The sequence below is a fragment of the Lutjanus erythropterus genome, chromosome 11 (genome assembly GCF_056507025.1).
Source record: "Lutjanus erythropterus isolate fLutEry1 chromosome 11, fLutEry1.hap2, whole genome shotgun sequence".
NCBI classification, from domain to species: domain Eukaryota; kingdom Metazoa; phylum Chordata; class Actinopteri; order Lutjaniformes; family Lutjanidae; genus Lutjanus; species Lutjanus erythropterus.
The window spans coordinates 18,662,433-18,806,611 of NC_139327.1; the positions used below are offsets into that span (position 1 = coordinate 18,662,433).

The 144,179-nt window shown below is 37.8% G+C and overlaps 7 protein-coding genes and 1 long non-coding RNA gene across 10 annotated transcripts; 5 read left to right on the forward strand and 3 right to left on the reverse strand.

Annotated features, from left to right (window-relative positions):
- Window positions 1–28,543: 28,543 nt before the first annotated feature.
- Window positions 28,544–37,803, forward strand: LOC146318908 (uncharacterized). The gene is made up of 4 exons (XR_014771582.1): window positions 28,544–28,885; window positions 29,758–29,908; window positions 31,328–31,406; window positions 37,372–37,803. It is a non-coding gene; the product is annotated as an uncharacterized LOC146318908 (long non-coding RNA).
- Window positions 37,804–41,038: 3,235 nt separating this feature from the next.
- cdc23 (CDC23 (cell division cycle 23, yeast, homolog)) lies at window positions 41,039–47,868 on the forward strand. Its single transcript, XM_084730281.1, has 16 exons — window positions 41,039–41,201; window positions 41,819–41,891; window positions 43,298–43,435; window positions 43,538–43,580; window positions 43,679–43,784; window positions 43,886–44,018; window positions 44,383–44,560; window positions 44,659–44,756; window positions 44,898–44,979; window positions 45,338–45,491; window positions 45,591–45,710; window positions 45,847–45,922; window positions 46,022–46,083; window positions 47,068–47,146; window positions 47,313–47,432; window positions 47,540–47,868. The coding sequence occupies exons 1-16, from the start codon at window positions 41,089–41,091 to the stop codon at window positions 47,690–47,692; spliced, it is 1,728 nt and encodes a 575-aa protein (XP_084586407.1). The 5' UTR covers window positions 41,039–41,088; the 3' UTR covers window positions 47,693–47,868.
- Window positions 47,869–49,036: 1,168 nt separating this feature from the next.
- Window positions 49,037–59,137, reverse strand: kif20a (kinesin family member 20A). Its single transcript, XM_084731121.1, has 18 exons — window positions 58,970–59,137; window positions 58,603–58,728; window positions 58,379–58,498; window positions 57,687–57,825; window positions 57,378–57,553; window positions 56,294–56,387; window positions 55,780–55,992; window positions 54,867–54,978; window positions 54,680–54,754; window positions 54,422–54,565; window positions 53,152–53,320; window positions 52,874–53,026; window positions 52,549–52,688; window positions 52,139–52,241; window positions 51,844–52,039; window positions 51,665–51,756; window positions 51,429–51,566; window positions 49,037–49,773 (listed from the first exon to the last, which is right to left on the reverse strand). Exons 1-18 carry the CDS (start codon window positions 59,129–59,131, stop codon window positions 49,396–49,398), a joined length of 2,730 nt encoding a protein of 909 aa, XP_084587247.1. The 5' UTR covers window positions 59,132–59,137; the 3' UTR covers window positions 49,037–49,395.
- Window positions 59,138–62,479: 3,342 nt separating this feature from the next.
- Window positions 62,480–68,811, reverse strand: LOC146318911 (cationic amino acid transporter 2). Its single transcript, XM_084730282.1, has 12 exons — window positions 68,753–68,811; window positions 67,083–67,453; window positions 66,279–66,434; window positions 65,937–66,087; window positions 65,317–65,450; window positions 64,824–65,046; window positions 64,484–64,620; window positions 63,673–63,775; window positions 63,280–63,413; window positions 63,020–63,186; window positions 62,806–62,914; window positions 62,480–62,697 (listed from the first exon to the last, which is right to left on the reverse strand). The coding sequence occupies exons 2-12, from the start codon at window positions 67,450–67,452 to the stop codon at window positions 62,555–62,557; spliced, it is 1,827 nt and encodes a 608-aa protein (XP_084586408.1). The 5' UTR covers window position 67,453; window positions 68,753–68,811; the 3' UTR covers window positions 62,480–62,554.
- A 1,958-nt stretch (window positions 68,812–70,769) lies between these two features.
- On the forward strand, window positions 70,770–80,628 carry casr (calcium-sensing receptor). The gene is made up of 7 exons (XM_084730283.1): window positions 70,770–70,903; window positions 74,266–74,579; window positions 74,662–74,968; window positions 75,849–76,688; window positions 77,302–77,532; window positions 78,502–78,625; window positions 78,731–80,628. The coding sequence occupies exons 2-7, from the start codon at window positions 74,395–74,397 to the stop codon at window positions 79,864–79,866; spliced, it is 2,823 nt and encodes a 940-aa protein (XP_084586409.1). The 5' UTR covers window positions 70,770–70,903; window positions 74,266–74,394; the 3' UTR covers window positions 79,867–80,628.
- Window positions 80,629–83,523: 2,895 nt separating this feature from the next.
- b4galt4 (UDP-Gal:betaGlcNAc beta 1,4- galactosyltransferase, polypeptide 4) lies at window positions 83,524–89,008 on the forward strand. Of its 3 annotated transcripts, none has more exons than XM_084731123.1 (7): window positions 83,524–83,868; window positions 85,006–85,527; window positions 85,952–86,184; window positions 87,685–87,872; window positions 88,049–88,171; window positions 88,309–88,413; window positions 88,523–89,008. In XM_084731123.1, exons 2-7 carry the CDS (start codon window positions 85,266–85,268, stop codon window positions 88,656–88,658), a joined length of 1,047 nt encoding a protein of 348 aa, XP_084587249.1. In that variant the 5' UTR covers window positions 83,524–83,868; window positions 85,006–85,265; the 3' UTR covers window positions 88,659–89,008. The 3 variants fall into 3 exon arrangements, with proteins under 3 accessions (XP_084587249.1, XP_084587250.1, XP_084587248.1); XM_084731124.1 differs by lacking the exon at window positions 83,524–83,868 and adding an exon at window positions 84,578–84,805; XM_084731122.1 differs by lacking the exon at window positions 83,524–83,868 and having other exon boundaries at window positions 84,578–85,527.
- Window positions 89,009–96,190: 7,182 nt separating this feature from the next.
- arhgap31 (Rho GTPase activating protein 31) lies at window positions 96,191–111,367 on the forward strand. The gene is made up of 12 exons (XM_084731125.1): window positions 96,191–96,874; window positions 101,167–101,269; window positions 101,980–102,124; window positions 104,662–104,744; window positions 104,846–104,953; window positions 105,042–105,184; window positions 105,290–105,497; window positions 105,641–105,762; window positions 106,637–106,693; window positions 106,819–107,454; window positions 108,274–108,422; window positions 108,716–111,367. Exons 1-12 carry the CDS (start codon window positions 96,775–96,777, stop codon window positions 110,720–110,722), a joined length of 3,861 nt encoding a protein of 1,286 aa, XP_084587251.1. The 5' UTR covers window positions 96,191–96,774; the 3' UTR covers window positions 110,723–111,367.
- Window positions 111,368–120,936: 9,569 nt separating this feature from the next.
- gsx1 (GS homeobox 1) lies at window positions 120,937–122,436 on the reverse strand. The gene is made up of 2 exons (XM_084730293.1): window positions 121,898–122,436; window positions 120,937–121,790 (listed from the first exon to the last, which is right to left on the reverse strand). The coding sequence occupies exons 1-2, from the start codon at window positions 122,274–122,276 to the stop codon at window positions 121,438–121,440; spliced, it is 732 nt and encodes a 243-aa protein (XP_084586419.1). The 5' UTR covers window positions 122,277–122,436; the 3' UTR covers window positions 120,937–121,437.
- Between the last annotated feature and the right edge of the window lie 21,743 nt (window positions 122,437–144,179).

The following is a 144,179-nucleotide window of genomic DNA, read 5'->3' on the forward strand; positions in this document are numbered from 1 at the left end:
GATGTCAGCTGATTCCTGACTGGCTTTTTAGCCCTTTGGGTACATCAGGGCCAGTAGTCAGACCTTAAAAGCCTACAGTCTGGTAGGATGAGGTTTACACAAAAGCACTTCCTCTCTATTGAAACACTCACAATGGCCGAGGCCCTTTTTTTTTTTAAAGACTTTTGCTTTGCGGGTAAATTATGCAACTTAATGGATTCATCTCTGGTCCTCTCTGCTCAGATAGATAGGTTGGGGAGAACACAGTGAAATGTCTGGGAATGTGCAGAATTACAGGCAGAGGAAGGGGTATGAGAATGGGAGCGAAAGAGTGGAAGGAGAGGAGGAGATGGGATATCTCAGAGGTAAAGATACCGCCAAGGGCTTTAAAGCTGTAAATCCTCCTTTCTTGAAGAGATGTGGGTTTTTCTCCCTCTTACTCTCCTCCATTATCACCTCCTCCCCCTCTCCTCTTGATCATAAACACATAACTGACACTAACATTAATGCACAAATGCACTCCAACAGACGTTCTGCTGCACTACCTATAAAATCCAGCCATTTATATGGAATAGCCTGAAGTATAAGAAGAGAGGTAAATATGCTCTCATGTTGATGAGCTGTGAGCTGCTGTCTTTCAGCTTCTTTATCTTTCACTTTTCACTTTATTGAACTCCTACAGTAACAATGTGCTCCAAACCAAACTCACAGAAAGACATTCACATTACATTCATCCCCTCCAACTCACATAGAAGTGTTTACACTCAGATGACCCTTCCTAACCTCGTCCCTTTTGGAGCCTCTGTCAACTCTCTCATTTCCTGTTTCCTGTACTTATGGAGTGTTCAAATGGGTAGTGTTTACCATGTTTTTGAGATGAGCTCACTTGAATGCCCTCCTCATGTTGTGTTTGTGATGTCATTGATGACATCATGAACTGGAAGTTTTTGTTCCGTGTCATAATTAAGAGTTTACAAGTTCCACTTGAACGTGCCATAAGATAAATATGTGCTTGGCTTGTGTTGAAAAGAAATCAAATGCCACTGAAGATAAAGATGATTAAAAGATGTTGCTAGATAGAAAAAATATAGCTAACTAGCTAGCTAATCTGCATGATTTGCTAACTAGCTAACTAGCTAGTGTATTGCAAAACTCTAACTAACTAGCTAGCCAATCTACGTCAATCATTAGTTAGCGTTTTTCTGCTGTAGCAAAACTCTAGCTAACAAGCTAGCTAATCTACATCAATCGCTACTAATCCAGTTACATCTGACAGCTAATGTAAGCAAAACACTAGGTAATTAATTAGCTAGTCTACGTCAATTGCCAAACATTAGCTAACTTAAGGTATGACTGTATGTTGCTTTTGCAGGTCTCCCAGCAATCATCTTCGAAATTTGGTTTTCAATACAGGAGGCAGGAAAGGATTCAAGATGGAAAGGAAAGGACAAAAGGTCATTTGTATAATACTCTTAATTTGTCTTCTTATATTGTACACATATAACCTGAAATCTTCTATGAAATCTCACTTAATATGTTCATCCACTTCTGAAACAACCTCTGGCAGTGTCAGGATAACAGTGTTTGACATTTGTATTGTCTGATATTGATAAAATTTGCACCCAGTTTTAATATTGTAATTTGCGAATATTTAGATGGTTTCATGGTTTTTACACTTTTCAGCTGCACGTATCAGTTTTGCGCTAGACACAAAAAAGTTGAGTTGACTTTTGAGTTATTTTTTGTGTTTTTTTTTCATTGGGGTTTTACCTACACAACATGAAAAGGCAGTTCAGTTGTAATGCTTTTTTTCTTTTGTGTTTTGTAAAAACTTGGCCCCATATTTGTCACACTGGCATAAATCTTCTTGATTTTCCTTTTCTTTGTATGTTTGCAATGATATCATTCACGTAAATTAGAGCATGATGCCTGTTGGCATCTGGCAGCAAATAGCTTATTTCCTTGGATGGCAGCTGACATCACTGTGACCAACAGTCGTCTCGACAGTTGAGATGACCAAACAAGAACTGATGTCTTCAAACAGTTCCAAAATACACAAAACAAGACAAGTAATCAATCTAATGGTGGGAGTAACACTGATGTTAGAATATTAAACTAACCAGTGTGCAATTAAGTCAAGTGACTGTGTAGTTTGGTTTGTTTATGTGGGCTATAAAGTCTAGACTTAAAGTGTGTTAATATGTGTGTGGGGTTACTGATATAGTAATTGCATATTGCACCGTATGCATTACACTGTATTTGTGAACATTACCATACCATTACTTTTGTGCTTCCTTTAATTCTCACTACAATCTAAAGACTTTTGCACTGCATATATTTTCCTCATAAAAACTAATTTTTGTTTTTTATTTCTTCCTATAGTGCTACTCTTATATACTTATTTCTATTTGATTTCTATTTTATTCATTTTAATCAAAAATATTTGAATATTTGTTTATACATAATCTGTATGTAGCGTGGTGGAGGTTACAACTACATTTCATTGCAGTCCTGTTTTAAATAATGACAATATTGAACCTAACAATATTTTAGTTGTAGCACAGAAAAAAAACAATCCCATCCTTTTGAGGATAGAAATAGCAAGCAGGCAAGGTTGGAAGTAATGAAGTACTACTCTTCAGTGTTTACTGGCAGTTGACAAACAAAGTTAGAGGTGCATTATCAATTACAACGTAAATTATATTATAACTTAAATTTCTGCAGTTAAGTCATTTAAGCCATTTGGGGTACTTGTACTCTTACAGTCTGAGTATCCTCACCTCAGTAGAGTAATATTTCAGTAATGTAACACATTTCTACTTGAGTGCAGGTTTTCAGTACTTTTCCCACAACTGCAAGCAAAAGTGTGATTTTGATTAACTTTTTCAAGAAGCACACAAGCCAAAAGTTAAAAACTAAAAATTCTTACAGGATAATGATTTTTTACATGTGGACAGAATGTAAAACTCCGACAATAATGTCTGCAAACAGAGTTTGAGAGACTGAAGGACATACTTTGTATATTGAAACCTTTGTGGGACGTGTTTAAAAAAAAAAAAAAACACTGAGAATGTGTCAGCCAAACTTGGATGATGTGTTGTGAAAATAAAAAGCATACAGAGCAGAGGTGGGCAGAAGACATTGGATGGCTGTGCACGTGTGATAGAAAGAGAGAGAAGAAGCTTCAGAGAGGAAGAGAAATGATGGAAGAGTTAGTGGTCAACCTATCATCTGTTTATTAAATGAAACTGGCATTGAATCAAGACACTGAAGACGGTGGGTGAGAGCAGATAGAGGGAGTTGGAGAGGAGTGTGTACAGATTAAGAGTGGTATTAATTCTGACCCATAATCTCTCTGCCTCTGTAATTGAGGTCGCACACCAGGGGAGACGAAGTTTGGAAGGAGACTGCCTTTCTGCTTTACTAAGCTCTAAGGAGTGAGCAAACAGACACAGAAATGAACTGAGGGGATGCAATCCTCCACAGACCTTCTGACGGTAGAGTTTGTGTTTAGAGACAAAGTGAAGGGAGACAGCCAGGGACACACTGAGGACGACCTCAGTAAAGTCTTGTAGACGTAAAGTCTAGTTAAATTAAACACAAGACTGAAGTGAGGCTTGGTCAGAGTGAAGTCTTCGTTTTTTAAAATGTGATGTGTAGAAACCTAACAGTGTTTACTGTTGTAATATACAGAAAGGTACCATTGGCAAAGTTCGTCCAGGATTTCAATTATTGTTATATGATCAAAATCGTAATTACAAAAAGAGGTTATGTATTATGTCTTGGATGAAATTTTTTTCTTATCACATCAATGGATTTGATAACTCCCTGTTACTTAGCTAGTGAGTCATTATTTTGAGAAAGTTTCTCATTATATACATGGCCAGCAGGCAGCACAATGAAAATACAGACTATTCAAAGAGGAAATAAGTTTATAGAACACAGAATTAGCTGTTTGTCACTGTGAAAGAGACTCCAGTCTGCAGCGTAAACCACAGAACTGTAAAGTAACATCAGGCTTCATGATCAAAGAAAGTTTATACCACGTCGACACCTCTGTCCATATTTGTATGGTCCCTTTCTCATGCTCATCCTGAGTGCTCTGTCTCTGCCACAGCTCTGCTGCATCACACAGCCCGATGGTTTCCAGCAGTTCATACCGGGCTCCTCATCTAATCCACCACTGCTTATGTGTACAGTGTTTCACTTGATCTTTTCCAATCAGAATCACAACAAATGAAAAACAAAACAATGTATTGACAGAAAGAGGCAGAGGAGAACACGGCTACATCAGTTGTAGCAGTTCAGCCAGGGCATGAAGGCCACTGTGGTTGCAGGGCAGATAATTTTTCGAGGGGCGTGAGGCCAAACTGAGGGGGCATGGCTGTGGTGGCTGCTGTGAAATTCCTAACATGGTCAGCAGCATCATTCAGATGATTATCACACTTATTCATTTATCCTGTGATAATGTGGTGGGACATGGGGTGAGCAATCAGATTTCAGGGGTGTCCTGTGTCTTTGACGTGATGTTGGTCTGATGTAGCAGCTACATCATTATAGATGATGTGACCTGAAAAAGTGTGCTACCTACAAAAGTGTGCAGGATTTAAATTTGCATTGCACTCTAAGGTATACCACCACTCCTAATAAAATAAAATTGAAACAAAAAAAAAAAATCTGGGGAACAAAAATGTCCTTCAATGGCAGAAGCTGGTCTTCTTAAAAAAGTCTGAGATCAAGAGTCTGCAAAAAAAAAAAAAAAAAAACACATTCCCCTTCCCATAATATAGACCTCAAAACCAGAGAAAACATCTCAACATGGTACTTAAACTGTCTACCCCTCTTAGAGCAATACCCAACTTAGCTCAGTGTGCTCGTATGTGGTCCCAACCCGTCGATTCTACTCGCTGCCTCTGCTCTCAGCTTCTCAGCATCCAAAACTTCACTCCTCCATTTGCTCTGCTCTTCTGCATCTGTCTGAGATCAATATTGTAATAACTGGAGAGGAGAAAGCCTCATCATAATCAATAAGAGCAACGTATAGCAAGGCAGAGGTAGACAGAGAGAAATCATTCTGCCCAACAGCAGAGCTGAATGTTTCTGACACCTCATTCATTACACTATTGAATAATCCATCGGCTCTGTCACAGCCACAGAAGAGCAGAATAAGCTCCAGCGTGAGCACATCTGTAAGAGTTCACAGCGGGGAGGAAGACCTACCAAGAGCTTCATATTTCCTTTGACTACACAGAAGATTCAGATGACTTTAAGAACATATTAATGTATCCACAGGAGTCTGGTGAAAGTTTGAGTCAAAACTCCGGACTGTCGGAGCAATGTTTCAAGTCAAGGCCCCAAGGTGAAGTCGAAACTGGAAGTCTCTCAGGTTTCTGAAAGCTGCATGTCAACGTTGACCTTTCAAAGTAGTTAAAAGTCTTATATACATTGCTGAGACACATTACATTACAGTGCTGTCTTATTTTTTTGCGTGTTACCAGGACCACACTTTTCCTTCAACTCTCGAGTCAAGAAATAAGTCCAGTCTCAGTGCTGTCAGGTCCGAGTCAAGTCTCACTTTTGTGATCCAAATCACAGGTTTATAGCTCTGCATATGAATATAAAATAACTGACAGCCTAGAATATGGAGAACATCTAGAATTTAATGTAATGTAATGTCACACTAATGACCTGCTCAAGGTACATCATCCCATTTATTACACGGTTATTTACTTTAAAAATTGAATAACTTGGCACAAAATATGAATTTAAAAATGATATTAATGTTCTTTCATTGTCTATGATCAGAGCAACAGTCGGCCATTCAGAAAGAAGAGACCTCAGTCAGACTCAAGTATTAACAAAGCCATGTAATACATATTATTAATATTTATTTGGTGTGGTGAAATATTGCAAAACATAAAAAAGCAGCACATTTTCTTTGCTTTTGAGACAGCCTGTATACTGACATTTGACTCACTATTGATTGGCTTCTTGGGTCCAAACAGTGAAGAGTGACAGTAACAGTAAGTTCAAAACAGAGAGAAGGCACTGATGTCAACACTATTCCTAAATCCAAATGTCAGACTTACAGACCATTCTTGCAGTCTTGTGGATTTTCTGGACATCTTCCCAGGAAGTCTGTTAAGGCTGGGGGCTGTCCAAACCCACAATTCATTCAGTCCACGCAGGGCCTCAAGTGGACTTTCTGCAGACTTACAGAGTCTGCCTGTCCATTTTCATTCCCAACTCATCAAAAACTGAAATTTTGTCAGTGACTCAAACAGATGAGCATGGTACCTATTAGCAGCTCAGAGAGACACACTTAACTTTCAATGCAGTATAACAAACCCAGGAACTTCATCCAGGAGACTAGAATTGGTGTCCCATGTGAAAACCTGCACATTAATAAAAGTTGTGAGGTACTACAGGTATTACATGTATGAGACAACAACAGGTAGAGACAAGATGCAACATGTTGGTATGTGACAAGTTGGGATGAGAACGAATTATGGGTACAAACTTCACCAGATTTCACTGATTTAAGTGCCCACAATTATTCTAAATACAGATTTGACATCGTAGTTTTTTCAGTTGCTGAATTAAAAAATAGGAGTCCTTGAGGGCTCAGTCCACAAGTCCAGAAAATGGACATTTGGATTCAGCCTGTACGTCCATTATAGATATTAATATCTTATCTATTCCTTCAGCACCACTACTCCAGCTGTTTCGTCTTTCAGGTATCTTTCTAGCTGATTCTAATGAAGACCAACTACATGGTGCATGTCAAGGTTCTTCTCAAATTTAAAATTTTGAAAAAAAGCAAGAAAGTAGCAAGCTTCAGCAAAATCTTCTCATAACAACTCTGTAGATTTTCACTGTAGTTCTTCGGCTCATTCAGTCACCTGCCTTAGCTTGAAACGGCGACAACATGCAGGAGTTCCAAAGTTTGAGGTTTCATCTTAAAAGAGAGCTTTTTTATTCTTTACCAGTTTATCCATTGACAGCAACATCTGTTCACTAAACCCTGAGGTATGAGAAAAAACATGCACCTTAGTGGCTTAGCACTTGCCACCAAAACATTAGTATCTGCTTCTAGTTTCTGGTGACAAGTGGGACACTTACAGATGATGTGATGTTATCAAAGTGGCTTCTTGGAACATTTTTTCCCTTGATCTTCAGATCAAATCTGGATTTGCATGGGTCAAAATGATTGCAGCTACCGCAACATGCAGCTGACACTCACCTCTACTGAAATCATTGCACCCTGAACACAGCCGGTGAAGTGGGAGGAGAAACTCTCAGACATAAGATGCAAAGTCATCAGCTCAGATCCACATGTGTCTGACAGGGAGAATGAAACACTTCTTAAGAATTGCTTTTGCCGAGCCTGGAGGGCCTGTCAGTTGACTTCGGTGCGCTTTAGACTCAGGGCTAATAAGGATGTGCTGTTGGGAATTTGTGTACATGACAGCTAAGCAGAAAGAGAGGCTTTGATTAGCTACGGGGCCCGTGCAAAGGGAATCACAGCACGGAGAACGGTCGTAAACCTGAACTGAAAGGGGAAAAAAGGTTAAAAAACCGCAGGGATTCAAAATGGTTTAAGGAAAGCAGACAAGCACCATCTTCTCTGGCTAGACACGGTGCATTTTAAGGTCAAGGTCAAAGACTTCTAAAGAAGAAAAGTGTTTTGGATGACCATAAATCATTCTGAGTTATTACAGACATTATGCATACATTGTTAACATGTCTGTGACATCTGTAACAAACACATCAGCACAATCATGTCAGACAACACACTACAATACAATCACAATATGTGAAACTGAGGATGTCAAAAGGGAACAGTACAGAACAAAGAGCCAGTGATTGTCAGGGTCATATAAGTCTATTGCTTTCTCCAAACCAACCGATCTTCAAAGGCATAATCAGTCATTTTACCTTGCAGAACACAGGAATTAATGGTCTACTGCCACTTCAGTCTGTTAGTTTGTTTGTGTTGTTTTGCATTTTGTGACATCAGTGAATCTGAACTATCCTTGTGAACCACCAAGGTCACAGAATAACAAAAACAAACTAGTGGAGCAAGGCAGTGATAGACCAACAAGTCCAGTGTTCAGCAAATTAAAATTACTGATTTCAGCTATGGAGTCTGGTTGGTTTAGAGAGACTGATAATTGGCTTATATAATGGCAAGTTCCTGTTATGAAAGGCTGTCTGATTACAACGTATATACAGAGACAATACAGACACCTTTGTGACATTTCAGCCCATCACAACATGTAAAATTAAGGATGTCAAACTGGAACGAGGAGCAGAACAATGAACAAGTCATTAATGTCAGGATAACATAAGTGTAATGTCACTTTCTCCAACTAACCAAACTCCATAGACAAAATCAGTACTTGGCAGCACTGGGGGAGTTAGAGGTCTACTGCTGCCTCAGTCTCAGTTTTCAGTTTGTTGTTCATATCATTGGTGAATCCAAACTGTCATTTTAAACCACTGAAGTCAATAACACAAACAAACAAACAGATCAAGGCAGTGTTGGACCAATAACTCCCATGTAAAATTGCTGATTTTGCCTTTGGAGTCTGGTTGGTTTGGAGAGAGCGATATTTGGCTTATGTAATGATTGTGACATTTCAGCCAATCGCAATATGTGAAATAGAGGATGTCAAACTAGAACATGGCACAGAACAAAATGGGTAACATAGGATCAGTGTTCTTCTACCAGTAAACAAGTTTTGACAGTACAGAGAATGTCTCCGCTTATAAAACGACCTTAACACATGAAATGTGACAGAGAATGATTAGAAAACATCAGGGAGTCTCCATGGGAGCCCCGCTCTAGTCTGCTGGGTGTTGTTGTCAGTCTATTTCACACTAAGAGGAACTCATTAAGATGTTGTGATTCACTTTGATTGAGGCTTGCAAAAATTATACTGTGACCACATATAAAAAAAAATCGATGTCAAAGCAGCCGCAATAACAGCAATTCAGAGCTGAAATCATTCCATCAGTCAGAAATCCATTAAGACCTGAATGCTATCATTTTTAGACATTGACAAATACACAATTCGTTTCATGAAAGTTACCTGTATCTTTGTACTCTGCCACAACTGATTATTAGTGATCAAATTATGTTATCATTGACTTATGTACATATAATCTTTTATCTGTTTGGTGCTATGAGCACAGGGGTTGTAACTGCTGGAAAAACTCATATTTCAGAGTGCTATGAACAAACATTAAACATACTGAAGAAGCCAATGAAAAGAAATGAAAACATGTAAACAACAGAAACTAACACCCCTGCAATTATCCCGCCAGTAGTTTTGGTGGAAGAAATTTCAGTTCTCGCTTTGTGTCTCTTTGAGCATGAAAATATATTTTTTCATTTTGCTCAGTCTTGCTCAGTTGAGCTGTTGTATTATTGTCATATTTTTCTCGATTTCTTTTTGCATTGCAATTTTTAACTTCTGCTATATGACATTATGGATGAATTACAGCAGTAATAAATGCCAATTTAGCATCATCCATTCAGTCAGTATTTTTTTTTATTGCAAAAGCTGTTGAATTGTTAAGTAAAGATGTTCCCTTTTAACTCACTGACATTAACAGTGATTCACTCTGATTCTTAAAGCTATAGTTCGAAATTTTTTTAGAGCGGGGTTGTATGTGGTAAGCTAAGCAGCGTACTACTGTAGACAGAGTCAGCAACACAAGATATTTCACCCACCTAGAAAAATAAATATCACTTTAAGTGTACACTATTTAGAAAGTTTTCAACACTTTACTTTGCCATCAGATAGCCTTTCTGATGGGAAACCTCTGTTATATCTGTCATATATTGTTCTATTCAAACCAATGAAACTCCATAGGCAAAATCAGTCATGTTGCCTTGTAGGACCTTGTAGATTAGCAGCTTCTGCAAGGTTTCACCGATGGTGTTTGGTTGGTTTAGACAGAGCCACATTTAAGTACTTCATACAACCCCACTCCAAATAATTCAAACTATTCCTTGAGTATGGGTCCAAGTCTGAGGTTTAGTGTAGACACCTGTTGTTGACATGAGTCGAACAAAATGAGATTATTATATTAACAGTGCTTGCATTGTGACTTTGTTGTATAAAATGCATCTATAACCTAACAGAAACATGGTAATACCTCAGACAGAGGTAATTTGATCTCCTAGCTGAGCCTCTTCTTCAGCAGGTTTAACATGATTGACCCCAAGGGAGGCTGGATTGTGGCCTCATCCAATCACAGCAGAGAACAGGAGGATGGTCTTCATCGTATCACACTCACTGGCTGGGAGCTCGGGTGGGCGGGATGTGTTGACACAGAAACTCCAGCTGTTTTTAGACCCCAGATTCCTACTTAAGGGCAGCTGGTGACTGCAAACCACAGCCATGGGCGCCCTGAAAATACAAAACTGAACTTTTTACTGTGAGTGATGATGTCCTATTGAACACAACATTTTCTGCCAAGTAAAGTTAGAACTGTTATAGGTGACTCACAGGAATTTCTTTTCTTTATTTTTGAACTTAGCAACATTTGAATCAAAATGTGTTGGGAGTTGGTTTGCTGAGGCTGCCAGACCATTGTTAATCACGACTGATCAATCTACACCCACACAGTCCTGCTGAAGCAGATTGGCTGAGTTTTCGAGAGTTAAACTCTATAAATAATTTCTTAAGGGCTTTTTTTAAACTTGGATTGTTGCTCACTTAGTAATGAATATTTAAAGTCCTCCTCCACTCAGAAATATGTTTTCTTTCTTGTTCCTACAGCTGAATGTTTAAGCTTCGCTATTGAGAATATGTGCAGAGTTTGACACTAGAAGGATGTTTTCACATTTGCTTAAAGTGGACAGTTTCTATTTGCTCATTGAAAATCTGATTTTCAGGTGTGGGCCTACAAACATGATTTGTGATATCACAAATTATTTGGAAGCACATCCTGGTTCAGTATTCAACTTGCAAATGTGTGATGAATGTTAAAGCCTCCAGTGCACGTACACTGAGAATTGACTTTACAGTGAGGTAGGAAACATGTCCTGTCCAGCAGTTCAACTTATATTGATAGATTCTGTCTTATTAATAAAGGAGAAGGAGTAGATGTTATTTCAAAGATTTTAACATCACTAAACCTTTTTTTTGTGAAAAGAAAACATCAGATATAAGTTATTATTCAAAGTAGAGCAATTTATATACATATTAAAACATGTCTGAAGGGGATCTTTATGGGGTTGGGATCGTTGGGGTTGTGTGAGGTACTTATCAATAGTCAGTGTATTACCTACAGTAAATGTTAATCGGCACACTCGCAGTCTGGAGAAACAGAGAGGGAAAAATGTCTACAGCAGAACATTGCTTTCACATAGTTTTCTTCACAAACACACCTGCTGCTTCTCCAAACTGGGAGTACTGCATCTACTGTAATACACTGACTATTGATAAGTAACTCATACAACCCCACTTCAAATAATCCACACAATCCATGTAACACGATAGAGAAATAGCCTACTATACATTTGAAACCAAGGATTCGGGTTCTTTAAATGTGTAAACCTCAGCAAAACAACAGAGAATGGTGTTTGGTATGACCAGAGCCCATCTAGTTTGCCTCTATTTTTCACTAACAAGCACTCTGTAATGCAGGGACCAGCAACACTGCCAAATCCTCTACAGAGACAACATGTCTTGTTTTATGGATCTGGAACTGCCAGACCCCAAAAACATATATTAATGAATAACTATAAATCATGTAATGCCAGCGCTTTCCCCCATCCAACCCTCTCCCCCATTTTTTTCTATTTACATTGAGAGAGACACGGATGCAGACCGCAGCAAAAACATATGCAAGACGCACCTCCACAGTTGACAGGAAATCTGGTGCCTAGCGCCATTAAACAAGAGATGATTCTTTGATAAAACTCAACAGAAGAATAACATTGATTCCACTGGGTATGGCACGTCCACGCCACAGTTTTGCATGCATCAAAAATAGACTTGTATTTGAAATGGAACAGAGTGGGGAGCTTCTTCTGGGACTCGCTGTGGCGATGCTGGAGGAATCACAAAAATGATGTAGAATGGCCATGGAATCAAGCCATAAAAATGAGATATATGTGTCCTTGTCTTATCTCTGGTGTCCTCTGGTTGCTCTGCCTCAACTCATGGTGATTTACAGGGTTTCCTGATGGAAAGATAGCTTTACTTGATAGTAAAATAGCTAACTATATGAAGCCAACATCAGCTAACTCTTCCCGGACCATAGATATAATACACAAACCTAGACTGGGCATTGTAGCTCGGCCTTGCCTCCATACGTGACCATCGCGGCATTCACCCCAAAAAGCATTTTCCCCTCAAAGGCCACTATTATAAAAGATACTGTTGACAAGACACCTCAAACTGCAAACAAGGTCATTTTGATCACCAAATTCAGTGAGTAAAGTTATAAAGTTGTGATGTGTTATGACTCCAAAAACATCTCTGGAGGTGCCTCGCTCTCGCAGAGGTACCCCTTGTAAACGTCTGCCATTATGTCTGCAGGTACTCTTGTTTGCATCATATAATGTTCAGTTCAAAGAGAAAACATTTCTTAAACCTATCTGATGTACTTACATAGCTCTGAAAGTCTACATTTCTAACACAAGCAAATTTTATGCGTGCATTTCATTTACATTGACTTACATTGAACCCAACAGCAAAATAAGTTGAAGTTCAAGGTCAGGATGTAGCATTCATGCCATACTGGACAGACAGTTTAGGAGGGAGAGATGAAATTTGGGAGAGACTTTGGGAGGATTACAAAGGTCACATTTTGAATTTAAATTCTGCACCTGGTTGATTTTTACTTTTTTCTCTTTTCTTCTTCCTCCTCACATCTGTGCCAATTAATCTTACCAAGGGAAAGGTAATTTGTTTTTGTTTTTTTCATGCATCCATGCCAGCGTGACTTAAGAGCTCCTGACAGAGCAAGTGACAAGATGACAGTCTGGGGAAGGAGTGGAAAAGGCAGAGAGAGATTCTTCTGGACAGCTTCATATTACTTGTTATTCCTCTGCTGCATAATGATTCTGAAGCTGTTTACTCCCTGAACTTTAATTGGCATGGCTCATGCAGATGTGCAATGATTTACAATAAGGATCAAAAATGCAAATAGAGTCAAATGGGGACATGTTTCAAAAGCCACTGTGTTCCCCCGACTCCTCGTCACAGCCACCAATGCTGAAATTTCATTACTGCTAAAAGCAAAGCATGCGATTTTTTAGTTTCCTAACAATAGTATTTTCTCACATAGCAGCAATTCACAACTGTCTATACTGACATGGAAAATACAATATTTTCAAACAGCAGTCAATCAAAAATTCTTTCAGGTACCAAGAGACGCCCTGCTGGCCTGGCTCTGTTACCTCAAAAACAACTGAAAAACTCAATATGCTGCAGAGGCGAAATAAGTCTGAGGAAAGAGAAAATTACAGAGAGCAGCTGTGATTTGGCCCAAGAAAATTGTGAAGAAGATGTACAAATAATACAAGGGCAGCCAGGCTAGCAAGCACAGACAGATGGCAACATCTCAAGGCAAAGCAAAATGAGAGGAAGGAATATGAGAGCAAGTACACCAAAGAAAGATGATGCAATATAAAGCTCTGACACTACACAGAAAGATGGAAGTAGAAGAAGATGGATGGACGGAGGGTGAAATAAACGAGAAATCAGTGGAAAAGATGTTTAAAAGAAAAAAACTCTGGATGGCAAGCAGCCCTTGGTAACCACGCATTTACAGGATAGAGACACGGAGCAATAGAAGAAGAGAAGAGGTTGGGGCAGAGAAGTGGGTGGCCATCAGTGCACAAGCCTGAAGCGATGAAACATTATGCCGGGATAATGAAGATGGTTCTGCTCGGTCACACTCCACATTAGCCCAGAGTCAGGCCGACCCCAAAGTGTCAACAAGTTAATAGACTGGGTATCAGTGACTCTTTCACACTGCTGCTCTCCACCACCAACACCAATTATTTACAGGAATCTCATGGATAAATAAACATAGATACCTCTACATGGGAATTAATAACACGGCCACAGCCTGAGGAAAAGCTTGTGAGTATAACTGAGTGTGTAGAATTGTTGATTGCCATTTGAAGTGTGTGTGGCTACTGGTATGACAATGCTGTTAGTATTGATTGGTATTTCTGTGTAGGTGAAAGACAAAGGTAGACAAGTTGAGCATTGGACAATAATTATTTGTCTGAGGGGAAAAAGTGATGGCATAACATATATATATATATAAATATAATATAAAAAACTATAATGTTGTTATCTTTATCCCTAATTTTATGCCATTTTCTGTTGATAGAGTATGTTGGAGTAGGACATAATGTAGGCAGTGTTTAGTCAAAAATGTCACGTAGTGAGAAGCCAGTGACCATTTTAATTGATGAGGGTGTGAAGTATTTGAACTGTCAGAAATCTGTCTAGTTGGTGTTTTTGTCTGCCTACTAAAGCAGGAGAGCTAATCTGAAACACGCTTTTTGCACTATATAAACAGTTTTAAAATAAATATAATAATAATAATAAATGACATATAGAAACAAAACAGGTAATTTGATGAAGAAGTCATAAGAATCATTGAGGCACTGCTCTGCCTTAGTGTTTTAGTGTTTTAGCTTTTATGTACCAGCATTTTAAACAGTCAGGGTACTGTGCAATAAATTGTAAGGCAGTGACAAACAATCCAACACATGAAAAAAACCCTTACACTACACAGGAGCTCTAGCTAATTTGTTTTGCTTGGCAATAAAAAATTGCCATGTACTGTACAGTATTTATTGAGTATCCTTTCAAAATCTAGGTGGTATCTCTTCATTCATTTAGTCAGTAGCATAAGGTAGTTATGATTGGCCCCAGTGCAAGCTATTTCAGTGGGCCCTAGTGTACAATAGTTACTAGTTATGAAGCAGACATACACACATTACTACCCTACCTTTACCTATTGCATTGAATAGCTGTTGTAGTTTATACTTTTTAAAGAAAAAAGGGGTTTGCTTTTTCAGTTACAGCAAATTAGCAACATCTTTAATTTAATGTGGGTTCTTAGTTGAACACTGGTGCATTTCTGTGATGGCAAGCTCAATCACTTGCAAGGGACTGTTCTGTCCAGCACATTGTTGGAGGGCCTGCTCTCTCTATGGGCCCCCCACCCCCATGGCCCCACTGCAACCACCCTGCCTGCACTGTCTGTATTTACACCCCTACATTATCTACTCACCCTTGTGCCAACTGAAGGTGGGGTTAAGCTTTTTAGTCCACAAAACACTGCTGGGGTTTCACAGGAAAACATCGTCGGGTGTGATCCAAGACTTCAGGAGACTTGTATTTCACCAGTCAAGCAGTATGAAGGTGTTTTGTACTTTTTTTTAAGTTTCAGTAGTAGTTTCAGTAGTTTTTTGTTTTATGTTTGTCACCAACTGGTCACCATTCACTTCAGCTGACTGGAAGATTTTGCAACACTGTTTTCTTGTGAAACCCCAGCAGACATTCAGTCGGTATGAGGGTGATGACTCAATTGAAATATTTGGGTGAGCTATCTCTTTAAGTTTCTTTCTTTCTCTTTTGCAAAAATACCATCTACGGCGCAAAATTAAAACTGACAGTGCACAGCCATGCTAGTTGCACCTTATAGGCTAAATATCTTGAAATATAGCCTGTGGATTGTGCTGAGGCACTGCAGTGTGCTGAATCTAATGCTAACATCAGTATGCTAACAATGTACCAATGTTATTTTAGCATGTAAGCATGCTTTTACTAATATGCACAGATGAGGCCAGTGAGAATGCAGTATTGGACAGAAAGTCAGGTGACGACCAGATTTATTCAAATTGATCCTGAGGGGAACATGAATATCAATGGTAATTTTAATGACAATTCATCCAGTAATTGTCAAGACATTTCATTCCAGACCACAAATATCAGTCTCGTGGGAATGTGCTGGGATCACCAAAGTCAGGAGAATTCATCCTCTGGGAACTGTGAAGGTTTGTCCAGACTTTCATGGCAATCTATTTAAAAGCTGCCAAGATATTTCATTCTGGACCAAAATGGTGGCCCAACTGACCAAAAGACTGAGAATGACATCCCAGGAGCTACACAGCTAGCATGGCAAAAAATATCCAGTGTTCATTCTGAATCCCAGTATTTATGGTGCTGGTAGCCTCACTCGAGAAGCGCTCAACTAGAAGTCATTAAGTTTTTTTTTGAGTCATTTCCAAGCTGGAAAACACCCCAAAAATCTCCCAAGATTCATTGCTTGACTCTGTACACAATGAAAGCGATTTAGCGTGATGCATTCCAGTGACATGCATCACGCAAGACCAGCTGTTTGCAGCTCCATCCTGTAAGGCACTTTTAATCCAAAGCCTTAAAGCCATGAATTTTAATTCACTGATGAAATAAACCATTCTTTGGTTTGAATACTTCAAACACCGTGCAACAAACACGTGAACAATGTGTGATTTTATGTAGAACTATGTAACAGCCACATGAAACATCTGTGAACCTTAAATTGATCCCTATGTTCAGGAACTGTGTAATATTCAATTAACCCATGCCAGTAGTGAAATATTGTCTGTCATGTCATGATATCAAGATAAAATCATCCTAAAACTTTAACTGCAGGTGTATCTTGGGTGTAGCAATTGAAGAGGCTCCAAATCGCTCAGTTTATTTTGATTCCACTGCAGTAAACAGGCAGCCGTAAGCAAATCAAGCATCTCCAAGTTTTTATTTGAGCAAAATTAAATGGCGGGGGAACTCTTTAAAACAATTTGCAACCCTCTATCTCAAGCAATTAGGTGAAGATGGGATTGACAGCAGCAGAGAACAGATGCAGAGATGTGACAGGCAGCCAGACGCTCTCCACTGTGCTACACCCAGTGCTCCTAATGCTTTGGCTTGTAGATAACTTTACAGATCAGCTATGATTATGTTGCTTATTAATTCAATCAGTCAGCTCCGGCTGGCTGCTCTTTTATTAGTGCAGTCTTTTACTAATTCACTCTACAAAGGCAGATGTGAGTGATGCAAGCAAAGGGAAAGCAAAAAGAGGGGAGAGACATACAGAGAGAGCAAGAGAGGGAAGACAGAGAGGAGACCTTTGGCAAACTCTGCAGTAATTGCCTCAAGTCATTTAAAAAAGGGTTTTGAGGATGAAAAATTGATCCATAGATCTATTTAATCAAGAGCTGACTCAAGAGCTGTCCTTTAGAGTACCTTTGACTGCAGACAAGACTGAAATAAAAAATGGGACACCACGTTTTAGATTTTACATTTTTGACATTCAGAGCCGTGCCATATTAATTGATATCAGAGGCCTCTGCATCTCTCAGCAGGTTTCTAAAGGATTCACCATCATTGTGTCATGATCAGACCAAACCAGTGGCAGACGCACGGTCTGTTGGACAGGGTCAAAAAAACTGAATGGTGGCAGAGCACCGGAGTGATGAAAGTTATGATGTATTTTGGTGAAATCAAGTCCAATTTGTGCTTTGGATTAAATTTTTTTTTATTACGTTACTTAAAGTACAACAACCTATGTAATAAAACACACAGAGAACTATTAGCTATTTAACCATTTTGAGGCACAGAGAGGCCAACTAATTTTGGAGCGAGAAAGTCTGGCTCCACCCATGCACAAACACCCTGGCTTGTTTGCATTTCTTTAAACCAATCACAATCATTTCGCACAGCACTAAGCACAAGATGCAGCGATGGTGCTGCTACAAAATAATGTTGAGGGGGAACTTGTTGTGGTTTGCCCTTTTCAGCATGTACGTTGCAACTAGGAGGTTGCGCTTGTTTCTCGAAGACTTTCATTCATTCATTCATTCGTTCATTCAACCTTTATTTTAACTCTGAAATACATTGAGGTAGAGACCTCATTTACACTTTAAAAATGTAGATAGTAGATGCCGCAATGATGCTTGCAGCAAGCAACCAATGACAGGATTTATACCAGCAGTATGCATCCAGTGAGTCACACTATTCTCCATCAGAGGGGCACCTTGAGGACACTTAATCATGTTTTTTCCACTAGAAGGGCAACCTTGAGAGCACTTTTATCATGTTTTCTCAACTACAGAGGTACCCTAGAGGGCACTTGATCAGATTTTCTCCATTACAAGGGCATCTGAAAGGGCACTTATTTTTTCCCATGAGAAGGGCACCCTGTAGGGCAATTTATCAGGTTTTATCCTCAGTGGACAAATCACGTCCTCTAAAAGCCATCACAGGCCTGTCATAGTAGTCTTTTTCCCCCTTCTTTTGCCTCATTTTTAAGACATAAGTGATTATATTAAGAATCTGCTTGCATCATTTGAAATATTACCCGTCCTAAATCTTCAAAACATAATTAAATCATAATTACATCACATGATAAAAGTTTTATGAGGCTGTTACAGTGAGTATGGTTGAAGGCTTTTAAGAAGATTAATGTATTTATCGCTGGAGGTTATATATTTCTTTTGCTTCTAACACATCAGAGAGTCACTGTAATCACATCACAGTTGAATCAGAAAATGACATAAACAATATTATGAAGCTGTGTGTTGATTTATTCAAGTGTGTTTTCTTTTTGCTCGACTGTAAAACTAAAACATGAATTTGTCAGAACATTATAAAATGTGCACTCGCTTCGCAGTGTTGACACATGAAAAATTAATTTCTTGTCCTTCTCCTCTTCCTCGCTGCCTCTCTCTTTGTGAGCATGTCTGTGTGTGTGAGAGAGAGTGTGTAGGTTCAAAATGTAGGGACAATAAAGTTGTTCAAGAGTACATCTTATTAACTAAAGCATAACGGCACGTGCAATCTTAAATAATAAATGGGTCTGAATGACTCATGTATGGATTTGACTATTTTGTCACACACATGGAAATTTTATATCATTTAAATATATGACGTCCATCAAATGTTGGGAAAAAAATGGGAAGAATCTCTGGATTTTCCACTACAGAGTCTATATTTAATCAGTTCTAGACATTATGTATAACAAATTCAGACATGTTGCTCCATCCTCATGGAATAAATCACAACAGACACTGAAGCTCAAATTTCTGAGACTGTTTTTTTACTCTCAAAAGGTAACTAAAGTACTTTAGAACCTGGACCCTAGTTTCCCATGTTCTTGTGTAATAATGACAACAAAATTTTTTTAAACTCGTCCAGTATTAGACAAGATTGGTGCAGCAGTCAACTGTGAAAAGGGCTGCATTGGTAGAAAGAGTACTGAAAATCTACACTCAAGTAAAAGTACTGTTGCTAAAATATTACTCAATTACAAGTGAAAGTACTGGTCTTAGAAATGCTCTTCAGTTAAAGTACAAAGAATTTGTCTCAAAAACTACTCAGAGTATTAGTTACTTTTAACCATTGATGTCACAGTCACCTCTCCAAACTAGGGTCGCAAATTTTGTGCGTCTTCCTGAACCATTTTCTTTTTTTCTGTTTTTTTTTTTCTTTTGTTTCTCATCTTAAATCAAAGTTTAATTTTCTTTAATCAACAAATGTCTGCTGGACAAAACAATGTCAAATGAGGTGCAGTTACTGCCGTGACTACTGAATAGATTTCTAATTGGTTACATTCTTAATGCAATTAATGGATTAATGCTTAATTATCCTTCTCCAAATGTGTGCTGCTGCACCATTTTGTTTTGTTTTTCATTTGTATGTCTTTGTTTTCATTGTCTCATTAGTGACTCCAACAAAAGGTTTGGATATTAATTCAAAATGTACTCAGTACTCAACTATGATTTTAAAAAAGTTTACATGGTGAAATGAATACTTAAGTACAGGTAAAAGTACAGACTTGAAAATCTACTCATAAAAGTACAAGTACCCCAAACAGATACTTCCACCCCTGATGGGAAATTGCTATCTGTCAAAGCTTGTCCATTAAAACTGCTTGCTTTTCCCCTGACAGTGTCACTGTCACATGCTTCATGTTTGACTGGAAACAGCCTATTTATTGCTTTCACCAAAGCCACCAGAGCCCATTAACAGAAACAGTAATTTTATTTTTTAAAACACACTTTATTCAAATGTAACAGAAACAAAATAAGACTCACCAAAACATCTTTATTCATCTTTCCACTACTCCAGCAATCACCAGCCTCTAGCTGTTTGGTCGAAATAAACCCTTAATTTACAGAATTAGATATGAAAACATCCTGGTTGTACATGCTGTTTCTCTCCGATGCTTCTCTAAAGTCTGACCTCCCTCTCGCCCTTCTCCTCATGTTTTCACATCTAATGTGGCCAATTAAGGGTTTCTTTTGACCAAACCAGATTGGGTGAAATTTTGAGCAGTGGAAAGATGACTAAAGACATTTTTGGTGAGTTTTATGTTGTTTCTGTTGAGTTTGAAGGAAGAGTGTTTTACAATAATGAAAATTATAATAATGAAATAACTATTTCTGTAAATTGAGTCTGGTGGCTTTGGCAACAATGCTAGTGGCTGTTTCTGTTTAAACAAAAAGGTCTGTCTCCTTTCAATAATGTTACCAGACACTTATAATAACACGCTGAGTGTGTCGCTGGCAAAACAAGCACTTTTAGTGGATGCACTTTCACGTTCGCAATTGCTCATAAAGATTACATTGAAACCTGTTTTGTGGCTAATGGCTGCAGCTCAATACTGGACCAATTAAAAAAATTGTCCCCATTAGTCACTCAAAAACATGGAAAAATAGGGTCCAAATACTGAAGTTACCCTTTAATACTTTCTTTTTTACCAGTTGGCTGCTTTTTACCTATTATTGTAATGTTTAATATTTGTTTTTATGATGTAAACTTTTATATTATACATGAGTTCATATTTTCATTTTATACACTGTATAATTTACATACAGTATATGACTTAAATAGTATGAGTGGTGTGATGTACCACTGTACAAGACAATCATTAGCAAATAATTCTGTTGCTTTTCTTGTTTCTTTTGTCGTGACATCTTTTTTGTTATTTGAATGACAGCAGCTATATAAATAATGTTACTAATACATTTGTCACTTGTCTCACTGCACATCGCCAGAGCCTGTAAGTCATTAATGTAAAATAATTAAATCAGAGTTTAAGACAAAAGCTCAGTCCCATGCTGCCAATTGAGCTTGATTAATAAAAACACATCACAACTGCAGAAAATAGAAACAGGAAAGAGATATTTTCCCTCTCTGAAGGTAAAGTATCTTGTAAAGCAAAATATGCCTCATGTAGAACCACATAATTATGAGGAAATTAGTTGGTGTTAGATCCACCTTGTATATATAAAAAGTGTCACTCAAAATTAAATTTTTACTTGATATGCAGGAGATCAAACTCTTTGAAAATCAAAAAGCACAAATTAGCAAGTCTTTTTGAAATCAGCTGTCCAGTCATCTGAATGTTTCTTTTGTCCTCATTCACATCAGTTTTTAATTATTCTGCTTAGTTTTTAATTAATTTTGTTTTAAGGCCACTGTGTGTATTTAAGAGTATGAAACAAAGACTGAGACAGAGAGACAGAGAGACAGAGGAAGGGATGTTTTTTTGGTTTCCAATTTGATATAGCTTCCTCAGCTTTTAAAAGCTCAAAGTGTTTCACCATGTACGAGCATGAATAACGCAAAAACCAGTCTGAATTGGAGGGATAAAATGGAGGCATAATGGGGACTCAGTGATGTTTCGTCTCTCTTCATGCCTTGATGAGGTCTCAAACATGCTGCTTCTTCAGAGCCTTGATCTCAAAAAAGAGCAGTTCACTGTCAGCAGTTGCGATGGTGCACATATCTTCACATACAGCGCTGTACTTTGTGATGTCTCCGTGTCAGCAAGTTCATCAAAAGTGTCCCGAGCAAGCTGCAGCGAACATAACCTAGTTTGCACACTTGAAAACACTCCCCGAGAGGAGCAGCATGACATGGTCAGACAGTCCCAGCAGAGTCTGGAGGAGCAGGCGGTAGGCTTCAGTGTTTGACATGAAACTGCTCGGGTGTTTTGTGGTGTCCACAGGGGCATGTCATCTGTTGCTTGTCTTTTAGGGAGCTCAGGAAGCAGATTGGTGCGGTTAATGTTTCCAAACGTGATAACAGCACTTAGCGTGGGAACCTTCTGTGCAGGACGAGAAGTGAGCCAGCTCACAAAAGAAGGCAGTGGCCTCCAGCAGGATGTAAACATTGGTTACAACAATTGAAATGAGCTCTCCACAGAGTGAGAGTGGACTCTATGTGAGTTTCCAGTCAGGTGAACAAAACTGTTGAATGCTACGTGGAGATGTGGCACCAGCAGTGCATAGCCACAAAGCAAATAACCTCACCTTTAAAGGTATCTCAGTTCACTTGTCATCATGAAAAATAGTGTGGTCTAGAGAAGTCATTTCAAGCTCTGGTACAGATGAATGTTTTTGGTTCTAAATAGTTTGCAGGAGTTCATTTCAAACCCGAATAGTTGAGAATTTAAACCCATTTAACACACAGCCAGGCACCACTTTATGCTCCTCAGCTTTAAAGTGGCAATAATCAATACTTTTATTACAATGGAATATATAAAATGTTAAAAGGATCACTAATAGTGATGAACCTAAAGAGAACTGACCCTTAGCTAAGCCTCACCCTCCTTTGTTACTACTGTTATGCCAGTCAAGCTTTCCATTTTTGCATGGCACATGCAGTTTACAGTGACAACAGTGTGTATTTAACATGAAAATTAACACAAAAAAACAAACACAGAGAAGTAAACAAAAGAACCGTATCATTTCTAGCTGACAACTGTGGATTTTGTCTGCTATACTGATGATTCTCACTGGCAGATTTAATAAGTGTAGCTAATGTAAGCTATTGCTAACATTCAAACTCCTACAGTTAGCTAAGAAGTCGATCCTTAACTAACTTTTTAATGTTTAAAGAGTTTAGCTATCCCAACTTAGCCCTAAGAGAGTGACACAGAGAGAAATGTGTTGTTGTTGGCCCACTTTGATTGTGCACCAGAAAACATCCTCCTCCTCAAACCCCAACATAACAAATCCCAGATTAATACTTGGGACTGAGCCACAGGTTTGGCAAATGCAGTGGTATCTAATACAAAGTTTGGCTGGAAGTGATGTTACTGCAGGTAGTAAACTAGTTAACCTGAGACGCTAACATTTGCAGCTTATATTAAAGCAGATAACGACAAAGTTTAGTGTACAGACCCCTTTACAGTTTGTAAATGATGAGCAAGCTGCACACACAGTTTGGCAACAGAAGTATGGCAGACCACAACAGTTTGTCAATGGGCTCCTGCAAACAAGCAGTTTTGATCGCATCCCCAGTCCAGTCAACACGTTTAATAACTTGCAGCCATAGATGTCACCGATTGCTCTGATCTCTGATCCTCTCAGAATTCTTAACAACTTAAACTGACCAGTCTCGAATTGATCAGAATCGATTCGGATGTATGATATGCACAACAACCATACATTTTGGTGATTTTGGTGCTGGTAAAATGATTGAAACAGCTTTTTGATTATGTCGGCTGTTAGGGTCTGTTACATCCCCTTTGCTGCTCAGCCTGATCCTGTCTCACTCTGTCTGCCTCCTTCCCAACAGGTGTGGCTGCTCAGTAATTGAAGCACTTATAAAGAGGGGGAGGGGAGTGCAGTTTACTGTCTTTCGTCTCCTGGCCTGGCAGCAGCAGCAGGAGCTGTGACAGCAGTGGATTTGGTAGTGGTTGACCCCATGTAGTTACTTTTGGTTTTCTTTCTCCTTTGTTTTTCCTGGTGGGTCCAGTAGTTCAGTTTTCGTGGCTTCATTTCTATTGTTTAGGTTGTAGTTTGGTTATGTTAGGTAGAGGGGAGAACCCTGTTCTGCTGGTCCCATGTTCTTTTGTTCTTTTTGGCTGGCCCACCAATATTTAGTTTGTTTGGGAGGGGATTTAATTTAGTTAGGTTTTCTTAGGCTTTTGGTCTTTGTGTTAGGCAAATTGCTTGTCTACCTTTTTTAATAAAAACAAACAAACAAACAAAAAAAACGTGGTTTCTTGCAACTCTTGGCTTGTTTGATTGTGTTCGGTCTCTTTGGTAGGAGCTAATTTAGGGGACTGGGTGTGTACCCCACATGTTTTCTCATGTTTTACTTTTACATGAAATACTGCAAAAAGACACCACCCTTTTCACTGCACACTGCTTCAACATAAGCTTGACAGGGCTGTACTGTCTTGTTTTTGTTGCCATATGATTGGACAGTTGCTGTTTGTAGGAGGGGCTATGAAAAGCATCAGTTATCACCTGAATTTGTAGCTTCTGTCAGCTTTACTGAGCTTTATCATTTCAGCTAATTGTTTGCTGGTCCAGCTGTAACTTTACTGTTTATGGTTTTGGTTCACTGCTCTAATTGCAGCCTTTTCAGTTTCAGCAGGCAGTTATCAGTAAAAAAAAAAAAAAGAAAAAGCTCTAAAAACCCACTGTGCACTCTCTACTCAGCATCTAACAGCAGACAGACGGTTAGTGGCTAGTTGGTGAACATAGTGTTGGATATAGCAACTGAAGAACCAGATATTTCCCTCAGGAGTATATGGAGACCAAAAAACAGAGCTAGAAAAGAGTGAATATTTTACTTGCATTCATCTCTCTACCAAATACATATGTGTTATATTTCACCAACCAATGTTAGCTGGGGTGAAGCTTCAGCCTCAGTCTGTTAGCACTGACGTTATGTCATGTATGCAGCCATTAAGTAACTTTACATATTTAAAATCCTTTTACAGTTCTAATTTTAAAATGTGTCAGATGGAAACATTAAAAGTGCGTACTGAGACCAACTTTTCAACTGACTCAAGGAGTTTAAACATTAGCATTAGCTCACACTAACTAACTGCTAGTGAGAATGATCATTTAACACTTTTGTTTACTTTTCTGTGGAAACAAAGAACTGGTATTTCAAACATTTTTGCCAATTTCAATATCAAATCTGTCACTGTTATCACTGTAAACTGTATAAGTGCATAAGGGGTGCACTGCATGTAACTTGTGATAAAACCTGCCCAATTGCAGATAAAAAACATCCCAATGACCAATAAAACCGGAGCCAGCAGGCAGAGCGCATAGTCACATTGTATTTGTATTTAATGTGCTTGTCTGTAGTCAGTTCTGTAAGATTTAAATATAAAATATGGATGTGTGTTTATACATATTAATGTAATTGGTATGCAAAATAGGTTCACATAACCAGTGGACTAAAAAAAAATCATCCCACAGCAACACTTTAAAAGTAGCCCAATTCCACAGGAAAAATACAGACCTGCCAACTGTGGTGGCAACAAGTATAGTAAGGAGGGCAATGCTCAGCAGAGGGTCAATTGCAAGATGTGTAAATGAGTGTTTGCTAACGAGTTTAAAGGTGATATGTCAATATTGTTTCACTACTTGGTTTCACTGCCCACAAGTGCCCCAAAAATTAAGTTCTTGCCGGCTTAAGGAGGGGAAATCTTTGCTTATTCTCTGCTGGCTGACATATATATTTTGTATCAGCTTGTTCCAACTTTTCACTGAAGCTTTACTGTATAATGTTTACACTGAATCCAAAAATTCAAATCCAAGGCTGCATGTTTGTATGGCTGCATTTCTCCTTCAAATGGAAACATTCTACATGTCGTGTGCATCATCTAATAAACAATTCATCAGTAATCAGTCTGTCATGGTTGGTATTTTCAGAAACTTTATGATCATCACCAGAATTTAAAATACAGTTTCGTTAGTTTGAGCAAAATTTGTCTCCACAGTGTGAATTTGTAATGACTGGCCGTCAGTGAGGTTTAAGAGGTCAAAGCAGCGGAGCCAGTTGGTGAGGCTAGAAAGGTCAAACTCAGTGTTGATTTGCTGAGTTCTGGGCCTCTAGGAGGAGCACAGTTGTAAAACTGTGTATACACTTTGTCACAGATGTTTAAGACTTCCGAAAAACCTGTTATGACAAGTTAGTTGGTACATTACGTTTACATTGATCTTGGATGCCATCATCATCATCAGTCTCTGTTCCGGCAGTGGCCAAGAAACACTTTGTTTTCTGCTATTGATCAAACATTTTTTTGTCAATTAATTTTTAGACTGTCCCATGAAAAATGAGTTAATATACAACAACAGACGAACCGGAAAAGGTGTAATAGCAAAGATTTTTTTCTCCCCACTTTTATTAATTACCTGAGAGTGTTGTACCATTTGGTGGAGAGAACTGAGAACATGCAGGCCTGCTATAAATTTGTAATATCTCTCCTGGGTTTCATGGAGGAAAGAGAACTGATATCAGAATTCATGTATAAAGGCATGAATCATAAAATATTAAATAATGTATTTACATAGCCTTGGGTGCGGCAACCCATCATCTCCATCCTCGTTCAGTGCTGCCATTTCTGACCTGAATTATATCTCTTGATAATTATGTTTGACTGGCTTATTACAAGTCTAAATTCATCCGTGCACCATAACTCGTGCGGTTGACCAGGGACCCTCTGACATGAAATTATTGAACCTGGAGGATGTTTTTTTCCCCCTGTTTCAGTTAAAATATAATATAATGTCTGGTTGAACTCGAGGGTAACTCAGACAGATTCGGTATAATTTGTTGTCACCAGCTGTGGCTGCACGAGTGCTACCAGCCAAAGTCCATATCACTCAAAGGGGAGTCAGAAGAGAATCACATTACAGGAAATAGTCACACTGGTGTAAAAAACATATTGCTGACGGAGATTTTCCATATGAATCAGTCGGTTACATGTTCCCAGTGTCCTGTGAAGTTGGACGGGGGGAGGTTACATGTAACATTAGATTTATTGTGTCTGCTCCCGCTCCTCTCAGCACCTGTCCCAAAAGGCAAATTAATCCCATACCCAAAACATATCCCTCTCTGCCGCTCTGTGCACAGACATGACACATCTGTCTCAGGCATTATCCACGGCCTGACATGTTTCTGGGACACATCACATGCCACCTGGACATTAAGTGTGGGGTTACTGCGCTGCAGCGCTCAGATTGACTGACTGACTGACTGACTGACAGAAGGACTTATATGTGAAGTGTTTTGTTTTTTTGTTTTTTTGTTTTTCTGGTTTTGCAGAGTCCTCGTCCTTCTCTTCCACCTCGCTCTCCTCAAACAACCTCAATCAAAGCTCTTTTTTCATGGTAAAGAGGAGACAAAAGAAAAATGTCAGAGCAGCCTGCTGGAAACAACCTATCTGTGCATGAGGTGGAGAAAAAAAGAGACTTAAGATCTTGAGATTGCTTCAATATCATGTTCTGAATTGCTTGTTTTCTTACCTCAGAGGATTTATGTATTTTCAGTGGTGGAAAGTAAATTCACCCCAGTGCTTTACTTAACTACAATATTAAGGTATGCTGTACTCAAACAATTCCCTTTTCTGCAATTTTATACTGTATTCCACTACATTCAGAGGGAAATATTGCATATTTTACTGCACTACATTTAAATGACAGCTGGAGTTGTTGTTTTACTATGCTTACTATGCTTACAAAATATTACATTAAAATGTTTAAAATAATTTTGTCTCCAACTGCAGCAGCATCATATACTTAGATTCTTTAAGATGCTGAACATGTCTAATTATTATGCATGCCTGCTGTTCTACATAATGCTAATTCCTCTTATAGAACTGGACCAATTAGAAAATGGATCATTTTGTCTTTATTTTTTTCTATGTTATGTTATTTCTGTCTTCATTTGTCCATCTGTATGTCGGTGTTTCTGCTTCTCTTTTTGTTTGTTTTGATAAATTTGTACTTTCAGATGCTGTGTAAACATGATATGATGTCCCAGTAAAACAAACCTTGGAGGGCCTGACCCCTAGTTTGAGACCAAACTTCCTGTATGTAAAATACTAACCAGCAATAACAGGGAAATGCTGCTTACATATTGACACATTTATATTAAGTGTCTAATAATGTCATATTTAATAATATATCAACCAGTCACGTAAAAGTAAATAAATATCCTTGTATCCTTGTATTTACTGCAGAATGAGTGGTTTTATTTTTGATGCTTTACATAACGGAGTATTTTTACATTGTTGAATAGGCAGTGGCAACACAATCTGCATTCTTTTCCAGATTTTTCAAATGAAGATTCCCTCTCAACTGTTTGCAAAAAGTTGTGACGTCACTTACAGAACTGATGCCCTCCCCTCTTCTAGCTATGTCATCTTGCAGAGACCCACACCAGGTCACATGTGCACTTTTGTTTGGATTTGAATATATGCAACATGATATTAAAAAAGAAACCCAGAGATAAATTTGAAAAATGATGAGCCTTCCCTTTAAGTTAAGAATCTAAATAATTCTTTAGCCACTGGATTTTTTTTTTTACTATTTCATGAGAATACAACAGACCCCGGCCAAAATAAAATCCAGTGCAGACCAGTACATAACTGTGAAAGCAGTGCGGTGTATTCAGTGTGTGTGTCAGTGTGCTCAGGTGGTGGCTGCCCTGATGAGAGATGCTGTTTGCTGCCCTCAGTCCAACTAAACAACAACATCAGCAGCCAATCACAGGGTCCTGTGTCGGCCGGGCCCTGAAGATCAACACCACAGGGACTGCAAAGCCGCTTTTTCATGCTTACTTACACAAATGTAACAGATGCACACAAATGTTTTACTTTAACAGGAAAATATTGCTGTTGTTTTTGCTGGGAAATATGTTTACTGCTGCCTCAAACATTTTGGCTGATATTATTAGCAAGTTTTTGGTCACTATCTCCCCAAACCATGTGGAGTAAAATCTACCACCATCTCCACCATCTAATGCTGCTTTGATATCGACCTACAGTTGCACAGAAAAATAAGAGAAGAAAAAGAGCAGCAAGTAACAGCATCCAGGCTTCTATTCTGAAGGTAAGTATATATTTTCTGCTTTGGAACAGATAAAACCTCATTCACATGAAATTTCTGCCTTTGAGAGATAAATTGAGCTTTTATCATTTACACATTAAGAATCTCAACTCAGTGCCAGCTTCACATACGCATCATTGGAGTATTTTGGTCAAATAAGAGACTGTAGTTGTAACACTGTCAGTTAACCGATCAGAAAAGAGCTGCAGTGATGTCATCAATATCTTACACCCCTGTTTCTTTTTTGAGCTCACAGGGAAAGTGTCATGTCTCTGAGCAACATTATGGATTTTACAACCAAAAAACAAACTTTTTGCAGTCAGGATAGGCATAGTTGGCTGTGCCCCACCAAAGAAAAAATGTTGGAATTACATAATAGTTATAGGTTATCTATTGATCATTTTGTCATGATTTTATGCATTTTGTTTTGGCTTTATTCATAACTGATACACACACTCATACATGATGCACATGATTAAACATACTCGTAAAACTAGTCAGAATGCTTTTTAAAATATAGTGTGCTTCTTTTGCCACAGCTTGTTCCAAAAACTAGTTATGTTTTCTTATTACCGAGGTAGAGTCTGTCTGGGCTTATGAGATGCATAACTGATTATCTTGGTTAACTCCAAAACAGATATTCCTTGCGGTTTTCGAACCTTTGGTTAATTTTATTCATTTTTTGGGCGCAGTCTGGTTGTGACAATTTTGTTTTTTGTTTCCATTATGGGAAACTGTCATTCGTTACTTCGTGTGAGTCATTTCACTTATTTTCTGATCTTAATTTTGGGGCATATATAGCATTTTACTATCTTTTTGATATGGTGTGATTTTAAATTGATGCCTTTTTATTGTTGTTTTTGTGTAGACCCCAGGAAGACCTGCAACCACTCTGTGGAAGCCAATGGGGATTCAAATACAGAATAAAGAATGGTGGCTGTTCCATGTTACATAATGTAACATCCACTCCTTCTCCCTCTGGATTGCATCCATCCCCATCCAGCTAGCAGTGTGCCTGTTACAGACGTGAGTATGTATGACTGTCTGCTGCGTGTTGAGTTAGCCTGTTACATGACATGTAGCAATGGCTACAGATTTTAAAGACCAGTAGTGTCTATCAAAAGGACATATTGACACCATGTGGATATGATCTACAGTACTAAAGAGTTTTGTTTGACAGTGACTGTGCTTGTGATTGCACATAGCTCTGGATGTGGACCACATCCTTTACCGGCTAGTTGTTGGCTATTTTTAGCATGGAAAGCTTAGTGGCCCAAGCCAGCATGTGGGTATTTCTCTCTTTAAAAAAATCAACGTTGTTTTATTAAAAAAAGAGCCAATACCTGAGGTGGCCATATTGTGTATCTATATTTTCTTTATCTAAATAAATATGAACTGGGGCTGCTGTGTTAGTTCAGTGTGGACATTGATGGGTCACTGCTGACACAGGCAAACATTTCATTGCACATTACTATTGGGTTGCAGCAACAGAACTCTTTGTATTTGTCACAAACTCACATAACCTGTGTAGACATACAATCAAGTTTTATTTATAGTAGACAAGCATGTATACTGTGTATCGAAGACATCTAGCACGAACAACCACTGAGTTACTGATGCCCAAATAAAAAGTGTTACTTCCATGCCCGGTCTCCCCTACTATAGAGGCAAGGAGAAAAAATCAGAAGTGTGTGTGTGTGTGTGTGTGTGTGTGTGCACGTGTGAGTGACTGTGCGTGTAAGAGAATGAGAAAGACAGAGAGAGAGACAGAAATTTGATGAATACAAGGAAACGCGGAGGGGCTGAGTGAAAGGGATGGACTATATGGCCCGTCTCTGCACCTCTTTCAACCTGCTCAGTGAGCCATGTGCTTGGCCTTGTATACTGCAGTGCTACTTGATTACTTTGTCAGTCTTCTTAACTGGCTTTTGCTCTGCGGGGGAAAGTAGGGAGACATGTCCGACAGAGGATGTCCAACTGAGAGTGCAGGGAGGTGAGAGGAGACGCTGCATCCAAATGAAGGGAAATTATATTCTGCTGTCTTGTGAGTGAATAATGGAGTATCACGAGTCATGTCAAGTCGTCTGACAAGCCGGATTTTATGTATCAAGCCAAACAACTAGAAGCTAATGCAGTATTTCTGTGGAGGAGCTGCTCTCTCTCTGCTGTGCACAGAGTTAAAAACTGTTCTGTGTCATCCTCACAGCTCCTTAAGGAGAGCCGAGGGACCACAGTCAATTAATTTCTCATACCAAATTCCCAGTTCAGTTCTTTGGATAAAATTCAAGTAATTATGAAAGACACTTCAAACACACTTCTCCTAAGGTACCTTTCAAGGAGATGGAAAGAAGCCCAGCACATTCAAGGAAAACAGATTATCAAAATGAAATTTATTTTTGCTCTGATGATTTGATATACAGAAGTTTAAAAGTTTTTTTTTTACAGTTACACACTTCGTTGGGTATTTTCTGTCTCCTACCCAAACTGAATCCAGTGAGACAGTGCCACCCCTTGGCAACATCAGGTACTCAGTTCTCCATCCAATCCACCCCCATCTGTCAATCGTCTGTTCCCTGCATAATGCTTTCTGCTCACCAAAATGTTCAAATGAATGCCTATTGGCAAGACAAAGTTGTGAAGAAAGTTCCAGATAAATAACTTGTGTGATACCTGCTGTGGAAAAATGACAAGCAATCAAAAAGACAGAATGAAAGCAAACAAAAACCAAAAACAGCAACATCAGCAACAAAAAATAACAGAGATGGGAAGTATTTCAATTAAATGAATTTCATTTAAAAGTATTTAATATATGCATTTAATTATGATGAAAATCATACCACATCACAACGTGGTTCATTCATTGGTTCATTCCACCAGTGTCACTCCATCATTTTTGATAGCAATCTAAATTTCAATCAGCTTGTTAAAACAGTTATCCAGTGTTGCTTCATACAGCTACACAGAATCTCCTAGATCCGATCCTTTCTGCCCCTCCAAACCCAAAACCTGGAAACCTTGTCATTTATTCTTTCATTACATCTTGCATAGATTACCGCAACTCACTTATTTCCTGCTTAAGTAAACACAACCTTTCCAGACTTCTGTTAATTCAAAATTCTGCTGCCAAACTCCTCATAAATTATCATAAAGGAGGACACATAACCCTGATTGTAGCTTCATTACACTGGCTGCCTGTGTATTTTAGAAATGATTTTAAAATGTTAATATTCAGCTTTAGAGCACGGATGGGACTGGCCTCTGAGTACATCAGCAATTTCTTAATTCCTTATGAGCACAAGTGTCGCCTGAGATCCTCTGGAGAGTCAATTGTAGAGATTCTAAGACCCAGATTGAAAACTGAGGGCGACCAGGCCTTTGCCCGTCGCTCTGGAACAACTTGCCACAGAAGATCAGGCAAGCCACATCTTTGTCCACTTTTAAATCTCTTTTAAAAACTACACTAATCCAATTAAATGCCTAAAATATGATAATTTCAGTTTGTATAGAATGTTTTCAAATTTCTATTTATTTATCATAATTTAATACATTTTCTTATATGAGCATTTTGAGCAAGCATTTGTATTTTCCAACAAGATAGTTTCTGATGTATTTGTGCCCATCTCAGGATATAAAATAGTAAACACAGGTGTGACCAATGATACTAATTAAGGTAGCAGAGCCTTTCAAGAAAGCCACCATGCACAATAGCAGCACCCTGACTCTGTTTGACCTGAATGGAACTTTAATTAGTATCACTGGTAACACCTGTGTTTACTATTTAATATGCGCACCGCTTTCCTATCATCAAAACTGATTTCAATTTAAATGGACTGGACAATAACACGATAAAAGATGATTCCTTGGAGTATCCATCAATGTATATCACACACGACATGATGACATGAAAACAATGTAACAACATGAAACAAAAGACAAAACAAGACGAAAACGATATAAAAAAGATGTAACAAGACAAAAATTATGTATGTAACAGACCCAGCTGTGAAAAACAGTGAGGTTCAGTAAACTTTACACCGAAACAAATAGTAAAAATGTCATTCAGAGGGCGGCTTTTATAGTTTGAGTGCTTTTCAGAGCCTGTACCTTTTCCCTTTTACTTGAGTAAAGAAGTTGAAGCAGCACTTATACTTCTACTAAGTCTTTTTTAGGAAATATCTGTACTTCAGCATTGACGTCACGGTACTTTGTTGCTTTCAGTTGTGCAATCCAAAAGATTTCACATTGTCCTCTGATGTCCTTCTCAACAACTTCCAGCACCACGACCTTCAGTGTATTTGTGTCCCGCTTGCACATAATGTAATGCCATAGCATAATTAATGTTCCATTTGTGAATAGCATTTTTATGTTCTGTATCTCAGCCTTTTAGTCACAGGGGCTCTCCAGTATAAATTACATGTGTGGTGTTGCAGTTTGCAAAGTGTCTTATTTAATATGTGCAAGATGTATTCCCATCTCAAATGACTGATTTTCATGATATAATCGCAATGATTGGAGCTGTTCATTTGAAAGTTCCACAAGGCTTTTGTTTCCAGGTTGTTTGTGTGGTTTGTGGGGAAAGACTGTACCAGTCTTTTTGGGTCAGTGTGCATTGAAATGAAAACACGGGTGGTTCTGTGAACAGTGGTTGAAAAGATGCATTTTCTCTTGTCTCATCCATCAGTGCAAGCTTTTATCTGTAGCCTTCCATTCTTCTTCTGCGTCACATAGAGAGTTAGGAGGGTTACTTTAAAAATGTGTTCTGGTATAGTTACTAATTACCTGTTAAAAATGCGGTCAGTAACCTAATCCAAGTATCACAATATTAAAGTTTTGTAACCGATTACTTTCCGTTATTTCTGGATTACCTCAATATCAAATATGGTGAAATTATTTAGCCTAACATAATGTTTTATAGTCATTGTATATTTATTAATTTTGTCCAGGTAATCCTTCCTTTGCTATGTGGAAATGCATGTTTACATTAGTATTGCTATTATCACTTCAAATTCAAGTACACTGACTTATCCATACAAACAACTTCCCAGTAACCAGCAACACCACGTGCAATCCCCAAATATTTTTCAGTAGTAATACGAATATCTGAGTAGCTAACATTTATCATTTATTCCGTGCATGCAACATTACCCGTTGGTCAATATAGCTAAAGTTAGCATTTAGTCTGTGTTGCTAACATTAGCAGTTCGCCTGTGTAGCTAAAGTTAGTGTTTGGCATGTGCTGTTAAAGTAAACAGTTGGTCTCACCTGTAAATGTTTCATTATATTAGATCTTGAGACAGCATAATTGCAAAATTTCCACCCAGAGGAAGCTTTTTTCCAGAGATAATGAATTGGCAACTGTCAGATTATTTGGGTTCACTGAGTGGTATTCAGACTTGTGAAGAGTTGTAATGCATGCACACTGCACATGGTAGTATATTGTAAGCTAACATAGTATATGTAATATATGTAATCCTGATACATACCCCCTATTTTTTACTAAATGTAACTGTATTCTGATATTTTTTTGTAACTATAATGGAATACAGTTATTTTTTTGTCTGCTAACTGGTCACATATACGTCTTAGTTGTTGGAACAGGCATTAAACTGTGTTTGAGGGTCTTGTCAGCCCATATTGTATTTCAAAAAGGTGATTTCTCTGTGAACAGTAGTGTGTAAATTCCCATCAACTGTTTTTTGTGATTATCAAGTTTCTGTTCAAGGTTTGAGATTACTTGAATTCATTAATAAATAGAAACCCAACTCATCTGCCCATTCATGCATAATAGACAATGTTGAAGAGGAGAACACAAAAGTTTATTGATCCTGCATTGCCCACCTGCGTTCCTGTTGCTCTTTTCTATTGATGGATAAGACAACAGTAGACATTAGCCTGCATGGTGTCTGTGATCACAAGATGATTTGTGACACATTTCAATCCAAATATCTTGGCCAAACAATACTTGAAGAATGAGTCTCCCCCATGATGAAAGTTACATTTGGCAGTTGTCATGTGGGTTTTAGTGGCAGCACAGTGTGTGAACACCTGTTGGTCTACAGTTTCAAGGGTGCATGCTGGTCATGGACTTCTTGATTGGGCTTGACACATTGTCTTTACATACGTTTAACCGCTTTGAAGGGCTGGATTTATGCACAGCTGCTGAACTTTTGCACCAGCCAAATATGTAAGTTTTCTCTCCATTGTTGGTGTGATCTGTCTTACTGTCACTGAACGTAACACCCCAAACCGGACCTCACTCCATTTTCATTTAATGACCGTCATTATCATTATATAATATAATGTGAAAGAAGTGAGAATTCAAATATTGCACATGAAGAAGCTGAGCTTGTACTTCAGTGCAGTGTGGTGGAAATCCCAAAACCAGTGATGCTGCTGATTTTGATGGACAAGAACATGATGAACCATGTCAGCTCTGCACCAGTGAAGCAGGGCCGAGCACAGAACTGGACAGGCAATAAAATAAGACACACTGGCACAAGGCAGAATCAGAAAGTTGGTGCTTTTTCAAAACTGTCCACTGAGTTAGATATTGATTTAATAGACGACTGTAGTGTCTGTGAAAACAAATGCAGGTAATGACAGCATAGACAAACCATCTTGACAGCGCTGAATGTATAATGCATTTAATGCTCACATTGTTGCAAAGCTTTAGTCATTAATAGATTGAACAGTTATGGAATACTTAAACCAACATGTGTTCTGTTAAATCTCCTATGAAATGTATTAGTCTTACAACAACTGATATGAATGTTTAAGACTCATAAATCAATTTGAAATCCAGTTTTACTCATTGTTCACCTGCAACCTGGAATAACATACAGAACTATCTAAAGCTTGCCTCATTTTATCCTTAGGGTGATTTAAATTTTAAACACATTTTACTTCTTGATATTCTTGTTTCAATTGATTCATTTGCTTTGATTGTTTTCTATTTATTATTAAGGTTTTCATTTATTCTTAAGGGGTTTTTTGTGTTTTTTATTATCCCCACCAGGCCTAAGCCAAGGGGGGATCATATAAGCACATCTGTGTGTGCATGTGTGTCTCTGTGAGCGTGAGTGAGTGTGTGCGTGTGTGTATACACGCAATGAAAGTCATGTCATTGCAATAAGAAACTGAACTGAAAAAGAGTGATTTTGGCCATATTTATGACTTATCTTATGTTAGATTCTACAGTTTTCACCAATGTGTTGACCCTGACATCATTTCTAAGTGATTATTGATACCCTTAAGATGCATACATTTATACTGCAGTCTTCCACATTTTCTTAGGGGGAGAGTTCCCCCTGGCCCACATCCAAGTAATGACCCCAGTATTTCTAAAATCCTGGCTAGGGACCCGAGGGGTATTCCATCAGTGTGGATAAAGGAAAAGCCTGTCTTATTTTGATAAGTCTGGCTAATTTAAGTGAGAGATTTGTTCCATGACTGTGGCTTAAAGGAATCCCTGCTCGGTAACCGTGGTAACTTACAAATAGCCTTCTCCGTGGCATGCGAACTGTCAAGCTCAGTTTAGCTATGTGTTAAAGACAGTTCGCTCAAGTGTCTTATTGTGCTCACATCACTTCTGTCTGTGCAGAAACACAAGTTTAGACCTTTTTGTGACCAAACATGAATTTGTGTTTACTTTAGTGTCAAAGAACAAGAGTTAAGAAAAGCATGTCTCACAAATTTTACTGTCTTCAAAAGCCAGCAACACCCTATTATTTAAAAGCTAACATTTATCATTTAAGAAAAACGTGTGCCAAGGTTGTTTTGAAGTGATTTATTCATTCACTCGTTTTGTTCAAGCTATGAAGACAAACAAACACTAAGTGAGCTTGTATATCTTCCCTAAAAATGATTTTAATGGCTTTTTGCCTTTTTGCTGGCGATAGACAAGAAAAGAAGGAATTAGAGGAGGACAACATGCAGGTTGGCCTCGGGTTGGAATCAAACCGTGTTGCTGCTGAAGCCTCAGTACATGAAACAGACGCTCTACCAAGTGAGCTGTTAGGACAGGGCAATGTGAGATCACATTATCTTGGCTTTTTGGCTAGTTGTCTCCTTAGTTTTGTTAATTGTGACAGTACTGACTTTTTTTCATGATTACCCCTTGAGATTCCTCATCTAGTTCAATCTGAAGGGTTTGTTTCACTGCTGAGAAGAAAATCACTCTCATTTTCCCCTCTTTTTGTTATATCTTACATCTTTTCAACAATCAGCTGTTCTGAGCTGCTTCTGTTCTCTGTTCACACTCACAGTACAAGGTTGTTTTAGCCTGGTTTGAGTTAGCGTTGACTACACCAGGCTAAATTAGAGGAACATCTTAGAGGAACATCTAAGCTTTTTCCCTTAAGCACAGACTTATTTATCAGCCTTGATGGAATACCTCCATCTTCATATCATCTTAACACACGACCACAACAAGCTTCTGGCTGATCTCATTGGCTGACTGTTTTTCTCTGTCTTTCTGTCCCATCCTGCAGCCTGTCACCTCCCTCCTCTCACAGCTTCACTGAGAAAAGCAGGAATTACTGGATCTTTGCTTTGATACTAGCTGTGTTTAGTACAGTACTGCTGGAATTAGCGTGGACTGACTCAACTTTCCACTGACCTCACAGTCTTCAGTCTGCTGTTTGGACTCTCCAGAAAATCACAGAGAAGCTTCACTCCTGAATCCTGCAGGTTGTTTTCACTCAGCTGCAGGTGTCTCAGATGGGAGAGGCTGGACTTCAGAGCTGAGGCCAGAAAAGCAGCTGAATAAAGAATAAATGAAAGTACAGAAAATAATGTTTCTACTTGAAGTCATTCAATGTTTATTGATCTGTTCAGTGATGAAGAAGGTTTAGAATGTAGAAGTTTAGAAACTCCAAACTACGGCTGTGATGATATCTGATTTTCACTGCACATTTATTGTGGCCAAAAGAAGTCATGATTTTATTGCAATATCTATAGAAAATCTGAAAATAAATAAATGAATAAAACTAACTGCTAGTGTGTAACTGTAACTGTAACTGTAACTATTTTAAGCCCATTTCAGTCAATAAAAGAAAGAAAAAAAACAATGCTCATTGTAAGTCAGAATTATGGGATGAAATGTCAGTTATTATCTTATATTTTTGAGTTTTATAAAAAAAAAAAAAATCTGAATTTTTACTTACTTACTTACGTTTTTACTTACTATATCATAATAATGACCTTCTATCTCATAATTATTTTTTTGAATCTTACAATTATGACTCATTTATTATTTAGAAAAAAATCATACTTGCTATTTTATCTCATAATAAGGATTTTTTTAACCATATAATTGATTTTTTTTAAATCTCATAATATTTACTTAATATCTCATAATTATGACCTTTTATTCCAGAATAGAGACTTTTTATCTTATAATTTATGATTCTTTTGTCTTTATTTCTTAATCTTGTAATTGATTTTCTGCATCTTATAATAATGTTTTTTTTTTTTTTTTAAATCTCATAACTGTTTTTTTATATGTAATAATTGAGGGAGAGCTTTTATTTACTTTTTTTTTTTTTTAACTTGGCTTCTTTGTAAATGAAAGCTCTACTTTAATGCATTTACCAGTTAAAATAAAGGTTCAATGAATGAATGAATGAATGAATGAATGACAGTGGGTGTGTAAATGACAAGCACACTGCAGAAAGATTGTCTTTTAAACTTCTTCTTTCATACTTTAAATATAAAGATCTGAAAGGCTGTCGAAAGTCTTACCATCTATACAGTACATCCACCACACCCTGACCTTTAAAGATCCATACATTAATGTTCGTGGCCTAACTATTCAACAGCACAAGCTCCACAAAGACAGGTGTAAAAATAGACCCCAGGTTAGGACTTCTGCTCCTGTAAATAGTAACAGGGTCATTATGAGGGTCACCCACAAGCATTTGAAGACTGGAAGCCATACAAATGCTCTATGTGCATATGATGACATGAATATAAAGGACTATAAGGAGGAAAGGAAGTTGGTGTAATATTGGTTTCAAAAATATAACCTTTTTATACCAACCTGGAGCCTATAGTGCACAGAAAGCCTAGAGCTCCAGTTTATGTATTCACAGGGTCCAGAGCTGAAGCCTTTAGAAAGCTGAAATCACTGGGTTTGGTTTCACTGTAGCTACATCACAATGATTTGATTGGACAATGAACACATCATTGCTTTGCTGTAACTTCAGTTCACATCCTGAAACCCTGATCTTTTGGGTATGACTTCTAAAATACAGAGCTTAACCCTGCTGTGCAGCAGGTTAAGCTGCAAGCTAATGGTGGGGATATCACACATTTGAAGTTTTGAGTGGGAATGGACTGTAAGCTCATAGCTAACAGAGCTGTAAGCCCTGGGCTAATGTAGGTCTCAGACAAAGGCTATATATAGATTGAAAAGTCCTTGTGATGTTGTGATGTCTTTATCCATATGATTGCAGGGGAAAAACAAAGCAGTGCTGTTGTTATTATCTCTTAACTTCAATAAACACACATTCCAATTGTTACAACATTTCCCTTTTACCAAAGAGATATCCAAAATCTATAATCTGTATAGACTCCCTTTAGTTTCCTGTCCCTCGCCTCCAAGTTTGCATGCCACCTTCACCTCTACTTTCATCCACACACCTCCTCAAGCTCACACTCCTACACATGTACATCTTCATTTCTACACTGCCCCCCACCTCCTCATCAATACATCACTTCTGTCTATGGGACAGTACCATCCAAAAACAGTGTGTTCATAAAAACCTTGATTACCAAACTGAAATAAGAAAAAAATAACAAAATGGACGATATAAATTCAAAGGCCATTGTGCAGAAATTACTGTATGTAAGAGGATTTGCTACAAAACAAATTTACTCATGACATTTCAACATGCATTTGTTCCAATTATACAAAACTGCCAAAGAGAGAAATTACTGAGGAGACATGAAGACTAAAGAACCACAGTTTAGATCATTAAAATCACATTAATATGTATTCAATAGAGCTGAAAAGTATTATTATAAGAGAGGCTGGATGTTACTGAAAGTTATACTGAAGTTTGTACTCCCAAAAATAAACAACTGCGTTGACTGATGTCCATTTGTCAGCTTGAATTTTAAGGTCCTGTTCACCTCGTGTGTGAAACCTGTTAAGTTGTGTGGTGAAAAACATGATTCTAATGCACATTTTAGCAAGATAACATTTAAGATATTTGACATTCATTTTATCACTGAAGCAGTGGAAGAGATGTAAACTGGTGCATGCCTTACAAACTTAAACCTAATTTGCACAGCATGATACATATTGATTATTTTACTTTAAACAACCTGTATTTAACCAGTAAGCTCCTTGAGGTTAATGGAGACTTGTTTTGGTGGAGACCTGCCCAAGACAGCACATCGAGTTTAAATAAACAACAGACGGGAAACACAAACATCAAACACAAAGAAAAGACTAAATCCAGGTAAAATAAAACAGTTACATTTCTCAGTTTCCGATAGCAAAATAGGAGAAGGCGTTTTTCACAGCTCATTGCAAACCCTTTGAGCATGGTAAGAAAGCCACCTTGTGGAATGAAGACTGATTTTTTTTTTAAGCTATTTTTATCGTTGTTTTTGTTATGGTGTGTGTGTTATGGTTCACTGAAAAATCTATATAATTATGCTGTTGTGATCTTGCTTGATAATGCTGTTCAATCGCTTATGAAATATAACAATTAATTCACAACTTGCATTGAGTGTTATTTGATTAACATGTCGTGGTGACAGAATGCAGTGTACATTAAAGAGATAAATAACCAGGATTTAAAAAAACAAAATATTGATTCATTTATTGGCGGACAAGGTGGAAGAGGAAGTGATGTTTAACAGCTCAGTGACAGAAACAGTGGGAGAATGGGGAAAAAAGGGCGTGAGGGAATGGAATCAATCACAATGAAGTGTCTCCTTAATCCCAGAGAGAACCAGGCAAGGACGCTGAAAGCAGTCCTTGACTTCGTGACCTCCACAGGATTACGATTTTGGAAGTAGGAATGGCCTAAAACTGCAATCTCACCCCGACCTGCGAGAGGCAGCAACGTGCCGCAAGGCATCCAGCCTGCCGGAAACTCAAAAGAAGAAGAAGAAGAAGAGGAAGTGATGTCACTCGTGATGGGCGGGACTACCTCTTTGTAACTTCTACCAATAGCATACTCGCTCGGTAAAATATGAAAATGGCGGCTCTCTGTAGTGAGTTTGGGGACCTGGTACAAATCAAGAAACAACTAATATCGGTGATATCGCTTTGTAAAGAAAGAGGACTTCTACACAGCGCGAAGTGGTGAGACTGACTGTGACTGATGTGTCGTGAACTGCCTGTCTTTGTGCTCTGTTACCACGGAGACTGCGTTCAGCGTTAACGGCAGTTACCAGTGTGTCAGCTATGTTAGCAGTGCTGTTGACAAGTCTCATGATAACAAACTAGCTAAATCTGTTTACTGAGTACATGAAGTATACAACACTGTTAATGTCATATTCCAGCTAAGAGAGCCGTTAGATTATTACCGAAAAATCCATAATGATGATGCATTTTATTGTTAAAGAGATTCCAACGCATTCTGGGATCAAAGCACTTTGCTGCCACTTAACCTGTGTAATTATAATATATCGTTAGCCAGCTATATAGTACTGGTGTTACCAAGGTATATGCTAGCTATATAACGTCAAACCTAATCACTTTAACTGACTTTACATAACCGTTACAAGACTCATTTTGTAGTTATCATCAATTGCTATGATTACTTGATAACGTTGTATTAAAATGAAAGCAACTTTGTTGTGTTGTTGCTTCCTGCAATAAGAAATCCGATATGATCGCAAGGAACCTAACCCATAAAATTATCCTGACTGTTGTCAATGGCTCATTTATGTGACATGATTCTCGTGTTTACATTTTAGGGCCTCTGAATTGGCATTTGCTTTGGAGCCTCTTCCTAAGGATGAATTACCTCCGTCACCTCCGTTTACTGAGGTTTGTGTAGTTAATTTTCATTACATTTTCTTTAACTACTCACCATTCAGTTGATATAGAAGCCCATTTCTACTAATGTGATGGAAAAAAATATGGATCATTAATTATAATGAGAAACATCCTGGAAATGAGTTAGTATATAAAAATAATGGGATAGTATCTCAAAATAAGGAGTTACTTATCTCATAATAATGAGTATCTCAAAATAATGGGATAGTACTCAGGACTACTAAAAAATAATCACGTTTTTATCTAAAAAAACTGAGTTAGTATCTCAGATCAATAACTTAGTATCAAAATTATTATTTTGAGAAAGTTTCTCATTATAATGACTTACCAGATCTTTCTTTTCATCACATTGTTAGTGGCTTCTATAAGTTTTCCTCAGTTTCTCCTTGAAATATTTTTGTGGTACAGACTAATTTTATTTCATACTGTTTATTAGTGTCACATACACTGTACATTATATTACTTATCAGCCTCTTCCAGCTTTTCACTGAAGCTGTAAGATGTTTATACCAAGTGAAACATGCAAACCTAAGAATCCATGTTTTTAAGGCTGCATTATCACTCCATCAACTGGGAATATTCTAGATATTGTCTGTCATTGTACACACATTTCCCTGAAATTCAGCCTAATGCCCAGTCCCATTCCCATCCCAACTAATTTCCTATAACAGCTGGTAGCTGTAGTTTTTAGCAAACGTTAATCAAACAGGAATAAACAGTGAATTTGTTGGGGACTGTTTTCAACTACAGTGATGACTATACTGGCACACTAGTGAGTATTAAAAAAGCAGGATGGCATTAGTGCAATCTCCTCAAAATAATCTACTGCACAGTACCTATGTGCATTGTAATAAATGAGCATGTAACCCAGTCAAACACTGTGATCTGTTTTTTTTAGTAGTTTTTGGACAACAGTGGTGGCCTGTAGCACAGAGGAATAAACAAGATCAGAATTTAGCTACATAAGCAATACTTGTTAGTAGGATCAACTTCATTTTCAGTTTTGGTGTCTGTGGGATTTGTTGACAATAAGAAAATTAAGGAATATCATTAGACACATTAAAAAGAAGCAAAGGTCAACTGTCCTACATAAGGAAGAAATAAATAATATGAGGTGTAAAAATGCAGCATGTTATTCTTAAATCTGACCTGATTTTTACTTTTAAAGTTAATCAATTCTGTCCTCTTCAGGAAGGGCAATGTTATACTGACCCCTGGTGGCGACATTGGCTGTTAATAATGAGTTCAGATGCGGCACATACAATAATGTTATGAGAGTCTTATTATGTTTTTCCGTGAGATTAATCTTCTTTTTTCAGTTGGTAAATTGTCTAGATAAAGATGATTAGGAAGACTTTATCAGGTTATGTCTGTCCATCTATCTGTCCCAAACACAGGAAGATGCACAAGACCTGGATGCTCTTACACTGGCCAAATCGTACTTTGACTTGAAAGAGTATGACCGTGCTGCTTACTTTCTAAAAGGCTGCTGCAGTCAGAAGGCTTATTTCCTCTATATGTATTCTCGCTATCTGGTAAGATTCTGTAAATACCTGCTGTGCCCAAATCCTGTGATCCAAAACTGCTTTAACTTTGCTTGTGAACCATTTTGAAAATTTCTTTTTTTTTGTCTTCAGTCAGGCGAGAAGAAGAAGGACGATGAAACTGTGGACAGCCTGGGTGAGGACTTATCAGTTTGAACCATTTGAAAAAAGAACTGAAAGTTCCTTTGTTGCCCTTTAACAATGAACTTTTTGTGTTTTCCTGTGTGGTTCCAGGTCCTCTTGAGAAGGGTCAGGTGCGCAATGAGGCCCTGCGAGAACTGAGGGTGGAGCTCAGTAAGAAGCATATTGCAGGAGAGTTGGACGGGTTCACCCTGTACCTGTAAGAACCTTTCCTCCAAAGTGTGCACACTTTCTGCGGATTATGCAAAAGAATACAGTGGAATGATCATAAACCATATGTGTGTGTGTGTGGCAACACAGGTATGGGGTGGTGCTACGAAAGTTGGATCTGCTGAAGGAGGCGGTGGAAGTGTTTGTTGAGGCAATTCATGCGCTTCCTCTTCACTGGGGAGCTTGGCTGGAACTCAGTAACCTTGTCACCAACATTGAAATGGTAACTACCTTAGTGTTTACACATTATAAAATAGAATGTATTACACTGTGAGGCACTTATTGATTGATTGTCAATTGAACACCATTTACTGTAGGAAATACACTGTCTATGGATAACAACCTCTGCAACCCTATTTCAGATTATCCAGACTGTCCTTTTGAGGTCCACTGTACCCATTTACACATTAACCATTTACACCCAAAGGACTTTTAAACTTTTTTCATCTCAGGACAAACAGAAAACAAAATAAAAACTGTCTTATATTCAATCAGTCCAAAGCAAGTGTAAAAAAAAGCTCCATCTCAGGTAATTGTAGATGCTGGAATGATTCCACCTACCATGGTCTCTTGGTCTTTCTTTCCAGCTGAAGTCACTGTCTCTGCCAGACTGCTGGATTAAAGACTTCTTCATGGCCCACATGTACACGGAGCTGCAGATGATCAAAGAAGCATTGCAGAAATACCAGAACCTCATTGAGGCTGGCTTTTCTAAGAGCACCTACATCATCTCACAGATTGCCGTCGCCTACCACAACATCAGGGGTTTGTTTTTTACCTTTTTTCAATAATAATTTTGCTTGTCAGAAGAATGTTACAGGTATAGATTTAATCTCATTGCAATCTGTCATGTTTCATTTCAGATATTGACCAGGCATTGGCCCTGTTCAACGAGTTGAGGGATCAGGATCCGTATCGCATTGACAACATGGACACGTTCTCTAACCTGCTCTATGTCAAAGTGAGTTAACCATTTGTAGTGTCATACCTTAGAGATTACTATGAGAGAAGTGTGTCTTAAATGATCTTAAACCCACTGACAAATCTGAAATACTGAAAACATGTTAAGTTTTGTAGCTGATGGTGATGAATGATTCCACAGAGCATGAAGCCAGAGTTGAGCTACTTGGCCCACAACCTGGTGGAGATCGACAAGTACAGAGTGGAGACATGCTGCGTTATTGGTAAGTGTTGAGCCAGTCTGATCAACACTAATGCCGTACAAAAATACAGAAACTAAATTCTCCAGCACAATTTTACAGTTATGGAACAATTTGTTGATGAATGCTTAAAATTCATCATAACTTGTCTTGAAGCCCTTGAGAATTTGACTTAAATAGTAAGAATGCATATGTGATGTCAAAGTTGAGTGTCTCATTAAGCATCCACAAAATTCTGAGTGAAATTAAACGTGTATGTGTATATATATGTATATATATATATATATATATATGTATATGTATGTATAATTTAATTAATAATTTAATTATTTAATTATTTGTCTGCTGGTATTTAAAGAGCAGTTCTGTGTCTCATCCACAGGTAACTATTATAGTTTACGCTCTCAGCATGAGAAGGCAGCTCTGTACTTCCAGCGCGCCCTCAAACTGAATCCACGCTGCCTCGGCGCCTGGACCCTCATGGGCCATGAATACATGGAAATGAAGAACACTTCAGCTGCTATCCAGGCGTACAGGTCAGAATGGTTTCTTCTTCTTTGTTATGGTGGATGTTTAAATGTAGCTGTATTGTTGATGTGAGTGTTGTTTCCTTGTTGCTCTTTTTTTTCTATCAGGCATGCCATTGAAGTGAATAAGCGGGACTACCGGGCCTGGTATGGTCTGGGTCAGACATATGAGATCCTAAAGATGCCCTTTTACTGTTTGTACTATTATCGAAAGGCTCACCAGCTCAGGTATGGAGAAGAACAAGGTGTTACTGGTGTTACTAAGAATGGAAATTATTGGAAACAAAATGTGTCAAAACATACAAGGCTTGTAAACTGACTGGTCATTATTGGTTTTGACATACTATGATGTACTTCTTTTTAGGCCCAATGACTCACGCATGCTGGTCGCACTAGGTGAAAGTTACGAAAAACTATCACAGCAAGTGGAAGCCAAGAAGGTACGTATCTTCCAACTGTCTGTGGTTCCTGATTTGTGTAATAGATTCACAAAGGTTTCTGGCTTGTTTCTGATTTGATATTCTTGTTTTGTTTCTTAGTGTTACTGGAGGGCATACTCGGTTGGAGATGTAGAGAAAATGGCTCTACTCAAACTGGCAAAGTAAGCGTCTATCACTGTAGAATTAGGAAATACAACTCAAACTGAAAGGGCGCAGACCTCTGCCAAGGCCGATAGTCTACTCTTCTGTGATATCCAAACCTGCAAGCTCAATATTATTGCTTGTTTTTGTGAAATGTTAAGTTTGAGCATTGGCCTTAATATCTCTGGTGCTGTTTATTTATTTATCAAGTTTCTATAACCACCCCTAGTATTAAAAAAAGGTTGCTCCAACTGTGGTGATGTTACAATTGTACCTGTTCTCCCATGAAACAACTGTCTCCCAAGCGCTCCATAATGACTGCTTTCTGTATGATGTTAGAGCTGCTACATGTAGGCTCTGTCAAACTTTACTACCATCTACTGGACTTTAAGATGTATAGCACTTATTCTGCCAAGGGCAAATGTCCTATCTTGCCATTTTAACAAAAGTGAAAAATGATTTGTAGATCTACCCCGTGATTCGAATCTGCTCCAATATTTAATGGGTTGTTCCTTGGCCCATTCTACACCCGTCCAATTTTCATGAAAGTCGAGCCAGAAGTTATTCCCTAATCCTATTGGCAAACAGCACAGAAGGCTGAACCTCCTTGGCAGAGATAAAAATCAAATAAAACAGACCTTGTGGTATAAAAGCAAAGTAGTTTATATTGCAATTTCTTTTTTTCTTACAGAATTATTTTTTGCCTTTTAGCCGTTACTTGATAGGGCCACTTTAGATAAACAGGGAATGGGGGAGAGACTGGGTCGAAGACAAGCAGCAAATTTATTGAAACCATGACAACTACTGAGGACTCAGCCTCTGTGCCTGGGACACTAGCTCTATCAAATGAGCTACCAGGGCGTGCCATTTTTATGACATTTTCTTTCAAGTGTAAGCACAAAATGAGGAAAGGATCTGCAGTTTTTTTCTGTTCTGTGTCAACATGTTATTTGTATCACCAAGAAATAGGGGCTGGCTCTGACTTCTGCTTATTCCTTCACCAGGCTCCATGAACAGCTGAATGAGTCTGATGATGCAGCCCAGTGTTACATGCTTTACATTCAAGACATTTTCTCTTGTGGGGTAAGCATTTTTTAAAGTATTCAAATATGCACATTTTTGACACCTTTTTCTACGGTTTTGTAGTTTTGAGCTAGGGTCCTGAGACAAACATCACAACAGCATACAATTTTAACCATGCGTTGTATTTGTTCAGAAGACATCTGTTTCTAATATCTCATCCTCACAGGAACAACTGGAGCACGCTGAGGTGAGCACAGCCCTGCGGTACCTGGGTCAGTACTATTTCAAGAACAAGCTCTACGACGAGGCGTCCCTCTGCGCTCAGCGCTGCTGCGACTACAATGATGTAAGTATACCTACATAACCTGAGCAGAGTGTTCTAGTTGCTGTAGCAGATCGTCAGTACAGCAGTAGTCACACACTAACTGGTGTTGGTTGTCACTCTGCTTGCAGGCTCGTGAAGAGGGAAAGGCTCTGTTGAGGCAGATCTCACAGGTCAGAGATCAGATCGAGACGCCATCAGCAGATCTATTTGCTCCGCTCTCAAACAACAACACTCCGGTGAGGAGGGTGTCTCCACTCAACCTAATCTCCTTCACACCCTGACACCCACCCTCCTGTTCACTGCCTTTAAAATGGACAGACCCTATTGTGGCTGTAATGGCATGACATTTCATAGGGGTTGTCTTCTTTTTCCAAAAGGGGATGCCTCTGCTCAATTGTTTGTTATATGTTGGAAAGCCAATATAGAAAAAAAAGAGAGTAATAAAAAAAAAAAAGACCATGTGGATCCTGTGACATGATGCTGTTTGGGGGCTTGACTTTGCCAAGAGGTGGTGTTTTTAGGACCTGTTACTGCATAGAATTTAATGACATTAAAACTACTACAAGGAGTATTTAACTGGTTATAAAACCGTATCAATTTAATACTGCAAACTAGACCATTCATGAGTAATTGTGTGTTTCTGTATAGTTTTCCTTAAATCCTGTCACCAGCTCAGCTTCTCTTTGAGAGCAGATAAAATGAAATGACTGTTTATATTTTCCGAGGCAAAGTTACAGTAAGTAGTACTTAAGCCAGTCAAAGGGAAGATTTTTCTATTGGCAATTTTATTTTTATGTTGAAATATTGCCTCCAAAATCAACACAATTTGAAAGGTCCTTGTAGTAGTGTTAAGACTGCATATGTTTGTAATGTGCAATCACACAACTTCTATGTTGCGAAACCTCGAAAGCTCTTGCAGTAAGTGATGGGGACAGTTAAGTTGATTTACATATTGCAGTGAACCTATGTTTTCTGGATAGATTATTAAATACATGTGCAGCATTTGTATATATCAGCACTTGTTCAAGAGTGTAAAAAAGATCCAGAGCAGACTCTGCAAAGGGACACCTTGAACTATTTACATACATAACATACACACAACACGTAGAACAGAGACAGCACAAACACATGATATTTTGATTTTCAGTCATGCCTCATCAGTGTTGTATATATGTAAATAGTTTAAATAAAGCATACCTGCTTTGCTAGGACTGTTTCTTTGTATTTTTCATTTTATGATGTACATGAAAACAGTGCAGTGCATTAACTGCACAATATGCTGTATAAGCTCTGCTGCTTTTGAGCCTCACATTAAAACAAGACATTTGTTCTGTTAAGTCATGTCCATTGGCTTTCACCCTCACTTTCACCCTGTATGCTGGTTTTTAGTTATAGCAAGCAGTAGCTAGCAGGAAATGCACCATTACCTTGAATGAATTACAGATTTCTTTCAGTTTGACCATTGTTAGAAACAACTGAGATAATCTTAGTACACCACCCAACAAAATATAACCTGTCTAGAGATTTTTTTGACATTTTAATGCGGAAATTTTATATGATTACAGTGATTTTTTTTTTTTTTCCAAAAATGTAAAGAAATGCTATAGGAATTAAACTACCAAAAACAGTTTTCATAGATTTTATTGTGGAAAACCAAAGAGTACTTACAGCAAGGGCATGTGGAGGAGTTGCACAGGTAGGGAGGTTAATCACACACACATGCACTACTCTGACAATACAGTCCACAACTACAGCCATGCAGAAGCTTTACAAGAGCCCTTAGTGATATATTGCAACTCCATTTAAAGCACAACTGTTTTACTGGCATGAACATCGTACATGTTTTTGGCATAACAGTGAGTTAACTGCACTGCAAAAAGAAAATATATACAAAACAATATAAAAATACTATAAAGTTACTAGCAGATATAACTTTTTTGCATAATATCAAAAAGAACACACTCCCACTGAGGCTCTGAAGAGCTCAATACTTTCCCCTGAGAGTGCGAGGGGTGGGGATGGGACTGGGAGGTGGAGACTGCTGGCGAGACCGCAAAATCCGTGAGTAGGGGGTAGTGTTTGCTTCTTCAGCAGCACGAGCGTTGTATTTACGTGTTGGGGTACGTGTCGGGAACAAAGACTGGAAAAACTGACGTTTCTGTGGAGGCCGGTTCTCAGTGTCACTTGGCGCAGCGGCCGCGCAGCCCCTCTTCTTACAGGAGCCTGGCGCAGTGGAGGTATCAAAACCTGAGGGGGGCAGATGGGGCCGGACGGCCTGTGTCTGAGCCAAGGTCGCTGCTTTCCGCCTTAAGTCAGCTTTTACAAGCATCAGGCCGTTCTGGAGCTCCACCAGGATCTGGTCCTGAGAAGAAGTCAGTGAACAGGGTTAGACGGAGCCACAGAAAGGGACGTGAAGGTGAACGTGGGGGTTTAAAGGAGAAAAGTGTGGCACAATGAACTACTGAACATGCTTTAGCACAGTAATCACCTGGTGCAGATGTTAGAAACCTAGATTTAGTTTAAAAGCTGGCTGTGCATCCAGATAGTTAGTGAAGAGAGAAGAAGGAGAGAAAAAGAAAGTAATTTAAACTGAGAGTTGCACTTTTAGAAGATGCTGCTATTAAAATAATAAATACTGCTTCTCTAAAATTAAGGATCATCAAATTGAAAAGAGATATAATTACTGTCAAAACTCTGCCCTAACTGAACTTTTTGCAGAAATATTTCCAAACATAACAGCATGTCTGGGTCTTGATTTGGTTCAGTACTTTTTCGGCTGAGCTTCATCTACAGTGACTTAATGTCTGCAGCTGAGAGCACAACTTTTTTTTTTTTTATTACCAATTACAAAGTGGCCTTGTCCAAAGAAAAAGTATAAACGAAGTATACACTTAAAGTGGAAACAGGCAACTTTTCAGCTCTCCCCCTTGCATTTCCAAGCAGTACTGTAGACCGAATGAATGTGTGCTAAACAACAGTGGTCACTTGTGTACACAACTGACAGCTGATTTGAATTGCAGATATATGTAAAATCACCAAACTTATTTCTGTGGTTATTTTCAGCTGCAACTCTACTGTTTTAAGATGTATAGTTAAACATGATGGTCTGAGCCATCTGATGTTTCTGCTGTGCTTATTTTATGTTTGATATATCTTTGATAAACTTCTCAACCAGCAACATCTCACCACTGGTCAGACTAACAGCTTGTTTGGGTGAAACTCGAGATCTTATTTTTTTCAGTCTGTGGCCCAACAGGTAAAGTAGGTCTCCAACTTAACAGTAGTGAAAGCATAAAACATGCATTTTAGCTGAATGAGATGTAAATATGTTGCTGCCATTAAATTATCTGCACGTGACGCAGGGATTTTGTAAACAAACATTGTAATTGGTTCTATTGTTTGTGCCACTATCGCAAAGACAACACTTGATCCCCCTCTGTTTCTGGAGAGCCTAGCTCTGTGAAGAAATGATTCACACCACTTTGGAAATAAGAGAGGCAGTTCACTGAGGAGGTAAGTGAAAAGCTATTATGATGTGCATTGTGTAGCAATAACATTGCTTGAGTAACATTATCCTATAGCTTCAAACTAGCAAATAACTACAGGAGAGGCTGGCCTTGGGAGGGAGTAAAATTAGAAGATAGCATTAGGAGAAAAGGTGTGAATTGGTTCATTAATTTTATCTCCATCTTAATTTTATAATGGGGACATCACTTTCCCAGGAAAAATTGTACCCGGTGGCAAGACTTATAGGAAAGCAATGTAAAATACAGATGATGTCATTATTTCATGGCCATTAAACTGTCCAGACAACATTTATTTCATATGACAAGTTGAAGCAAAAAAGTTGCTTATTCCACTTCAACTTAAAAAAGTTGGATTATTTATAAATAATTTCCCATATCATGACTTTTATTACTTGTTTTATACCAATTGTCTTAGTTGAATGTTTTTAGGCACGCTTTTAATGATAAAGTAAATGATGTGACATTATACTGTACGTATATGTAGTTGTACCTGTTTGGCGAGTGTCTCGTCTGCTGCTGTTAACGCCTGGCGCAGCCTCTCTCCTCCTGTGTTGCGACAACAGGCTCGTTCACCCGACTGCAGGTCTGCTCCGAGCCTCTGCAGGTCCACGCGCAGCTGACGCAGGTTCTGTTAGAAAAAAGTCAGAATTTTAGTCTCTGAGAGTGAAAAGACTCACTTGTAAAGGGAAAAAAAGGTGGATTTCATAAGGTACAGCAGTAACTGACCCGTTGACCCTCCTCCAGCTTGCGGTCAGCAGCACCAGTAAGGGTGCCAGTTGAACCGGGGACTTCCAGCTGCATCTTCAGCTTCGTCAGCTCTGCACAGGCAAGCACAAGACATTCTTTAACAATATACTAACATTAACACATAATCAGAGCAATGTTTACGTTACATTGTGACTTACCTTGTGTCTTGGCAACCAGCTCGGCGCGACACTGATTGAGCTCAGTGTGTAGTTTGCCAACTTCTGTGTGACTCAATAGGCGCAGAGAGCGGCGAGGCCCCTCACAGTCTTCCTGTAGCACCGACACGGGGACCGTTTCAGCTTCCTTCCTTTTTTCAAGGGCAGCAGACAAAGCTTCGATCTCCTGATCTCTCTCCTAAACGAAATAATAAGAAAACAAAAAAAAAAAACTTTAATTAAAGTTCATAACACCTAGAAAGTCGTGCAAATCTAAGACTGAAGATAACGCTCTCACCTTCAGCTCCTGGCTGTAGAACTTCTTCAGATGTTTCTGCAGGTTGCTTATCTTGTCCTCGTACCTCTCCTCGATAAGAGCCCTCTCTGCCTCCAAGCTCTCACTATAGAGCAAGAAAACCCAACTGAATATATGCATTCATTTAAAATTCCAGTATTTTCTCACCATTCTAATGTTACAGCTCCCTGTTGAAGGGAATCTGACAAAGGATACAGAAAGGCATGGAAATATTTTGTGCTCCTCTTAAACTAGTTTACTAAACAATTGGCCTCAAAATCTTTTACAAGAAGACTGTCTAAACATTGCTAGAAATGCTTTTATTACATGATCTAAATGCTGCCTGGTTAGTATTAAAAAAAAACATCTTTTGAATTTTTTAAATTTACAAAAGCACACACACATTTACATACCTGAAGCCATCCTGCATCTCATTGATGACCTCCATCATCTCAGAGACCACCTGCTCTCTCACATTTGCCTCAAGAACCTCTTTCTCTTCCCGCTGGCGCTGCACCTCTCTCTTCAGGACATCAATGGCTTGCAGCAAAGCCTGGATAAAGCACAGTCAGCAGTTAGGAACATGGGACAGGTTTTGAAATACTGATAAAAACACCCAAAAAAGAGCTGTCTGTACATTCGCTGGCTAACCTTTAACTGATAACTGCTTATGGAAGTGTCTGTAGAGATAAGAAGAGTAAATATTTAGCTCTCCCATATGACAGCAGAGGATGTTACCTCAGTATTTAACATGGTGATATCTCCGTCTTCAACATCACTCTCATCCTCCTCTTCTTCAATCACTGAGCTGTCATTACCACTTGCTGCTGGCTCACGCAATAGAGACAGGATGTAGGCCACTCTGGTTTTTGTTGACGGGCCATGGACCAGCTGGAATAATGCGACAGACATTTTATTACTCTTTGATCTTATTATCTCCACATCGAGACTAAATCTGTCTCTTTAAAAACCACAGTTACCTGAGTACAGTTACCTGTGGTTCAATGTACAGTTACCTGAGTGGCAATAGCTGAGAATTTGAGGGCTTGGAGGGTCTCGTCATAGATGGAGGCACACGGGTTGATGTTGACCACCATACTGGAGGTTCCTCGGCCACAGAAGAAACCCTGCAGGACCCGGGTCAGTTTACTGTCCCTGAAAGGCACTACTTGAGGAGGTCGTGACCTGTGGATGTATTATCAATCAGACTTTATTTGCATAGCACTTTTCACGGAAACAAAATGTAACACAAATTGCTTAAAACAATAAGAAAGAAAAGTAAAATAAGGAGGAACTCTGATAAACAAGTAGGATCAAGATCATTTAGGGCTTTATAAATAAAAGGATCATAAAATTGATTTTGAGGCAAGCAGGAAAGCAGTGCAGAGAATTTAAAATTGGTGTAATGCGCGCTGTCCTTCTGATCCTGGTCAACAAATCTGCAGCTGAATTTTTAAGTGACTGAGCTATACTCCCAGGAGACCAGAGAGTAGAACATTATGATTATCAATCCTACTTGTAATAATGGCGTGTTTTGTGATGCTGTGTTGGCTTAATAGAGAAACAGTCACACTGGCAATATTCTTAAGATGATAAAATGGATTCTTGGTTATGTTTTTAATCTGAGGTTCAAAACTAAGATCTGAATCAAAGATGACTCCTACTTTTTTAATTATTGACAGGGGATTAAGTGCCAGTGCTTGCAGTTATTAGTTTTCCTTCTTTTGTTTCTCAAACAGCTCATTCAAATATAATACACTTAGAAAATACATATTTTTTTATGTAAAGCACTTTCCAGTGTATCAAATGTACTATAATCAATAAACTTACTTTGACATAGAACATTATTATAATTATAGACACATGAAAATAATTCAGAGAAGCTTAGCTTGCATACAACTTTCCACAAAATAAATAAATAAAATAATAACTTAACTCAAAAGGTCCACTTGTTTTAGTTATTTACATTTTTCTAGGGTTCTACACCACAACCAGCACATCAAACTTTAAAAGGGGCATTTCAGCTCAGAATCAAAGTACCAAATCATGATTTCTGGAAATAGACATTGCTGTTGAGTTTTTCAAATGTATTCTTGGTTATTCGAGCACTATATAGTTCCATCATGTTTGAGAGAATCTCCAAAACTTCACGACTCACATCAAACAATCTAGATGGATAAAAAGCACCACAGCTAAGAGGAAAAATATGTATTTTGATTTTGGGGTTAACTGTCCCTTTAAAAAGTGATCACCGGTGGTGTGCGTTCATTCAAAGTTATGGCTTACTTGTTGTTCTGGTTGTGCCTCAGAGCAGTGATACAGCGTCCCAGTGTTAAAAGAGAGGTGTTAATGTTGTTGGCCTCCTTCATCCTCTCACCGTTACGCTGCTCTTTGCAGCGTTCAGACCCGGCCAGGTCACACACAGTCAGTCTAAAGAAGAGATGGTACAAGATACAGCCCAGTTTTAATCACTTTTATAAAGTCTAAATATAGCAAATTAACTAAAGCTGAAACTTAAAAGTAGGTAACAAAAGGCTGACTTACTCGCTGATGTGCGCGGTTGGGGATGAATGTGCCTCTGGGCGGATGTGCAAGACACGGATAGAGAAAATGCTGTGGCTGCATGGGTGATACATTTATGGTCAGAGATGCAGTGCAAGTCAAAAAAAAAAAACCCATCAAAATAAATCAACATACTTTTTTAAAAGGCAGAAGTTTCATGTGCTCTTACCTGCGGCTGGAGTTTTGGTTGAGATGAGTGCTGGCGAAGCTCTGGTTACGACGACCAGCCCTCAGAATCCTCCAGGCTTCCTCAGCATTGCGGACCTGGATCCAGGTGAGGTCTAAGAAAGTAGCAAAAAATGATAATCTTGCAACACAAGAAGCACCAGCAACAACAAAACATGTTTTTAAGTACTACTGTATATATTTTTCTACCACTGTTAATAATATTCAAAATAATGTAATTGATTTCTTGTTTTTGTGATTTGTTTGCTTTGTATTTCTCCCTTAACCTATATGGTTAATGGTATTATCCCACTTAAAATTCTTTTCCAATTTCTTCTCTGTACTTTAGTACATTTTCTTACTGGGTTTACATTGGGTTTGTACGTGTATTAGCTGAGTAAATGTCATAAGGCAATAATTATTTTCATTCTCTTTGAGGACTGCATGGACCAAGACTGATATAGACGTGCCATGATCCTATGTCATGCCCTACTGTTGTTTTGTTTGTATGCCTGTCTTTCATCCTTGGACTATTGGGAATGTAACCCCTTAACACAAATGAGCTGCACAGTATTGGCTCTGTTGACTTGTCTGTTCAGTTCTTTTGTAATTTTGTGTTCCATGATGTCAACAAGTAAAGAAATATAGATAAAAAAATATTTCATAATCTATTGCAGTGTTTCTTATAATGTCGTGATGCATTCACAGCCAAATAGAGCATGAAAAGGCTGCAGGTGAGGTGCAGAATGAGGCAGGGGGAATGAAAGAAGCACTCTAAAGTCTTTGAGATCATTTCCTGCTTAATAAAGTGTAACATACATCAGATAAAAGAAGCTGCATACTGGGATTGAGCTTGAGGAGGATCTGATATATACTATACTAATTTAACAGTTTAATGTTCTGTGGCTGAGCGTTACCTTTTACATAGGGGTTGCCTTGCTTGTCCTCACTGAGCCGCAGTGTGACCCTTTTTCTAGGCTGCAAGGAGGGCGAAGCATCGAGCAGGTCGTACAGGAACTCATTGTAGATCTCATAGAAGGACACCCAGATAGAAAACTCCACCCCTTCCTCCAGATCATCCCCTCCACTGTGTGACAGGCTGTCAGGCTCTAGACAAACACTGTCTGTGTCTGCAGTGAGTGAGGGAGGGAGTTAAAAATCTAAATATGTTTTATTTTAAAGGAAAGGGGCTTTTATGAAGACAACAATGGTATAAATGTAATGGAAGCAGGGTTCAGTTTAACTAAGTATGAACAGAAGTGGAGGTGCTCTACAAATGGGATTTAGTTTAATGTGTTTACATGACTCTATAATGTATGTTGTGCTTTTATAGAAACATCTATTATAAAAACATCATTTTTTTTTTGGAAAGATTTATCTCCATTTGGAATATACCACTGTGCAACACAATACTTATAATGTCAGCCTCACCTTCAAGCTGGCTGGCAATGTTACTTGTAGTGGAGAGTCCTCCAATGCCACTGTCCCACACTGTAGTGGTCCCGCCTCGACGAGAACTCTCATCCTGCAACAAACAAGGAGTACATCAACTCATATCTGTGTGCAAGAAGATCCTCTGCATGAACACTGTGGTTATTCACATCAGCCAAAAGGAAAAAAAACAATACAAAAGTTTACACCCAAGACTTTCAATTGAGCAATTAATTCCAGCTTCTTAAAGGTGAATATTTTCTGGTTTCTTTGTTTCTTTACTCCTCTATGACAAACAGAATATCTTTGGGCTGTGGAAAAAACAAGACATTTGAGGATGTCATCTTGGTCAACATTTTTTTTTTCTTTGTTTCTTTTTTCTTTTTGTTTCTTTCTTTTTTTTTTTTTTTTTTTTTTTTTTACCATTTTCTATTTTATAGACCAAACAACTGGGATAACAAGTTGGGGGCACCCAGATATTTGCACAAAGCCTACATGTGCATTTACATCACACAGACTAGGGCCAGGCGATATGGCTTATAACTCGATATTTTTAGGATATGTTGTGATATATTATATATATCTCTATATCAACATTTTCTTGAAAATAACATGCAATAAATAGTCATGAGCTTACTTAATATAATGCATTGCTATAGATTAAACTACTCACTATTATATAAAGTAGGGATAAAGTAGAACTATGGAATATAGACAAACCTAACACATGTTCATAGTCTAAGTTCAAAAAATTACGTCCCTTGTAATGCAGCCTTAAAACCAGGAAAAGACAAGACTTATGCAATATCACATTATGACAATATAGAAAATCTAAGACGATATCTACTATCATATCTCGATATTGATATAAAATCTTTATATTGCTCAAGATTGTTTGCTAAAGATGAGTTTGCATATTAAAAACCTGAAGTAATGATGCAGTTTTATGGCTGGTCTGCTATTAGCAAACAAGCCAAAAAGCCCGCCGAGATCTACTTGGCAGCAATAGACACTGGGACACAATGTAAGAAGGAAATTGCATTTTTTATTTCATAAGACCTTTAGTAATTGTTCCCCTGTTTACCTCTTTGAGCAGAGAGTTTCTGCGGATTTCCTCCACCCTGACCTCTCCGGCGTCAAGCTGCCTAACATCCTGATACATGACAGGCTTCAGGTCCATGGCATCATAGAGACGACCCTGAAGCTTCCTAAACAGAGACACCAAAGCCCGGGGAAGGAGGCCTGCATCTCGACCACTGCCTGTGGGTCAAAGTTTGAGATTTAACATTCACAGAGCCATAAACATTAACACCACAGTCAAACCTGGGCTTAATACTGATGGGTCCAAGAGCAAAACACACACACACACACACACACACACACAGACACTTACCCTGTATAGTGTAAGTCTTCCCAGAATTGGTGACACCATAAGTGTAGAGGAGTCTGTTTTCTCCTTGAAGCACATCTTTCACCATCTTCTTCATTGTGCACTCATAAAGCTGTTGCTGTGTGGTCTCTGCCCCAAATATCTATGAAAGATGGATAATGAAAAAACATCTGTACATAGCTTTTTTGTTTTAATCAGAAATATGAGGGAGTATTTTATGCCAGCATTCCCCTTGTTTGTTACTGGCTTTCGGTTGCTATAGTATGCACAACCCTCAACACTAACACAGCATTTTTTTCTAAGCGGACCAGTGTCTTTTTTTTTTTTTTTTTCCAACTGCACCTAATGAGGAGACTGTCGGCAGAGAAAAGGTGCTGAACTCAGCTGCTTTTTTTCAGCCTGTAGCTGAAAATCTCTGACCTTTCCAGAAAGCTTTACTTTTTTCAGGTGACCAATTATGTATTAGATGGGGTCATCACTCTGGTAACCAGAAAAAGCACTATATGGACACGGGCCCTTAACCAGGACTTATTTTAAACAATGTAATAAACAAACTAATAGAGATATATGTATCCAGGTCACCCTGCAACCAACACCACTAGCTTTTTGTTTTATGGTTTCAGGTTGACAATCAATCATATGTATGTGTTTATATGTGCAGCAGGTTATGCAACACTATGCACTAGTGTGACTACCTTTGAGAAACTGAACTTGTGTATACTCTGGGTGATGCCTCTCTCTGCGGTCCTCATGTTCAGAGATTCTTTTGGAGCGTTGAGCAGCAGAGTCTCTTCATCTTGGACAACCACACAACCCTAAAAGAAGAATGAACCTTAAGCACAGTACAGGAATACTAAAACCAATTAAAAAACACGCATAGGAAAGGCCAATGGTTGTAACTTTAACTTCATAGTCTTACCTGTTCTTCTCCTCTGCCTCTCTCGGTCTCAGTAAGTGGCCGGATTCGCAGAAAAACCTTCACCCTCTCTGCGTTACCTGCATCACCACTTCCTTGTCTCACCACTGCAGGTTTCACTGATAGTTTCTAAAAAAAAAAAAAAAATTAAAAACATCTTGAATGTTTTGATGCTGACAGAAGAATTAAAATGGAAGAAAAAACCAAGTCAATGTAAACAATACATTTATAAAAGGTTCTGCCAATGCATTACATCTTTAGGATACAAATGTTTGGGTGAGAAGTGTTGAATGTAAACAAAACCTCATTTGTTTACAATGAAAACTCCAAAGGGTACAACACAAAATTAACACAATCCTGTGACACTCACTGGTTCTATAATTGATGGCCGGGTGTCCAGGCCGGGGGAAATGACAGAGATCTCAGGTAGACGTGGTCTGGCCGGGCCTCCATGCTCTGCTGCTGTAGACTCAAACACAGCTATTTCTTCGTCCTCATCATAGGGGCATGGGGAGCACACAGACATCGCCATGCTTACCTGTTACTAGAGGACAAATCTCCATGAGAATGAAGTAATTGCAACACAAGTCAAACCTGGCTGCAAACCAGGACATGCATGTAAACGCCACTTTGTCATGTTCCTTTGTGTATAGGCTCAAGACCAGGATTTATTAAATAAATCGGTACATTTATTTTAGTACTCAATAAGGCTTATCTCAACACTTCTTAGATACAAATGTGGATTTGTTTTTTGCCCCAATGATGAGTCTACAATTAGACCATCACAACTCACATACTGTCAGTTAAGTACATCATAACAATAAGGGTGTGTCATGAGATGAGGTGGCAAAACACATAGAAACTGGATGAAGCCTACCTTGCCCTTCAAAGCCAAAGCCAAACTCCTAGAGTAGTCAAACAGGAAACTAATTTCACAGGCTATCACCTGTCCTGACAAGTTTATTACTGGTGCAGATGCATGACATCATTGAAATCAATAAAAAAATGTTACTAACTGCTCTTCTGTGATGTTTAACCAGACCTACAAATGTCAGTGTGATGAAAAGGGCAACCATTCTGAGAAAAGGGCAAAAGTACCTAGTATATGATGTGCATACGTTTCATCCACCAAAATTTTTAGTGTGTTAAAAAACAGCTTTTCCTGTTGAAAACATAGCTGGTATCTGTCTGTTTGGTTTGAAAGGTTAGGTCAGCTGAATTCTGACTAGAGTTATAGCTGAATTTCAGAATGCAGCCATGTTTTATGGGCTATAAAATTAAATTTGACTTGACTAGTAAGCTCATTTTAGACAAGGCTATGTTGCTGAACTTCAGTTAACGTTTAACAGCAAGTTAGCTAACTTAGAGCAACGGGCAAGACCTTGCGAGGTGTCATATTTTCGATCAGTGTTTTTAAAAAAATAAGTAACAAGTTAATTACATTTAAGGGCATTACTTACATTGATGTCCTTAAACGTTAACAATGATACTGTTTCTCATTTGATATTGTTTGCTAACTTAAATAGTGAATAATCAATACACTATCACGGTAGAGTAAGATATTTCATTTTCAGTAAAAACGTTTGTGCATGAGATGCGTACGTACGCAACATTAAGCTAATGTTTAAACTCGCACGAGAGGAAGTGACCCTGTCTGAAAAACGTGAAAATCGTGTGCTCACACTCACCAGACTAATACAAAACACCGATGTTGTTGTTATTTTCTACGTCAGCTGGATAGAAAAGCTTTATACCATTTCTTTCAACATTCATAATTCCAGCTGTATAGTGAGTAACAGGTTTATTGTTGTTTAGCATCGAATGACATACCTTCAAGCGACGGTTAATTTAACGCCACTTACCTCGAATGTCGAACCTCTGATGTCTAGTAGCTAAAGTTCTTTCTATTTATCGAGTAAACCGCCAAAACTCATGTAGAATTTCCAGTTTTAGTCAAAAACTGGAATTACTGAATTAAAACTGTATCAAATCGAGCTACCTGAAACTGACTAATTCTACCTGCTCTACTACTCTGAGCCTCCGCTGAATTATTCTACCCGATCCGTGCATTCCGTTTTTGAACAATGCGCTTCCCATGTAGAGTGGGTCACCGATTGGCTAAAGCAAGTGACGTATATGTCCTCTGATTGGCTAGAACGGGTTCACAGGGTGCGCCATTTAAACTGTGCCTCCATAAACAGAGATGCCTTTCATGAGTTCCCGTCCAGCGTTTTTCATCTAAACATTAGGGTGTGGGTTGACAGTGTTTTCATACTGAATTTAAACACATAAATCATATTAAAAAGAAGGCAGAAAGAAAAGGAAAAGATGGAAAATGGTCATAATTTGGTCAATGAGACTGCAGGGCAGACAGTTATTGTTTTGTATGGAAAGTAGAAAGAGAGACAGGAGGCAGAAAATGGAGACTTATCCAAACCTCAAAATGTTGTTTATTTTATGATCATATCACAAGAATGTTACATTTTACATCATAATAGAGAGTGATACAAATAAATCAAAAACTGTTTAATAAGGCAGGACTAGGCTACATCGGGAGTTAATGCAGTAGGCAAACAGTTGAGGACAACAAAAGCAACCTGTGCCACTAACAAAATAATACAGTATTAAAATAAATATAATACAGTATATATGAAAATATGAAATAGCATAAAGTTAATACAAGGAGCTTTCATATTTTGTTGATTTTGGAGGCCCCTGTGGACAAAAGTGGTAGTGTTTCCACCGTCACAACTGCAAAATCTAACATAAAAGATCAAATTATTAGAAGTGCTATGCTTAATTGATAATTAATTCATTATTAAAGCAGTCGCCATCTATTTTGATAATCAATTAATCATTTTGAGTAATTTTCTAAGAAAAAAAGTCAAAACTCTGTCATTTCAGCTTCTAAAATGTCAACATTTATTGGTTTTGTTACTCCTCTGTGACAGGAAACTGAATATCTTTGGGTTGTGAGTAAAACAAGACTATTTTACTTTATTACAGGACGTCATCTTGGGCTTTGAGAAACACTGATTGACATTTTTCGGCATTTTCTGGCAATTTTAAAACAAACAACTATTAATCAATTAAACGAGAAAATAATCAACCAATGAATCAACTATGATGATAATCATGAGTTGCAGTCCTAAAAATTCATCTAAAGAAAAATCTCCTCTTGCTCCCCTTTAACTGACTAACATGCTACTCAATGTAACTGCATAGGAAAATGTAAACACAGGTGTAGGAGACTCTGACTTAACTACTAACTTAACAGAAATATCCAAGCTTCTTGTTGATGTTCTAGTTAACTTATGTAGGTCATATAGCGGCATCAGTAATAAATATGAAGCTGTTTCATAGCCTGAGATAATCATGAGTAATATCACCTGAGGAAATGCAGGAAACATAAACAAAATAATATCTCTGGCCAAATGTGTCATATCCATCACAAAATAATTACACATTGCAAGAGACCTATTTATTTACATTAAATTTCTTCAAGATATAGTCTAAATATTGTCTTTGTTCACTGAGACAAAGTACAGACTAGAATAGGTGCACTTAAATCGTAGCACTTAACCACAGAATATTGCTCCATTTTTGTGTAAATCTTACACACAGCCAGTGAAACATCTATAAGACAGAAACAGTAAAATGAAAACAATATTACATGAAGCCTCATGCAGGGATGGTGTCTGTGTGAATTATGTACACACATGTGATTCACTGCATTTTTTTAACCATTACAAAATCTAGACAATGAAACACACACAAAAAAATTATTAATTCATTTTCATGTAAAACAAGTACAAAATAGAGGTCAGAGGTTGTGTCAGATTTTTAACTTTCTGTAGAAAACACTATTTGGTGATTTACTTTTTTTTTTTTTTAAGTTTTAAAAAGTTTACTCTGCTTGATGATTCATAAATGTGGACCAATCATGTCACATCATTTACTCAGTAAAATCTTGTCCAGTTTCAAAGTTTTGCTCCACAGCGGTGGTGATGCTGTGAATGCTGACTTGGTTGTGTGAATTCTGAAGCCTTTGTTTTTGCACACTGTGCTGAACACCATAACCAAAGTAGATGATTAAACCTGTTTAGAGAGAATTTATGTCACATAAAGTCATGTTTGTTTGTTTGACGTTTTTGCACATTTTGTGTAAATGAAAATGTGTAATTAATAGTGATATTGTTCACATACCCACTGCCATCCACACTGCATAGCGGATCCATGTGTCTGATCCAAGTTGAACCATGAGATAAACATTGACAAATGTGCTGAAAATGGGAAGCAATGGCACAAAAGGAACCTGTACAAATAAACGAGCCAAAACATTACGACAGGCAATATCAAAGCTGGAAGAAATATATAAAATGGTTTCCTACACTTAGTGTGCAAAGCTTATTTGGCATACCATGAAAGCAGCTTTTGTTGTACTCTGTGGTTGTCTCCAGATGATCAACATAATGAGGATCAGCATCAGTGCGATCACAGAGACACAAAGTAAACTCCACCATGCCAGGGCCTGCAGGGAAACCACCGCCCCAGATATGACGAGGCTTAGGATGACAGCTAAAAATACTGAGGAGAAAAATGTGAGACCAATTATTATTAACAATGGAAATCATTTATAGCAGAATAATATTAAAATATGGTACTGAGGAGATCACTTACTAATAAATACAGTTAGAACAGAAACATTTTTTGATGTCCGTGTGGTGGCTTGTGAAGGGGGAAATAATACTCCAGTAACTGTAAAGGGTTCTGGTTTACTGAAACTTGAATCCTCGCTGAGGTCTGCTTGATATCTGTAAAAGTGAAAAAAAAATAAATTAATGTACTCAGTCATTGATAACATAACATTTCTTTCTATGTATTGATATATTTGTGGCAGGTTTCATTCTTGTTTCTTTGGTTCACATTAATTCAATTGAATTCCTGCCTATAATACAGTTTATGTACTATTAATATTTCTGTTAAGGTCCTATACAGGACCTTAGGTTCAACACCACTAATAAAAATGATTAGGATTAGAGTAATATTGTAAGTACTAATGATAAATCGTACCTTAATATGAGGATACATATTGCAACGAGTGTGTAGGCAAAGAGGGTTCCAATTGACATCATGTCAACCAGCGCCTTCAGATCAAACAATAACGCCATGATAGCTGAAAAGACATGAGGAAAAAGAATTTACATAATGACCTGAATCATTTCCTCAGACATTTTTAATTATCTTTTATCTCTGAACTAATTAATTTTCTTATCAGAAAGTGTCATGTATCTATAAGCTTGTGAGAACATAAGTTGTTCTGGACAGGGCAAACAACTCAAGACTCTGATCAAAATGTCTTTACAGTTTGAGATGGGTCTTGTGCTTGGACTCATGAGATCACACATTATTTGGCATGTAAGATTACTCAGCTGCGTGGTACACAGCTCAAAAGGAGAAACATGAATCATTAAGGGTGAAACCTCAGTCAGATGTGGGGGGGTGAGGAGCAAAGGAGGGGAAAAACAGCCATCAGCACATTAAAATACAGCACTGGTGGCAAATGGTCAATGTTGCTCATCTTAGAGGCTCTGCTTGTACTAGCTCCTATTTGAATCCAAATGTGCATACACATGAAACATGGTTGGTATGTGAACATGTTTTGTATGTTCAAAAAAACAAAAAGCACAAAGAGTACTCACTTTTATCGGCTATATAGTTATTTTGAGCCTAAGTCTTAATTTGGAGATATTAATATTTTAGCAATGAGCATGAGGACAAACACCGATTGTCAAAACAGAACTGAAAAAAAATCAAAAGAGGAAAAAACTTCCACAAAAGACAGTGAAAAGAATTTCACGTTATTATGACTTTGCTGTTTTACCTGCGACAGCCCCTGAAACCAGGGTGGCTATGACAGGACTTTGTCTGTCACTCATTTTACTGAGAGGTCTGAAGAGTAGTCCATCTCTGGCCATTGCAAAGAGGACACGGGGCATCGGGAACATTGATCCAAGCAGGCTGTGGGAAAAAGCTCAGATAACTCATGAATGACCATTTACTTCGTCATGTTATTTGTTTGATCTATGAAAGTGATTCTAGTTATATTCATTTAGAGAATATATTGTACTCTATAAGACAGTGGGAGTAAAATACAAATTAACCATCTAAGAAATTGAAAATAAATTAAAGTTAACTTGTAAATGGTATACTATGTTTCATACCTTGTTGACAATGCACACAGGGATCCCACAGCCACAACATACTTTGCAGGGCCCCAGCCAATGTATGTAAAGGCCACAGGCAATGGGCTGTGAACACTGAGCAAATAGTACGGCATCATAAGAGTCAGTGCAGCAGAAACGCCAAAATACGCCAGGAAGCAGATGAGGAGGGACGCCACAATGCCAAGTGGGATAGACTTCTGAGGGTTTTGGACCTCCTCTCCTAAAGAAAAATACATTTTATTTCCCTTTATATAAACTTATTGTCTTTTATATTGTGCTATGCCCCTGCATTCTGTTTTTACAGTGTACAAGAGCTGTTTTTAACTTCAATATACTGAATACCTCTTTCAATACCACATACCTTTTTTTTTTTATTAAAAACAAGTGCACAGTGATTTTACACATATTGTAACATTTTTAACACATGATATAGAAACAACATTTTTGACATCCTTACAGTGTACTACTATGGCTGTTTAAATTAATTTACCTGTTGTGGCAATACAGTCAAATCCAACAAATGCATAAAAGCAAGTGGCTGCTCCTGCTAATGTCCCTTCAAAGCCAAACGGGAAAAATCCTCCACTGCCAAATCTGATGGTTTCATTCAGCGATGTGTGATTTCTGTAAAGAGTCAAGTCATGTCAGTCAATGATTATCAGCAAACTGATAACTTTCAAACTCAGTTAATAATTTCACTTAAATCTATGTTAGTAAAAGTAACAACATGAAAATTTGTTATTTATATTTTAAAGGACCAGTGTGTCGGATTTAGTGGCATCTCAGCCTAGTAGTGAGATTGTAGATTGCAACCAACTGGTGCAGGAGAAATTCACGAAAAACAAAAAAGGCCACATCTAGAGCCAGTGTTTGGTTTGTAGACTCTAGGCTACGGTAGAAACATTCAATTCTGTGGAATAGGACCCATGTCCTCTGTAGCTATAAACAGCGCCCTCTAATGTAATGATTCTTATTTTCAGGTGATTATGTGCCAATGAAAACATTTATGACATTCAGTTTCTGCCATATTCTGCAAATAAATCCCCATAAATCCTACACACTGGAGCTTTAATGGCATATCATATATGTATATAAAAATAGAACCCATACTCATATTGATCAGAATCTTCACTAATGTACCAGTTGTTGATGTCACCCTTAATGACTCCAGAGAGGATAACAAACAGCAACACCAGGATGTTAACTGCTGTAAAAACTTTATTCACAATAGCTGATTCTTTAACACCAAATGCAAGAATCCCTAGAAAGAAAAATGCAGAGAAAATATAAATGTTATCATATATACAATGGGTCATGTTTGTAAAAAAAAAAAAAAAAATGTTATAAATTCTGATTATCTACTTTTTTACCCCTTCATTTTTAATCAGAAATTCTAATACTAAATTCTTACATTTGGTAACACGTCACAGGGGTTTAGACGATCAAACTTGCCTGCCAAGAGTATTATGAGGCCAGCTGCAAAGAAGTCTGGGTAGGGAGCTAATCCAGGTAAATCCATTGCAGCCTGTTTGCCCAAAGAGTTGGCAATGGCATTTCCAATGAGCTCATCAAAGGTGCCGCTCCATGCTCTGGCAACACTGGACGTCCCTTAAAAACAGAGAAGAAGGAGATACAACATGTGCAGATTCACAGAAAGGTAGAGTCAGCAGTGTTATAAGCAAATATAAAAAACAGGAGAACCCTTTTTGATGTCTGGTAGAACCTTTTGAAAAGGTTCCACTTGGAACCCTTTCAGAGAACTCTACTTAGAGCCCAACATATAGGGTTATACCGAGGACCATCTGTGAAAGGGTTCACCCAGAACCCCCATGAGAGTTTGGAAAAGAGAACCATTCTATAGTGCAATGGTTCCACCCAGAACCTCCTTGATCCAGAATCTTTCCACCTCCTAATGCTGGTAACAAGAATCAACCCAGGGAGCCCCTACCAGAGATTAGAACCCTTTTAGATTCGTAGGGTTTTAACTCGGGTTCTTGGGGGGTTCTAGTTAACCTCGGGGTTCTACTGATAACCCTTTAGTATTATGGTACAAAGAACCCTCGATGAAAGTGTTCTTCAAGGATTGTTGAAATCCTTGAAGAACACTATCCTCCAAAAAAGGTTCTTAATGGAATCCTTAGTCTTACAAAAAAATCTTTGAAAAGGGTTCCTCAGAAGCAAGTGGTTCTGGGAAGAAACCTTTCAAAAAGAACGATGTTGGGAGCCTTATTTCTAAGAGTGTGGCTTTGTCTTTACCTATAACATAAGAAAGCAGCAGGTTCCAGCCAGTGATAAACGCCCATATCTCTCCTACAGTCACATAGCTGTAGAGATAGGCAGAGCCAGTTTTGGGAACACGAGCTCCAAATTCAGCATAGCAAAGTCCTGCAAAGACGGAGGCCACTGCTGCTATCAGGAAGGCGATTATGATACTCGGTCCGGCCACGGTCCTGGCCACTTCTCCCGACAGCACATACACACCAGCCCCCAGCGTGCTGCCGACCCCCAGAGCGACCAGGTCGAGGGTGGTCAGGCATCGGCGAAAGTTGGATTCTTCTCCTTCAGGCTCCAGAGGTTTCCTGCGTGACAGGCTCTGCAGGAATAGCAGGATCTTTGCACCAGACATCCTATTTATCAAGACATTTGGTGTTCATAGACTGCTCAAGACAAAGCAACACAAAAATGCCACAGTTGATTCAAGTCCTATGCTACCCTGCCGGGGGTTATTTCACAATAATGACCTACTTACTGTACATTATCCTTTATGGAGTGGAGCTGTAAAATCTCTCTTAAACTTGCTTTCACTTCCATAAATTTCATTATATTTCATGTTTAATTTAGAGTTCTATTCAACTTTTGAATCCCATTTATCTTAGACCCTTTCCCACTTTTCAATGCATTATAATTCTGTTTCTTCATACAAATTATAGCCAATATTTCAGTTTCACATCAGCTTTTCAGCGTCCAAGATTCATGCCACAATTTCAACAGAAATTGCCTTCTCAAGTTGATATTGTTATAATGTCAACAACACAAGTTATCACATTACATTTATGTCATACTAATAAGTTATCATGTTATAACATGACAAATTTCATGTTATATGTTAATGTTACAACAAGCTAAATAGTATATTATGATGACAAGAAAAGTTTCTTGCAATAATAACATAACAATAAGTTATGTTATACCATGAAAGTTATTATGTTATAACAGGATTGATTAGTATGAAGTAATAACATGAAAATATCTTGTTGTAATGTGAAAAAACCTATTGTCGTAACAATAAACTTATCACAATATAATGTGATACTGATTAATTTTTCTTTTTGTGCCGTGGCTGCAATACAGTTCAACAAAGTTGAAATCTGTTTAAGTAGACAGGTTTGAAATCAGCACAGTTTGTGATTTTACATTAACATGCAAATGTTCAAATTCAAAATATTAGACACAAATAAACCCATTTAGTCAAGTGAAATATTATCCAAATCTGCTGCATTTGTCTCATTATAGTTTCATCAGAAATGCATTACAGAAATCTTGAGTCCAAGTTCAGCTAATGATATAATCAAATGTTGCAATAGTTTGAAACTGTGAAACTACCTGTGAGAGACACACAGGTAAAGTAATTACATTTTAATGATGTAATGTAGATAGTATTTCAGCCTACAGCAGCAGCTAAGAAATGAACACCTTGTACATCACATTAAATTAACCTGCAAGCACAAACACATTAACAGGTCCACAGTAAGTGGTATTCAGTCACTAACACTGTGAGATTTCAAAAGTGTTGAATTTAAGGACCGAGTTTTACTCAGATTCAAAGTGATGCAGCCTTTTAGAACTGAACAAAGGTATTATATTGGCTGACAAACTGAGATCATATCCAGTAGATAATATACTCATCATTATCAAAGAAGACTTACCTTTTCAGCTGAAGTTGCAGTGTGTGTGAGTGTGTTTTGATCTGTCCCAAACCACACCGTCTGTGAGGATAAATCCATTCACTGTGAACTCTTCACAGCTCAACATTTTTGACACATATGCTACATTTCAGACATACGTGCCACTTCTGGAAAAGACAGGGACGGAAAGATTTGTTTGAGGACATGTCAAGCATGTCAAACAATAACATAAATTTTACAAAGCTGTTCTTTCGTGTGTGTGTGTAAATGATACACTACATTTTTCATTCATTCACTTATTTAAAGTTGAGTAAGTCCTTGTGACCGTTTTGAAAGTTGCTACATAAATAAAGTTATTATTATTATTATTATTATTATTATTATTATTATTATTATTATTATTAAGCAACAATACAAAGCAGTGCACAAAATGACTATTCAATACTATTATACTAATTAAAATGATACACAAAGAAAAGACTGCAACAGTGTCATGAAATATATTAAAAATATATTATTTTTTTCATGATTTACATTCTATCATTTAACCTTGTGTCTGTGGTCCAGTATCACCGTGGTCAAACAACTACTCGTTTTGTTGGTTTTTAGACAAAAACTCTCTTAGAGACTTCTTTTCCTATATTTGAGTGTTTTGTTTCACTTAGGATTATATTAACTTTACAAAAAAACAATAACATGGCACCTTCAAGATCTTGGAATGGTTTCAGTACCTAATGTGTAATCCATAAAACAAATCCTTAAATGTTGACTATTTGTGTTTGACTAATAATCTTATTATCCACATGGTGGCAGTGTTTCCACCGCTCCTAATGCAGATTCTGAAAACATTTCAAAGATTTCAGCTGATGATGATCGAACAGCTCTAACATGCTGAGGTCTGCATGTTATATTCCAGATTAGCTTCTATTTAATTAAAGGAGAGCAGTTTCTTCCAGCTGGAAAGAAGTTAGAAACTATGAGCTAAATTAAGAGCGCAAACATTTTATCCTTTACCTTTGAGGATCTCCCATGCCTGGTGTCTTGTGGACACAGTGTTGGTTTGGGTCACATCAGAAAAGTCAACAAGTTGTAAACTGAAATGGTTCTTGCTGGAGACATCTGCTCAGCAACAAATTGAAAACTCGTTCATCAGAGCAGAAGGAGAATGAACTAATTGTTTGAGGAACATAATGGTGCGATCCACTGCTTCCAGGGGTTCATGGTATCATACTGCTGCTGCTCCTCTGGCAAAATGCAAAGACAGAATAAACCTGCCGGGAAAACCGATCAGCGGATGTCGATCACAGGCAGACACAGGCATACTATTGTATACTGTAAAAAAGAATCAACTCATCTTTTCTCATCAACCTGACGCAAATATACAACCTTTATATGTTCAAGTTAATTGAACTTAAAAATTTCTTGTAATTATTGTCAGAATACTTCAGAACATATAAACAACAGTTATACTAGCTTAAAGTCTTTTGACTTGAAATTGGTTGAATTAATGTACTGTCCAGAGTTTAATCAACTAATTTTGTAATTTTACAGAAGAAACATGATCAGAATTTTAGCAGAATTCCAAATATGCAGTTAAAAAAGAACTGAAACTCTCAACTCAACCCCTCAACTTGTCTTTTTAAATAAAGTCAACTTAACTAACTTTTTTGCATTAAAAGAAATAGTTTTCTTTTTTATAAACAAGACTACTGAGTGACATGCTCACATTTTAGTTTTTTATCAATAAATGACCAAAAAAAAATATTGTTACCAGCCACTCAATAGGTTACCATTGTTTTTTTGGCTGGTGAATGAAACAAATCTACCAGCCCCTTGTATATTTTACCAGCATTTTTGGTGCTAATGTTGCGGTAATAGTAGATTACTACTCATTAAAACAAGCTTTCCAGCTCGTCGTCTGCCACTTTAGGTTGTGATGACTTTAGTTCAGGGGGAGTGAGCTGTGAGTCGACTTCATTAGCTGAAGGAAATGGACTACTCCTCTCTCTGTTAATGATTCATCTGCACAAAGAGGTTCAGAGGCTCACACCATCATCCAGTGAATTCATTCAGCACCCTGGATATTTTGGGAAAAGGCCTTAAAATCTGTGTAGACCTGCAGATGACCTGTTTCATTCAGTGTATTTCAAATCACACTCAGGAGTTCAGGCGGTAAGTTTGAGTTTAATTTTCTGAATTATTTTCGATATTTAATGTTTAAATTGTTTTACTTTGGGAGATAAAAGCACCGGAGATCCGTTTTATAGAATTCAAACTATAGTCAGCTTACTTTTTGATCAAGGCTATCAGTAATTCAAAACTTATGATAACAGAAAGTTACTTTGCTGATTCTGCTTTGCTTGAAACAAGTAATGTTTTCATTTATTTATTGTTTTAATTTCAATATCTTAAACCAGAGGTTTTCATAATGGGAGGTGGGCCCCTCCAGTGGGGCTCCACACAGTTTCAAGGGAGGCTCAGTGAAAGCAAGTGAAAAAATATTACATTAGTCATTACATTACTTATCCAAATGAGATCATAGAATAGCTTAAATGGGCTACGGCCATCAAGGGGAATTTTTCCCTTTTCAGAGTCAGAAAATGATAAATACCTTGTGACAGACTTTTCTATGTATCTGGTGTAGTCTGAAGTTATGTCAAACAACAATATTAGACTATCTTGGCTCAATTGTTGAGTATCTGGGGGATAAACTTGATCCTATAGGAGATCATGCAGGAACTGAATGAAAATGAGAAAGTTAACTAAGAGGAGGTGAGGGTCACCTTTTTCCAAGCCTTGTCTGAGGGGAGACCCAGAGTCTCAGACTTTGAAAACTCGGAACGAGTAGGGATAGCATAAATTGTAATATTGATTGATTTTGATTTTGACTTTTTCAATTATTATACTGGACACTGAAAAATTATGTGATTATAACACTCTGCTTGTAATCAATCAAACTTCATTTGTATAAATTGCAAAATTACAATTCAAAGTGCTTAACAATACAATAAAAATAATACAAAAGAAAATACAATTCAGTGAAAATAAACAATAATATAATGAAATGACAAAATATGAAATAAAAGATGCAGTGGAGTAGGGGTTAAGCGGTATAGGTTAAATAAAACTGAGTAACAGAGAGCTAAGCTAAAATGGTACAATTAGTATTTTAAGGCAGGTCTATCCAATTTGCTGCCTGTGGGCCGAATCCCGCCCTTAACCTCAGTCCAGCACTTTGATAATTTATTGATATGAAAAAAAACATCATGATTTTATTGACATTACTTGCAAGTTAATGGGTGTTTACATTGTTTATCAGAAGATTATAATTTTATTAATAAACTAATGAGCTAATTAGCCCATTCATTGGTTATGTTTGTTGTCAAGAACAGAGACACTTAATTATTTTATGAATGAAAAAAATGTTAAATGCAACACTGAGTTTATTAAAACAATAAGTTGCTTCTAGTCTAAGATAACAAAGATGGATTGTATTTTCCTGCTTTTTTGTGTGAAATGTTTCTTCTCCAATTGTGAAAAAGAATAAAGTTGAGAAACAAAAGGTTTATTGATTTATACATTTCAGTTTCTAACTTTACAGGCCAGCCACAGAAAATGTAAACATCAAACAACAACCAACCATTGCTTATGTTTATGTCTTTATTAGGATCCCCATTAGCACCAGCATAAGCAATGGCTATTCTTCCTGGGGTCCACACACACACACACACACACACATTCACATTTATACACACAACAATCACATAAACACAACAAACATAACAGCTCATCTCTTAAATTAACAATTAAGTAAAATAAGGTAGATAAACAAATTGTCATTCAGTACAACATACATTAAATCATAAACAGAATTATAAATCCATCTCTATTAATCCAGAAACCATAGAAACTTGATCCTTTCATATGCACATACATTCATAATTCTTCATAATAAACATATAATCAGAATAATCTTAAATAACATATTTATCCATCCTGTGCTTCCACACATTGAAATCCAAGAAATAGGGCACAAAGACATTTCACATTCTCTGCTCTCACCAGGTTTACATTTTATTTCTTGTACCACTTTCCTCATCTATGCTTCTTTAAATATAACTGTAAATACTGTTTTAACAAAACTTTAAACCGGTCTTTAGTATCTTCTTGAACTATATACAGTGCAAATGAATTCCACCTGACCATGGCTCTGTACATGACTGTTTTCTGCATCATACCTGTTATTTCTTTAGGTAGAATGAACCGTTGTTCTGTTACGTATCGTGTTTGATAACTGTGTCAAGCAAACTGAGAGAATAACCTTTCATATAATATCTTTGGTGATCGTGTTAACAGAACATTCCTGACAAAATTTAACAAAACATAGGTGGATCTCTGACTGATAGTTAGCCAACCCAGACTTGTCATGCATGTCTAATACATTAGTTCTGTAAAAACACTGGCCCTTCTAAAAGAGTAATTGAATAAGCCTTCTTTAAAGCAAAAATACTTTGCCACCATAATGGTAATAAGAAATTAAACTAGATTTTATATGGCTGTGCACACATTTATAATAGCTCTTCTCTCAATATTGGCTGATATGGTCCTAACAGTGGCTCTTCGACCTGTTAGTCACTTCATTATCACAGCTCTGCCCCAGCATTTTTCCAGCGGTATTAGCCAGATGCAGAAGGCTCCTCTCCATGGTGACTGGGGTCAGTGGCCACAGCATGAAACTGAGCATTTGCAGGAAGGAGGGTCATTAGAGTGTGACTCCACTCTCAGCTCTTGTAAATCCTGCGTCTATTTACGGTTCAGATGGATATTTCAAGACTGCAAAGTTACAAACTGTTCCTGAGGTGTGAAATGTTAAAATTCATCTCTCCTCAGAAACACTACCAGCGAAGTCAACTCATTAAAAAAAATCCAACCTCTTAAAAATACTTACGCAACTGTGTAGTCCTGTTAGAGTGGGTAATAATAGCCTCAGGTCATGTTGGCCTCTAACACCGTTCTCACTCTCTGTCCCTGTTCATATGGGAAAGTCAGCTCGGTGAGTGGAGTTTATTGGATGGCAACAATGAAAGAAATAAAAGAAATAAAATATCAAAACTATTGAAATAATCACTAGAAGCAGAGAAACTTCACATTTGAGAACATAGAACCGCGAAATGCACGAAAAATTATTTTGAATGTTAATTAAAACAGTTGCCATATAATTTTCTGTGAATTGACTGATTGATCAATCAGCCTTTCCCTCTGAAATATAGTGTAGTAGTAGTATTAAATGCCATCAAAAGAAAACACTTAAAAGTTAAATCTACAAGCATCTAGAATTTGTGCTTAAATATAGTACTTGAGTAAATGTACTTAGTTACAGTCTATTATCACACACTGCTACAGTACAATTATCTTAAGATGTTGTTTAAATATCAAGAAAATTATATTAAAGATCTGATGTAAATATCTGATGTGATTGCAGCTCATTTGACTAAAAAAGCCTAAACATGTTTTTTTCCCTGTTTTTCTTACAGTCTCATCAGTGCAAACATGAATAATACCAAACAGCGCAGCAGGAAGATTGATCGGAGAAGAAAACACTGAGAATACCTTCACTCCGGGGAGTTGTAGACATAATCCTACAAATTAGAAAGAAAGGAAAGATGAGACTGGTTCTGTATTATCTGATATTTCTGGGGTCCAGTTATGTGATTTCAACTTATGGGCCCCATCAGAGAGCACAGATGACAGGTGATATTTTGCTCGGGGGTCTTTTCCCCATACACTTTGGTGTTGCATCTAAAGACCAAGACCTTGCTGCCCGGCCTGAATCCACACAGTGTGTCAGGTACAAACTGAGACTGCTTTATATGTAAACATACACGATTTGACTCAACTCATCTAAATCCATGACTTTCTTGCTTCTGCAGGTTCAATTTCCGTGGTTTCCGTTGGCTCCAGGCCATGATTTTTGCAATTGATGAGATAAACAACAGCAGCACTCTCCTGCCCAACATCACTCTGGGCTACAGGATCTTTGACACATGCAACACGGTGTCAAAAGCCCTGGAAGCTACACTTAGTTTTGTGGCCCAAAATAAGATTGACTCCTTGAATTTAGATGAATTTTGCAACTGCACCGATCACATCCCAGCAACCATTGCAGTCGTCGGAGCAGCTGGATCTGCAGTCTCCACAGCAGTTGCAAACCTACTGGGTCTTTTTTATATTCCTCAGGTGGGTCACTCAGCAGTGGCTACATCAGAATCAAGTCACCTGAGTCGTGGCCTTAAAGGGATGGTTCAGATTATCTGAAGTGGGGTTGTATGAGAAAATGATCCACAGTCAGTGTATACAGTAGATGGTGTCCTGTTTGGAGAGGCAGAAAAGTGTTCAGTGTAGGAAGCTAAGCAAAGTATTACTGTGGACAGCAAAATGTATCTTAGCTCCTTAAAACAAAGTCCATTTCAGGTAACATCAAGCTATATTTTGAATATTGTCACCCAAACCAACCAAACTCCACCGGGCAAAATCAGCAATTTTATCTCACAGAACACAGGAGTGGTTGGACTAGAGCTGTCTTGATATGTTGGTTTGTCTGTGTTATTGTGTAACTTTGGTGTTTTAAAAGGTTTGTTTGGATTCACAACAGTCATACAATAACACAAACAAATAGCAATTTGTGTAACAATTTTGCCTATGGAGTGTGATTGGTTTGGAGAGTGATATTTGGCTTGACTAAAGGCAGTTTCCCATCAGAAAAGGCTGTCTGATAGCAAGGTAAAACACTGAAAATATTCTAAGTATAGCTTACACTTCAAAATGGATTTTTTTTAGTGGGGCTTTTTTAAGTGATTAAAGTTCTCTTTTCTGCTTCTCTAAACTGGAGGTGCATCAACTTCCATCCACTGTAGGTATCCCACAAAAATCTGAACAATCCTTTTTGTTAAAACTGAGCAAATATCACATGGTTTTCTGAAAATTAGGGCGACATACATTTCATTTGCAGTGGATAATACCTTTTACATGAAACACATTGCCTCTTAAATAAAATTAACAGAAAGTAGCAGAACACAATGAAACCCTGATAACTTACCTCACATCTTTACCGTTTCAGATCAGTTACGCCTCCTCTAGTCGCTTGCTGAGCAACAAGAACCAGTATAAATCCTTCATGAGAACCATTCCTACAGACGAGTACCAGGCCACAGCCATGGCGGACATCATCGAGTACTTCCAGTGGAACTGGGTCATTGCGGTGGCCTCAGATGACGACTATGGACGCCCAGGGATTGAAAAGTTTGAGAAGGAGATGGAGGAGCGAGACATCTGCATTCACCTGAATGAACTTATTTCTCAGTACTTCGAGGATCATGAAATTCAAGCTCTGGCTGACAGGATCGAGAACTCCACAGCTAAAGTAATAGTCGTGTTTGCCAGTGGTCCAGATATTGAGCCTTTAATCAAAGAGATGGTCAGGCGAAACATCACCGATCGGATCTGGTTAGCCAGTGAAGCGTGGGCAAGCTCCTCCCTTGTTGCTAAACCAGAATACCTCGATGTTGTGGCAGGGACGATCGGCTTTGTTCTAAAAGCAGGGAATATACCTGGCTTTAGAGAGTTTTTACAACATGTCCAACCAAAGAAAGACAGTCACAATGAATTTGTCAGAGAGTTTTGGGAAGAAACCTTTAACTGTTATCTGGAAGACAGTCCAAGACTACAAGAGAGTGAGAATGGCAGCACTAGTTTTAGGCCTTTGTGTACTGGTGAGGAAGACATCACAAGTGTTGAGACCCCCTACTTGGACTACACACATCTTCGTATCTCCTATAATGTGTATGTTGCAGTTTATTCCATTGCACAGGCCCTGCAGGACATACTCACCTGCACACCTGGACATGGACTTTTTGCCAACAATTCCTGTGCTGATATAAAGAAAATGGAGGCATGGCAGGTAAAATGTTCCTCATTTATTCAAACCAAAGGAGTAAAAAAATCAAACATTTTGTTGCTGTTTTTGGCTCCTGTCATCAAACTGGCCTTATCTTAATGTAAAAACATAAAGTCAGTTTATATAAATTTGATCATGTCAGTTAGCCATGACAAAGACATTGCCAGGTTATATGGTCTTGATTAATGTCAAGTTGTCATAACAAAGACATTTTTTATCTTGGTTAATATAAAATTGTCATAACAACATCTTAAACAACTTTGCATGGCAACAGTCAAAAACATTCATAAAGACCCCTTTATGTTCATGACAGGTGCCATGACATGGTTATGACAGTTGAATGTAATGTCAAAACATAAAGCTAGGCAGTGGCAGTGTCAAAGGCATTGACACGTTATAGTGTCTTGGTTAATATCAAATTGTCATAATTAATGATGTTGTCTTGGTTAATGTCAAGTTGTCATGACAAAGACTGCTCAAACAATGTCAATTTTGCATTAAAATTACATAATTGACTGCATAAAGACATGGTTATAACAGTGTAATTAAAGTGTTCTGCACACCACTTAATATGAAGTGTTACCAAATCATTAGTATATGTGGTTCTGTTTCATAGGTGCTGAAGCAGCTCAGACACTTAAACTACACCAACAGTATGGGAGAAAAGATGCACTTTGATGAGAACGCTGACATGGCAGCAAACTACACCATTATAAACTGGCACAGGTCTACTGAGGACGGCTCTGTGGTGTTTGAGGAGGTCGGATACTACAGTATGCATCCAAAGAGAGGAGCCAAACTGTTCATGGACAAGGCAAAGATTCTGTGGAATGGATATAGTTCTGAGGTCAGTCAACTATTTAGCATGATGTTGAAACTTGCTATTAAAATACCGTTCAGGGGCAACAGAGGATTTTGCAAATCTACATCTACAAGAATCTTATGGCTAAGATGATCCTGGCATCTTTGCATTATCTGTCCATTTGGGGGTAATGAAACTAGCTGTAAATACAACATTGACATACTGTATGTATTGTACATGGGAGAAGTTCACTTTCAGGACTTTATGCCAGAAAGCCTATTTTGGCAGAAATCTTTTTGTCAGAAAGCTTTTCTGGAAGAGAGGCTTTAGGATGTCAGGTGACATGGTATAAGGAGTGAATGCAGAGTGATGCACACCACAAACAGCTTGTGGTGGATAAATGATTTAAGCATAGGACTTTCAACCAGGAGAGGAGAGGGGTTTGACCACCATGTAAAGTTTATTGTTGATTTATTTTTAGTTTTCAAAATAATTTTCAGTCGCAGTTTTCGCAGTTAGCACCAAAGCTACATGGTTAGTTTTAGGAAAGCATCCTGGTTTTGGGTAAAAATGCACTGTTAGAAAGGCTTTTGGGCAGAAAGCCCTGAAAGATATCTTCTCCCATGTGCTACTGCCATCATTATCTGTTACGGTAAATGCATTAGCAAATAAATAGTTGCTTACGTGCACATCCTGCAGGCATCCACTATGGTGCTCCACTGCAGTCATTAGTTAGTCACTAACTTTGTCAGTCTCGGCAGGTACTTGAGCAGATGGTGTTTTTACCAGAGTTGCAAACAAGTTGAGAAGAGTGGTGAGAATGTAACAAACAGTAAATCTGAGGGCCATAAAACCAAATAATGAGACAAAGGATGCTAAAGCACTTAGTAAAGCTGAGGGGAACGACAGAGTTGGGTGATAATTCTCTGTGGGTCTGTCACTACAAGGTGCTGCTTTAACATTACACACAGTCACTTGACCTTTTGAACTTTTCCGTCTGTTTATATCCTCTAGGTGCCATTCTCTAACTGCAGTGAGGATTGTGAACCTGGTACAAGAAAGGGGATCATAGACAGTATGCCAACGTGCTGCTTTGAATGCACCGAGTGCTCTGATGGAGAGTACAGTAATCATAAAGGTATTGAGATGTCAAACATGCATAATCTTGTGTCTGTGAATGTTAAACCTGGATAATGTTGCACCTCTAACACAGATGTTTTTTTGGTTTTTTTTATTTATGCAGATGCCAGTGTTTGTGCCAAGTGTCCAAACAACTCTTGGTCCAATGGGAACCACACATTCTGCTTCCTGAAGGAAATCGAGTTTCTCTCGTGGACAGAACCTTTTGGGATAGCTTTGGCCATATGTGCCGTACTGGGTGTTGTCTTGACAGCTTTTGTGATGGGAGTCTTTATCAGATTTCGCAACACCCCAATAGTGAAGGCCACCAACCGAGAACTGTCCTATGTCCTACTCTTCTCACTTATCTGTTGCTTTTCCAGCTCGCTCATCTTCATTGGAGAACCACAGGATTGGACATGCCGTTTACGCCAACCCGCCTTTGGGATAAGTTTTGTTCTCTGTATCTCCTGTATCCTGGTGAAAACGAACAGAGTGCTTTTGGTATTTGAAGCCAAGATCCCCACAAGCCTCCATCGCAAGTGGTGGGGATTAAATCTGCAATTTCTGTTGGTGTTTCTGTGCACTTTTGTCCAAGTCATGATATGTGTGGTGTGGCTTTACAATGCCCCTCCTTCCAGCTACAGGAATCACGACATTGATGAGATCATTTTTATCACCTGCAATGAGGGCTCAGTGATGGCTCTTGGGTTTCTTATTGGTTACACATGCCTCCTAGCTGCTATATGTTTCTTCTTTGCTTTCAAATCACGGAAACTTCCAGAAAACTTTACAGAGGCCAAGTTCATCACTTTCAGCATGCTTATATTCTTTATTGTCTGGATCTCTTTTATTCCTGCATACTTTAGTACCTATGGCAAGTTTGTTTCAGCTGTGGAGGTCATTGCTATACTTGCGTCCAGCTTTGGGATGCTGGCTTGTATCTTCTTCAACAAGGTCTATATCATCCTCCTAAAACCCTCCAGGAACACCATTGAGGAGGTCCGATGCAGCACCGCAGCCCACGCTTTCAAAGTGGCCGCCAAAGCTACACTAAAACATAACACAGCTATAAGGAAAAAGTCCAGTAGCATTGGTGGATCTTCTGCCTCGACTCCGTCCTCATCCATCAGCCTCAAAACCAATGGCAATGACTGCGATGCAGCTTCAGGAAAGCATAAGCCAAGGGTGAGTTTTGGCAGTGGAACAGTTACTCTGTCCTTGAGCTTTGAGGAGTCGAGGAGGAGTTCTCTGATGTGAAGGAACACTGTATGTGTGTCAAACTTCCCATTTATAGGGTGTATTTTGGACTTTATTTTGAAATGCATATACATGTAGAATTTTTCATCTTTCCCTTTTCTTAACATTTTGTTCAGAAAATTGTTTCACTTGAGGAAAACTATCAATTCAACTACTATACTGCACTATACCTGAATTTTGTGACTCACAAGGCTCATTTATGCTCAATGTGAGACATATATATGGATGTGGATGGAGCCGTCTGTACTCTGTGTTCAGTTTGTCCATATTTCTTCATGTTTTCCAAAAGCTCACACATACAGACATAGTCATGGGGGCAGTGTAACCAGTAGTTCAAGACAGACACAATCACAGGACACAAAAAAAGTTTTAAAAATCCCATTTGTTGGAAATGACATTGTCATCAATTAGTTAGAGAAAAGAAATCTGTCCATGTTGCGATGTACAGTATTTAATTGCCGCACAAACCACCGCTGTCCACACCTACGTCTACTTTTGCCTCTTTCTCAAAAGGTACATTATTAGAACTTCCTCCAGTTTTGTCACGTCTGTCGTCAGAAATGTTTCACTCTACTTTTATGGGGTAACTTTTGACTCTGAGCAGCACCCTATAATGGATGCATTGTTTAACATTCATGCCAATGTAAAGGATGCATGGAGGTATGTGAGCAGTGAGGGTTATATCATTTGAAACAGACATATCTATTTTCATACTTAAATGAGGCATTAATGAGCTTTTACTACTTCCAGCATAACCCTGATGTACACTTCTAATAAGAATAAAAGATTTTGTACAATTAATGTTGTTTTCCATTCTTTGGGGCTGCTTCATCTTATGTGGAATGGTAAAGTGTTATTTTCTATCTAGAGAAATCTGACAATGTCTTTGACAATATTCAGCACAAAGACCTGACATGTAACTTAGAAAATCATTCACCCAGAGCGGGTTGTGACCAGAGGACAGCCCAGGCTCTTTAATTAGAGAACCGAGACCAGAGGATGTATGAGTCACACTGCAAATACACAATTACAGGATGTCGACAAAATGTTCCATACTTAGTGATTATGTTCTATTATGGTCAATCACAGGACAACAAAACGGAAATGGAAGTATAGTCTCTCAACATGGCATAGCCAAATCCATGCCATGCCATGTGTGTCCAAAGAAAGAGAAGATTATTCTTTATTGATCTGCCAGAGGGGAAATCGGAAATTCAGGTGTTACTGAAGCAAAAGGACAGAACAGCTCTATTAAATATAAACACAGAAATGTAAAAAAAAGTGTAGTAAAAAAAGTGTAGAAAATGAGAATAGAACAAAATAGAAATACATATATATATATATATATATATATATATATATATATATATATATATATATATATATATATATATATATATATATGTCCAGAGTAACGTCTCTGCTTGCAGCTCACAAGTCTTTGACATCTGCAAACAGTGCAGGCCTTTCTCACATGTTAATGTCATTCTCGCAATAGGCCTTCACTACACAGTATGGAGGAGGTATAGAGAGGAAGGAGGAGCAGCACTGTTTATTCTAATCCACACCGTCTGATTGTTAACTGTGAAGAGACTAAGCTGTAACTGTTTCCTGAGGAGAAGAGACTCTTGGTCTATGAATTAACAATATAACAATAAAATAACATGACAGGATAAAAGAAGCCATTCTGTATACATTCTGCTGATAACACCTGAATACTAAAATTAAATGCAAATTTCATACAGGAGTTTTACTTATGCACATTTCTGATTTTTCTTATGGCACTGCAAAATAAGCTATTTAACTTTTAAAAGTTAGCATCCGGGCAGCCTTAAAATTTAAGTCAACTGAATGTTAAAAGACAAGATGAGGTAGTTTTTTCATGATTCAAAATGAACACTTTTGTAGTCAAATACACTTGAAATAAATTCAATTGTACATATCAGTACACTTAAGATATTAAGTTGAACAAAACTCTTCAGTGAACATTTCTAAAATTTAAAATTTATGATAGTCTATTACCTTTTAATTAACTATTTGACACTACCATCATGTTTCTCGGTGTTGGGAAGTTTGGTGATCATATTTCTTTAGAAACTTATTTTAATAGTTTGATTGAACTTTGTACAGTTTATTCATTCAGCTCATTTCAAATCAAGACTTCTTCAGACTTCAAGTCAGAAGAACTTGTGTTGATAAGAAATTATTTGAGAAACAACTTGATCTTTCACATTTTGCCTAATGAAGACTCCAATAAAGAGAGCAGAGTGGAGAGATACTTAAAAATAGTTTGTGTAAATGTTCTATGCAATCTTTACAGCCTTTGGGAACTAAATAGATTAAAAGTGTGAATGAGACTAAAGGCTAACCAAGGCTTAAAAATGTATAGCTCAACAATGCCATCTTAGGAAATGCAACAAAAGAAAAATTCCTTGGGAAAAAATCTATAGCAAAATTCACTACATGGACCCCAGGAAGATTAGCTGGTGTCAAGGGCTATAGCTAATGGGGATCCTTTTTAAATAAATAAATAAATAAATAAATAAATAAAGTACAGGTAAATGACTTCTTAAGCCACAGCCCTACAGTCAAACCACAAAATACAGTAATCAAAGGAAAACTATTTTTTATTGAAATGAAGAGCAGAATTGATTGCAGGTGATTCAAGAAAATATTCTTATGAACAACTGAGCTCAATAAAACATGATGTAATGTGGAGATGGCAAGTTATATTTGTCCGACTGTCTCTATCAAACTGTATAAAAACTGTATTAGAGGAAGGTCTCAGCAGAAGACTGTTCCAAAAAAGATAAAGTAGGTCAAATGGCATTGAAGAAGTGCTGGACCTCCCACATCAACAGGAGGACGACATGCTGAGACATTCAGTTTTATGGCTGACCTGAAGCACGCTGGAAAGCAGCTGGACTATCACATCCTCTGTTTGCAGGAGGAAAAAACCCTTATCTTCAGAGCCAGTGCAACGCAGCATGTTGTCCATGTGTGATCTGCAGGGGTGGAATGAGACAGATATTAGACAAAATTACCAGGGACAATTGCATGATGGGAATATTTTTTTTCACAGACATGAAAACAAGATAATATGAATCTCCTGAACTCGTACCATACCATTTTATATCAATGTAGTTGCTGCAGAAGGGGTCTATTAGCTGCTTTTAACAATAAAAAAGTATTGATACAGGTACTTACCAATAGGTCGAAAGATACTACATTTTATGGTCACGCCCACCCCTGTTAACGGCCTTTATTTTGAAAACCACACACCGGAAGCAGGTATAAAAACACGGGCTATGGTTTATCAAGCCACAAAAAGAAGACCCGTATGACTTCCTGTTAGTCGATGCTTCCTTCAAAATTAAAGCGTATTAGGGGTCCTTGTGCTTGAATCTCACAGTTTCGGTAGAAGAATTTGAATTTAAAGAAATTATGTATCACTATTAATGTATTAAATGAATATTATTGTTGATACTGAAAACGGTCCTGGTATTTGTATTCTTAATTTCCAAAATCCAGCAGTTCCGTTAGGAATGCTTTAGACTACATATGAAATATATCGAGCAGAAGTACTGTGAATTTATGTTCACTTGACACACTGTTATGTTGCTCCTCGGTCGAATACGTTAAAGGTAAGATGCTCTAACCAAACCACTTACCATTTATTACACCTTTATCAGGAAAAGACAGTGTTTAATTTAATCGAAATTAGGTTGTACTGTCTCTGGTCTCCACGGTGTGAGACTGCTAATGCTAATATTAACTTTTACAGCACTTTACAGGAGCTCCACAGCAGCGTTGCATCCGCATTCGTCAGCTAACGCTAGCTTACAGTTACGTTAACTCTGCAAGTAGAGTCACAGATGCTCTGTTCTCTACATAGTTTATGTGGGCACTGCTATTGCCAGTTCTCGGAACAAATTAGTGCTTTGACTGCTATGAAATGTGGACAGTAGTCAGGAGAAGGAGGAGCGGTAAGCGACGTGAAAGGTAATATCCTGTCTAGACTCTTATCACGGAATAACGGTAATTTAATGGTAGATATCATGCTATCCTCTCGAGGTAGCCAACGTTAGCTTGTCAGTGTCGCACACGGGGTGATGGAGACCTTGTGAGAAAAAGAAAAGTAGCTAAAATTGTCAAAGCCTTACTTTTGTTAGGGTTTCCTTCTGGGGACAACAGCGAAGACTTGACAATAAACACAAAATGGATACAGCGTTAACATTACGAGCTCACATGTTTGCTCGATGCTAACGTTATAATACAAGCTGTCTACAAAAGCTATCTTAGGTATCTTTTGATAAGAAACGCCAAGTGACGTTTTAGCGTTATTGTTTGATTTTTGTTTGTTTGTTCACGGTCGCCCTTTTCTGGTTTTTAACTGGAGAACATCGTTATTGTGAAATATTGCAGTGTTTCCTACTCCTGGTCGAGAGGGTCCACTGCTGTGCCTTAACTAACCTAGTTGTTGCCTTGCTCCTGCACACCTGATTCAAATCAGATCGATCTTTTTGTAATTATTAATTTAATCAGTGACTATTTTGAAAATTGAATCATCAGTTTTAGTTTTTTTTTTTCAGAAAAAAGTCAAAATTCTTAGATTACAGCTTCTTAAATGTGTTTTTGTTTCTGGATTCTTTCGTCCTCTGTGGCAGTAAAATGAATATCTTTTGGTTGTGGACCAAACAAGACAGTTGTCTCAGATGAATAATTCATGAAAATATTTGCTGAATATTATGCAGATTAATAGTCAAAGCCTGGAGAAAGATAAGGTAAAACTGAGCTGCAATATGATACTAAATCTTGTCAAAGGGCACAGAAAAAGACAGGTGTTTCGTTACTGGGTGTAAAATGACCATTCAGGAAGCTCTTTCACTACTGTGTAACAGAATAAATGCCTGACAAAAGTGAAGAAAAGAAAAACGAGGTTAGTGGAATAAATACTGGGTTTGTTTTCTAAGATAAGATCTCATCAGGTGTTTTTTTGTTGCCGGATGACAAGTAATTGAGATATCTCTTTAAAACTAGAGCCTGCCCTTTCAGTGTGTGTATATTAGAGTAATTGTGATGTAGATCACAAGCCTATTCTTGGTAGTAACATCTGTTTTTTTCTAAATCAATTCACAGTTGTCGGAGAACTCAAGTTTTTGGTCTCACCTCCTGAAACTGGATTTTTAGAGTTCAGCGATGGATTTTCACCAATAAGCTTTCCTTACATCACAGTGATCACATAATTAATTCACTGTATTGTTCAGCAGCATGTTTCATCGCCATGGGATGAGTGGTTAGTGAAAGAGTTGGCTGTCATGTCCTGCACAGAGGAGATATCTTAATCACTCACAGCATTCACCACTTTTATAGTTTCACATCAGCGTTGTCACTCAGCCATGGGCTTCTGTTCGCCTGTGTGCAAGATTTTGCGGAGGGGAAAGTATTTTGTGCTGCTCCTGATCTCACTTTCTGTGCTGGCATGGATCGCGACATTTTCAGGGGAAACAGTGAAATCTGTTCCTATGTCCTCTGCCACAACACAAACTCTTGTCAAAGGAGACAGTCTGAGGGATAAACTTGACTCTTTGACAGTGGCACCTGATCACTTAAATACTCTTCCATCAAAAGTCGAATGCCCTGAGGAGTCACCACTGTTACGTAAGTATACATTTACAGGTTTAAGAGGTGACAACTTTAGATGCATATGCTATTTTCATTTAACTGTGATTAGTATTTTGGCTAATTAGAATAAAATAGCCATCTTTTCAAAAGTGAATTAATTTTATTTGCTTATGGTGCCAGCTTATTATAAAGAAATTATTTGTACTTTTGTCTCTTGTCTTATGTTTCTTTATTTAGGTTTTCCACCATTATACTTACAACTTGACAGTATAGCTGAAAGAACAGTGGTGTAGATATGTTAACTATGTAAAAAAAAAAACAGGCATCACATTAAACAGGAAAACATCTTTTCCATCTTTTTGTGACATGCTCTGCTCTTTGACTTATGAAACATGAATAACTGAATGATCACTAGCACTTAGATCTCTGCTTACTGGTTGATTTTGTTCACTTCATACAGAGGGAGCTGTGAAGCTGTCATTTGAGTCCTCTCTGAAACTGAAGGATGTGGAGAGTGAAAACAGTGGAGTGACTGAGGGCGAGTATGAGCCCACAGACTGCACAGCCAGACAGAGCGTAGCAATTCTCATCCCTCATCGCAACAGAGAGAGACACCTCCTCTACCTCTTGTACCACCTGCACCCCTTTCTGCAGAGACAGCAGATACACTATGCTGTGTATGTCATCCAGCAGGTACTGCTCAGCGTCATGCACAGTTATCTCACACAGTTTTCATATAAAGTCGGGGTTAAAGGGTTATTTACTACCCTCGTCACTCAAAACTCAACAAAAGCATGCTACTTTACTTTGTTACACTGACACTAGCTGGGATGGACACAGCTGTGTTGCTACATATGCCATTCTACACAATGCTTGTGATTCCAGCAGCAGTGCGGGCAGAAGTGGCTGTCTGCTTCAGTCTCTTTTTGATGGATGCTGCATTAATCCGCTCTCTGTGCAGACTGATTGGCAGGAAGTCAGACACAGAAATGGCATAGATAATGTAGCCAATTTTAATTAAAAATAAAACACCCCATGACTTGCAATCATTAAAAAAGTGGTAGTGGCACAAAAATCAATGAAAGAGGACCAGATCAACAAAATATGAGCGGGTCAACATAATCAGGCAAGCAAAACGCTCTGCTTCTGAAATGCATGTGGGGGCATGCAGCTTTGTGGTGGATGGATCAAAACAGTGGCACAGACGTATATTGCTCAGTGGAATCAATGGGTTAGAGTTCATGCACTAACGTTGTTAGAATGTTATCAATTTTAGTTATTAATGTGTAGTTGATTCAAGCTCACACCTGTAATCATTTTACTTCTGTTTTGCTTAAATTCCTCTGAACCAGTTTCTTGTCCAAATATGGAAATATGCTTTTGCCCAAAAGTGATGCGACTACACCGATGGGGCATGCTTGCATTGCATTACTTTATAGTAGTTCTTTCAAATGATGACATTTCAAGCAGGTAAAACATAAAACTTGAAACACTTGTAGACTTCAAAGACTTAATGAAAGCAAGAAGTCGTGTTCAGTGACGCACAAAAACCACTGAAATTGCAGCTGGAAACAAAGAAACTAGTGAGGAAAAACATTCGCAGGCCAAAGGCAAATCATCCTCAAGAAAGCGGTGTTCCAAAATTGGTAAATAAAGTACTTCAGTTAGGTTTATTATCAGAAACTAATAAGGCAAAACCACAGAACAGTTAGAAACTGTACCAGCACTGGTTTAAATTATTAGCTTGTAATTTGAATGTTCACGTGTGTACAGCCACATATTTGTCCAGATTAGCTTGTTTCTTTCTGCCTTTATTATGTGAAATGCTTTATAATATTTTGGTTAGTATGTGGTAATTTGGTTAAAAAGTAATGGTTATATTAATCTCCTTCAAATTAATTTTTCTGACAGCCTGAATGTGTTGGCACCACTATAACAGTGTTGTGTTATTCAATAACTGCCTTACCCAAATAGCATTAAATCATTTATTAGAGCTGCAGGTACTCTGTACTCTGGTCCTCTGACCTATTAAAAGTTTTGTTTTTTTCAGTGGGTGAAGCATTATGGTGCATCAGATACAATAGAAGAGCATAGACATTTACACAGAGCTTAATTTACACTGTACATAATGTTATTGTCCATAAAGGACAATAGTAGATTGTGATTTTTGCCTTGTTTTCCTTTTTTTTAAAGGCTGGTGATGCAACTTTTAACCGTGCCAAGTTACTGAATGTCGGGTATTTGGAGGCACTGAAGGACTACAGTTGGGACTGCTTCATCTTCCATGATGTGGACCTCGTTCCTGAAAATGATCATAATTTATATGTCTGTGACAAGCAGCCCAAACACTTAGTGGTTGGCCGGAATGCCACAGGATACAAGTAAGTGTATGACTAAGGACTCAAAACGGCTAAACCATGAATCAGCACTTAAACTTTATATTACCCTTGTGAATAAACAGCCTAGTAGTAACAAATGACAGGTTCCTCAGGTTTGATATTATCTTGAAAACACTGACGTATCTTTAAACAAACAATTCATATTCTTTCATTCCCAGGCTGCGTTACAAAGGCTACTTTGGAGGAGTCACAGCTATGACCAAAGACCAGTTTCTTCAAGTGAATGGATTCTCAAATATTTACTGGGGTTGGGGTGGGGAAGATGATGACCTTCGCATCAGGTGAGACTGCAACAAGTGAGATCGATATTTGAGATTAGATTATTTTTTCTTTTTCCTTTTTCTTTTTTATCACTTCTGCAGCAGATGTGCTACATATTACTTCATTCATTCACTGATACATGTGCTGTCTTGTGCAGGGTTGAGCTGCAGAAAATGAAGATTGTTCGGCCCCCCGCTGATGTAGCTCGTTACACCATGGTGTTTCACAAACGGGACAGTGGCAATGAAATAAACAAAGACAGGTCTGTATTATGTGTGTTTTAGCATTTTAAATGTCAGTGGAATGCATCCTGATTTATGCTGCAACTTTAATCTCTTCAATTGACTCTTTTTTTTTCTTTTGCTTCTCAGGATGAAATTGTTAGGTAGAACACCGCAGGTATGGAAGAAGGATGGACTCAACAGCTGCTCATATAAGACTTTGTCGATACAGAGGCTGCCTCTTTATGTGAATGTTACTGTGGACATTGGTAAGCCACAAAGTTGAGATTTCAAACAGGAAGCCTTGCTGTGACCAAAAATTATTTTATGATATATTTTATACAGTTTGTTTCAGCCACTGAATGCGGAAAAGCTGCTACATGTGAACAAGATACTATATTAAGCCCACAAAATGCACATTGTTTTGATTAGTTTACATATTCAAATAAAGGTCAGCTGGTAACTTTATTTTTGCACATTTGCATATCCTGCGGCCTTTATTTATACTGTTACCAGCCTGAAAAAATAATAATAATAAAATAAAATAGTTTTTTCTTTGAAGCAATGATTGGCTTTGGTCAGATAGAGAAGCTGACTTATAAATATTCAAAAATATAATCTAAAATGCTTTGCTTAAACATCCAGCTGTCAGACTTTTATTTATGCATATGCCTTATTATTTGCCTGCATGATACAAGACTGCAACACAGAGACAATGTGTACTTTGTGTGCTTCATTCTGTGGATGCATTGACTTTTTCTAAAGCCCCTACAGGGACAGGTGTTGTCATTTATTTTTCAATAATGCACCTTTAACGTGAACAGAAGTTTAATTAGGCAGATAACTGATATCACCTTTGTAGGTGTGCAGCCTGTTAAGATTAAGTCAATGTTTAAAGGACCAGTGTATAAGATATAGTGGTACCTAGAGGTGAAGTTTCAGACCGCAACCAACTCAATACTAGAGGTGTAATGATACATTGATAGATATATCGATATATCGATAGAAATCTAACTGGATGTGTTACATGGACATATGTTTTTGTCTGATATCGATTGCAGACCCTTTAATTGAATCAAATCGAAATCAGCAGACTTTTGATATCGGCAACTATGGTATTGTTATCTTAAGAATCAATATAATATCGTATCGTGATGAAACTTGTGATTTACACCCCTACTAATGAATGAAACATTAAACAATGAAAACATATATATGAATTTTATATTCAATTTCTGCCATATTCTGCCAATAGATTTCCCTAAATTTTAGATACTGGGCCTTTAATTCTGATTCAGGGGATTCAAGGCTGCTTGGACTCTTAAAGGCAATGAGATGGTTGATTGGTAACTCAATAGACTTGTTCTGTTGACACTGACATGTTAATTGCAAACTTGTGTTATCCGTTTTTAACAAATGAATGCCTACAATAGCCTGTTACATTACCTATATTTAAAAAGTAGTCAATGTGAATATAATAATGAAAGCTCAGTCATCTTTGTAATGCTTGATATATGAAGTCTGTCTTGTGTAAAACTTGCTGGCAACATTACTGCTCTGTATCACAAAGTGAGGGATTAAAAAATAAAAACTATTACTTGGGGTACAGAATAACAGTATAACCTTCTGTGACCTATGAACCCTGTGCACAGAGGACGAAAAGCTCAAAGAACACTGAAAAGCAATAACAATAAATGGAGTGTTGATCATATTAATTGATATTCAATCTAAATACAATTTTGAAATGGTGATCATGTATATTAAAATGTCACAGGAAGCGTAAACAGATGTTGTTACATGAAACGCAGCCGTGATGATTAGCACGTCCTGCTATGATGTGTTACATTGTCTGCTGTGGAAGAGGCCTATTAACGTTACAATTAGTTCTTATTTCTGTTCTTAGGATTTGATAGGCAGTCTTAACCTCTGGGTTCTCTAGAAACAACCCTAAAGCTTGGGCTGCCTTGGGCCAACTGGCTTTTTTTTCCCTTATAGGATTTAATTGAATGAACAATGTTTTTTGTCTTGAAAAGTTTTGTGAGCCATAATGATGATTTCTTCTAAGACTTGTTTTTCTTTATGAGGCCTTACATGCTTGGTTTTTAAGCAGGAATTAATTAGTGGTGTATTCTTATTTATTACTTACTTATTCTAATTGTAGTATTTTGTGACCAATCAATCAAACTTTTTCTCATATTTGAAGAAATTTCAGTCTGGATCCTTGCATGCTGCCTAGAAATGTGTCTTTTACACTCATATCAATTTGCTGTTTGTACTTATTTATATTTTGAAGGTAGCTGCTGATGTTTTGCAACTACAATATATTTTGTCTTTATTTGTCTGACCAGCAAATCCTATGTCTTTCAAGACTGAGCAATATTACTAACTATAGTAACAAACATGGTTGCAGTTTACTTGATCCACTCTTCATTATGTATTCAGAATCTTTGACTAGAGCTTTATAATAACTATAGGTTTCTCTAAATTTGACACTATTGATTTGAGCAACTTTTCATAAATGCAGAAAGATTTAGCCATTATGAAGCTCTTGAGTGAGTGACTGTTGTTATAGATATACATATTAAAAAACAGATTAGAGGTTTACTGGATTGTTGGTGGCCTGACCGTCTGTTCATTTCATGGTTGCATTTCTGCTCCTGAATGAATGTGGGATTTTTTTCTACTGTGTGTTAATCTTTTACATTTAGAAATATATCGTATGTGAACAAGTTAAACTAAAACTTCCCAAGTTTTGTAAAGTGATCTCAACAGAAAGATTTGTGGTAACATTATAGCATCAAATATTTCACTGACAGGTTTTATTTGAATTTGTACTTTATATGAATCAGTGTGTGAAAGTCAAAGCAATGCTCTGTTAACTCTTTGAGAATGTTATTTGGTGGATTCATCTTGGATGTTTGTATGTTGATTGGGGATGATGTGTCATGTTTTGTTTGTGTTGATGGGGGAAAAACCCATTTCACTTATTTTTTTTTCTTTTTAGAACACATATATAATAAATAGGTTTTTTTTCTTATGAATTGCCTTATCGTTATTTGTGCTCTAAAGCAATAATCTACAGTTTTGGTACTATAATATTTGTTTATCCTATATACACCACAATGTATGAGGCAATTTAACTTGCTTTTGTTGTGGCAATCTGCACAATATTTGTAAAGTTTGGGATGTATTTGTGGCACTAATCAATACAATAAAAAAATGTTTTTTTATACTTTCATATATGCTAAACTTTACAAGCTCCATCTAAATAGCTTGTCCCTGCATATTTATGCATAAATAAATAATTGTGCTACTAATATATGGTGGAATTTATGTTACATGTCGTCCCACCAAGCCAGCCTGCAGTACATGATTCTGTCCACCTGGGGTCCCTAAGAGCCCAGTATCCACTCTGTGACAGCTGAGTGAACTGTGTGAGGTCTTGTCCTTGTTTATTACCAGAAGACTGCTTTTATTGACAGGCAATTTGCACATCAGTAGCCTTAATACATCATGAAAACAACCTGATTAAGTCTTGTTTGGTTGAGATGTGGGAAGACACAGCACAAGTGTGGACCATATGAAGGAAAAACAACAAATATAAGCTTTTAAAAAAGCTGATTTTGAAATAAATACATAAATTACAAATCTGACATTTTTTTCCTGATTTAATTATTTTTGGCCTCAGGTAAATGAACAAAAACCTGGACTTAGCCATTTTATTCTTTGTGGCCTTATAGTTTGACCACTACATTACTTGGTCAATCAAATCAGTTCCTCACATTCCTTTAAAACACAGTTTAGTCCCTCCATGACACATTGGCATCCCAAACATGAATTGCCCAGTATCATACACAGGGTCCACTGCTGAGGGAAAGTGAAATACCCTTTAACAATTTTCACCATGTTTTTCTTGCAAAATTGTTCAGTTTTATTTATCTGGAGTCAGACAGTAACTCTATTATGTTCAGTGTCATAATGCCAAACCCCAAATTTCTTCTAATTTAAAGATTAGCCTGGTTATTTGAAGCATGGACATTATTGTTTTTTCTTTTAACAGATTAGACAATTCTAATTCACTAATTGACTAGTTATCGAATATTAAATTAATCCCAACTATTTTGATATTTGATTAATCCATTCAAGGCATTGAATTCTCTGATTTCATGGCATCATTTCCACTTTGTGGCATTTAACAAAAGCTAAATTATGCTGCAGATCTACCAAAACACTGCGTCGCTCTGCGGAGTTGAAGGACATGTATTAAAAGTATTAACAAGAATAACTCCTTAGTATCCAGATACAATGAAATGTCTTCTCAGCATAGACCTTTCTTTTTTTTTTTTACGACCAGTGCAAAGAAAGAGCGGGATGTCAGAGGCTTTGTATGGACAATATGATGTCATCTCCTCTTCCTATGGTGCAGAAAGAAAGCTTTGTCTTGTGGAGGCCAGGCCTGGTCATGAAGCTCACATGTGACATTCACGAAACACTTTTAGCACAAAAATATCAACTCTGCAAGTCAGAACACTATGATCTACTCCACAAACTAGTCCATTCACATATGCAAAAAGAATGCCAGTGGTGGCTACAACGTGTACTGTGTTGTTCATGCTTGTAAATATAGTAATACTTGTGTGTGAGAAATTCAGCTGTTGGGTGTTCATGTCTTTATCTGCAACAATGAGAAGAGCAACAATTTAATCTTACTTCACACATGCTCCTAAAAGATTAAACTATTGGAAGGAAAGTAAAAAGTTTTTTAAATGGATTAAAATCATGCCTAACAATATAAAATTATTTCATTGCGGTTTTTGAGGGCAGCCCAGCAGCTTAGTGGTATCTGTACAGCAAGAAGATCGCGGGTCCTTTCTGTGTGGAGTCTCCCACAGTCAACTGAAAACTTTACAGACCCTGCAGTGTGTGTGTGTGTGTGTGTGTGTGTGTGTGTGTCAGTGTGTTTTATCAGTGCATTTCCTTTGGGACATTGCATGCTGGGCCTCCTTATCTTGAATATGAATTAAGAAGGTAGAGCAGATGGATGGATTCAGTGTTTAATCTGCAAACAGAAAATGTTTTTGTTAGATAAAGATAGAAACGTGAATAACTAGATTACCTAACTAGCCTGTTTAAAACTGCTATAATGAATATCTTTATATGAGCAAAGAATCACATGACTATTTGTATGTGAGAGGGGTTGCTTGCAGTGAAGAATCCACATAGAATTATCACCCGACTCTGGTGAATGTTATATTGTCCCAGAAATAATTGCACTAAACAATATTATTGTCATTTTAAGACCAGATGAGGGGACAGGTCTTAGCATAGTTTGTCTCATAGTTGTTCATTCAGTTTAGGCAGTGTGAAAAATGCTTTGGCACTGCATCCAAATCTTAAGGCCTGTCCACACCAACAACTATAACTATAAATATATTGTTTTAAAAATCATTCTAACTCACGGATAGTGGAGTCCACACCACAACTATAAAGCTCCAGTCTGGATTCCACCAGTCATTTGAGCTCGGAGAATGAGAATGATTTTTAAAATGATGATATTTATAGTTACAGTTGTAGTTTTTGGTGTGGACAGCCCTTTATAGTGGCAGGGAAACCCCTGCTGTTTATTCTGTTTATTCTGGCATCATGTTGGCTAACATGTTGGTGACATTCTCATGTAAACAAATATGCATGTAAGCACAATGGGGCATACTGAGGTCAGCAAAAATGATTGAGGTCATGTACATTTTGTATGATAAGTGATAACACATTTATTGTGACAGGCCTAGCTGAATTTAACAAAAAACACCTCTGATCAACCCACAGTACTCTACCTGCCCAGTATTCAGACAGACAGTATCCATGACTAGCTGGTGAACATAGTGGAGCACTTAGCAGCAAAAGAGGCAAATATAAAGTATCAGGAGTTATTACATGGCTTTGTTAAATACTCTATTCTGATTGTTCAATTACAGCATAACAGGTCTGTTATTTCAGTGTAGCAGACCATTGCTGTGGACACAGCTCTGATCATAGAGTCTGGAGGAACAATAAAATCATTGTTGAATCGCTAAAAATCATTTTAAAATTAATATTTTGTGTCCAACAGGGTAATATATTAATATATTGCAGGGTAATATACAGTGGGCAGGTCACTATTGAAAACTAAAGCCATTAAATCATTATAACATTAATATTTTGTGTCAAATAAATGTGTACACTGAGCAGGTCATTATTGTGAAATAAACCCCTTCAGGGGTTTTACCCTTGTGCGTCGGGGACCTGCATTATCCTTTCAGGGTTTATTATAATAATGACCACTTCATTATACATTATCCCTTACATAGTATAAACCAAAAACCCACCCTAGTCTTTAACTATTACTTTGTTGGCCAAAACATAGTGTTAGGTGACAAAACTACTGATTTAGCATGCCGCCTGGCTAAGTGGAGTGGAGACGAGAAATCTGAGCTGAAATAACCTGTGTTTCTTAATGCCGCTGACGACACTGTGACATCACTGGATGCAAGAAGAACAACAGATTTTGTAGCAGGAGAACTCAATTTTCTTGGTCAATATAGCAGCACAGAGGAATTAATTACTTCAACTGACGATATTTACCATCAACACTGACTGGACATCGGCATGAAAAGTGCAGAATTTTCTCTTTAAGGCTGAAATGTGACTTAAAAACCAGCACTGTTGCACATCATTCATTGCCATGACATTTTTTTATGATGCATTGTGAGTATGAGATCAGAAGCTTGAAAACAACTGACACCTGCTTTTCACATCTTCAGTGGTAACAAATTCTTTTAGCCAAACAGTCATGAAGTTAGAAAGACTAGACAGCGTTTTGTACCAAGTGTTTTGCCACCTTTGTAAAATAGTATCTGTTTGTGGTTTCTGTGTTTCCATATACTTTATGTTCAAAGTTATCAAAAGTTTGCAGCAGACATGTAAAGTTAGTTTGACATGCTGTCTCCTTCAGGTCTTGTGTCAAATTTTCATCAGAAAAAATGTCTCCAACGCAGTGAATCACTTCAGTGATTCGACAGTGGCCCAACAGGAGGTAGCTATACTGCAATTACTGATTAAATGTTAAAATATCTCGTCAGGAAAAGTTCAGTATTTTACAGCTGTAAAATTTCAAACCTCACTTTATGGAACTTGGGTTTTGAAATCTGTAATTTTCTATCTGAAACTGCTAAAAGGCTACAAATGTGATGAATATGTCATCACTACCCAGGGAGTTTTTCATGAACTTTCTCTGGGGAATGCATGGATGTAGTGGGATTACATTTACTCGAGACAGGAATTAGAGTGGATACTTGGAATACTGAATGAAAGCATCATTTGCAGCGCAGTAGATTTAATACATTCATTAATTATTCCTTTGTGATAAAGTTGCAGTCTAGTTTGAAAACACATGAAACGCACAGCAGTTAGTAACGAGAACCATGTGTGTCGTCCATCTCCTCACCCCAGCCCCCTCCCCAGTCTCCCCCCATTTCCCATCTGTGCCCTTCAGGCCCTCACTTCAGTCACCTCCCACTTCCCTCTTCCTTCAGAACCCGTCTGTTTTTGTTTTCGAGCCCGGGCTCTTTGCACAGGAAATTGTATACATTGGGAGCATTCAGGAAGGCAGAGAGCAGCTTTCCCGTTAGCTCCGAGTTTGGGCACATGGAAAAAAAAATGGATAAAAGAGGGTCAGTAATTCGTAAACCAGGAGAGAAACAGAAGTCAGCTGTTCTCCTCCCCTCACTTCATTTCCCTCCCCTTTACACAGTCTCAACATTTCAAAAATCCCTGCCACACCACTGCCACGAGTTCATCTCTAAACATAGAATATTTGAAAAATTTCAACATCGAAACCAGATTAACCATAAACACTAATGTAACTGAGGAGTTTTGCCTCTCTTGATGCATGTATGCTTTCCCAGCTACAGAGAAGCCAGTGAAAAGGGGAGACTGTGTGTGGAATGAAGGAAAAGAGGAGGAGATAAAAAGGAGCACAGAGTGGCTGGGGGTAAAAAAACAACAGGAAACCAACCGATTCTAATGCTGTTTCTGCAAATCCGTTGGAGATAAAGCAGCCGTCTGCCACGTCCCAGAGAAGAAAAAGTTACACCATATCTTTTCTTTGAACACCACCTGAAGTAATGACAATTTAAAGGACTTAAACTTCAAAATGTGACGTCACTTCTGCTCTCAGCCTCCTACAGTGTGTGGTTAGTCAGAATGTGAGCGGATGCAGACTTTTTGGGAGCTGATTGCTGGGATTTTCTATGCGGCTGCTTTTTTGACCCCACAAACTCAACCTTTCTCGGGGGGTCATATGGATCGATTGCTGTGCTTCCAAGGATCTGTTTGTTTGAATCATCTGGACGACTAACTGGAGCCACATGAAGAATAAAGGGACTAAGCAGAAGTCCAAAAAGAAAGGAAGTGAAAATGCGTTCGGCTGTGACCTGATAGAACATCTGCAGAGTTCAGGACAAGATGGTAAATCTTTTTATTTTGTTTTCCTTAAAATCTAATAGTCTCACACTATTTTACAAGCAGCTATCATCAAACTAGAAAACTATTTCTTTCACCAGTTACATGACTCATGCATAGAGGATGCCATTTATGTGGAAAATTAAGCTTTTTCAGTAATTTCCTAGATTACTATAGCTATTATAATCATTTAAATACACATTATGAGGTGAAATTAGGACAGAAAAGACAATGAAGTGTCTTTATGTAACAAATACAGGCTTTGTTCCAAGTTTGTTACATATATAACTTGTAGGTATACATGTGTTTTACATTTAGTAAGGTCCTTAATTTACCCATTGGCTCTATTAAATGGTCATTTGTGACTTTGGGTGTGGCTCTCACATTTTTCATGTCAATTTCCTACGGTGACTATACTTGTAGTTCCTATGACTAGTTTGTGTCTGACAAAAGACTGGGCGGTGCTGCTGCCTGTGGATGAGAGAAAATAATGAGCCAAGACAAAAAAAAAGAGAAAAGAATAGAAGCAAAGTGTATCATCAAATATTCAAATGTATGGTTAGGTTTGTTTGAGATGGTTATATTATTTTATCCCTTTTCTTTTTTCCTATCATAAGCCTTGTTCTCTTCTCTCACAATCATCATCTGTGATTTTTTTTTTTGGCAGCATCATGTGTCATAAAATGAGAAGTGAACAGAAATTTCCCACGTGCAGAGGCATATGAATATCTGTGCTGAGGATAACTTTAAGGAAGACCTGTTGGGGTGGGCGCTGTGTGAGGCGGGGCATTTAGGGCAGGAAGAGAGGGAGGAGGTTTAGGTTGTACCCCTCCATCATGGATGTCTAGCAGACATATTGTCTTTTTTAAGACTGTTAATACAGCACGTTGATTCTTAAGGAAAATAACTGAATACCACTGGAGGCTACTGACAAACCAACAGAAACACAAAGCAGATGTTAATTTGAGATATAGTTACCTTATTATGAAATCTGTTAGCATGGTACTGAAGTGTACCCACATGTCCAGGAAATGTTATGTTGAATACCTTTTTTTCACCCCATTAAAAGAAATGATTCAAATGAAAAGTTCCACCCTGACACACTCAAAATCTCTTTTTTTATATATATACAGCACCTTTCATACACACATGAAGCTAAGTGCTTTACGTAGCCAAATTAAAACAACTCAGACAAAAATAAGATAGATAATAGATAGTAACAGATAGATAAATAGATAGATTATAGATTTGCAAGAAAAAAAACAATAAGTAAAAGTCAATAGAAGGAAATAAACACCAAAAATAAAAATAATGTGCAAACTAATTATTAAAACTAAATCAACTAAGGCTGTAACATTACTCCATATATATAAGCCAGATTAAAAATATAGGTCTTACATTTCATTTTAACAATACTCAGAGAGTTTTCCATTCTAATATCCAGAGGCAGTGATAGTGGCAGTGAGTCCAACAGCTTAAAGGTATAAAATCAGAAAGCACTCTCACATAAATATTTATACAACTCCAAATCCAAAAAGGTTGTGACCTTATCTAAAATGTAAATAAAAGCAAAATACAGTGATCTGTAAAAACTTTTTGACTTGTATCTAATTGAATACAGTGAAAAAACAAGAAATCCAATGTTCAAACTGATTAACTTTGTTTTTTACTAAGTCACAACTTTTTTGTATTTGCAAAAAACAGTTTGAACAATAAATATCTTGCCTCTGTACTGAAATCAATTGAGGATAGGTTGGAAAGTATTTGCAAATCATCGCATTCTGTTTACATTTTTTTACATTACATTTTACACGTTACTCCAACTTTTTTGGAAGTGAGTTGTAAGATTGAATTGTAATATCTCAAATAATTAACAATTGAGAGTGATCAATAAAAACAATTCTGTGCTGGACATAAAAAAAAAATGTATGAAACACACACCTCATGATGAGTTAATTCTGTAAGTTGTTTCTAATGTTGCCATCACACATCAGAAAAGCAATTCTCCAAGTCAGTAGACACCCAAACATGTCCACACAAACTTAATCTTTTCACTTCCCCAGTTTTATACAGTGACGAGGTCTTGTGAATCTGTAAATCTGGCCCTGAACTTTAAAAGTCAACACACAACACTGTTGTCATAAAATACATTTACAAAGCCTGACAAAAAGAGACACTGCAGGGCTGTTAAGGGTTGTTATATGGCCAACCACTGAGCAGCAGCTGCAGTTTCACCATTTAATGGGACATTTAACATCATTGTAGAGACAAATAACTTGCATCTGTTGCCTGTGTTAAGGCTGAGTCAAATTGTAACCTGAAATCTTCCTCGCCACGCATCATGCTTTGATTTAATTGCGTGTTTTCATGAAGTATCTTTAAAAATCAGTCAAAAGTTGAACTGTGTTTTGCTGCCAGTCTAAAAGAGGCAGAACTCTTCCCTCAGTGCAGAGACTGAGAGGCACTAAATTAAGGCTCCAGAGTCGTTCATCATCCAGCATTTGACCACAGGCATGTCACTTAAAGTCCAATTAAGTCAAATAGATGAGAATGTAAATTCCTGGTGTCATCTGTGATTACTGAGAAATGAACCATCACCAAGATTAAGCTTTAATTAGCAGTTTTGCACTCAACTCCAAGAGACACGCAAATATGAGTATAGTTGAAAAGGTAAAGTAGCTACCAATAGAACAACTAATTATTAGAACATCACGGAATAAAATTATGTTCATTCATGCAGCCTTAAGGTTTAGAAATCTAACACAGCAAATGGGACTAAAGCGCTAAAAAGATTTTCAAATTGTTTACAATTTTTGTTATTTGTTTTATAGTTATTATTTATTTTGATAGTTCTTATTATACATTATTTTTGAAAGTTATAATTTGTAATATTTCTTCATTAAAATATCTAAAATCATAGGCATGTTATTTATTTTGTTGAGTTGTGTACTTACATTATTCCAAATGTTTCCAACAATGTTCAAACGCAGTAAAATCTGTAACTTATTAAAGGTAACAGTACGCTTCCTGCTAGTTGTTGCTAGTTCCTAAAACTTATTAGAAAACACGGGATATGGTGGATACGTCAGATACATCCGAGAGTGAGGAGGGAAGTTGGCTGATGTGACTAAACATAATGTGAATATTTACACATGGTTTCAAACATGATTTCAGCCTGAGTCACGTTAGATCTTTTCATCTGCAATGATGGTTGTTGAACAGTGAAGAAAACAACTCCCATGATCCCACGTTACCTTACAAGGTCATCATATCATATCATATGTCATATGACAAAGCATCAAACAGTGAGAAAAATCAACAAACAAAAAGGAAAGAAAAAGGGAGGGTGTAATGTTTAGCTTATTGTAGTTTATCACCAAGACACATGGAGATATTAGTATAGTTAAAACAGAAAAGTCTACCAGTGTGATCACCAATAGAACAACTAATTATAAGGATATCATGGGAAAAAATCATGTTCTCTCAGCCAAAAGGTTAGAAAAACTAAGGCAGCATATGGACCCGAAACACTCAAAAATTATGTTTTCATTATATATTACTTTGTAATCTGTGAAAGGCAATTGTAACCATTGATTGAAATATCACGATAATATTATGCATGGACACTGAGTTAATAATAACTAATTACTACTTAATATCTTACACTGCTCAGGGGTTTGTTGGTCCATGAGAAACACTATGAAAAGCTACTGGAACCAAATGAAAGTTGTTCTTTATAGCTTCAGCTATTTCTAATACACTGATTTGCAATCAGTAGTTATTTTTAGTATTGGCTAAGATGTTGTTCTGAAGAGCATATCGTTTAGCACAGTTAAATCTGTTTGGATTTTTATCTAATAGTGCAGCTAAACTCAGTTGTGTACAGAAGGTGATGTACTGTAGCTCAGAAAGCTTTGTACTGTAGGTCAGTGGTAACATTTCAAAAGCCGTTTTCTATTAGAGGAAATGTCGTAAGTAATACCAGCTACAAGGACTGGGTGTGTCAACCTTCCTCTGAAACAAACAAACCATTTTTAACTTCCTGTCAAAGTCCACCTACAATCAGCGGCCCTAAGGAATAGAAAACAGACATGGTGGAACAAACCCCATACCATGAAGTCAACCATATGTGCATTGTTACTGCTGCAATATTACATTTACAGTTGTTTCCTTCTCCTGCTCTTAAGATTTAATGTGAAATTGACAAGTCCAGTGTGCATGTGTGCAGTGTACAAGAGCAGAAAGTGGACAGATAAATATGTTTACAGTATATGACTAACACGATTGCTTAACTTCAGTTCCTCAGGTTCTGAAGAAATGTGCAGAGTTTATTGAGGAGCATGGGATTGTGGACGGGATCTACAGACTGTCAGGGGTCACCTCAAACATCCAGCGTCTCAGGTACTCATGCAACATGTTTCACAGTACAGTCGTGATTTTAGGGCATCAAACACCTCAGGTCATTGAAAATATTACATGTGAAAAAAAAGATTTCATTACAAATTAAGAGTATTTAAAAGTAGGTATGTGCTGTGTGTATCAACCCTATACACACTCTCTCTATATATGTACTGGTGCATATGTCCTGTTTGTAGCAGCTGCATTAAGGCCTGGGTGATAAAACAATAGCGATGTGTATCAGCAATAGAGACTTTAACAATGGGAATAAGAAAATTGCACAACAGAATGTTCAATAGATTCATTTAAAAGCATTAAATGCAAACTACCTTTTTTTTTAATTGTGCACATGTATTATTTGTTTTTCTTGTTGAGTTAACATTAAAATTATTACCTGCATGCCAGTACAGTGGTTAGATTAAGCCAGAAAAATAAATGCTAATAAATGCTTTGCTAAATCAAATATCTCTCTAATCACATCCATAAAATGTTTACTTATGAGGGTTGAATAAATAGTCTTTACTATGCTTAATTTGCATAATATCTCAGATTTATATTGAGCTTGTTTGGCATCTTTGTTGCTGTTTTGTTTGCCATAACATCATTGGTCGAGGGGACAGACTTCAAGCAGCATCAGTAGTTAGCATGGGTGTCAAACAATCAAAGCATTCAGCTAACTCTGTGTGTGTGTGTGTGTGTGTGTGTGTGTACAGGCAGGAATTCAGCTCTGAGGCGTGCCCTGACCTTACAAAGGAAGTGTACCTCCAGGACATCCACTGTGTGGGTTCCTTATGTAAGCTGTACTTCAGGGAGCTACCCAATCCTCTGCTTACATATGAGCTATACAACAAATTCACTGTGAGTACATTCAAATCACATCTTCAATTTAGAAAAAAAAATCCTGTGAGGCCTTGAAGAGGTTTGACAGCAGACTTATTCCAAACTGATGCTCTATTGTTGGGTCTCTGTAAATAATGCTATAAGGAGTACAGTCTTGATCTCCTCTATATTAAAAGTTCCCTGAAATAACTTCTGTTATGATTTGGCGCTATGTAATTAAAATGAACTTGACTTAAAACTGACTTTACAAACAGTAATCAGTAACAGACCGTATTTATTCCACAGGGTCCGGGTATATTTGTGTCAGCACTATAAAGACCTTATTTATTATCATGTGTCATGAGTGTGACCTCATCTCTCTGCCCCACTATTGATCAGCTGTTTTTATCTCTTCCCTGGAGAGTTCAGTACCATTAGCAGATGTCAACTGAGCTAAATACAAAGAACAGACTGCATTACATAATTACACTAGAACATCCATTTTTACCTCGATATGGATTATTATCATTATCATCCGTGTTGTTAAAAGTCATAGTTCTGCTGACTTATAATCATAAAAACATGGCTTGAATATATTTTATCACAGAGTTGGTTGTAATTGACACTGACATTTATTTTTTTTTACTTTTATGTGTGGATTTATGTTTGTGTTTTTTGTGGGCGACCCTGTTGCCAGGTTCTGGTTTGATTTAAAGATGAAAACATTTTGTTTCTAGATATTGAAGTCACATGGGGGTGTCTGAGATTTGTAATGAAGAAAGAGCAAAAACATTTTAAGTATAATGAGATCCTAAAATCAGTTCAAACCTTAACTGCCAACAGGTATGGTGAAAACTGTCTACATTTCTAATAATAAGAATAAGAAACTTTATTTATATAGCATCTCTCAAAACACAGTTACAAAGTACTTTACAATAAAAACAGAACTCATTTAAAACAGAAAGAAAACTTAAAGAAAAACTAAACACATTATAAAACAAGGAGAGTAACACTATGAACTCAACAACATTTTTTTTTTTAAAAAGTGTGTTTTTAAATGTGATTTAAAAAACGAGACAGAGTTTGCAGCTCTGATCTCCTCGGGCACGTCTGGAGCCCTGACTGCAAACAGTCTATCCCCTTTGTGTACAAACCCGAAACAACGAGCAACATCTGAGGATCTCATGGAGCAGGGTGGGACATAGGGAACTAAAAACTCTAAAAAAAACTTGGAACTAGGCCTCTCAGGGCTTTTTAAGCAATCAATAATATCTTAAAATCAAGTCTAAAAGCACCAGGTAAAAAAGCAAAGATCGTGAGATGTGGTCATGTTTCTGTGTCCGAGTCAAAACCCTGGCAGCAGAGTTTTGAATGAGCCGCAGACAAGAGGAGGGTTTTTTTTACTGATGCAAGAGAGAAGGGAATTACAGTAATCTAACCAACTAGTAACAAAGGCTTGAAAGACAGTTTCTAGATTTTTGGCAGGAAAAATTGGTCTGATCCTCGAAATGTTTCCTTTAGTACCAGAGAGAAGCTTTTGGCTGCATTTTCTGGATGTGAAAGAGACTTTATAGAGGAGCAGGAGAGAAGGGAACAGGAATACCAAACTGTAAGACCTGGTTCATGCTCTCTGTGTAGCTTTCTGTGTACCTTGACGGGCAATTTGCATACCTTGGCATTCATACATCTTGTACTGCTCGTGCCTGAAAACTCCAGTACTCCAGTGTTTTAGGAAAAGTCTGTTCCTCACATGGCGTAATATGAAAATAAAATCACACCAAAATCCAGTTTCCCTGTTCTCACCAAGGATTGAAAATGCTTGTTTTTTAACATATTCTGCTGTTTTTCTATACAATCATTCATGTGAACCAAAATGTATTAATATTTGAAATGAAGCAAGCACTAAATAATCAAGGTTACAATGAACAGCTGATAAAATAAACAAAGTGACAATGTACATTAATTGCTGTGAGTATAAAGGAATTCTGTAAACTTCTGTAAAATAAATGCATTTATAGTGACAATTCAGATGTGATGATAAATGGTTGGTTTAAGGAAATGTTTGATTTAAATACCTTCAAAGTGCTTAAAAGTGCTTCTTAAAAGTTGTGCAAACAGTGCTGACAACAATGTATGTTTACAACCTCACCCATGACAAATGCAGCTAACATGCTCAGCTGTTTGGGCCTCGGTCACATGAGTTTGACTGCACGCACTCCAGCATGTCCAGCGCGTTTATGGTTGTTCAGCGGGGATAACTGGGTTAGGAGGCCAGGTGGAAGCCTGCACGGTCATGCAGTGGCATCACAGCCTTACCCTACAGTTTATCAACATATTGATCCTGTTCGCTGATAATCAAATTGAAGATCATCAGCCAGCATTTCAAGACAGCTGCAGAGACCTTAAGTATGAGAATTCAGCTAATATTTGGGGTTAATAGCAATTAGAAGCAAAGTCCAATTAAAAAAATCTGACAGTTTTCTAAACCGTAATCATGAGCATGCAAGTCTTTTATTTTTACCCACCATAGATGTGAATTCTTTTGATCTTTGGACATCTGTCTGATTTACATGCAGGAAGTGGTCACGGTCCAGGGCGATCATGAGCGACTTTTGTACATTCAGAGAGTCATCAAAGAACTGCCAACCCCTCACTTCAGGTGAATTTCAGCCAATTTTTTAAGCAGTAAAGACATTTATACAACTGGCAGTCCCTTTTTACAGTAATGTTGTAATAAACGTGTTTGTCAACTCTCCTCAGGACTCTGGAGTACCTCACTAAGCACTTGGCCCACCTTGCCACCTTAAGCACCCAGACAAACATGCATACACGAAACCTGGCCCTGGTTTGGGCTCCAAATTTATTGAGGTGAGTTGAGCTTCACAGATGTACTTGAAACGTTGTTTCTGAAAGTCGAAGCATTTCAACATTTCTTATTTTCATGTTGTTTGCTCAGATCCAAAGACATTGAGGCATCATCAGGTAACGGAGACATGGCTTTCCAGGAGGTGCGGATACAGCAGTCAGTGGTTGAGTTTATTCTAAACCACACAGAGCAGATCTTCAGCAGTGATTCTGTGCAGATCAAACCCAAAGAAGGTGTGACATTCAAAAAATAAAAACAGATTCTGTTGTGGAACATTTGTTGGGCTTAAGGATTTTCTGATTTACCATTGAAAAAAGTGACTTATTATATTTCTCCAGGGTCTAGTTTGATGTGTGGGGAGAAGTATGCCACACTCCCGATCAGCGGTCAGTGTGGGCCGATGAAACTGATGAGCCTGGAAGAGGCCCAGGCTCGCTCCTTGAGTCCAAACCATCCTGTGCACAGAGAACGTCAACGGGAGAACAGTCTGCCTGATACCAGCACTGGCATGCTCTACCATACCGTCATAGACATATCAGACAGCAAGTACGACAGTCTATTGAGGCATTATATATATTTAAGAACAGTATGCAGAATGTTCAATCCATGTATAATTACTACTGAAATTATCACTGTCGGAACAAGCAGTGGGATGACACCAGGCTTAATAATCTTTGTTTATCTGTTAGGAGAAAATTTTCTGGGAAATCAAAGAAGTGGAAGTCCATCTTCAATTTGGGACGGTCTGTGGACTCGAAGGGAAAACTGAGCCGAAACGGCAGTGTGTTTATAAGAGCACCCGGGATAACAGGTAAAGTGTGGAAGTAAACAATGACCCACCATATCCACATTTAAAGGAAAGATCACCCAATATATATGTTGTTCCTGCAAGCTCAGATAATCTAATGTGAACATGATTAACATGTGCACCATCATCACGTAAAAAGAGAAAGATTATAATTAAAGACCAATTAGGAATAGTAACCAGTAAAGCATGATGTTTCCATATGAAACTAAGGGGTGATAAAATGATTCCTGGAGGTGGAAACAAGAAGAAAATAAAGTCAGCCTCAAAAAGTTGAACTTATTTTTCAGGTTTTCTCTGATATTTGCTTTTGTTCTCTTTTGAACAAAATTTGATTGTGAAATACATAATTGTGAAGATACATGCAGGGCTGCACAATTAATCGAAAAATTATTTAAATCACAATATGGCTAGGTGTAATATCCAAAATGCAGAAGCAATTTTTTGATAAAGGAAAGACAGCACTATAATGAAGAACTATAGTGTTGCAGAGATGTCCTTCCCTACAAACTTGTTTATTTGACACAGACCCCCACAAATGTCATATGATCATGACTTTAATAATTCAGTGAAAATGAAAATGGTGATTACAGAAACAATCTTCCCCACTAATCGTGATTCATACTGCGATGGCAATATCTGTCATAATAATAATCACAGTACCATTTACCGTATCATGCAGCCCTGCACACGTCACCACTTCAGGCCTATAAAAAGGATTTTAATGAAACAAAATGTGTGGAGAAATCACTTTTTGGTTTTAAATTTGAGCTTACTACTTATTTCAAATTTCAAGATACGTTTTTTAATTTTTTTTTACAACCACCAGATACTTAAAATGTTTTGTCAAAGTTTGCTAAGATTTTTGTTTTTTCTACAGAAAAGGCAGCTCTTCGTCCATCCAGGAGCATGGAGTCATTGTGCTCCTTACCAACAGGTGGGGCTAAAACCTACATATATTGATCTATACACAGAGCAAAATTAATGTTATGCCTTGGCCCCATTATAAAATGGTGATATATTGCGTTTTATTTATAACTTATGTTATGTTCTACGGCACAGATGATGACAGAACAGGAAACAACAGTCCAGCTGGTGGAATTTTTGTTCCAGATGTGAAATCCAGAACACTGGGATCCGACTCGCTCTATGACCTCAGTGAACACGACCAAAACTGGGAGTTTAAAGGGAACAAAACTGGTGGGGCAACTGGTGGCTGGAGCTCTAGCATGAACCAGAAGGGGTCACCAGGTGCCTCTGCACCTCCCCAAAAAACACTGCCAGAGCAACTGAAGGTGTACAAAGGTGATGACCTCGGCGGCTACAAGCCCACCTCTCCCAAAAACCGAAGAATGCTGTACTCGGGCTCCTCCCACAACAGCTCCTCTCGACCCTCCTTTCCGGGAAGCTTCTTCCCACTGGAGTCCTCACCGAGGCATCAACGCAGAGCTGTCAACATATCTGAGCCTTTCGCCGTGTCTGTACCCCTGCGTGTGTCAGCCGTTATCAGCTCCAACAGCACGCCGTGCAGGGGACATGCCAAGGAAAAAGCAGCCAATCTGAAACCGTGCAAAGAGAGCTCAGAGCAGAGCAGCAGCAGTGGAAAGAGCAACACGTTCCCTCAAATGGAACCCAAGAAGCAGGAAGGAACAGAGAAGAAAAACACAGAGGAGCCAACCTCTCGAGTCCTGCCAGAGGGTGAGGACATCTTCCTTTATCACATTTTAAAAGGTTACATATTAAAGGGATAGTTTAAATCATTTGAAGTGAGGCTGTATGAGGTACTTAACAATAGACAGTGTATTACCTACAGGAGGTGGTGGTCAACACGCCCCCAGTTTGGAGAAAGAGAGGAGCACCAGCATGAAGCTAAGCACTGTACTGCTGTGGATAGGGTCAACAGCAAAATGTTTTTTGCCACTTAAAAAGGCCCACCCAAAAAATGAATCTACCTAGACCTATTTCACAAAATCAGTCATTTTACCTCACACACACAGCATTTGCTGGTCTTCTGCTGCCTCAATCTGTTAGATTGTTTGAATTATTGTGTCACTTTGGTGAAACTGAACTCATTTTTAAATGAACTATATTAGAAAATAATTTATAGATTGAGGCAACGGTAGTCTTGCAACTCCTGTGTCCTGCAAGGTAAAATTACAGTGATTTCCTGTTGGGAAAGGATTTCTGACAACAAGGTAAAAAGTAAAAATATTCTAAATATAGCATACACTAAATAGTACTGATATAGATGTTTCTAGGTGGGCCTTTTTTTTCTTCTTAAGGTAAAATACATTTTATGGTGACTCTGTCCACAACATTACATTGCTCAACGTCCTATGCCAAGACACCTACTGACTCTGCTGAAAGCTGGGATCATGGTGACCAGCATCTGCTGTAGATAACAGACTGGCTATGGATATGTGCTTCATACAACCCCACTTCAAATAATCTAAACTGTCGCTTCAAAGTCATGTGTGTGTAACAGGCTGTAATTAAAAAACATACTTCTTTATTCAGATACAAGCAAAGAAGTGGTGCCAGAAGGTCAAGGAGGGATGAATATTTCTGAACTGGAACCACCGTCCCTTGCAAATGTAAGAGAAGGAAAAGACGCAGCGCCATCTTCTGGGAAAGAACTGAAGAACCAGCCCACAGATATTCAACTGGTAAAGTTGTGCCTCCAGTAGAGAAGAATTTCAGATGTTATCTTTGACTGGTGCTTTTCTGTGCTGTTTTTTAATAACTTTTTGAGTTGTAATTATGTTATTACATAGTTGTATTTTTTTCCAAGTCCACGATTATTCAAATATCTTGAAAAGTAATGTGAGTGATGCATACTGCTCAGATCTTTGTTCCAATATCTTACCAAGCACATAGTTATGTTAATGTTTGTGGTGGAATCATTTTGGTTATATTTAATCCTTTCTGTTTTATTTGTTCATCATTTATACTTTCTCAGGATAAACAATCTTCTACTGGGAAAGAGCTGTGGTCTGACCTCCACCAAGAACTGAAGATAACAGAACCTGAGATTGACCTGCTGGATGAGACCTTTAAGCCTGTTTTTGGCTCCAAGAGCACATGTGAGGTCGCAAAGTTAACAATGGATGTTAAGTCTAAAAGAAGCCGCAGCTCTCCGTCTCTGTCTCTGCTATTTAGGGAGCACTCTTCAAATACCTCTCTGAGTGATCATGTAATCGCCACTGGATCGGACTCTGCGAAGAAACAGACCTCAGAGTCAGACATCTTACTTTCTCTTCACAAAAACAAAGAAAATCCTCTTTACCCTGCTGACATGGTGGATGAGCGAGAGAAGAAGCTTCGTCCAAAAATCTTAAACAAAGATGAGCCAGCTTCCACCAAACAGTGCCAACTTCCTGTGAAGGGAACCTGCTCAGATAAGGTTATGAATCCTCTGACGATAGTTGAAACTCTAACGACCGAAGGCTCCTCAGGAGCAAGTGATGCCAGGAAGAAATCAGAGAAACATGAAATTCCTTCAGGAGACAAAAATGTCCTCTGTGAAGGAGCAAAGAAGAGTGCGATTCCTGAGCTGGAAGTCGTTCAGAGGCTGTCGGTGTGTTTGGAGCTGCCGCACCTCGACAATGATGAAGGAAACTCAGAGGAACTGGACTTGGTGGAGCCCTGGGAGGATCTTAGCTCTACCAAGCAGTGGGTCACAAGTCCTCTGCACTCGCCTGACGTGGAGGAGCTGTTCAAGCAGCTGTCACCCTTCAGCTCTCTCAGCTTAGAGGAGGGGAAGATTTCACCTCCTTCAGTTGATAACAACAAACAGTCTCTCATTAAGAGCACTGAACAACTCTCAGGAAACTTCCCCCACACCACCAGCAGCAAACCAGACACTAAATGGACATATTTTCCGTCAATACCTACACGGGTCAGTGTGAACAGCACAACACAACCTCACACAGGAAAATGCAGCACAACCAAGCAGAAGAATACAGCATCATCTCAGAGATTTTACAGACAGATGTCTTATGAGGCAGCTGCTTCAGAGAAACGAGAGGAAAACTACTTTTCTAGACACAGGCCGTATTCACTGAACTTAGACCTGGGCCATCGATGCATCAGAGACATTTCTAACCAGCAGAATCGCAATTCATCAGAGTTTTCCTCCTGTCAGAGAGGATTACTAAACTCTTCTGGAACTGTAAACAATGGCCTTCCGACGGAGCTGGATTTGTTTCTGAGTGATCGTCAGGCGCCTCTACGGCGAAACTCAGCCCCGGTGAGCGTGTCGTCAGTGAGAACAGCCTTCATGATAAAAACATGCCAGGCCAAAGCCGTGCCTGTTGTCCCTCCAAAGGTGCAGTACAGTCAGATACCTCACTCCAGGCACGAGAATGATTTTGACGCAGCGAAGGAACAAGAAAAGGAGCATCCTAAAACGAGCGTGGAGAAAAGCAACACTGCACCTCCTCCTCCGGTGATGTCAGATCTGAAGGAGGAGCTGGAAAATAAAGAGCCAGCACCCAAACACCAAAAACACCCAAGTGTTGAGAAATCTTCCGAGTCTGTGAAGCCCACATCTACTCCAGAGCTGCCGGTCATAACCAGGAGACACGCGCCCAGTCTGGAAGTGTTTGTAGACTGTCCCAGGCCTAACAGACCGAACCTCTTACAAAGGCCATCCTTCAGGAACAGGCAGAGACCTCAAAGTCTCATCCTGCTCAGCCCTCCATTTCCCATCATGGACTACCCGCCATCAGGAGACGACGGCAAGCTCCTTTCGTCCATCAAGAGCCTGAACGACACACCAGCAGCAGTGAATGTCTTCTCTAAAGAGATGGCAGAGAATTTCAGGACGCAGGAGGGGATTGCGCTTCAGAACAAAATGACTATTCCAAAAAGTGGACAGAGACTGGAAACATCAACCAGCTGCTTCTACCAGCCACAGAGGAGGTCGATGATATTTGACAGCAGGAACCACAGGCAGATCGAGTGACTAGAGGGACAGTCACTGAGGCGGAGACTGGCTGTTTGTAAATAGATACAGTACACATTCATTCTGATTCTGTTTGTAAAACCATTAAGTATTTGAGAAAGAACTGAGGAAGTAATGATGTATGTGAAAGCCATTTAAGCTTGACTGAGAGGGCTGCAACTAATGATTTTTAATCAATCTACTGAATTCTCTCTCAATTTGGCGATTAATTGTTTGGTCTATAAAATAGTAAACAATGGAAAGAATTAAGGAATAATCATCACAGATTTCCAGTGCCCAAGCTGAAGTCTATGGCAACAGTCCAAGAACCAAAGATATTGAATTTATTACCACTGAAGATGTAAAAACCAGCTGATAAGAACCAGTGGGAGTCACATTCTTGCTTAAAAATAGATTTAAACAATCAATTATCACAGTAACACTGTCTATGATGCCCATGTCTAGAATGAATTATAATAATTTATAGACATGCTCATAATGTGTTACACTCTGCCTATAGCAAGATGTAATTATAATTATAAGCACTTAAATCTTCATAATGCTTTATAATAATAATCATAACAAATTATAAAGAATGTTATAATGACTTATAAGGTACAGTATCATAAAACTTAATACTTGCTGGTCATTCACTGACATTGTTTTGGCAAAGTTCACGGTGTATTATAATTCTCAGTGTTAATACACTGTAACCCAAAATGTAAAATCTATTAGCTTTGAGTGAACAGCAGTTATAAGGTCAAGTATCATAACACTATTGTAAGTCATTATAAAATGCTTTGGAATGTATTATGATTACAGATATAAACCATTATGAATATTTATGAGTGCTTGTAACTAAACATATATATTGCAAAAAACAAACTAGAACATGTTATACGTATGTTGAGAAAGCTTTTTAAAATTTGTGAGCGTAAAGTTGAAATACCATTTCGGCTTTATTCTTGAAACCCCAAATAATTTTTTTTTTTAAATCTTCCCCCTCTTTTTTTTTCCTCCTTAATTTGGTCCTGATACTCTGTCGTATCATATTTGGACAAAAACTCAATTCAGGGACTTCACATATTTTTATGTCTCTATAATATTTTGATGTACTGAAGTCTGCCACGGCACGCCAGAAAAATCTAAATAAAATCATGTAAAACACACACACATACACACACACACACACACACACACACACCCATGTGTGTGACTGATGTTATGACATATAGTTGGATTATTTACACTAAATGACCTGTCAACAGCTGGAGTTGATTCTCTATCACATATCAGATATAACATGTTGACGATTAACGGTTCTGAATACAGGAAGTGTACAATAAAGGCTGACAGAAAACAAAATGGTAAACTGAAGAACTGACAATTAAACTGTTAAAACAGTTTAACGGCCATGAATTTGATCATGTAGATGAGGATGTGTTTATTTATTCCTTTAGTAACAAACACTTGATACTTATTAAATAATACTGTATGAAGGTGTTGGCTCTGTGATAAGCTGATGTCAATGTGATTTTTTTTTAAACTAATATTTAAAAGGAAATTCCCTTTTCTGATTTAAATATATATCGCAAATGTATTAGTATTAACCCACAGGAGGACGTTAATTCATGTGTATCTTTATTTTCTGTAAGTGCTTTGTGTTTTATGGCATTTTTATTTGTTGTTTCAGTCATGAGAACTAGTATTATTAAAAAGACTATAGAGTATCTGATGTTGTGAAGTAAACTGGAGGTTGTGTGTGTGCACGCTGACTGTATTTGATGTGTTTGATGGTGCTGTGAGTCAAAGTTAGATGATGGTATCTCCAGGTTATTGTCTCTTTTATTTGCCTTTTACAAACACGGGATCTGACGTTTTTACCTTTTTGTGCTATTTGTGGGTAAGCACCCATGAACATAACATAGTCTGGATGTTAAAGGAGGTTACAGTGTGTTTTATAGAGATGCAAATGTTATTGAGGTGTGACATAGTATTTGTATACTGTAGTTTGGATGGACTGGATGAATGATTACAGTATTTTATTCAACAAAATGAGATATGAGATGTTCTTTATTTGTTTTGTAACTTTTGTATACATGTCGATACTGAAAATGACTGACTGGAGCGTCTGTATTCATAGGAAAAACTACACATGTTGAGATGAGAGTTTTGCCTTAATTATCTGATGACGGCACCTGAAGTAATGTACATAAGACACTTGATGAGTTTTGTTACAACAGAAAGTTATGAGAATAAAAAGTTGTGGAAATCACATCAGTCAGTGGTTCTGCTAACACGTGGCTTTCATTAAAACATCCAGTGTCAAACATGAGCTTTGTTAGTGCTACAGTGTGAAGCACATGTTTGTGAATCTGGATTTATACCGTACAAACAGAAAAGATTCAGGTTATTCCCTTTCCTCCACACATCTTTTCTTCCTCTTACATCTTTCTCCATTCAAATCTTTGCTGAAGCACTTTAGGCATTGTGCTATGCTTCTCTCTCCCTTTAAAGTATTTTAGCCAACACCAGTCTTCGGCAAAGTATTCAGATTCTCTACTTCAGTAACAGTACTAATACCACACTATAAAAACACTCCATTGCAAATGAAATCCTGCATTAAAAATGATATTTAAGTAAAAGCAAATTAGATATTATTCAAGATTATTCCCTCCAACTGAAAGACATTTTTATTTACTTGTATATCTTTATTGTAGAGTTTAAATCTCCAATGCAAAACAGAATCTTTCTATTAATAAAGCTTTTTTTTTTTCGGTATCTGATTTTTCAATATCCCCAAGTTAAAGGGGGGCTTCAGACAGTTCACAGAACTTGGTTTAGCTAAAAATAAAAAGAGAGCGATATAAGAAAAGAGTGTTGTGAGGATGTGGAAATATCCTTCATAATTAATTATATGCCAATATTAAATAATTTTCATGCTTTGTAGGCACAACAGTTGCACTGACAACGAATACTAACTTTGATTTAACATGACTTTTAGTATAAACCACACCCACATCTGGTTTTATAGCCAAATACAGAAACAGAGGCAGATGATTTTGTTGAACAGACACATATATAAATAATGATGTATCTGTGCACGTCTAGTAAGTATAATCAAGGAAATGTACTCAAAAGTATTAAAAGTAAAAGTATGTGATGAAGAAAAATGTACTGGTTGTGACGTTCCCGTGTGAATGAGGAGCATTACATGGGCACCTGAGACAAATAGAACCCTTTGGATGTGATTCTGCACAGTTACATGTGCTGCATCGTGGTTGGAACATACAACTGCATGTCTGCCTTTTTGTTCCTTGCTGTGATATTTTACTTAACAAAAATAATGCTGTAGGCTACACAGTGACAATTTTGTTGAAACCAGTGATGGATTCCAACTAAAAGTATGCAACTACAATGTAGGATCAGCAAAATGTAAATATGAAAAGTAAAAGTACTCATTCTACAGTAAAACGGTCCCTGTCAGTGTTTTATTACTATATCTGATGTTCTTAGATTAATATTACAGTTTCATTAATTTGAATGTTTCATTTTACTGCTGTAGATGTTTAACGTTAAGACCATTTTAACTACATACTATACTGTTGGGTAGCTTAAGTGACAGCAATGCATTATTTTCTTTAAAATCATCATATGTTTGCATCATTGCTGTCCTTTGAGAGCTCAAATCTCTAAAAAGTCAACTTTTCATGGTGTCAGAAAAACAACCCTTTTGTCAGTTTTATAAAAATGCATTTCCAACAACAAAGAGGGGTTTTCTTATCTTATCTTAAAAAGATGGAAAATCTTCTCAACCCATAAAAGACCCTCAATCCTCAAGAAAAATTAAAAATCCCCACATTCATATATACATGGTTTTCAGTGGACAGGAAGGGTATGAAAGACTGTAATCTCAAAAGTAACTAGTTACTACGGCTGTCAGACAAATTTACTGGAGTAAAAAGTAGGAATATTTGTCTCTGAGAGGAAGAAGTATGAAGTTGCATAAAATGAAAAAACTACAAAGTAAAATACAAGTACCTTGAATATGTCAGGTAGACTGGGGCAGTTGCAACAGGGCACAGTGGCAACAAGTCTTTTTCCTCCAATTAGAAACATGTTTGAGTGACGATACTCAAACTGCATATGCTCAGTTAAATGCTCTCCTCACCTGGAAGACAGAAGACACATTCATTTAACATCCAAATCCAAATAAAAATGTACATTTTTAATTAAAGTTTATTGCATCGCAAATTATTACACTCTCAGGCTGACACACAGAGAGAAAATAGCATCTGTAACATCTTCACATTCAAGATGTGCCTATGTTCTACACAAAAACCAACAATAATTGTTATTTGATAGACACGACTAAATAAAGAAATTATAGTATAACATATTACTGTAAAACAATGCATATTTGTCCCTTCATTGTGTTGCACTTGTCTCAAGGTCAGCTGCAATGTCTGATTTCTTTCATTCAGATAAAAATTGTAAACAATATGACATATATGTAATAATCTTTAACTGGCATGGGTAATTAGCAGACAAATAGTCTGAGTAACTGAAGGAAATGCAGTGTTGCAACCGTCCCAAGTCACCCCTATGTTTGTCAGTACAGTACTTCAGTAAATGTACTTAGTTACAATTCAAAACTGGTTTTAACTATCACTAAAATAGGATTCTTCAAAGCTTGGTCTTGCACTTCCACGCTAGCACCTAACTCTGGTCTTTGCCACCAGATGACGCTCCTGCTCCACACTGCACAAGTGAGAGAGCCACTGAACCGCGGGACAGACAGACAGACAGACAGACAGACCTGCTGAAAACAGAGACGGTCTCCTTCAGGTACATGCAGTGTTCTTAATACTTCACATATCCTGTTCCTGTTAAGTGTCGTGTATCTTTATCTGTAGACAGAAAACTCTACCGCTCTTTGAATCATGCATCTACCTGCGCTTGTGTGCGCGCGCGTGCGCAGTGCGTGCGTGCGTGTAGTTTGCCGTTGCCAGAGAACCTGCACTGACCTCTCTGTCGTCCTTTTCAAAATAAAATCTCACTTTGAACTGCGTGAGTCCATATTGCAACAAAGTCAGTGAAATCTCTGCCACACTAAACTGCATAAATCACATTTCTTCTGCTGCTACACAAAAACACACTGCATTAGGCTTCATACGGCAGGAAAAACAAGTCATGATGCACCACAGTTGTTTTAATTAAGAAATGGATACTTAGTACAGTGTGGAGGACATGGTGCTGTCTTAAATTTACATTAAAGAGAGTGAAAAAATTCTCACACTGATATTCTTTACACAGACTATAATATGCATAAGATAGAATACAAACACACGTTTGTCAATGATTTGTAAAAGGTGTTAACACTTGTAGATAAAAATATATAATAGAGAAAGGATATTTTATAGGTTCATTAGTGCACTGAAACAGTGGACTGTCACTTTCATTATTGATATTTATAAATAAAGAAATACAAAGACAAATAAATGTATATATTGAACCTGAATTATCAAAAGGGATCAAATATACATAAATTGCTGCCTATAAACCTAAAAAATAAAAACAATCTGCATTATGTAAGATACAGAGGTGGATAAATTGTCTAACCCACCCTGTTTAACCTCGCTTATTGATACAGGTGAATGGGTTAGTAAACTCTCAACCTCATTTCAAAGAGGTGGATAAAGTTCACTCCCCACCAGAACCATGTCGATACTGATTAACACTGATTAATATCTTTGTGACAGACCAATATCGAGCAGATAATATGGGTAGATCTATATATTGTTCAAGCTCTAATTATTAACAGCAGGTAACTCACAAAATCATTTCTTGTGGTTTATTTTAAAACTAAAGGTTCAGTATGTCTTTGTCTCTCTGGTGAGGTTTAATATCATCTAAATTAATAAAAAAAAAAACCACAAAGAGCAAAATATATGAAGGTGTATACTGGACAACATGCTGATACTGATATAGACTGATGCAGCTGTGATAGGCCCATATTGGGCCAATATATCTGTCACTCCAGTGGTCAACACTCGTGACACAGATTAAATATACATACAATGTTGTCTATAAAGCTGAAAAATAACCTGCATTATGTTCTGTTAAAAAAAGTTTTCATATAGGCACATATTGGTCTATATTGGTATAAATACAGATATGGACCAACAGAAGCATGAGAGGCCAATATCAGACTAACTACATTGGTTGATCAATATATCTGTCAGACTTAGAAAATAATTTCTTGTGATTTATTTTGAAATTAAAGGTTCATTATGTCTCTGTCTGTCTGGTGAGATTTATTATTATATTATTATTCACTGGTACTTTTAATAATTTTAAATAAAAAACAAATAGAGCAAAATATGTTTATATTAAACCTGAATTAAGAAAAAGTATCAAATATACAGTGAATGCTGCCTATAATGCCAACAATCTGCATTATGTTCTGTTTAACAACTGTTTTCATATATTGAACAACAGATAGGTATGTTGGTACTAATACAGACCAATGAATCTGTGATATCAGGCCAATATCAGATAGATAATATTGGTCAACTGACATATCAGTCAGGCTCTAATTTACAAATCCTTATTTTTGCATTACTTGCTACAGTCTGAAGAATTTTTGTTTGTCTTTAGTTACCTCAGTGGCCTGGTGAGCCTCTTATTCAGCCTTTCTCCTCTGAGTCTGACACTCATGTCCACATGTGGACAGACTGAAGGTGACAACAGTCAGATGACTGCATAAAAAACTCCACTGTAATTTCTTCCAAATGTCACGTCTAATATTTGGACCAGAATCCCATTCAGGAGCATTCACTCACAGAGGTCACTTCCATGTCTGCGCAGTTCATTATTTGTCGACCTTTGACACTGCTTGCTTGTGTATAGGGGCCGAGAATTAAAAAGGCGCATTCTGTGCACACTGAAAAAGGCAAGCAGAGCACGGTGCGCGCGTTGAATATTCAATTAGAGCGGGGGGGAAAGTGAGGAAAAAGTGAAGCTGCGTGCCAGTCCTTCATCTTACATTACTGATTAGCTGTTAAACAGATTATATACAGCTGAATGGCTTCAAATGTTGCTGCAGAAAACAGTCGGAGTTCAAGGTTTCCTTCCCCGACACTTCAGTAAGCTCAACGCACTTAAACAGCTCCATAATGAAACATGTTGCTGTGCCATTTTTATCCCACTTTAACCACAAAAACATCGAGAGCAACTGAAAGTGTTTCCACCTCATCCGTGCAGGTCAACTTGTTTGGATAAAGCTGTGCCAAAATACCTGTTATTCTATAAACAGAATCGATATTTAGCTGCTTTCAGGATGATAATGCAAAAGTAACATATTTTCCATTTTAAATTCACACAAACATGTTCACATTTCTATATTTATATCAGTAATCCATCTCCTTCCACTACAGTAGACTATTTATTGTGGAAAAGCAGAAAATACGCAAAATAAAAAAACATCACTACACATCATAACATACAAAAATATTAAGATAAAGTGCATTAAACCATTAAATGCTTGTTTAAAATACATGCTCTTGAAATATGCTCCCCTCTTCCAACAATAACTCAGTCCTGTGCATTTCCAAGCGAGGCTGGGAGCCTGGAGCAGCAGGCGTTTAGTGCTTTAAAAGTGAGTAAACAAACACATTATAAACGCGCTGAAGTGTTTAAAAGTTTATAAAGTGTTCTGTTAAAGTTATCAGGTTAACATGTCGGGGTTTACTGCACGCATTTACTAAGCTGGAGAAGTTTTAAAGAAGCTGAATGTGCAGTGCCACAGCAAGCCACGCGGGTCCAAAAGAGCCCTCATTGAGAAGCCACGTGTCCGTTTCCAAAGCCTCTCCAACTTAACCACCTCCTTTGTACGACTAACCCACATCGGCAGCGTCCCTCCACATAAAGGGATTTGCAATTTCAAGATATTTCAGCTTAAATGTTTTTGACAGTTCCCTCGCTTTTACCTCGGCTTGGTTATTTTAACTGTGCCAAATGGGTCACCTTGGGTTGCTGTCTGCGCGCAAAGGGCTTTTGCGCGCATTCAGTCTGAATTTTTTCCAACTTTCCTTGACGGGGAAACCAGCTGCTGGTCGTGAAAAGACGGCTTATTAATTGTCCTTTGTCATGCAGAATTGCTTGATTTCTAAAGAAACGTACAAAGGCTCTTTTTCAGGATTCAAGTATTTTGTTTCGTGCGTATTTTCAAACCATCGAATCAGCTGCAGCGCCGCGCCGTCTACCAGACTCTCAGGTACTGACTGCCTGCTCCCTTTGTCCCCTTTTAATGCTGTTGTAAATCGTGCAGACTGATTTGTTACAAGCTGTTCTTTTAATCTGATAGATAAGAGACATGTCAAAGAAAAGCCGTAAATAAAAAATTAGCCGGAATAAAGACAAGGGCGAGTCTGCTAGATGGGCGCCTGTTGACTCAAGCGGCTCTCCAGCGTCAGGGGAGCCCTCTCCTCAGCTCCGTCAAGGTTACGTCCACAATTCCCTTTTCTTCTTTTTAAAAAGACACCGTAGTCCTTTTTGCTTCAATGAATTGATCGGCACAAAATTAAGAATAAATAAATTGAGCATTTGGAGCACCGAGCGTATAAGCTCCCCCAGGGCGCATACCCCCGGGCTATTGAATGGATAAAGGGCGCTTTGCAGAGGACGTTGTGAGCAAAATGGGGCTCTTTGGTGCAATTAACAAAATAGTCTAATCCCATATCTTAACAAATGCAAATATTAGAGTTTTGTTAAAATGGTTAAGTGAACAATTAAATGAAAGTTTACAAGTGAAACTTCACGTCCAGAAAAGGCACACTGATGCAGATAATGTGCTGTACGCAATTTAAGGACAGTTTCTACTCATTTTAAAAAAGTCTAGAGATACTTTTGAAGGAAGCAAATATAATTTAAAGCCTATTCAACATGAGAAATATAACTTTGAAGAGCAGAGTTTCAGTCAGAGAGCAGCTGAAGCGGTGCGTAAAATAGGCGAACAAAACTGGAACTATACGCTAAACTCGTGGATCGGTGTTTTTGGAGATGTTTTAAGACATATTTTGAAGTTCAAAAAATATATATATATATAAATATAGTTTTTTATATTCTTTAAACCAGAATAGCTTGCAGAAATATTTTGCTTTAAAAAAACTAAATTTATGTTTGAGCATGCTGCGTTTTATCTGACTTGGCATGTTATTTCATTTTGCGGACTTAATGATTTGCCATAAAAATCACATTATATGCTAATTAATTGTTATGTTTATTTATTTAAAATAATACAGGCTGAGCTGAAGAGGCTTGTGTTCGGTCAAAAACCCACCTGCAGCTCATAAAAGCGACCATAAACTTGACCACACTGGTGCGTTAACAATAAGAACAATACGGGTCATGGACACCAAACTGCGTCTTTGGCTCATTTATTTTCATGTTAGATCGATATCTTAAGATGCGCGCTCTCCTGATGCACCATTATATACACCCACAGTGATTATTAACTCAGTCACACGAGACGGATCATTTCAGCTGCGATGAAACCTGAAAAGAGCTCCGAAGGGCCATGCAGGCAGTGATATCTGGGTCGAGTGTCCCCCTGGGAGAGCACATAAAGGGACCCCATAATAACAACAATAACAACGTCTTTATCACCTCTGAGTGATAATAAAGATTACTGAGCATTTGATTTACTCGTCCAGGATGAAGTTCAGCTCATGAAGCAATGAACTTCTTGTAGACAAACTCGCTTTGTTTAATGCGCAGTGCAGGCAGAAGAATTACTTTTGGCATCCCCAATTTTCTTTTTGACTTTTTGGTTAAAAAAAAAAGAAAGAAAAAGAAAAGAAAGAATGAAAGAAAGAAAGAAAACTGTCAGTCACTTTGGGGTTTGAACACCCTTTCTTAGCATCTATAGCTTCATGTAAGAAAATATTATAATATATTTTCTAAATCGCAAAGAAACTGAGTTTTACGCCTGAAATAACGCGCTGGACTTCGCCACATACAGCGCAGCCATGGGGAATTTAAACATGTGTAAACATAATTCATGTTACTGAATTGTTTCAAAGACTAACACACAGTATTTGACATTATCTGATTGTCTTCTCACAACATTTTTAGTAAGATTTAATGTCCAAGCTTCTAATATTAACCCGGTTACGCGCGCCATGTGCGCACTCAGTGCTGCGTAAAGATCAAAACTCACACGACAACGTATCTGCCGCTCAGAAATATTTTTTATTTAAGTATGAACATTTTTAAATAAATAAATATTTTTCAATTACACTGAAGATATATTTTCAGAGTGACACTGAGGGAATTTTCTCTCCAGATTTCCATATTTTTAAGTCACAGTTCCATCCACATAGAATGAATCTAAGCAGTAGTCAGTCACCATGTATACAAAATACTGTCTTCCCCAAAATACTAATAAACAATGTTGCTATTGTTTTTCTTTTTTGTCACTTGAGTTTGTCTTTACAAATATGCCTACCATACTGATCGGATTGGCAACAACAAAATGGACCGTTTTCAGAAAAAAACTACATACAAAACGTACAACATGTATACAGCTATACAATACTTCAGGGAAATTCCCTGATTAAATATTCTCTGTCTATGTACACACGACTGAACACAAGCGGATCAGTCTTTTTTTTGGCTATATTTAAAAATCGTGAGGACCAAAATCTTTCAGAGGAGGGAGTTCAGAGTTCAGTTCAGGGGGAGACGGACAGGTCCACGTCCTCCTTCTCGGATGAAGATGGAGATATGGGAATGTCGTCCTCCTCTTCCTCCGAGCACCTGGCAGCGGACAGGGACGAGCACTTGCAGTTATGAGATCCAGTCCTTTGGCCGCTGCTCTTTCCCTCCTTTTTGTGCTTCACCCGGCGGTTCTGGAACCAGATTTTCACCTGTTTCTCGGACAAGTTCAGGTATGTTGCGATCTCGATGCGCCGCAGTCTGGAGAGGTACATATTGGAGGTGAACTCGCGCTCCAGCTCCAAAAGTTGCGTGCTGGTGAAGGCTGTGCGCATGCGTTTGCTGCTCTGAAGTTTGCCGTTGCTGTTTTCTGCAAAAAAAAAAAAACCGAAAGATTCAGTCAGTTTGCATGATAAGAAAACAGGTGAAATGTGACTTTTTCCAACACGATGAAGAGCTAAATGAGGCTCAACTCACCGATGGAGATGCAGTGGAACTGTCGCGGGTCTGGCACCGAGTACGCAGCTTGGTAAATCCCAGGTGCGTGGCTCAGGTTGACGCTGTTGGATGAGGAGTGTTGCCTGGACAGAGCTGAGTGGCAGTACTGTGAGCTGAAGGGAGGAAAAGACGCTTTGAGGAGCGGCAGCGCCGGTGGAGACGGGTGGAGCTGGGATGCGGTCATGCACAGCGGACAGAAGCACAGCAGCCCGGCCTTCCTGGAGTGGCAGGAGCCCGGCAAACCGTGCGGGTGGTGCGGCGAGTGCACGGCGTACGGAAATAAAGGTGGGTTGTTCTCGTTCCCCTTGTCGTTGGCCTCCCTTAAAATCAAGGAATCCACGAGAAAAGACCTCGGCATGGCTGCAGAAACTTGTTGCTCAGCGTGTGGTTGGAGTTGCTGCGTCTGTCTCTGCTCTCGTCGGGACGGTGGACAGCGAAGTGGTGCTGAAGGCGCACCGACGCGCCTTAAATAGCTGCCGTGGACTTGGTTCGGCCATGTGACGGTTACGCTGTAAGCGGCCAAGAGCTCTCAATAGGGTTTTGTGCCTTTCTCTCGGCATTCCCACTGCACGCTTCCCCATTATTTCACTTGTTAACTAAATGAACTGCATAATGTAGTCTATTCTTGTCAGCCCCACCCACGCCGCAAGAGGCGGCACTGCCCATTCTCCCTTTTATCATCACTCTCATTTTATCATGGAGCACAGCTTAAAAACGTTCCTGTCACTTTCGGAAAGCCAGTGTGTGTATTCAAGTTTTGTCTTAGACATTAAGCAGCCTATTATGTGGGGTGTTTATGAGTTATAGACTTAATTGTGTCTGTATAAGCAAGGAGAGGAGAAACACTCGTGAAAACTTTCAGAAATATTTACATCTGTTAATGTACACCAGCAGGTAAATTACAGAATAATTTAACGTGGTTTATTTTAAAATTCAAAGTTCATTATGTCTGTGTCTGCCTGGTGAGATGCATTATCGGTTGCATGTGCACGTCTTTAAATTTAGCATTTTTTCCCCTTAATTTTTGTGAATAAGCACCAAACATTCTTATTAGAGCCTGGCCAATATTTTTAGAGCCGATGTCAATATTAGGAAGTAAAAAATGTCAGACGTTGATATATCGACAATATTCTTTATAAAGAATGTAATATACAGAATATAGAATGTATACACAAAACTTTTTTTGCAATAATCCCTCAAAAATATGTCGTAATGGTAAGATATTTACCGTTTAATAATAAACTTTATTGACTCAAATGACATTAGAGCACTGAAACAGTGAACGGTATTTTTCAATAACTATAAATACAAAAAACAAATGGAGGAAAATATATCCATATATTTAACCTGAATTAAGAAAATATACATAAAATGTTGCCCATAAAACTACGTTATAAAAACATCTACATTTTCATGTCTTGATTGGTTTTCATGTGCATATCGGACAACACCAGGGACCGATATAGCTGTGATAAGCCAGTATCAGGTGGATAATATCATTCAATCAATTTATCAGTCAGGCTCTATTTATTAATAACAGCTGGGAAATTACATAATAATTTCTCGTGGTTTGTCTTGAAATTAAAGGTTCATTATACCTGCGTCTGGTGAGATTACCAGCTGCATGTGGTCATGTATTTTCTTTTTATAAACGTGACCCATTCTTATATTAAAATTTGTATGTATTAATTATTTGTGTATCTACATGCAAGCTGACAGGTCTGCTGCACTTGTGTGGCTACTTTCCTGACAAACATAAACGCAACAGCTGAATGTAAAGTTGATGCATATCCATTTTAAGGTTAATGTGTCATTTCTGGGCACAAAAAAAGGGACAAGTCATCGCCTGAAGGCAGTGCTGTTAAAGAGCAGTGATTAATTCCTTTGCTCGGGCCCCTGCCGAGTCCGGGGGGGAAAGAATATGTAAAAATAACCAGGTTTTCACTCTGCGGCCCTTATTGAATGTCATTGTGGAGGGTTTTCAATGAGGGAGAAAGAGAGTCGAATTAAAGTGTGTGACAGCGGCGGATAGACGCAACAAAGGCGACTCTGTCATAGAGGAGCCCAGTGCGCCGTGCGTGAAGCCCCCGCCTCGCTCTCTGATTGAATTAAGTAATAGGAAAACATTTTCTTTCAGTTTAAGGCTCTCTGAACAAGACCTTCAAAGGGACCGGAGCCGTAATGTGTGAGTAAATAGTGCAGTGTGGTTTCTTTTCTCTTGTTTCACAAAAATATTCTGTTTATATCTTGACATGGAGGATAAATATGACATCATGCACATTCTAGACCAGGGGTGTCAAACTCATCTAAGTTCATGCGCCAAATACAGCCCAATTTCACCAGGGAAATCATTGCATAATATCCTATAAATAACAACACCTCCAAATGTTTCCCTTTTCTGAAAACGTTTATAATGAGCCACCCCTTTACAGAGCAGGTGATGAACAGCCTGAGATGTCTTAAGAAAATTGGTGCAGTTTCAACAGTTTTTCCACCTTCCATCAGTCATTTATGTATTTTGGAACTGAACAATATCTTACCTTTGACTCGAACAGCTTGTCGAGATCCTGTGCAGTAATGCTGGCATCACCTCACAACACCAACTAAAGTGGAAACAAATGAGGAAGAAGTAGAAGTTATCGTGTCTGACAAACCTTTTACAAATCAAAAGTTTTGGCAACAGGGTTCAAGCAATATTGTTTTGAGTTAGAAGTCTGATCATTTGTACTCAAGCAGCTGATTGACAGTATTTTGCTCAATGTTCTCAATGGGCTGCAACTAATGATTATTTTTTATGGATTAATCTGTTAATTGTTTTTGTTTTGTTTTGTTTTTTTGGTTTTTGAATAAATGATTAGTTGTTTGGACTATAAAATGTTTTAAAATGGTGAGAAATGTTGATGTCAATCCTCAAATATCTTGTTTTGTCCACAACTCAAAAATATTTAGTTTACTGTGATAGAGGAGTAAAGAAACAAACTATTTACATGTAAAAGGCTGGAATCAGAGAATTTTGAGTTTTTCTTAAAACCAATTGATTGAATATCACTATAGTTGGCGATCAATTTAATAGCTGACAACTAATCGATTAACTAATTAATTGTTGCAGATATACAATGTTAAATATCTTTAACGTTTTCATTGTTTTATCGGAGAACTGTATTCATGTTGTGCTCTGCAGTTTTTTACACTTTGCAAAGTCACTGGGCCGGATTGGACCTTTTGGTCGGTCAGTTCTGGCCCGCGGGCCGTATATTTAATGGCTTGCAACGTTATGTTTGAAGGGTCGACGATGCTAAGAAAGTCTACCCAAAGTTTAATCTGTCTTTTTTGCTTTATTATTCTTTTCTATGTATCATTTGGAACTATAGTCTATTTAGTAAAGGCACCATGTTCACTTGTCGTCTGTTTTTTTTTTTTTTCTTAACATATAATCAGCTTTACAGGCATTATTTCCCGCAAATTGTCACCTCCAGCGAATAAGCTCTTGTCGGTGTGATACTATCTGTTTTCTCCTCATAAAAGAGCCCCTAATGTGCTCAGCTTCACACCACTAATCTTCCATAAAGGCCAGACCTGTAATTAAGGCTGCGCCATTAAAGTAGCTACAAATTAGGAGCAGTTAACGAGACAAAATATCTGTCCGACTGACTGTTGTATCTGCGAGAGCCATTTTCATTTTTACATCCTTTCATTTGCTGCCAGGAATGAGCCATTAACTAGCCTGTCAATCTTGCTGCACTCTCTGAAACCTGTAAATACAAAATCTATCGCGAGTCTTAATTAGGTAATAAGTTAATGACATGTTTTCATCACAAGTTAAAAGCGCTATTATTCTCACGAAGCTCAAAATAAAATAAGCAAAATGTGTCGTTGCAGATTTAAAAAGAATTGAGTCTCAAATGCATCTTTTCTCCAGCCTGCACGGTGGTGGCAGCTTGATGTATTGCTCAACATAAAGATGTTATCAAAGGCCCTAATTTTCAAATTATGTACAGCAGTCACCCTGTGGATAGGAATAGAGGTTTCATGGGTCGTCACGCAGGGAGGCTCATCCTAATTTGCAATCCCAACTGGAGACTGACAAATAGTTTTGACCTCCCTCTGGAGGCGCGGGCCAGAAGTGCAAAGAATCTCATTCTCCATAATCACTTGTTACTGAGATAAATAATGGAGGGAAATAGCCCACTCACATTACAACAACTCTATTACAGTTTTCTGCACTATTCCCCAAGCTAAAAAAATATACATTTATAGCCACTTATCATAAGGTTCATGTATCATCATCACATCCATATCTGTGTGTTTTCCCCACACAAAGCAGGCTGATTCAGCTCCATTTGCTCCCAGGTAAAAAACATAGTATACTTTAGTGCATTAGATATAATTTAAAGCTACTACAAGGAGTTTTTTACGAGTTATGAAACAGCCTCCGTTTATTACTACGGCCTCTCAACATAAGCAAACTGGACCATCAAGGATTAGATATTTCTGTATAGTTCTTCTTAATACCTGCTCCTTTACATTTGATGAAACAGCCTGTGTTTACATTTTCCCAGGCAAAGTTGCAATGAGTACATTAAAGATTAGCAGGCAGACATTTTTATTTAGATCATTTTTTATGTTATATGTTGTGGTTATCAAGGTGAAAAAACTTCTGCTTTTGTACTCAGGGGAAAGTTCCTTGTAGTAGCTTTAGGAATACAAAAGTTATTACAAGTATACTTGTACTTGCTCAATTTAAAGTATATTTAAATTTTACTTCAAAATAGATGTTATTAACTTCAACTTCAATGTATACAAAAATATTAATTCTGCTATACTTAGTGTGGTATTTCATTGTACTGGCAAGACATGCAGTTTATTGTAAGTGTATCCTAAATTGTACATCAGTGTACTTTTAAAAAATATACTAAATTTCATATACTTGAATGGGAAGTTAATTTATTTTTGAAAAGAATAATTAGGACTTTTCAAGTCCTTCAAAAACACTATATATTTTCTATTAATGCATACTTTAATTTCACTTAATTAGAAGTGTATTCAAGTATTCTTACAAAAAAGTACACTGTATGTAAGTTTAGTTTAAGATGTACTTCAGTGTACTTTGAAAAAGTAGCACAAACAAGGTAAACTTTATTTTCATTAATCAAGCATGTATATTAGCATATACACAGTCTTATACTATAAGTGCATTAAGTATACTTTTAGTTGTGTCAGCAAGTACACTAAATACACTTAAAACTGTGCTTTTCTACAATTTAACTAAATAAAATACAGGCCTACTTAATATGAACTGTTCCAAAATAGCTAACTTCAAGATAACTAATCATTAACACACTTGAAGTATATTGGTGATTTGTCTGACTGCAAGTACACTCAAGTACGCTACAATGTAATATACTTAGCATATTTATTTTTCAGCAGGGTTCAGCATACAGCTGTGGGTTGGTAAAGCTTCTTAACGTTCAGTGTTTGATACGGGGGAAAGCAATGCCCCCTGAAATAGTAAATTATTTATAAGATATTAAATTGGAACAATTGCCATCACTCAAGTTCATCCCTGATGATAACGCTGACCAGTGCCTGCTGTGCCGTTGCAGAAGCACATTTTCAGGGGCTTTTATGCAATTATACCCAAAGATCTCGTGCCTTGATGACATAAAGAGAAGCAGTCTGTTTATGGAGATGTAGTCAATATCTCCTTTTCTTTTTGGTATGAATAATTCATAGTTTAAGACACTATCCCCCCTCACTTAATATGTACACACACTTAAACACCCACACATCTCTAATACAAATGATGGTTTTAGCTGACAGTGTAACAGGATTTAAGGTCCCAGTGGGGTTTGGGCCCAGCCGTGGATGGGCGCTGTGACTGTCGACGTGACACAGAGGGCCGGCTGCCCCCTCCTAATCTCCCCCTGAGGCAACATCACAGGCTGCAGATCCTGCTGCACCTCTATGGACACACAAAGGCCTGATTATCATTCATATGCTCAGCAGAAAACACCAGTGCAATAGATAACAGATGACACATAAGTACCAGCTGAATGGTGCAATATGTTTAGGCTGCTGGAGTCTATAGGGACTAATGAATCCTTAAGAGAGAGGGAGAGTGACAAAGAGGGACCATAATGTGACAGATATAATGCTCCACAGGTGAACACGGACTGGAGTGAACCACAGGAATCTGTTGCAGTTGTAAATATGAGGAATTAAAGAACGTGTATGTGTTTTATCATGCTAAACTGATAATATCTAGAAAGTGGAGGCATTTCAGTGGCTATTTTTGGAATGAGGGGGTATTTAAGTGACCATTTCAAGATGATAATTATGTAAAAGTGCTGCTTAACTCCGCATGGCCTCACAATTAAACAGATCAAATTGCATTTTTACTTTACCAGGGTTTCTGCAGGTTTCAACAAGTTAAATGTAAGACTTTTTAAGACCATTATGATGGCAATTTAAGGCCTATTTCACGTTCATACTTACAAAAAAGTATTTTAATTAATCTCTTATTAATTAGGCTAATTAACAGGAATTTATCTTTGAAAAAATCCAAATCACGTAATGTAAGATGTCTAGTCTTTTCCACACCTTAAGGTCAGGTATTGTACGTTGGTTTCATTTTGTAGTCGTTTATGCATGATCAATACAAATTATCCCCAAAACACATTTAAAAAGAAGCCTGATGTTAACTTCATAATCCAATCAATTTGTAATACCTGCCAAAATCATCTTAGTCCTAAAAATAAGAACAAAATTGATTGAAATTGTCGAGCTGTGCCATAGGATTACCAGTGTTATCCTTACCTTTGCCATATCTAAATGAAGTGAGGCCTCATCTCAAAGGCACAGACTATTGTTTTGGACCCTCACCATCCTTTACACGTTGAGCTCCAGATGCTTCCATCAGGACGGAGGTTTTATCTTCCCAAAGGCTGCAACAACAGATACAGATTGTCTTTTTTTCTATCTGGGTTTTTTTTTTTAAACAACCTATAACCTAAAGTGTCAGAGATATGGAAAATGGAGTGTGTTGTGTATGATTTATTGCATATATTTATTGTATGAATTTGTGTTGGACTGTTGTTTGTGAAGCCAACTGACATTAAGATGTTACTTTACTTTACCCATAAGACATTTTAAGGCCTAAAATTCAGATTTTTGGATTTTAGACTTAACCTAAAGTTACCAGAGACATGGGGCATCCAGCAAATCAAATGAAACTGAATTATTTTTCAAGACACACAAGAAATTGTTTAAAGATGTCCACTTTTTTATGTATTATTTAATGTACTGTGTTTGAAAATGAAGTTTCTTGGCTCAAAACTTAATACTGTCACAAACTTTTATATAATTTATTTATTTTCTTCAGTCCTCAATTATCATACTACATGAGCAACTCCATCTGCCTTCAAATGGAACCTCACATTCAGCAAAAAGCAGTCACATAAGTTAGTGATTTTCAAACTGGGACCCAGGAACCAACAGCAGCCCAATGTTAGGTTACAGAGGTTCAAAAAACTCGAACAGCTATCCGATAAGTAACAGCTTATCTGATGACATCAGTGTTCTCTATGAAAGTGATTTTCAGCAAAATGCTAAAAAAAATAAAATAAATTTAAAAAAATTAAATAAAATTATGTGTAATATTCCTTTATGGCTGCCACCAGGTCAGAGTCTCCTTGAAATCAGATAAAATGAGCCTGTGTTTACATTATGCCTGGAATAGTTTCAGTGCTTAATACATTAAAAAGCTGAAGGAAGAGATTTTATTCATACTATTTTATTTTTGGCATTATATTTTGTGGTTATTATGGTGGAAACACTTTTGTCTTCAAGGGCCTCCAAAGTCAGCAAAATATTAAAGTTGTAGCCACTTTAAGAATACAAAAGTAAAAAAAAGTATACTTGTATGTATTTGCTTAATTTAAAGTAGATTTAATATGTATTTTGAATAAATACTTTAATATAGAGATTGTTAAGTTCGATTTCAATGTACTACAAATAAATATACTAATTCATTCATTACATCATGAGCTGTCAGTGTCGATCTGTACTCCTACCTGCCACAAAGCTGCTCTGCTCCTGATAGATACTGCTAATTCACAAAAATGTGCACATATCAAATAAAACTCACAAGTATGATGAAGTCTATATAAAGTATGGATTTACTGCCACACTGAAGAATGGCAATGTGTGCTTGGAATGCATTCTCTGCTTCAAGACTTTCTCAAATGGGTGTTTAAAACCGTCTAAACTTCAGCATCACTTAAAGTAAAAGCACACTACAGAGGATGAAAAAACAGTGGACTTCTGTTTTCAAAGACACCTTGCGGAAGAGGCCCTGACCATAAGCTAATGCTATATTATATTTGGGGGCCTAGGTCTGGAATTGTTGGGGGACCCCTGCTCCAGGAGGACAGTGGGGTTGTAACAGGTCACTGAAATATCCTGGAGCTAGCCCGTTACAAAAAAGTATAGTCTTGTAGTGAACTCTAAATTTCACCAGTGACCAGTCAAATGACTTTAAAATCTGAGTAAGGTCGTGACAGAGTAGTTTGACTAACTGTGAAATGCAGAGCAGTATAATCCAGATGAGACAGAAAAAAACATGAATTATTATCTCAAAATCTCTAAAAGGAAACATTTGCTTGCCTAAAACTTTCCGATGGTGAAAAAAAAAACAAAAAAACAAAAACAAAAGATGACTGAACTACAGCATTTAGGCTATTTGTTTATAAAATTTAAGATCAGGGTCAAATAAAATGCCATGACTGTTAGATTCTTGATAAAGCATATATTGTTAAAAAGCATGAAGACTCATGATTATAGTTGTGTGAACTTTTTTACAATCCAAAATTTCACTGCCACTACCGTTACATATTTTGTTACAGGCGTACATACAAAACAGAACAGAAAAAAAGTAAAGAAAAAGGCTAACATTTTTGCTATGTCTATGATGTAAATTTAGTTTACATTTTTTAATTTTTTGACTTTTGACAATTAAGTCCAAGATAAGAACTGTATTCAAAAGGTTTCAATAACAGAAGCCATTTTATTTTGGATTTGTCCGTTTCTGGCTTGTACACAAATCAGGGAGTGTTTGTGTTTTGTCATTAAAAGGAGGTTGAGCTTTTATCTCTGATACATCACTGAGATGTGACTACAGGAGCTTTTGATTAGCTTTTTTGACACCCAGATGAGATTTATTGTGACTGACTTTAGAAATGTTTTTGTTTTTTTGTTTTTTTTCTTTTTTTGTATTGGCAAGAATAGCTGCAAGAATGCAAAAATCCTGAGTGTTAGTTCCTACCTCTGAATCAAAATGCAGGCAACAGTAGCTTCAGATCCTCTAAAAAAAAAAGAGGTCTGAAGTTCAAAAGACTTTTTTTAGATGCTATTTTTAGATGCTTCTGATTTTTTTTTTTTTCTTTGACTCAGTGTGATTATTTGAGTCCGGTCCAGGAGTTGTAATTATTAAACTGAGACCAGCAAAAATATTAAAAAAGGAGAGCAAATCAGAATGATGACATCATCTAATGAAATAGGTGGAAATAATATGTAGGAACTTGTCTAATCTGTAATGGGCAAAGTCACTATGGTTGACAGAGGTTACAAATATGCTAATTCAAGTTTTCCTAACTTAGGTACATGAGTAGATCTGTAGGTTAAGCTTGACAAACTTAAATAACACATTCACTAAACCAAAGTACGAGTAGATCAGAATAGTAATGTCAAGTTTGACAAACCCAAGATAGCACTTTCAGTGAACTCTTTGACCTAAGTTGACACACCAATTAGCCCTTGTTTGAGTCTACTCAAAAAGACATGTGCATCTGGTTACCTTAATTTTCTCACTTTCTCATCTTAAAATACTACAAGACATTAAGTTTTATACACAAACATTAAGCCAGTTGCTCTTTGTTGCCTCAGTTATTTGTGTTTACGTATTTACCTGCAGGCACCAGCACATTTAATCTGTGGCATTAATTCTGCTGGTAATGTTAAATTATATTTAACAGACACTTCACCTTAATGACACTTCCCCTGAAAGGCGAGAGGCCAAGCTGCACACTGAGGCATCTCTGCGTGTGTGAATATGACAAATGACGGATCATACGTCATGCTGACACCAGTCTGAGCTGCAGCTCAGTGAGGTGGATCCTAAAAATCTCCTAGCAACCTCCATCATGGAGGTCCATCACAGAGAATAAGTCCCAGTGTAGACGGATCATGAGTGTGATCAGGCAAAGTCACTTCTGCAGTCAGTAGTGTTGGAAAATTTACCTTTAACACAACTGAAAGACATACATTATAATTAACCACCGGTTGTACGTAAATTTTTCTTTCATGTAAAAATTAAGAAAACTACTTAACATTAAAGACAATTTTCATGTTTTTATGCAAGTGGTAAAGATCTCTAGCAGCGTTTAACTACACACATTCATAGAGCATATTCTAAACATGCAGAGAGAATGAATACATCCGGCTACGATTAGAAATCTGCACATTATCATACAAATAATCCTGATTAGGAGAAATGACTAACAATAAAATTATAAAATGAGAGCACTGATGTACCTGAAATGCTTGAAAATTTGGTTCATTCTGTTGTTTTTTTCTTTTTGATTTGTCTTTGTCTTGGTTTCTCCCCTGATGGTAAATCTGGCTGCTGAATTTATGCCTCAGTCTGCTGTGTAGAGCCTCTCTGATGTGGTTGAGTCCAGGTCAAGTGCTGTTGCTAGGTGCGTCCTCACAGCTATGGCTGCCTCTACACAGCCGGGCCACACTGACAGTCTCAGTGAGGCTGTCAGGTCTGAAAACTACTGAACGACTGAACACAGTTAATGAGTAGGCCTAACTAATAATCACAAAAAAAAACAGAGAGCTGTATTTTAAGTGGCAGTCCATTCAGTAATGTTGGATGATTGGTTTTGGTTTTAAAAATAGTACCAAGCTTGTTTGGTGCTGGTTGTTACTACAAACTGCTCTGAGGTGCTGTTTTTGTTTGTTTGTTTTCATGTAATTTAATGACTTGCAGTCTTTCAAGTTTCAAGTTTTCTGGTCTGTGTTCTCAAGTCTCCTCGCTGTTACTTCAAACCAAGTTTATACTGCTCTACAAACATGTTGAAGTTGTGATACACTGTATAGTACCAGTCCCCAAAGATTCTGCTGGTAACTGGCAACACTGAGCAGCAAATTTCAAATTCCAGAAAGCATTCATTTGCTCAGTCCAACAGGTTTGGGAGTCTGGGAGGTTGTTTTTGCCTGGCTGACTGTCAGAGCCTGCCAGAATTTAGATTTTTTTTTAGCATTTTCACTTCAACTAGGGGGTCTTGAAATGTATGCATTATATTCTAATCATCCATGGTCATTTTGAATACTTTCACTTTCAGCAGCCTACATTTCATACACTACTCAGCTACTGTGTCAAACTGCAACCCCCTGACAAGTGTCTGTTAGGTTAGCTACTGGCTGTGTGGCAACAACACACAATGAAGACAGTAATGCTTGATCTGGATACCAACAATATATTTTTTATCAGTATGTGTTTGCACTGTCTAATAAATGTATTTTGATGAAGTAAAAACAACTGCAAATGACAAGAAACATATTTTTGAACACTTGAACATTTTGTATAATACTGTCATCGATTTTGACATTTTTTTTATCCACAAAAGGACACAGTGACATTACTGTTACACCTATGTGCCACCTATTTGTGGTTTTAGATATTAATAATAGTGACTCTAGAAATCACTGATGTGGCAGTATTGAGATCAAAATCATTGTTATATACGTAGTTGAATTGTGTACTTACATTATCCCAAATGTTTCAGCCCAGAGAAATTAGTATTTTTTTCAGTAATTCCTGCTAGCTGTTTTTGGCTAACCCCTATAACTTCCAGGAAAGCACAGGATACGCTGGATTCATCAGAGAGTGAAGAAGGATGTCAACAAATGTAATGTGAATAAAACCTTCTTTAAGCATGATTTCTGCCTGATTCACATCAGATAGATTTTCACCAGGTATGGTATATGTTTAATAGTGACGATTACAACTCCCATGATCCCACACTACTTCACAGCATCATACTGTGTTTTTTGTTAGTGTTTACATACTGTGCATGTAACATTCCCTTTTTAGTATTTATGATTTATTTTACATAATTGCAGTGTAGATGCAAGTGCGTTGATTGGAAGTTGCTCTGATTAAGGGAATTGGAGAACAGTTCTTTAAAAAAATATGTTCATATTTGAGCAGAGAGACGCATGCTGTGGGCCTGTCCTGTTCTTGACAAGAATAAATGGGAAATAGATGCAAACCTGACAGTCTGCCTTTCTAATGAGCCAATTTACATCTAAATGTGATGATGTTATGGGAACTAAAATGGTCAAGTATGTCTTCCATTAAATTTTCCAACTTCAGACAAATTTTCCAATTTAAGACAAATACTAGAAAGCAATACTATTTGCTGTACAATGTCCTTCATAATAATACACAAGGCCTTTGTTAACTTATGCATTTTTCATTCTTGCCTTCTGGCATGCAGGTTTCATCAATCCTCACACTTTCCTCATGAGTGAGAAATAATTAGAGGTCGGGGTTTACTCAGAAATATGAACAGAAAAACTCCATAGAGCCATTAGAAGTCTAAATATCTTTGGATGATTTCAAATTCTCTTTTGATGTGAATCCATTGGTTCTGCCATAGATATGTCTCAAACTTCTCCATTGACCCTATTCATAGAAAAGCCTTGAAATGCTTTTCAAAAGCGTTTGTTACCCTGTGAAGGTCAGTAGGCTATTACGTATGGCTGACTCACATTTTTCCAAATCAGCAGACTTTTGGCCTAGAAATAACAGGTCAAACCAATGAATTTAATGAACTCTCCCAGACACAATGAATGCCTCTTGCCATTTGAACCCCAATAAAGGGATATGGGCAGGTCAGCCGGCCCTTTCAAGGGGGTTTGTACACAAATGTGACAGAATGCAGTTGCTTCAGTGTCTGTGCTGACAAGTTGTTCAAAGTGCTAGGGATGTCAGTGATAGTGCCTTCATCCACACGGCCCCCACTCTTTGTTCCCCATTTTGTGTCTGTTGCTCTTTCATCAACAGTCCCACACATATAAAAGCGAAAGAATGCAAAGCGTCTTTTGCGATGTTCTGTTTGCCTCATTTCTCTCCACCGAGTGTTATGCTGTAGCAGGAGACTTTATTGTAGAGAAAACAAAGCAGAATTACGGCGCAGAACAACTTCTGATGGCGACTCGCTACTCCTCCCTCCTTTTCACCGCTTTGCTTCTCTGATCCTCCCCTCTTTCCCTCCCATCATTCACTTTCCCCTTCCTTCATTGTCACTTTTTTCTATTTGCGTTTTCATTTTCTTGCTCTGAGGTTTCCAGTACGGTTTCTTCGACAGCTTATTTGAAAATGAAAGGACAAGGAGACAGAAACTGCCTAAATTTCCGACTATTTCAAGTTTTATCTCAAACTTTTGCAAAAATATCTGGATCAAGTAAGTGTCCCCTGTGCAGCTGCCAAGTTGTTTTGTCCTTGGTTGAGAAAAAACATCTTTAAGCATATGGTATTTGTGTGTCCACTTAATTGAATCAATTTGAGGCCCATGGGAAACCACCGAGGGGGGTAAGGGGTTAGGGAGGAGGGAGGTCAGAGAGTTAGAGCAGCAGGGAAAGGGGGGGGACTCTCCAAAAAGACTCATGTAACCATTACTTACTAATTTTCAGCTCAGCAGTTCATTATTACCTCATTCTTGGCATGTTTCTCTAAACAGCAGGATGAGGATGAGCTGCTGCAAAAAGCCTTAAAGGAAGCTGACAGACTCTAAAAGCACTGCAGTTCCTTAAAGTTTATGGTTTTCTCATTAATGACCTCCTGTGGTTTGGCCCATTTCCTTTCCATTCATGTCACATTAGCCTCCTTTCAGGAGTCACTATTGTTTTGGGATTGTTTTCATTTTCTTCAGGGATCCAAATGTTTGAGTGTCAACACAAACTTCTTCACATTTTAACAATTTAAAGCCAAACCAATAGTTCTACACACTTTTCAGTTACATAATGGAGAGAAATCTGAGGATACATTCTGATATATATATATTTTTTTATGTATTTGGTTTATTTAACAGGGACAATGCACATTAATAAACATTGTTGTAAAAACACCAGTTAGCCAAGTGGCTAATTTTAATCTGTAGTCCCAGGAGAGACGATATAAGTAACTAGAGCAGTAATGACTAATCAATTAGTTGTCAACTATTAAAATAAACTGCCAACTATTTCAATAAACATCTAATTGGTTTGAGTCAATTTTTAAGGAAAAAAGTACAAATTCTCTGGTTAAAGCTTCTTACATGTTAATATTTTCTGGTTTCTCACTCCCCTATGACAGTAAACTTAATATCTTTGTGTTACTGACAAAACAAACGGAGACATTTGTGGACATCATCTTCAGCTCTGGGAAACACTGGTTAACAGTTTTCATTTTATAGACCAAAATAACTAATTGTTAAGAATTTAACCAACAGATTAATCAACAATGAGAATAACTGTTAGTTGCATGCAGAACAATAACAAAGACAAAACATTAATGTTAATTAAAAATACAATTCAGGAGAAAAAAAATAAATTATGCAACCTTTTCTGCTTTGTGCATTTATTTGCTATATATTTAGGTGTCTTTGTATATATGTCTTTGTACTCTTTTTCATACTTTTCACACTATTTGGAGCATCCCATCCAAAGTTGGTAACATGATTGTACTTATATATTTATATTTAATCTTAAAGCTTGGAAAAAAAATTTACAAAAAAAACTAACTAAAAGAAGTTTTTTGAAGTTCCTATGTTTTTGTTTCAAATGTTTCCACATTTTCCAGATATGAAACTGTACCCGCTCTTTAAAGGATGGAGTTGTTTCCTGGGTGAGAGCAACACTTTCAGGGCAATGAATGAGAAATTGAGGAACATTTGCATAAGTATAACAGCAGACCCCCTGTATGATTTTCATAACCCAATATCCCCTTTTCTTCTCAATTTTCTATTGCTGGCATTGTGATTTGGAGTTAGCTTTTGTTTGATTTTTTCCCCCACACTTTGTGGTTGTTTCATTTTACTTCTCCCCCCCTTCATCCTAATGACCTCTGCGACGGCTTTTTACTCCGTCTCACACTTTGCTTTTGACTAAACGGGGAATATATGGCTCAGTCTCAACTTTCCCTCAAGAGTTATGACGTAAGCAGTGTGAAAAATGGAGAAAGAAAGAGGTTTAGGCTAATTCAATGTCTATATATGACCATATATGTGAGAGTCAGTGTGATGACGGGTCACTGCCCATCTCAGTTTTCTGCAGATGCGCTCTATTCAGGAGGCGACACGCGGCGGGACGCTGCTGGGAGGTAGTTACTATTTCTCCATTACCATAGAAACTAGCACACTGGCTTTCAGCTGGTCTAGGCCAGGGGTCCGCTGACACCAACTTTCACACTACTCTAAGTCCTGACAAAACCCCAAATGGATCTCAGCACTCTGAATAATGCCCATTTGTGTGCTATGACACCAAAAAATAAAGAGGCCTCCTTTTTGGGACACTTTTTATAATGAACACATGGGAAAAACACTTGGGAACTGATATGGACTGAGGAAAGTCTACAGCTACATTCCAGTTTACATAGAATGATGGGAAATGTTAGAAGTGTCTAGATTCATTTTTGTCCAAGAGCAGTGTAGGTTGTCAGTTTTACAGTTTAGACAGTCTGCTCTCATTGCAAAGTAAGTCAGCAATGCCAGAAAATGTACAATTTTCCACCACCTCCGAAGGACAATTGTGTACAATTTAGTGGCATCTAACAGTGAGCGTGCAGACTGCAAACACATTTCCTCACCCTCCTTTTCTAGCATGTGGGAGAAGCTGGTGTTTGTTTTGTCCATTCTGGGTTACTGTAGAAATGTGGCAGTTCAACTTGTAGGTCTCCACTGAAGAGGACCCCCGCCCTCTGTAGTTTTAAACTGCTCATTATAACAAACATAGTACAATTCTATATTCCATTTAATTCATCTTGATATTTTGGGAAACAAACTCATTCTATTTCCTGCCTAGAATTACATAAGAGGACACCACTCTGAATGGTAAATATGAAGATACAGCCAGAGGGTAGTTATCTTAGCTTAGAATAAAGACTGGAAATGGAAACAGCTAGCCTGGCTCTATTCAAAGGTAATAAAATACACTTAACATTACCTCTAAACCTCAATAATTAAAACACTGTTCAACTTGTACAAAAATTGAAGTGTAAAAATGATACAGTGTTTTTATAGGGGGTTATGCTGAACTAATACTTACTACTTATTTAGCAAAGCTGTGCTACCTGTTTCCAGGCTAGGCCTGACCTACTCTACTACTACATAACTGGAGTTAACTGTAACTTCGCTGTTGTTAGCTAGTTAACTTGGTTAGCCTGACTAGGAGCTCATTAGAGCATTGTGGGAGTGTTGGTGTGTACACCTCTAGCATGTTAGCTTTGGACCTGTATAGCAGTGCCAAAATGGGCACCAGGACTGGAGCTGGGTAAGCCAACAATGTAACCAGGTTCAGCAGATTTATTGACATGATGGTAGATGCAGAGAGATGGAAGAGGACACTGATGGAGGAAGCTAAGAAGAGAAAGAGAGAGTGACTAAGCAAGAGCCCACTGGACAAGATAAAATCTGGGACTGGCTTTTAGTCATTAGTGAAAGCTTCATGAAATGAAACACTGCAAGAAAGAAGCCAAGCTGAGCTTCTTGCTGTTGAACTAGTACATAATATTAAGCAGCTTCCTATATCTTGTATTGTTCCACTTGCTTAATGTTTGGCTGTGTTAGCAAAATTGTCAACTTGCTAGTTTTTAACCATGAAGTAATGTCATCATAATAAATGCATATGTACAACTGTCCATATTGACAACAGCTGTATATAAGTGAATTGCATTTGGAAAATGCATGGTTGCCAAAATGCAAAAAAAAGCAAGGTTGTTGTTGGTTTAATATCCTTGTTTTAATCCTACTAGCTCTCAACTTGTGATTGTTTCTGCAGCTGCACAACTACATTTTAATGCCAGAAATGTAACTTTTGTCTGTCCTTAACGTATGATGTATATATTACATGGTATGGGTAATAATTGGCCATTGTGGAAGGTACAAGGTCAGAGTTCACAATTGATCTTCTCACCCCTGGCAGGTGCAGCTCACAGGAGTGAGAGGAGGCGGCCCCTCATCTCTCCCACCTCTTCACGCTGCTCAGCGAGAGAAAGGGAGGAGTGTAAATGAGTGCACTCCAGAAAGCCATCACCTGCTCCCTCCACCCTAAAATCCCCACTAACTCTGCCAGACAGAGATATCCTACAACCCCAGCTCAAATTTCTCCAACTGCGATTAATGAGACAGATAGATGGGGGGGAGACAGAGTGAGAGAAGGAAGCAGGGAGGAAGAAGGAAGAGAAGGGGAATTAAGAATTTTAACTATTAGAATCCATGCCGGGATTTTGTTTTTTTATTTTTTCATCTGTTTTGTTGTTTTGAGTATGAACGCATTCATCAGCAGCAAAATGTACATTTGTCATGCTTATAGAGGGAACTGAATTGGACTGGAAGGGGCATTGAGTGTGTGCGCACAGAGAGCCCAAGGGTGAGGTTGTGTATTGATGGGTGCCCCTCCCAGCTTCTCCCAGATTCCCCCTCTATTGTGACTTTGAGTGAATGTATCCTCTTGCTAAGGGCACTGGAATGTGTCTTCTCAACTCGTGTGATGGATGGGGCCTTGTTTTGCACTCCTCCGCCCCTCCCTCTGAATCCCTCTTTCTCTCCCTCAGCCTTTGACTCTTTCATCACATCCTTTTATTCGGCACCAATAAAAGTCAGTGATTCTTCATCAGCCGTTGTGTAGATCTGAGGGCCGCTGTTATTTTTCATCAGGAGTGTGTCACACATCACCATTCAGTCCCTCCGTCACACAAATTCAGACACTGGCACAGAGGCCGGAGCAGGTGGAGATACACCATCAATGAATTAGTCAAATGAGACACTGGGCATATCCTTTAAATTCAATTTAAATACTGGGTTAATGTTGTTTAGTGGCTCTCTATTGCCATTTATGCACATGGGTGATATACTGTTTTAACTAGAGCATAATAATAGCAGTAGTAGTGGTAAAAAATAAAATACTAATACTTATACTGCTACCATGACTAGTAAAAATTATAATAATGATGATAACAATAAAGGAATGAAAAATAACACTAAGTAAAATAAAATAAATAGAAAGATAACTCTGAAAATTGGAAAAAATATTATTAAAGACATAAAGTCTGATAAAATCAAATAATTATTGTTAAATATCATATAATAATCAAAGATTTAAACATTTGTAACTTTTCTGTAATTATTATAGTTATTAAAGAAGTGAAACATAAAAAAGCTTAAACACTTATGAATGTAGATGTATAAACATGCAGATCACATCACTACTTCAATCATGGCCCACAGTGAGAGCTCAGTCATTTGCACAAATAAACAAAACACAACTTAAGCTACAGTACCACCACTGCATACACAATTGAATCCATCCTAAAGCTGCTTGACTCTCATGAGGAGCTGACTGACAATATACGGTACCTGAAATCATTATAGCAATATTAATTAGGATCTTTTTCTAATGTGGTCTTATAAGTGTAACATAATGACAAATGTCCCCAAAATCACATAAAACAATCAAAATGTCAAGTAATTAATTGTATTCCACTGTTACGTATTACAAGACACAAAACTCTTCATATGGGTTTGATTCTGGATGGGAATATTTGTTGCATGTCGTTTGCCATCTTGCTCTACCCTCATTACTGTTCTATTGTGGACATAAGAGCATAAAAGACCCTAAAAAACTAGAAGAGTGCACTCAGTGGAGTGCAACAGATAGTGAAGCACCTACTGCAATGCCACCACAACTGCCAGATGCAACCAGCAGAGATTTGCAAAGTTACACCAACATTAACATGACCTGCACATACATTGTCCTGAGCTGAAACAAGATTTCAGACTGAAGCAGTTGTTGATCACTTGCGGCCCTGAGCAGCCTGAAGCGTGAGAAGTCAGCTATCAATCGTCATACAAAACAGAGCAGTCAAAAAAACAGAATTACTGCCTCACAGTTGTATGTCTCCACCAACCAGTCAAGTTACAATTTATAGCCTGTCCAGATTCATATAATATATGTAGTGAAGACTTTAAAGGAATTTAATACAGAGCTTACAACTATGTTGACCTGTAACTCTGAAGCCATTTAACAAAAGGTAAAAAATGGAAGAAATGGAAGTTCTCACGATACATGTGTGATTCCAGTGAATAACTTCCAGTGAGAAACATGCTGTCTTCATTTAGAGACTAATTTTATAGAGAAGTAAAAAGGGTGGATGGGAACACTGTGATGTCACACTTAAGTTGACCTATTGCACATAAAATGTCATCACCTCATCATTTTGCTATGAGGTATCTGCACTTTATTTTATTACTTTCTTGAGTTATGGCCAGAAACGTGTTTTGGGAGGTCACAGTGACCTTATCTTTTGACGTCAAAACTGCAATCAATTCATCCTTGAGTCCAAATGGACGTTTGTGCCAAATTTGAATAAAAATTTCTTCAGGCGTTCTGGAGGTATCACATTCACAAGAATGATGATAATGATGTGAGGTTCACAGAGATCTTTCAGCATATAGTATGCAAGATTAGTTGCAGACAGTCATTCCAGTGCCACTGATTATACACACACACACACACACACACACACACACACATATATATATATATACATATATGTATATATATATATATATATGTATAACCAAGTACAGGTCTTCCCCAGGCTTATGCCTGGTTATAATCACACTGTAAAACAATTAATTGAATTCCACTTTTATGTGTAACAAGACACCAAACTCTTGTTTTGTGTAAGACAAAATACATAAATAGAGCAGTCAAGTGGCCAAACATGAATCACAACATCCCTGGTTTGATTCTGGATGGGGATGGGGAACATCTGTCAAGTCATCAAGACAAGTCTTTCTCGTTGACTTGAGACAACAGAAACATGTGAAACACAGTATTACATTATCATTTTACAAGTGTCTGTTGTAGAAATGATCGATGTGACTAAAATCATCATCATTCTGCTGGAAATCAAAAACTGATAATATCTCTGGCCCTTTTCTTATGCCCCACCCCACTCATGCCACACCCCACTGACTGAGACAGCCAGGACACATGGAGTGCTTCTCTATGAGCAAAAGATAAAAAGAAACCATTCCTGTACTCTGTAACAAGTTGCTTTTTCTTTTCAATTGCAGGCAGTGGAAAAGCATCACATTACATCAGACTGCTTAGTATAAACGTGTCAGAATAATTACCCGAAGAAAATACTCAGATTACAAAGTTATGCATTTCAACCCACTGCAGCACTTCCTGTTTTCTCATGACATATTTATCTACTGCCATTCACCTTAAAGTTGAAGGGACCAAATCTGTATCCAGTACACAGTATTTTCCTTACTATCTACCGCAATTTGCACCTATAATTCCCATTACTGTTCCTTCTGTTTGCAGAGTAACACCAAGGTACCCCACACTCAGACATCACGTCCCACTGGGGGCCTTGTGGAACGCAGGAGTGTCTCTATTTAAAAGGTATTATTCAACCGAGTGTTACATAAGAAGCTCCAAACAGGAGTCAGGCCTCGCAAAAATGAATCATCAGCTCAGTCATCATGTCAAACAACGATCCTCTGGCACTCACAGCACTTCATGACATTTTACACAATCTAAAAAGACTCATACTCGCCTAAATACAGGCAGAAGTATCACTTAGATGGATATTAACACATTTTACTTTCAGCTTTATGTATGGACACACAATCATGTCAACAGAATCAGCAGTAACTGCAAGTAAACCATTGCTGTTACTGTTTTAGATCTTGTGAGGATACACTGATTGTGATTACACATTTAAATACTTCAAAAATGTGTCTGCGTGGGAAAAATAATTGGAGTGAACTTGCTGAACTTTAAATAATCTATCATAGATAATGTGATTATTTTGGAATCACTTACTCTTCATTGGAATAACATATTGGCCTTATTAGAGTGATCGTTTACCTAATTAATTCTGATTCTTAAAGGCGCAGTATGTACAGATTTTAATGCAGAAATATTACATATTGTGCCTTTTGAATTTTCTACATATTTGAAATGTAATTCATACCATAATCATTATAGATTATAGACAAATTTGCAGACACAGCTTTCTTGTGCCCCTGTATTTAAAATGAAATAGTCTGCCTCTGAAGATAGTGTTTGCCTGCTCTGGTGCTGCCATCTATTTTCATCTAAACAGGCTGGTGAGACCAGCCAGCAACACTCCAGCAGATGCAATGAAAAGTTTCACTGACCTAACAGTACATTAGGTACACCTGAATTAAATTTTCTAAGTTTCTAATGTTCTGCCCACCATCATTTACATACACCAGGGTGACAGTCAATAATGTCTCTCCCTTGAAAAATCTGAAAACAGCATTTGTTGGGATGTTGGGATGAAATAAGAGCCGCCACATGTTCAATAATTTCATACAAAAGTTTCTACAAGTAAAAAAAGCCGCAGGAGCCACTGCAGGTGTAAAATACTCACATATTGAGCAAGAAAGTGTTCAAAATGAAAGAACTGGTGTCAGGGGTGATGGGGTACACATTTACAGTCAGGAGTAAGCTGTGTATTCATTGATAGCCTGCACAGGCAGGAGAGGATCATGATGAAGAAATGTCATATATCCATGAAGAGTCCAGAGAAGTCCTGATGCAACAGGTCAACCACAGAATCATAAAGACACAAAATAAAGTCCACACAAATTCACACTAAAGCTTCTTGAAAAATGACCACAGATGAAACACCACTGATTTAGCAGTAATGTTATGAGGTGAGACGAATCTGAAGTTGCTCCTTTTCCATCATTGTCAGCACTGAAGTCAAGGGATGTGGATGGAATGACAAAAAAACAACATATTAAAGTTGGCCTGGTAGTTCAGCCAGTGAGTATTTACCCCATGTATTTAGGCTCATTCCTCTGCAGCATCCATGAGTTGGATTCCAGCCTGCGGCCCCTTTATGCATGTCATCCCTCACCCGTGTCCCCCTTTCCTGTCATATCATCAG

Excerpts from the sequence above, each read along its gene's own strand:
- cdc23 (XM_084730281.1), top strand. The coding sequence starts at position 41,089 with ATGAAAATGGCGGCTCTCTGTAGTGAGTTTGGGGACCTGGTACAAATC. Across the intron at positions 43,581-43,678 it reads TGAAACTGTGGACAGCCTGG|GTCCTCTTGAGAAGGGTCAG; the intron begins GTGAGGACTTAT and ends GTGTGGTTCCAG. Across the intron at positions 44,757-44,897 it reads CTAACCTGCTCTATGTCAAA|AGCATGAAGCCAGAGTTGAG; the intron begins GTGAGTTAACCA and ends ATGATTCCACAG.
- kif20a (XM_084731121.1), bottom strand. The coding sequence starts at position 59,131 with ATGGCGATGTCTGTGTGCTCCCCATGCCCCTATGATGAGGACGAAGAA. Across the intron at positions 56,388-57,377 it reads GAAACTCTCTGCTCAAAGAG|GATGAGAGTTCTCGTCGAGG; the intron begins GTAAACAGGGGA and ends TGTTTGTTGCAG. Across the intron at positions 52,040-52,138 it reads TCTACAGCCAGGAGCTGAAG|GAGAGAGATCAGGAGATCGA; the intron begins GTGAGAGCGTTA and ends TATTTCGTTTAG.
- LOC146318911 (XM_084730282.1), bottom strand. The coding sequence starts at position 67,452 with ATGTCTGGTGCAAAGATCCTGCTATTCCTGCAGAGCCTGTCACGCAGG. Across the intron at positions 65,451-65,936 it reads GAAGATTCTGATCAATATGA|AAATCACACATCGCTGAATG; the intron begins GTATGGGTTCTA and ends GACTCTTTACAG. Across the intron at positions 62,915-63,019 it reads CAACAAAAGCTGCTTTCATG|GTTCCTTTTGTGCCATTGCT; the intron begins GTATGCCAAATA and ends TTATTTGTACAG.
- casr (XM_084730283.1), top strand. The coding sequence starts at position 74,395 with ATGAGACTGGTTCTGTATTATCTGATATTTCTGGGGTCCAGTTATGTG. Across the intron at positions 76,689-77,301 it reads AGAAAATGGAGGCATGGCAG|GTGCTGAAGCAGCTCAGACA; the intron begins GTAAAATGTTCC and ends TCTGTTTCATAG. Across the intron at positions 77,533-78,501 it reads GGAATGGATATAGTTCTGAG|GTGCCATTCTCTAACTGCAG; the intron begins GTCAGTCAACTA and ends TATATCCTCTAG.
- b4galt4 (XM_084731123.1), top strand. The coding sequence starts at position 85,266 with ATGGGCTTCTGTTCGCCTGTGTGCAAGATTTTGCGGAGGGGAAAGTAT. Across the intron at positions 85,528-85,951 it reads TGAGGAGTCACCACTGTTAC|AGGGAGCTGTGAAGCTGTCA; the intron begins GTAAGTATACAT and ends CACTTCATACAG. Across the intron at positions 86,185-87,684 it reads CTGTGTATGTCATCCAGCAG|GCTGGTGATGCAACTTTTAA; the intron begins GTACTGCTCAGC and ends TTTTTTTTAAAG.
- arhgap31 (XM_084731125.1), top strand. The coding sequence starts at position 96,775 with ATGAAGAATAAAGGGACTAAGCAGAAGTCCAAAAAGAAAGGAAGTGAA. Across the intron at positions 102,125-104,661 it reads AGCTATACAACAAATTCACT|GAAGTGGTCACGGTCCAGGG; the intron begins GTGAGTACATTC and ends ATTTACATGCAG. Across the intron at positions 104,745-104,845 it reads CTGCCAACCCCTCACTTCAG|GACTCTGGAGTACCTCACTA; the intron begins GTGAATTTCAGC and ends AACTCTCCTCAG.
- gsx1 (XM_084730293.1), bottom strand. The coding sequence starts at position 122,276 with ATGCCGAGGTCTTTTCTCGTGGATTCCTTGATTTTAAGGGAGGCCAAC. Across the intron at positions 121,791-121,897 it reads GTTCCACTGCATCTCCATCG|AAAACAGCAACGGCAAACTT; the intron begins GTGAGTTGAGCC and ends TTTTTTTTGCAG.